The sequence below is a fragment of the Larimichthys crocea genome, chromosome II (genome assembly GCF_000972845.2).
Source record: "Larimichthys crocea isolate SSNF chromosome II, L_crocea_2.0, whole genome shotgun sequence".
In the NCBI taxonomy this organism is placed as follows: Eukaryota; Metazoa; Chordata; class Actinopteri; family Sciaenidae; genus Larimichthys; species Larimichthys crocea.
In genome coordinates, this window is record NC_040012.1 from 6,523,806 (window position 1) to 6,651,354 (window position 127,549).

Sequence of the window (127,549 nt, forward strand, 5' to 3'; positions counted from 1 at the left end):
GGAACAAAGCGAATACATATATTTATCCCTGATGTTGGGTTATGGTTGATATATAGATCTATTATATCATTATATGTGTTGTTTTTTCAGCATATCTTTTGTAAACTGAGATTGTCCTGTGTTTCTGGTCAGATGATAGGTTGTTGTCTCTTTTGCAAAAACTTTATAAGTTCATAAGTGCGTTCTCCCTCGGGTGGAACGCTGGACACTTCTAGTACTCACTGGTCGCATCTTGGCTGAAGAAGCAGTTGTAGTTGAAGCGATTGCAGTGTATACACTATGTACAAATATAAGTCGTACATATGTTTTGTATTCATATTTTGGCAGTCAAAATGTCGGAGCTACTGCTCCGCTCGATTGCAATTTGGCGAGGAGTAAAAGAAGCAAGTGCACAACGTACCGTACCTGAATTGAGGCAACACCACCGTACTGAAATGAGTGCACTACATCAGGAAGTACATAGTGTACTACGTAACAAATTGAGACACAGCGTATGCTTCTATAGAGTCAACTGTCACAGTGAGTGAGTGAGTATAATATACTGTATATTCACCTAGCATATGCACTGTTTGGTAATAATTAATCATACACTATAAACTGATCATATGCTTAAATCTTAATCTGCAACTTAACTTGTAATTATAGTACACGTGTGGTGTAATACCACTGTGGTACTGTACATGTGTATTTGTTATGATTACATTACTTATGATCACAACAACACACAAGGTCAACAACACAAGACATAGCAGCCGGTTAATATTACTTACTAGTCCAACAGCAGTCAGCCCAGCTCGGCGTCGTCTTTCAGCTTTTTATTTCACCAAGCTCTCACCAACGACTGAAGGTCAGTCCCAGATTTACTCTTGTCTGGTGACTTCTTGCTTACTCACTCTCCTTTTCTCTTCCTAGCTTCTGTCAACGTCCCTTTTGGTCTTTTCTCCTCTGTCATTATGTCCATAGAGGCTGCTGAGCCTGGTTACATGGCCCAGCTCCGGTTCTGGCATGACACTCTGGCTCCACTCCTCTCCCTGATGGTCCAAAAAACACCTGCAGTACGAAGACGTAACTAACTAGTCGACGATAGCTATGACTAATAATAACTGAAAGTTGATACGAAGCAGCTGGAGGACAACAGATGGAAACCAGAAAATATTTTCTCCATAAAATCTGATTCACTTTCACCAGAATCAGTGCGATTGTTGGTGATGGTGTGTGGCTTAAAGAGTTTGAGGTGACTGTATCTGGAGAACAAAGTTACATAGTGTGGAAACAGAGGTGCAGGGTGCAGAGTGGCAATGAAAGAGACACCTTTCACCTGGTCACAAGTTGCTTTAAATTGACATTGAGTAAAAGTTATTTTCCAACCCTGACAAACACGACTGTCATCAGCACACTCATGTATCACGCCGTGTATATTAAGCCTCACCAGAGGCATTATTCCTGATAATTAAGCCTCCACAGTGGACGTTAAGGGTGACAGGTCAACCACAGGCACGCTCGGGCTGTGCTGTAAGTCCTCCACGCACACACACACTCTCACACATTCTCACTCGCTCTCACACACATGTTGATAACCACACTTGTAATGTGAACCTTACTGCTGAGGAGCGCGGGGCCTATAATTACGGAGAAATGGTGGGAAAGCCATAATCACAAAGACTCAAATAGAAATCTGAATCAACAGATGATTCCAGATTGACTCGTTCCCTCTGTTTACACAAGGCCGTTTTGATTTACATTCGGAACTGGAAAACCCTATTGTCCCTTGCACAAATGTTAACATTTCTCTGACTGAGCCTTTAAGAAGCCTGTAAGCGGTGATATGTAATTGTGCTTTTGTGTTTTTGCTTTCACTCAGAAGCCACATCAAAGGTGTTTTTCTGGTGATAGAAAAGGGTAGTCTGATTGTGATCATGAAAAACACATTGACTCGAATCAGTGCCCAACTGTGAATCGCGCTCCTGTGTTACAACAGATGCCCCAGTGTGTTTCTGAAACACACACACACACACACACACAGACTGCACAAGCACTGCATTTCCACTATTTCAGCCCAGCTGGCGGAAACCGTTAAATGAGCAGAAACTATGACACCTCTGTGGTATGAAAATTAGATGTGCATTTACTTTCCATATAGGTGTATGTTGTTTTAACTGGAGGTTCGGTCACTTGTTTATAGACTTGTTGATCATGCATGAGCTGTGTCGACCTGTGCAATGAATAGCTGGCAGGATATTCTCTTTATCTGGACCATTTAGCTTTTTTAATGACGCATTCTGAAAGCTCTTAATTTCCTTTTTTTGTCACACAGCTGCAGTTTTAGACGCGATCTGTTCATATCTCTCTGTTCATCTGTTTCTCTCTTTTCTGTACTGTAGCTTTAAAAAAAACTACTGTTTAAAACACTGTCGTTGCTCAATGGCAATTGCCTAAGACACCCCACTCCTGGGAAATGAATGCATGCCCTTGTTCCAAATTTAGTTTTTGCCCGCCACCATGGGCTGCTATTTGGTCTGCCATTTCTCAGGGTTGTGGGCTTCTTTAATGAGCACTTTGATCCCACTCAGGTCTGGCGCTGGTGTTTACGCGACCCTGAAGAAAGAGAAAAAAAAACAAGAAAAAGAAAAAGGAAAAAAAAAATGTATCCTATTCTCTGCTAGAGACCTCTGAGCTGTGGTGTCCAGTGCAGACCCCGGGGACCTGGTCTTCATCCTCATATCCCGAGCAACCGCAGAGAATTCGTGGCTGTACTTTCAAGTCACAGCAGGGTGGATTTTCTGTGGAAAGCGGATGATAAATGCACACAAGACAAGGGTTATAGGGGACACAAAAAAACCCTGAAACACTTCCAGTCAACCTGTCAGATTCCTTTGGATTGCAAGTTCTCGTTGCAGATGTCGATGGCAGCTGTTTTTTTACAGGTTCATTTGTAGTATAACATTTGTTCATGATTAAGATTTCTCTTTATCAGTCTCATAAATTCGCATAACTAAACGACAACAGCTTCCTGGCTCCAAACACAAGATTCTTTATTTCCAGCATGGCTTTGACACGGAGCAGCTGTGTTGTGAGCGTCAGAGCTCGAGTACATTTCAACTCGCTGCGTCTGTATGCCGTCACAGTAACCTGCACAACTTTCTTACACTTCAAAATATCCCAAGTTTGAAATTTAAGTTTTCCGGTACAGAATCTCAAATATGTGTAAAAATCTGCAGTGGTCTATTGATTGACTAATGTGGCTTAATTTGATAATGGGTGATGAGACACGATATTTCCCTTTAAATAAATGTGCAGCCAGAATAAAAATGGACTCTTGATCTGGTTAGTTTAGCTCATATAAACATCTGCAAAAAGGCAAAACAGCCCGACTCTTTGGGAAAATAACAAAATCCACCTGGCGACACACCTGATGCTTTGGCAACTCCTCACAGCGAAGACAAGACTACAAGAGGATCCTGCCAGGCTGTTACAGAGTTACCGTACGCAACTCTGCATAACTTACCTACCATTGTTACATCCATTCCGTTTACCGTGAAGCGAGGTACATCGTGGACAAGTCACCAGTTCATCACAGGGCTGACAGATAAAGAGAAACAACCATCCATGCTTACATTCACACCTAATTTAATCATCAATTAACCTTTTCTGTGTTGATTTTTGTGTTAATTTGTGAGGTGTACAGGTGCTCATAGACATATTTTCAAACTCTGGACAGACCCAGGCTACCCATCTTCTCATCTTTAAGTTGGCCTGATATTAGACGGAGTTGTCAACTCGTTACCGTCCATATCTATCTTCAATCTGACATCTTCTCCACCCTCATTCGCTGATTTCTGTAATCAATCATTAGAGAGACATTAATTAAATACATCAATCATTAAAAACAAACTTCAGTGTCAGGTGAGAAGAAACACCGTCTATGAACAGCCTTAATAGGAGCGTCTACCTTGTCTGTAGCTGGTGCCATTGTTGTCAGTACACCTTGGTTCTGGAGCACAGCTTGAAAACACTTGAGAACAGCTCCACAGCGGTAGTCCCGCCTTTGCGGTTGCACATTGGATCAATAGTTTTTTCAACCGTGAAACCGCTGTTTCGTGTCACGTTGCCAAACCAGAATCGTTAGACTTGGTAGAGTGGGTGGATTCAAAGATCTGAACACAGAAAGTAGTATATTTCGGTCAGATAGCTCGTGTTTGAAATGTTTATTACAGCAGCAGAACATACTGCAATTAGAGTTTGGCTTCTGGGCTCCGACTTCATCACTCTTCCACTAAATATGTTTACATGCTGAGAAGTGATGTGCAAATATGTGAGAATATGAGAACAGGCAGTAATACTGATGCAGGGTGGCAGAGCAGAGAGATAGATGGAAGATACTGCAGCTTTCCCAGGCTATGGGTGTTTGGATGGACGACTGTAGAGAGTGAGGCATGCCAATGTGTATGTAACTATTCCTTTTAAAGCTGCTAGGCGAACCTGCCTACCAACTTTCAGTTCGAGTTTTGGACTCTTTGGTTTCTTTACTCCTCTTTCATCACTTGCTGTTGCCATGTGAACATTGAAAACAGATGAAGTGCAAATAAAACAGGATTTGTGATTTATATAAAACAGGTTTATTGGTTATCAAAAATTTGGGAGGACTTTTGCAGGTTAATTATGGTTCACGGAGAGTGTTCAACATCGAACGCAGTTGTGACGAATGAAAGAAATCATCTTTTTTTTTTTTATCTATCATGCGTTCTTTTAGTAACAGTCATTATCAAATAAATTCAAAAGGAATGCGCAGGCCATATGCTTAATTAGTTTCACATGGAGTCAGTCCAAGGAAACTTCAGCCGGTTTTGAAAAGAAAAAGCTGATCACAGAAAATGTTTCAGGCACGCTAGATAGAGAAAAATAAAAGCTTTACTTGGACAACGATTTTGATTTAAAATGTTTTCCTTCACAGGAGCTTTGTCAGGTCAGACATTAGTCAGTTTCACACTTTACAGAGAGGAATATCTCTGTACAAGCCAAGCTCTGAAAAAGTTGCTGCTTGAAGCATTAATAAGAACAGAATGCAGAATGATTTACAAATCCTGTTCAACCTATATCTAATTTAATGCAGTACAGAAACAATATATTGAATGTTCAAACTCATTTGATGCTGACAGTAGGTTCCAAAAAGGTTTGAACAGAGGCAACAAACGACTGTAAATCTTCCACAGGTAAACGGACATGTAGTATCATGGTTGGGTATAAAATCTACATACAACGTGGCTCGTGGCGGAGTCCAATCAATAAGAGAATCGTTAGATAAACTGCCAAACGATTCCAATTGAAACACACGAAACCGGTTCTCAACAAGAACCGGTTCTCGATTCCCATCCCTATGTACGTCAGCCTGTAAATAAACATACTGGACCTTTAATGTCAGTGTACTTCAGGGGCATCCATGAAAGGCTCAGATGTTCACAGGCAAAGATGGGGCGAGGTTTATGACTTTGTGAAAAAACTGTGTGGGCAAAAGTTTAAGAACAACGTTTGCGATGAATTTGGGGATTTTGCCATCAACAATCCAAAACATCATTAAAAGATTAAGAAAACCTATTAAAGGGGGCAAGGCCAGGAACAAGCACTGAACGCCCATGACCTTCAAACACCTCTGGCAGCGCTGCATTAAAAGCCGAACATACCTTTGTAAAGAATATTACCACGTGGAACACCTCAGAAAACCATTGTCAGTAAACACAGTTCATTAGTGAATTAGTGCTAAATCGATAAATGCAAGTTAAGACTGTACCGTGCAAAATGAAAGCCACGTTTTTTAAAGGACCTAACAAGACCTCACAGTTGATCGGGTGTTACTTCCCTGAGGGCATCAGCAGGAACTACTACATTCCACCAAATGATTTATCGGCTGTACAACAAAGAACCTAAACCAGGAGTACTGAATGTTCTCAAGTCATTATTGTTTGGCACATAGTTTAATCTAATGTCAGATTGAATGAAACTTCCCACGGAGGGAAACAGGACACCTTGTACCAACCAACCAACCAACCAACCAACGACCTACAAACCTTGCAGATACCTCAGCAGGTAGTAGGGAGTGAAAGAAGCAGTGAATAATTACAGCACGATGCGTCAACTCTGAGACGTTGTTGGCTGCTTTGTTCACTGTGAAATATTGATCCTGTTTGAAAAGGAAGACAGGATATGCAAACCCTGTATAACTGCCAGGGTGACAGGTGTGTGTGTGTCAGTGCAAGTGTGTGTGTGTGTGTGTGTGTGTTTGCTTTTGGAAACTTGACCTGAAACTGTGAGTCAAAAAACAAAACAAAACAAAAAAAAACAGAAACATTTATGCGAACATGTTGCATACAGAACATACTTTACACACTTTGGTCACATATATCCTCAGACAAGGAAGAAAAGTGTTGCGCTCTTTCTAAAACGTCTTGGACGATGTGATGGGAACTGTTTAGAGCCAAAGACATGAAGACAACTTGTTGACTCAGTGACTCACTGCAGGGTTTTTGCTGTTTGCACTGGGCTGTTAATCACAAGAGTATATGGCCATGTAGGCGGGTGGAGGAGCAGGATCTTGCTGCAGATGGATTAAGATGGATCAGTCCTGACAGCGTGCCAAAAGAAAACCTGCAATGCAATGCAATCACGTGAAATATACACTCTCACAGTCGGGTTTAGTATGCGATAGATCAGAGGATTTCTCCAGGTGTAAATGGCTGTCAGGCCCTTTGCCTGGACTTGCCCGTTGTGTGCCCATCCACGTGTTCTGGATGCCCATGTGTCAGTGGTTATGAGTCACGCCAGACAAGTTTGTTTGCCCAAGCCGGTGTGACTCATCGCATGCTTGCTGGATGGGACCTGGACTGTCGATCTTTTCTCATGTCTTCAGTACAGTGTCTGTTTGACTTGAGCTTTCCTAAGGTATTACTATCTGTGTTTTTTGCATGCTAACGTGGTTCAGCTCGGGACAATAGTACACCTCTTTCCATCCATTCCTTCTCTTTAAATCTACATTTCACATGTCACTCATGACAGTTCTGATTGTTTATGATGGAATTTGTTGCCACTGCGCAGGGATTATGCCTTTTCTTTTACCGTCAAACAATGCCATGTTTTTTTTAACATAACATACTTCTACATCAGCACACACACACACACACACACACACACACACACAGACACAGTTCTTGGCTTGTAACATGCGTGGGCGACTGTCAGAGTCATGTCATATGTGCCCGACCAAGGGTTACAGCCCAGATGGAGACAGCGTTAACCCTCAGTGCTGATACGGAGACATTATGGGTGTCTTATCTCTGCTCAGGGCTCCGTAAGTCAGCTATACAACACTTGAGCGACTGAATTTTATAGCAACAGAAGAAAAAAAATGGCCATAAACATAAAATGACTGACTGATAGCTGCACTCGGCTGAAGGATGCCCTCTAATTAGTGTGTTTTATGAGCCCAGGATCCACAGTGAAAACATGTTCGTGCTGCGCCGGAGAGCAAACACTGCCTGGGAGGTCAGAGTGCCCGCAGGAGGCTCCGGAGTGTCCTCAGCCCAAGTTCAGGCCATTTCATCGGAAGTCTCATGGTGGATGTTTGGCGCCCGCATCACATTAATTGCCTCGTTAATTACAGTATGACTAATGGGGCAGTTTCGAAGAAACGCGGTGCATTCCACCGTTACTGCTTCAAAAGTTTCACATTTTCATCGACGAATAAAATAAAATAAGATTTTAAGATTTTGATCTTTTCACACGCCGATGAAGCTGCTTCTCAGCCTGCCAGCGGCGTTAGCTAACGTGTCTTGGAAGGAAAAAAACTGATTTATGGACTGAAAAGATGATTTACAATCCCAGAAACAGTTTCACAAGACAACACAGCTGGGACCAACCACAAAAACAGCAGGCTTAGACATAAATAGATAACCTTAACTTTACAATCAGTCTTTTGTGCTGGGAGGAATCGATGAAGGATTTATATGGGCTGTCGTCGATATTTGCTGAGGAATATTACTGATAATATTAGCATATGAGTGGGCCAGTAGTTGGTTGGAGGTTCGATGAAAGTGTGATTGAGCAAGATACTGACCTGAATATATGAATATAACGTGCATGCATTATGTAACGTGTAATGTTAAGTATAACGATAGAAATCATTGCTACACAGGGAAAATATTGTTAAATATCTCATTCAGAAGCTCTGTACTGTTTGTTGACGTAAAAATGAAACCAGATTATTGTTGATATGATGAGAGGAAACCTAATCTCTTCACTGGTGGAATGATAACACTTGTTCCACTTTGATTCATTCACTCTGCTATCACAGAAACGAATCCCTGAAGAATTTCTGCTCCGTTGGCACTCGAACCAACAACATCTCCTGCTTCACCTGCACCTGCACAAGTGAACCGATGAGCTCTGGTCACGCAACTACGCGGCCCCGACACTCTCGGCAAAGAAAAGCTCTTTAAATGATTGAAATATTTCGGATGCTCCTCCAGACAAAAGACGAGAGGGAGTTGAGTGAGAGACAAGAGAGCTCCTCGTGACCCTCTGGTCAACCAGAAAGTGGGAAGGGGTTAATCCGGCTTTACACTGACTTCACCGAGCGGCTTCTCAGCGCGAGTACGAGGGGTATTCTCCTCTCACCTGGTGACAATGCAGCGCCCCGGGCCCGACCTCGCAGGTGACGACAGACTCTACTGTGGGAGAGGTAGACAGAGATGTAAAGAGAAGCAGAAAAAAAAGCCATAAAGCCGAGCCCTCTTTCAGACACTGAATCCGTTAAATTGCTGGGTTTGTTTATCTGTTAAATTAAGGGCTTTTCGTCTCTTCGGCATGGAAAAAGACTGTTTTCTCGTGGGCTGTTTGGCAGTTACCAATCAGGACAAGGCAATGAACATATAATAGTTTGCTTGTAGAAGTCTCTTTAGAGTCAAGGGTCTCATGTTTGACTTGCATCCTATGCAAAAAGTCTGAACAGATGCTGAGTGAATGTTTCATGGACACCAAATTGGGATCTCAGTGATCAAACACGTCTTATGCACACACTCGGTCTCTTTCGCTTTTCAAATATTAGTCAACTTGGCTGTTCTATTGTTGTATCTCGTGTTGCTTCATGTTAACACTGGCACAGCCGAGGAAGACGATGCCAACTACAGACTAAGATCGTCATTTGTCATAGCTGACAAATTCCGATTGACATGTTTGGGACGAGTTCCCATCTGGTTTGGCGTCACGAACCTGAATGGTCGGAACTCGAATGAGAAATGGAGTTGGAGAGAAAATTAGAAGTGTTATCAACCCCTCATTTTTTTCCCTTCTCCTGCTTTTCAATGAAATCAGCGTGCTTTTCTTCACTCTTCTCTCGCAACTGATAAAAACCCTGTTATCGCTCAAGGTAAATGCAGAGTTCAAAGGATGTTTGCAAAGCATTGGGCGTTCACCATTAGCTTTGCAGCAATTTGTTTTTTCATTTCAGACTTATCTCCATTTCTATTGATAAGGCGAAGCTGATTCATCAGCGTCAAGGGGCTGAACTTGATCCCTTCTGTTTTAATTTTTTCCACAGTGATTAATGTTGAAACGATATACATTATGTACATAGCTGCAGGAGGATAGCGAGGACCTGTAAATCAAATGGACATGTTTTTGTAGTCAGCGTGTAGGTGTGTTTTTGTGTTGAACAGGCTTATAAAACTATCACTACATTCCATGTGTGTGTTTACCTGTCCGTTCAGGTCTCATCTTCAGGCCACACCCTGTGGTGTGTTTATATAGTAATTATAGATTCATACAACTGAATGAAGACTTTTAGGGAATCTCCAAATGGCTGCTCCACCATTAATAACAATATATTGCACAAACGGTTTTATTATACGTTGTTGTTGTTGATTGACAGCTGCACAGCTGGTACAATTGCAAACCTAAACTTTTTTTTTTTTTTAAAAAGAGATGGACTAAGTGAAGTTAAACTTAAAAAAAATACAGCTTGCTGTGGTGCTGTAAAAAGAATCAGCAGCAGAATTACAGCCTTACCTCCTGGAGATACGCACAACCCAGAAAAATGTCCGACAAAGTGAGAAAGCTCCTGCAAACCATTTGAGCGAGTGTTATTTCCCTGCTTTGTTTACATCTCAGAGGCAATAAAACTGTAATAAAATGATCTACAGAGGAGCCCCGCGAGCGCGACCTCCCTGTAAAATGCTACCTAAGACTCTGCAAATATTTTAATGAGAAACATCATAAACTAAACATGCACTTGTGTCGACAGAGAGAGAAGCTGCGTTTCGTGTTTGGTCTCTCAGAGAACTTTCTGTGCTTTTTTACTTTGTAATTATGTACCAGTTATGGGTGCAGGTAAGGCCTGTCACAGGTAACCATGTCAAATTCCTGACAGCTCTTCAGAGTGCATGTGATTTTTATGTTCGGTTTTCTCCTGACTCAACCTGTTTGTGGAGGAAACTTCACTTCAGTTGTTTTTGAGCTTGTTTGCTCTGCAGCGTGTATCCGCACGAATACCACGTTTTGTTTTCTAATACAGGACTTTCACTGAGACCGGCGGCTAAAAAAAATATGGATCGCTGAGAAATTACAGAGTTTAACTATAGCGTGATTCTGCCAAACTTTATTTTGAAATGCAAGATGGGCGTATGATTTGGTGGGTTAAGGTTACGTCAAGTCAGACCCAAAGCTGCTTTGGCGGGGCGTTCTTCCACACACTCACGCTCACTTAAGCACATACACCATGCACCTGTGCAGGACTGTGCTGATAGCAGAGTGAAAGAACTTGACATTTGTTTTCCTAATCACCGCCGACACCCCCTTTCTGTTTGTGCAGAGCGAGAAGTATCACAGAGCTCAACAAAGGCCCCATTTACTCGCCATCCTTATTTGTCCAAGTGTGTTTCCCTCCAGCTCCCTGAAACCACAAGCTCATTATTTCACCCTCTGTAATGTTAGCTTTTAAATCCACATCAGCACGCTCATTTGGTTGGAGATGGTAAATATTTATGCGGTGTGTCAATATAACTAACACACACACACACACGCGTGCATACGCACACACAAACACAAAGCTGGCAAACGCACACTTTTACACTCCCATTTGTTCAGATTTCCTTTTTTTTTTCATTTTCAGTTTGAGCTGGAATCATTTCATTTGTCCTTTCATGAGATCTTATTGGATTATTGAAGACCAGAGTTTGTTGTTTGGCCTGATTGTTTCTTTTTGTTGCTTAAATCTTTGTTTTCATGTGAAAAGTCACTGGAAATTGACTAATGGATGTGAATCGGGATAAAAAATATTGCTTTTCTGGGTTGAATGAGTATGACCGGCTCATATCACATTTTGTTTGAATGAAGGAATGTAAGTATAAAATAAATAATATGGAAAAGCCAGAGCACTATTGAAACAGCCTATTTATTTTGGATAAACAAGATAGACTACGTGCAGAAGAAGAAGAAGAAGTTACCCTATTAATCCACGGAGGAGAAATTCATGTTGTTGTTATACACATACATGTATTTATTTCTCACACACAGGCCTGACCTACACACTCATAATGTGTATTTAATGAGTAAAATATCTGTATCATAAAGACAAAAGTTCATTATTAGATGTTATATTATTACTTTGTTCTTCTCCCATCATCACAACATTCCGTTTATGTCGGCTCACTGCAGAAAATGCAAGTAAACGTTGTATTTTATCGTGTACTACACTGCACTGCATTAAAAAATACACATCAGTATTGGTATATAATCGATATTAGAGCACTGCGATGTATTGGGCTCAGGCCATCCGAGGTTTTGACTGAAAAAATGGTAATAACAGTCATTTCAAACAGAGGCTCTGACTTAGCTGGGGCCCCCCCTTGACTCCTTGGGGCCCGGTAATCCATTCATGCCTTCAAGTTGCGTCACAGGCTATTAGCATGTATGCTTGTGGAAAGGAGCATGGTCTTGATGTGGGAGTGAACGCTGGCCCCGCTTTGAAAAAGCTCCTGCACCGTGGAGAAGTTACAAATCACGGCCACAAAGAAAGCTGACATTAAACATGACTAAAATATTCTGCTGGAAACATCTGGATGTGATGAGATCATTTGTTTGACCGGACATTTTGCAGTCAAACAACAAACTGCAAATCACTAACACTTCTTTTTAAACCAACTTAAACCAACTGGTTTGATTTATATATTTTTCAATTCATTCATCTCGCCACCCCTCCCCCTCCTTCCACTCTGTGTCTCAGGTTGCCTGCAGTCAGGTATGATGGCCCGAGGCCTCCGGTTAAATCCCCAGCCCAGACGTCTGCACAGCCCCTAGTCTGGCTCATCGGGAGTCCTGCATTGATTGCTGCTTTAGTCCCCTCCTCATTGTTAATGGGAGCCCTGCATTGTGAGGGGGCCTCTTGTATTATTCTTTTGCTGAGCGTTGGAGGATTGGCTTGTGTGGGCACTGGGCTGCCAGCGGCTCCTGTGGGGTCTTGTTGACCTGCTCAATGGAGCCACCTGAGAGTCAATCAGGGCACCAGAAATACCACAACAGGACAGAAGAATGTGGAGGAACTGCCGTCGTCTGGATCAACAACAGTCTCAACTAGTGAGCAGATGGATGGAAATATGTCAATGGGACATGATGAATTAAAACTGCCATATTTACTTGCATGCCTCCTGCCCTGTAGCACCGATTAACAAACTGTTCTTTAACTTTGGGGGTAAACAGGTAAAACCCCAACGAAACCTGATGTTTTCGGTTTTTCTCTGCTGTCTTTGCTATTATGAAGCAATCGTTGAGTCAGAATATCTTATTGAGTCATGAGTGAGGAAATGTGTTAGTGAGAATAACAGGTCGGTGCAATAGACTCAAGATTAAACTGGTTAGAAATGACTTGAAAACATGTAATAAATGTACAATATGCAATATATTCCCAATGTAAAACTCATCTACAAAGATCACTTCTGATACTGTAATAATACAGATAATAACATTTGTCAAAGTGTCTAATAGTTTATCCTTTAATCTTTAGATATCCATATTTAGCGTTCACTAAACTGCAGTTGGAAGCAGATGTAAGAACATTATTAATTGTTTATTAAGGTAAACAGTTAAACTTGTGATGAACTGGCGACTTGTCCAAGCTCCAGCCACCTGCGACCTTGATGAGGATAAGCGGTTATTAAAAAATGGATGGATATTCTGTTTCGCTGTATTATGACAAGTGTGTGGGGGTGAAAGTGTTCAAATAAACACACACTAGCACTCATAAACACACAGAAACAGTAACATTCACTCGCCTGCGCGTGCAGGATTGCAGGAATGCACCACGTCGTGTGTTTAGGCTCCACGTCGTTCCTGCAGGATGCTGTAATTAAACCATCAAATCAATATCTGCCCTCTCTCTCTCTCTCTGCGGCTCCGTGTTATGATTTCTCTCCTCGCGGAGCCATTGTTTTACTTAAACTAATCAGAGACCCGGCTGCTATCGGATCACGCCACGTTTTAAACGTCTGTCAGCAGACCGAAGCACGCAGGATGATGCTGAGAAGAACAAGGAGAAAGGAGGAAGAGACAAAACTGTGAGGCTAATTTTGGGAATGAGTTTCTTTTGATATTTACAGTTTATTGGAGCTACTGATCACAGCGCGAGCCTCACTGTTTATTTAAAGGAAATAATGCATATCTAAAAGTAGTCTAAGAGCTAACTGGCACAGTTTTTTAAAAATATCTTAAACCCTGAAAGTAATCTGGGATTTCTTCAAATATAGGCTGTTGTATCTTGTGCTTCACATACAAAAAAAACATATATACAGTTGCATTTGGAAACTCAACCCTTCATATGCAACCTTATACTGACGGTCATGCAGATAAACCCGAGGTTACCTCTTCAGCTGGAGTCACTGGAGGGATGTGTGCTGGACTCATGTAACTGAAGCTCGCAGTGAATCTCGGCGGATAATGACGGTGACTGAACCTGCTTCCATTGTTCACCTGCATTGTGTTACATGGGAATGAGGACGGCAGGAAACCTACCTTTTGTTGATCTCTTATATTTTGTATTATCACACCAGCGCTGGTGCCCTCGTGTACACAACACACACACACACACACACACTGACGCACACATTTACATTATATACAAGAGAGTTCCACCACTTCAAAGCCTTCAATCTGTGCACAAAGCAAATGGCAGGAGCTGGTTAATTAGAAGGGGAGCACGGGTGCTTCTTCAGAGGGAGAGGAAGCACATCGGAAGGACCTTTAATCTCCCACAACTCCGTGCTGCCAAATTGAATACCCGGTGGAAATGACGTCATGAGGTTTAGCTGTAGTGATATCATGTTGCAAAATGCAAAATTCATTGCCGTCCCAGATATGATTGTCCTCAGCGGTGACAGTGTTTCGTGTTTCGTGATATAATAAGCTTCTCAATGAGCAGCTTCTCGGAAGTGTTATGTTGCTACTCCGAACTGACAATGGGGAAAAAAGTAGTCCAATTATACTTCAATAAAATATCGTCTAACAAATTCATAACAGGGTGCAAAGATTTTTCCTTAAGTAGGGGCTGTTGGTAAGTTTGAAAAGTAATTTCCAAGTGAGTTTGTCAAACTATAGTTGTTGATTTTGTGTGTCTTGTAGTAGTTGGTAACGTGAGCAGGGCACCAACATGAGCAAGTTTTAAAAACTGCAAAGGCAAGGACACGGTTATATATTCTTTCTGAGTGAAATCAGGACAAAGACAAAGACGCGAATCATTTGCTGTGTGGCAATAATTTAGTTTTTCTGTTTACAGCATTTGAAGGTAGAGGTCTTTATCCTCAGGCCCTGTTGTTCTGCATTAGCACGCACTAAATTGTTTCTCAAAAGTCACAGAGAACAATAGAAACATGATTCTTAAGTTATGGTTTTGAAGGGGATGAAACCAGGACAGCGATTGATGTAAATTGTAACCTTTTAAAATAAACCTGCGCCGTTCCACTTCAGCTTAACTCATCATCCCTTTCTTTGTGACACCCTATAATTGCGGACCTTTTAAGCAGCCCTGGAGATGTGTTGCAGATAAGCCGTCCATCTTAACACAGTCGAGGCTTCTCGGTGGTTTCCTTCAGGCATCCTTTAGTCCCGCCGGAGGCTGCAGATTTTGTGCGGAGGCTTCATATTTCAAAGATGCGACGACGTTGTTTCAAAACACATTGGAGTAAGACGACAGATTCGTCTTGTAATTTGTGGGCAAATAAAAAATAATCTGAAAGAAAAACTCTTATATTCAAATGTCTGTGTCAGATCTACTGCATGTCTATTTTCAGTTATAGGAGATCCACGAGACCATGAAAGGCCACTGAAGTGATTAGTGGTCACAGCATTTAGTAAAGGCAAACTCTTTAATTACAGAAAACACCAATGGAGGTAAATAGTTCGTCATCTGATAGCATCTGGGGTAAGTTAACACCCCCCACCCCACCTCCTCCCCTTTCTCCCAAAAACACCAAACACTAAGTGCAGGTAACGAAGCTGTAGCCCTGAGGTCCCTCTGTTTTCAACCTGATCAAGAATGACAAAAGGAGTAAATCTAAGTTGTATTGTTGGAAAAAAGCATTCAGGCAATATGAAACAGAGGTGTTTTTCAGGTAGGATTTCTCATTGAACCACTGCCAGCTGTGTTAACCAGCACGCGTTGGATCATTTATCCAGGTAAACTACTAAAAGCAATACTGGAATTTCTTCCATGGCAGGATTTCTGATCCTGCTAAACTCAAAATGTCCAAAAGCTTGCTTTATCTTGTATCACCCAGCAGTAGATTTCTTTGATTAGCTCTGATTAAATGTAATCAACCTGAACCGGATGTAAAAGAACTCAGACGAACCATAAAACAGGGATTAGTTTTCTCCAGCTGGAGCACCTCGGGCAGGTTTTTCCAAAAAAAAAAAGAGAAATTCCAAGAAATTCCAAAAAGCAGGTCACCTTTGGTGTTTAACCTTGAAAGATGAAGACATTCAAGACATTTCTGCTTAAAGATCTCAGGTTGCATGAAGGCAACAGGAAAACAGGTGTCAGATGAGGCAGCGAGGACACAATAGTAATGAGCTATGTATGAGCGAAGATGACAAACAGAAGCTTTGAGGACACTTATCTTAAGTTTTGTTTTTACAGAGACTGACACAATAGTTTGTCACACAGACTTTGGTAGGTGATGATGAACTATCACCGTCTATCTTTTATTTGTCATTGTAATTTTTCGAGCAGTGACTAGCGGCAACCTCCGTAGCCGGGAAATGAAGCCAATGTGGACACTTCGGAAACCTATATGACGTCATGCAAACGCTGTCACTGGTCATCACACACACCTTAGCATTAAACCACGCCCATAGCTCACGCTGTAGTGGCTGCTGGTTCCTCACAGGACGCTGATTGGTCTGTAACCACTGCGTTTCTGATCATAGACGTGTATTCCTGCCTGATCTTGCATCACAAAGTTAGCCGTCTTGGTTTTTATGAAAATGCCTCACCAGTGTCATATCAAATTTCCCCGTATGAGATAATCAGCTCGAGCTGGAGCTGACCAGATCGTGGCTGAATGGGAAATGTGTCACGTCACATGTGACACGTCTGCCGGTGCTGATTAAAAATATAAAGTTGCAGATTAGTTTGATCCACTAACATTAACCAAATGTTGTGAATGGCTGAACATAGGAGCAAGATGTATGAAAACAAATGAAGTAGAAGTGGTTGAAATTTTGCTGGTATGTTCAGCATTAACATCAATGTTTTAATAATCCATTAAACCGCTGCTGTTGAACATATTTAGTACATAAACATAATTTTTACGTGACAGGTTGTATTTGATTGTGCCGATCTGTTCATGACTGTGAACGCTACTTTCTGCTAAACAAACAGGACAATAAATCATTAAAGAACTCTTCTGTAAGCGTTTGAACATCATGAGCGCCGATGCAGAATTAACTGTTTAGAAGATATCGTACTGTAATGACAGCCGCTTGATTTCTGAGCATGAGTCACCGTAACCGCAGCCTCGGGTGTGCCCTTTATTGTCCCCGCGTCGAACTCTACTCACTCATGATAACAGAATTCAGCCAGGATGGGAAATCTGTCAAAACATATCAGGCTTGTTTCTTTCTCTTTTTCATTTTGCGTTTTTTTTTTTTTTTTTTACCTTGCTGACAGAATAATATTACGTTTGAATCTATTTCTCATTACCTTGGCTCTTTTAGAAACATTAAGCAACATACCTCTGCATTCTCCAGAAGGAATATAAATAATTTCAGTACAGAAACATGTCCAGTCAGTCAGGAGTATGGACTGAACATTTAATTTGTTGGAGATAAAACTTAACTTGAATTTGCTCCAGTAAATTTCTCCAACAACTTCATACCTATAGGTAGTAGATAAGATAAAACCACACTTGTTGGCGAGGGTTTAATCTCCTCCTGCTGTAGATTAGATTAGAAACTGGCACATCACCAGATTAAACAACTTCTATAGCAAAAGTTTTATTTATTTTAACCCTGAGATAAGGCGTCAGCTTTTGCAAACAGTTCGCTTTGGGTGAACGTGCGACTTGGAGACAAGGTGTAGTCTGCAAGGTCACGTGAACTTAACATATGACACATGTGCTAATTATCTAACAGTGGTACCATCATCACGCTTGATCCAAACTCCAACAATGAGTACAGAATGAGTGAACACGTGTCTGCCCTTAGAGGATGTGACGGACAGCAAGACGTTAGACAGACAAGTCACAACAAATAGCAGCAGCAGTAATTATCTTCTTATATTCTTTGTTTTGTTTCACATTAAAATACCTCTCATTTAACTAAATAATAGCCCGAACCATGTGCAGTCTTGTTCTTTTTGCTAACAGCAATACTCTCACTTGCTCTCTGTATTATGATTCACTGTTCGTATGCTATAAGTTTCTGCAACACGCACCCCTTGCAAAATTGCAAAGCATATTTAATATCTGAATCACTTTCACAAAGCAGAAGTGAAAATCGTGAAATATTCCACCCATAAACAAACCCAAAAATGACCTCCCTGAAAAGAGAATGGTTGCTGTTCTTCAACCTTTTACTTCTGTTTACGCTTCCCTCCACAAAAAAAAAGTCACATTTAATCAAAGCGATCTAAATTTATAGAGGCACAAACATAGAAATGTGTTCTTATTTCCTCGTATATTTTTATATTTCGTCTGCAAAAAAAAAAGCAACTGTTGCTGCGGCGATTTTTTATATCTCAAAAACTCAAGTTGTTGTGCTTTTTAAAACAATGCACCCTCTGTCAACTTTGAGTGACAAATGAAGGCATACTGCTCGTTAAAGAATCTTTATAAAAGGCCATAAAGAAAAAATGGTATGGTCTGTCTCTCAAACAGGTCATATATGAATAAAAGGTGCATTTTGTGGGGGTCTATTTTCAGCAGCGGAATGATACGTGTTTGGTGGTCAAATAAGAATTTCCGTCAGCTCAAAATAAACTGTAGCGTAATTGCGGTTCAATGGAGGATCAGTGCAAGAGTGTGGCTCATGCATGTGTTTTTTTTAATAGTTTTTGGATAACAATGGAGCTCATGGCACAGAGGAATAAGATATATCAGGCTTCGGCTACGCAGACAATGAATTTATTGTTTCATGACTATCACCAGGCTTATCCTTTAAGGGGTTAAATTACAGGAAGAGGTGTTTTATTTTCTTTTAGTCACTGAAAAAAGAGAAAAAATGACGTGCAAATTCTGTTGGCCTTCAAAAAAAATGCCTGTCATTGTACCACTGATCACACCATCATGTCCAAACCATTCGAGAATTACTCATAGGAAGGTTCAAGGATCTTTTTTCACAAAGCACAAAGTGGCCATAATGCATTTTTATTTATTTATTTAAGGCTTTGATAGAGTTGTCAACCAATCCCAGTGACTCACGGATTGAATTTGCCAGCCTCACAGAGTTCTGGCTTTCGAAATTCACTTTCTGGCCAGTACTCCATTAAAATGCTCCCTGGCTATGAGTGTTTCAAGAAATTCCAATTTGAAAACTAATAAAATAACATAGAAATAATGGTAGTTCTGTTCTGGGTTGATATTTATTATTTCATGACACAATCGAAAAGACTTAAATATTAGCGTTTTTCCTCCAAAAGTGGAAGACGGTTGTGAGCAAACAAACCGATGTTTTGCAACAAGATTCTGACTCAAGAAAGTAAAAGTTGAAGAAATCTGGCTGGCATCATGATGTTATTGCTTCACTTGTTGTTTCCTTTCTGAGAATCTGACTTATATGTTTACGTATATGACAGCAGGCCACATTTTTTACATTGGTGACAATCCTAGAAACCAGTAAGACTCGTACTGTAAATTGAATTATGTCCCTTTAATCCCTAATTAATGAAAATAAATCCAATCCAGCCATTGTACAGTAACAAAAAGTAGCTTTAAATAGTTACACCTGTTATACTGAGAACACTGTGTGCTTCGAGTCTTTTCTTGGACGACGTTGGAACTGGAAACGCTTTCAACTCAAGTTAAACCGCCTACAGATCATAAAATCCCCAAAACTGGACAATGAAGCTTGGAGTTGTTAAAAATTTTATAGCGAAATACCCCTGCCTGTTCTCTCAGCCTCGTACACTCGAAGCAGAAAGTCAAACATTTACTGACCCTAAAAATAAATGTTTTCTGCCGATTGTATAATTACATGGTGCGGGGAGCGGGGATGTTAGCGTGTAACGTGATGCCGTTTTGTGTGTGTTTGTGAAGGGAAGGGGTTGCGGAAAGGGGAGGGAGATGGGGCGGGGGAGCTTTGGTACAATATAATTAAAATAGGATGGCCTTCGCAGGGCTCAACTTGTTATTGTCTTTTCAACCTCAAAAAGACGGCATGTAAAAATAGGCATGTGGCAGAGGCTTTTTCTTCGTCGTCTATATATTTCACAAAGATCTGATGAATGAAATCTGCTTTGAGGTCGTCGGCATCTTGATAATGAGTGAACTGACGGCCGCGGTGCTTAATCAATCGAGTTTTTGTACCTGCACATACCAGTTGCATGTATGCTCACTGTAAACCTGTCAACACAATAAATCCCTTCTCTTTAAATAGTCCTTAAAAACTTCAGGTAAACCTTCAACCGTTGGTGTTCCCTGAGTTTAACCCCGGTCTGGCTAGTGCTTGGTCTTCTGACTTATGCAATTCCATCCAAGAGGTATTTTATTGAAGTGGTTGCCTATTTGCCCTCACATTAAACGCCTGAGGAATGTGTCCCTGGGTTTGCTGAGGTTGTTTTGATGTGCATTCAAAAAGCCCGTGTGTGCAGAAGGAGCTCATTCACAGCTCACAGGGACTCAATGGCTTCATTTGTCCTTGAAGGTAAACACTCACAGAGGAGGCCCTGAAATATGGCCTTTTCAAATGCCAAGGCCCCCTCGGCTCTCCATCTTATGTGACAATGAACAAATTCCTATTCAAAAGCACTTACTGTGCGATAGCGTGGCATTGTGGTGCCTTCAGCACACCTGGGTAAATGAATGAACCACATCACGGTCGGAAGAAACACGTTTACAGTTTTACTTGAGCCGTAAACGTCACGACATCTGTGTACAACACACCCACAATGGATTGAATGCCTGGCTTCATTACTCAGAAAAACCTGATTGATAAATTGAAGTCCAAAATGAAGACGTTTCACTGGGATTTAAATAATTCAGTCATGACGTATGCCTTTTTTTTTTTGGTCCAGTGGACCCCCACGAGCTCCTTCATCAACGCTGATCATGTTCCAAATCTGCCAGAAATGATCTTATGGATGGATTATTGTTACAGTAATGTTTGTTTGTTGGTTGCTTGGGTCAAGTTTATTTTTAGCAAAGTATTTTGACTGTTTATCCATAACTTTAACAAACTGTTTTAAAGGTTTGGTCTGGCTTTGTCTCCTGGGTGACACGAAGTTAAATACGTCCTCGCATTGGGCACCTGCCAACCACTTGCGCACCACTTTGACGCCTTTTGTCTGCAACACAAATAAAATGATGCTATTCTCAGAATTAGGAAGAACAAATGACAACAAACAACAGGCCGACCGTCCCAAAATAAAGTCACATGCCAGTGATAATGTCTGGATCTGACGGTGTGATAGTCAAAATACCAAACATTACAACACATTTCGCCCTGCAGGTTCCCAGCGTGCGGCTATGATTCATCGCTGCCACCGTCTATCCCAGGATGCCCCCGTGCTGTGCAAGCGTTGTGTGTGTTTTTTGAGGCATTCCCAGGTGAGGGGTGTGTGTGTTAAATTGCTGTCACGTCTTTCATTGCACCTATTACACAAAGACAACCTTTGTGAGATCCTGACAATGTTTTTTGTCAACGCCTCACAGAGGCGATACACCGAAGGTCCAACAACAACTATGAAAGTTTGAGACTGTGTAGGTGTGATGATGATGAGTTTGTTTTTTTTTCTTCCTCTGGTCGAGAGGAGCCTCACATTCCCACAACACCTGTAAAATTCCACTCTAGATTGTCGTGTTGATGCAGCCAAGCGACATCCCACACAAACCAACGCGCTCATACTTTAGATAAAAGAGGTGTACTCTTGCGTGACCAAAACCCACAATGAATATTTTAACCTGCTGGTTGACAGCTTGTTCCAGCAGCAGATATTTAAACATGTTGCCAGGGCGTGTTGTGTTTTTTATTTTACTGCTATGTTCAAGTGAATGAACAAACGTGTGTCACCACGTGAGAAGCACTTTCCTCAGTGCATTTCTCAGTATTTGAGCGCTGCTTCATTTTATTCTGGTTACTGAGTTAGTCAGTTTGTTTGTTAGTAGTAATAAATATCTATCTCTTTAGCAGCTGAATGCTCCACTATATCAAATCAAAACAATTACCGTATTTTCCGGACTATAGAGCGCACCTGAATATAGAAATATACAGTGGTCCCTCGTTTATCGCGGGGGATACGTTCTAAAAATAACCCGCAATAAACGAAATCTGCGAAGTAAGTTTTACAATTATTATACATGTTTTAAGGCCGTAAAACCCCTAACCACACACTTTTATACACTTTTCTCAGACAGGCATTAACATTTTTTCACATTTCTCTCTTATTTAAACACTCTAAACACTTTCGCAGATTTAACAAAAATAAGTACAATACTGTATTAGTAAATGAAACCAAAGATCAAGATACAGAGAAAGATTTTGTACCGTAAATGTTATTATATTTATATACCTGAACTGACTGTTTCCGAACAGTGCCTGTAACACGGCAGTAAAAGTAGCGGCTTATAGTCCGGAAAATACGGAAACTGAAAGACGCTAAAATGCTCCATAGAGCTAAAAAGAGTTGGGTGATGATTCTCTGATGATTCTGCAGCTTTAAAAGACATGCAGTCACAAAATTATTATAAAGTGTTGAATAATTAAGCTAAATTTAGTTAGTGAAGGAGGCATGGAGAGGTTGCTTCTTTAGTATCCTAATCAAAATTAGTCAGGAACACTTTGTGCGCACGGTTTCGGAGGCTGTAAAAACTTTTAATCTTGTTTCACAGTTTCATATTAGTTTTCTCATTCATACAACGCCAGCCTGAAAATGATATAGCTACTGCTAATATGACATAAAGATTTATGTTATTGTTCATCTTTCATGAAGTCATTCAGTGTGCCGCACATCCATCCACGCACCAGCTGTAGGATGAATCTTCGCAGGTTATCATCGAGAAACTCTTTATTTCTGTTTGGTGTGAGATATCTCAGCGAACATCTCGTTCATGAAACTGTCTGGAATCCAATCTCATCTGCCATCTGATACGTTAACATGAATTCAGTGAATGGTTTGAACCTTTGCAGTGAATGAATTCCTGATAAAACCTTTGTTTACTTTTAACTTTTTGTTTTTTTTTGCTCACCGTTTTGTTTTCCTTGCAAACTTGATAAGCCTGTCCCCGAGCAAAGAGAAAAGAAAAAGAGACTTCCTGAATATCCACTGCATCAGCATTGTCTAAGTTCACCCCATCAGCGTGCAAATCATGTAAATTGCAGGGAAGGGTGGGTATGTATGCTGTAATTTCAATGGAATATGTGTGCTTAAATTAGAGCGCGGCGTGGTTAGGGGGGGCAAATGTACCGAGGCGCTGGGGCCTCTGGCTGGTGATTGGCTGTGTGTTGTGCTAACAGACAGGGCCTTTCCACTGGTTGTGACGGGCGGTTCTGATGTGGCCGACCACGCGGCCCTGATGACGGGGTTGCATGTGTTCCTTGACCCTGACCATAATGGACAACTTTTACCCGCCGGAAGAAAATTACAGCCCCTCAGGAATGTTGCTGTTATTATTTTTCCTTCTTCCTATAAAATAGAAGAGGACATTTCAAAGTGTAAGCCATTATAAAACCATTGCAGCTAACCATCCGCAGAGGGAAATGGGCTTTTTGGTTGTTGTTGTCCATGTAGGAGGGTAATACATGATTAAGAGGGAGTGCAGATGAGTTTATGGGGATGTTCTGCTAAATTAGACAATGACATTCAACACATTTCACTAATTTCTTCCTATGTAGCCCGCCTACAACTCCACTAATTCTCTACCATGGCCGAAATGTATCTGTCACTCAATTTCTGTCGGATGCAGAGGGAGTGGACGTCGTACATCGTACTGTAGTGTGAGTACACACAGTTTTCGTTTCTGAGGGAACACACGTCTGAAGACTTTCCCACACAAGCTTCTAACAATATAACTCAAACACTTTAGCACATCTCCTGTGGGAGTCGAACTCGCTCGACCCCCCCCCCCCCTGAGTTTTAAATCATCCTCAAAATATATCTCCTGGAAGATTCCTTCAAACCAACCTGTGCACGCTGGTAAAAAAAAAAACCTAAAAGTGACTCACTAAAGTCGACTCCATATAAACTGAAATTGCCTGATATATTTGGCCGGTCTCATTCGGGTAAATTTAATGGGGTCTGTAAGAAGCTAAATAGGATTACCACATGGGTCAACACTAAAAGTGAGGCTGGTTTGGCTACAGCGGGTCCACAGCATCTGTTTTAAAGCTATGAGCTCGACACAAATGGGGAACTCTGGTTCACCCTCAGCCTCCTTTAGAAAGCAAAGCACACAAACAGGTGGCAGAGCCGAGCTGATTCATCCCTTGGTAGTGAAACTCCTCATTAGGATTTAGGTGGAGAGAGACTCTGTTGAACTGTGAGACACAAACAGTTTTTTGGTCCTTTGGTCCTTTTTTTTTTTTGAAGTGTGGAGATAAAGATCACTGAGATTAGCACAGATTGAATTCAGAGAGATGACTGTGAAGGTCTTTTGCAAGAGGGGGGGGGGGGGGGGGGTTAGCGAGGTACCGTCAATGATCATATCTGCTTGTGGAGGATCAAAGGAGAGGAGCCTTCAGCCCTGAGGGATGCTGTTGCCTCTTGTTGCTCTTCACCTCGTTTCACCTCCCCTGCGAGGTGTGCATGCAGAGGACAGGAGAGGAAAAGAAAGAGGTGGGGATATTCGAGCTATTATGTGGCAGATGAAGAGGGAAGGGGAAGAAGTGAGGAGCTGAAGAACCCCCCCCCTCCTTCAATCTTCAAACATTTTGCAGGGTAATGACAGGTGTCCCGCGGGCAGATCTGGATCCATCATCCAAATTAAGTGGCTGTTGCTCAAACAGCTCTGTTCCCTGTGTGGTATTTCTGGGAGTTTCATGAATTTCGAAGTGGCATTTATAGATTCTGATTACCCATTTCCACCAACAAACACACACCTAAACAGACATACCTGTGGTTTAGGTTACGTGAGGTTATACACTTTGGTGACAGCCGTTTTCCAAATAACAACACACTTTATTTTTTTTTTTAGACTGATTTCTCACCTTGTACTTTCTTTTTTTTTTTTTCAAAATCATATTATCATTGCATGGTAATGAAAGTTGTAAGCAGGGAATCTTGTTGGAGCATTCAAGGATGCTCCAAATATTTAAGGTTACCTGGCAACTAAACAACATCCTTTAACATAAGAAAGGACTAAATCCAACTTATTCTTTTCACGACTGAGACTTTGACATCTCCTTTCTCTGCCATCCTGCAGTATTTGTCCCAAAATACATGTGAGCAAGAACTATTTTAAAAAAAAACCCTTCTTGGTGCACTTAGCAAACCTTTTATGCAAGAGAGGACTGAAAACAGTTTTCAACAAGGTCTCTGTTCACAGCTATATTCCCATGTGACCATGAAACATCCAAAAACCGAGAAGCCAAAGATGTGTTTATTTTGATGAATGACCTTTCGAAATCTTTAGTTTTCCAAGTTCATGCTCATACCTCAGAAACCAGAGTCTAAGAGTAAAAAAAAAATCAATCTCAAAACTTTGTAAAAATGGTTGCCAGATATGTAAAAATATATTTGATTTGTTGGTAATAGGTGCAAAACCGCAGACTTGCTCCTTCATTATATTCACACTTTAGTGCACAATGAACAGCTGCACGCATATTTCAAATTGAAGCTTCTGTAGTCTTATGAAACCGAAGTAGGATTTCCTGTGTAGTTGACAGAGGACACTGGTATGCTGCCCCACGCTGTGACTCAACAATACGTCTTCTTAGGTACAGTAGCAGCAGCAGCAGCCAGGTGATTTGCATGAATTTCTTTTCAATTATTTCCTGTACTTACAATACAGATCCTTTGTTTGACTTCTTCATAGAACAATAACTTAAGCATGAAGTTATGAGGAAGCACATCCTATTGTGACAGTGACACAACAGGAGTTAACTGAAAAAGTTCCCCGCTGCTGAAATTAAACATAATTTTGCAAATATTTCCTGTTCACGGCCTTTGATTCAGACTTGTAATTTCTCGCTTGAGCGCCTCAAGATCTCCTGTGGGCATGGCAGTAAATTGCTCCTCTGTGTAGATGTTGAGATAGTGATCACAGGACTACAACCTCCTCAGCTTTGGTGTGCTGACAGGTGGCAGCTGAGTCCCCCGTGAATGGAGAAGTCAATTAACCTGAGGTGAAAAGGTTAGTTTGAGAGGATCTTTTCACTGACAAATATTCAGGTCTCTCAGATTTACGTCTTTTTTATGTTTGCCCTCACGACAATATTCATATGACAGATATGTCCAGTGTCAGTTGACTTGTCTTTCTTTTGAAATGTAGTGTTACAAAGGTCCTGATCATGATGAAACATGACTCAGAGCTGTGTGTAGGCTGAACGGTGCCTTGACCTTATAGCCAGCCTGTTGCAATCACAATGCTGTTTAGCAGGTATAAAGTTTACCGTGTTCGCCATGTTACAGTAGTTTATTTTTAAGAGCAATTACACAGATGTACAATTAAAACACCTACCCTCGTTTTCAGGATTTGAAATAATAAGAATGAATCTGTGAGAAAAGGTCCTGAAAATGAAAAGGTGTTTATTTCCTCTAGTAGTTTCTCTTTCGTTTAATTTTTAAGTTGTTAAAGTTTCAGTTCTAAATTTTGAGAGAAGAAACCACCAGAGCCTCAAGACAACCAACCGAACCAAGTAGTTTTAATGCCTGAATCTATTAGCTCAATGATACAATGCTAGAAAGTTAGTTAAGTTGAGTTGAGTTTAGTTTAGTTAAGTTGATTTAGTTAAGTTGAGTTTAGTTGAGTTAAGTTAAGTTGATTTAGTTAAGTTGATTTAGTTGAGTTAAGTTTAGTTTAGTTGAGTTGAGTTGATTTGAGTTTAGTTGAGTTTAGTTAAGTTTAGTTGAGTTGATTTAGTTGAGTTTAGTTAAGTTGAGTTGATTTGAGTTTAACTGAGTTTAGTTAAGTTGAGTTTAGTTAAGTTGAGTTTAGTTAAGTTGAGTTGATTTGAGTTTAGTTAAGTTGAGTTTAGTTAAGTAGAGTTTAGTTAAGTTGAGTTAAGTAGAGTTTAGTTGAGTTTAGTTGATTTGAGTTTAGTTGAGTTTAGTTGAGTTGATTTGAGTTTAGTTGAGTTTAGTTAAGTTGAGTTTAGTTGAGTTTAGTTAAGTTTAGTTGAGTTTAGTTAAGTTGAGATAAGTTGAGTTAAGTTAAGTTTAGTTAAGTCCAGTCGAGTTGAGGGATCACCAAAGTTAGCACAATTCATCCTGAATGTCTGCATCAAGTTTCATGAGAATCCAGTCAATACTAATAACAGATGTTGTGATATTTCACAAAGATTCAGGGGAATCACTAAAGTCAGCAGGATTAATCATCCAGGCACCAAGAACGTTCGTGCGAAACTTAATGACAAGCCGTCCAGCAGGACTGAAGAAGTATGTAAACTTTCTGCCTGTACGTCTAAGGTTGTCTTCTCAAAAGCATTTGAGCCGTTAATAGACGTACAGTATGTACCAATCGTTTTTTTTTCCATTGTGAAATACCTACTGTTACAAGCACAATAATTAGAGAGACGGCAATCTTTGTAATTGCTCGGAAGGTGGGCGAAGGTTGCGTCACCCCGTCTGCACACCTCATACCACATTTACAAGTTAATCGTCGTGGGAGGCGGTAGGCGGCTGCCACACCTCCAAATATACAGTAGTTACCACATCAGACTGATATGAAGACACGCTGTGTTTGCTGAAAGAGCATCAGGTAATCACATTAATCTTGTCTAAGATTAACGATAAGTGGCGTTCTCGACGCGTGTGTTTATTTTGGGAGTGCACATGTGTGTAATTTACACTGAAGGACGTTATTTTTTTTATCTAAATGCTGCAGGATGTTTGAATTCTGTCTTATGCAGGAGCACACAGTGAGCTAACCACGTGTGCAACCACCCTACCCCTAATCATAAATGAGGGGGGGAGCTTTTAAGGCTCTCTGGAGAGACCCCATCATTGCACCACCGAAATATATACCCATCAAACAAGCTATTTCTGGTCTGAACCTCTTCATGTGGTTGAATTTCTATTTTTGCCTCACCCTTGAATTTTGAACTGAATGATATTGTATACCCTGACCGTACTCCCGTTGCAAATTATATGAGGGGGGAATCATCTGCAGATAGGATGAATCACACAGTAAGTTATCGTAACCAGCACAAAGTCAAGCACAAGTGGAACTGCATGCGTCTTCAAACCCCTGTCCCAAGGATGCATCCCAAAGGTTTATTTTTACTCAGCTGTGAATGGTTATGGCAACAAACCGCCATATGGCTGTAAGATTGAGTGGTCTTGGTGGAAAATGGGGACGGAAATTATAGAGGGAGCGCTGGTGTCACACAGGCCTCTCATTCCTCCTCTTCTCCACGAGCTGATTGGGTAAATACACTCTCTACACGGGGACTCAAGGGGGGGAAACAGTAACCGGGTGACTTCATGAGGATACTGGTTGCAAAGCATCACCTGCCTTTACAACAGGAGAGTTTTTTATTTGAACATTTCATCTTAGACATGGGCCCCCGCTTCACATCCAACTCGAGAGTCACGAAAAATATACGAACTCAAAGAAACAAAAAGCAGATTTCATGTCAAGAGATTACCACAATAGGATTGTGTGACGGGCAGCACCACAAACGTCCATGTGCATGTCGTGTAAAAGGGTTTGTCTTTTTAAAGTCAAACACGTTTAAATAATATAATTTCATATATACATATATATATATACACACACATGCAACCAAAACTAACAATTTTAAAGGGGTTTTGGTTAGGATGAAGTTTCTATAAGGAAAACTTTTACTTCTCCTGCAGTTAAAGTCACTTTCTGTCAGATTAGATCAACTCCACTGTTGTGCTGTTTCTCTTTTCGTGTCTCCGTCGTGTAATCCTTTTTTTATTTTGGAAAAAAAATAATCCCTCAGACTTTTCCTACACGGACTGAATTTTAATTCTCATTTCCAATAATAATAAATAAAAATAAAGTTTCCTAAGACAAAGTTTTATGTGACCTAATATTATGTATTAGCTCAAACACACCTGGGAGCTCTCTCTCTCTCTCTCTTTTTTTTTTCCAATGCATCATCGGCAGCACAGCTGGAGCAATTTGCCCTGTCGAGTGTTTGGATTATGAGCTCCTCAGCAGTAGTTGTTATGGCAGGACGGAGTTGCTCATTCACTTTCGCCTGCCCGGAGTGTCACTGCACATCAGGTTCAGTGATTTAAAGTTGCTCATGACTGGGCCCTTTGATGTCGAGCATGTTGTACATGGCCTGATAGTCTTGGAGAAGTTTGTTGTGGCGCGGGACACACTGTACTTTGTGCGTGTGTTTGCTTTGCTGCTGTCTATCCAGAGCCCTTTTTTCAAAGCGCTAGTATAAACAGATTCGAAATGAGACACAATGAAGGATCCAAAAAAACCGTTTAACCTCAGTAAGCAGGGCCGTGCTCAAACATGAGCTCATTGATTGGACTGTAATTACCGGTGCACTTTGAAATCAGCCTTTGTCACACCGTTAATTTGAGTGGAGTTGCTGTAAGGGGACAATGAAGCCCCGCTGCAAAACGTCTAGCGAGTGACACTGATGTCAAACACATGTTTCCCCCCGCAGCCCAACAGAAATAGACAAGCCTATTTAGAGGGCTGGTTTGCATGCAGGCTCCAAGGACTGATGTTTGCAATCTGGGAGCCACAGCGGGTTTTTACATGATCAGTAATTCAAAAAGTGGTCGGCCAAAGAATTCATCTTGTGCCTCTTTGTTTTGCTGTTGCCATGCACTTGTGCTAAAATATCATTTGGTGCAACGGGCCGGCATTAAGACAGCAGAAAGTATGTCGGACGGCGTCCAAGGACTATCAAATGTCCGGAGGAGCGAGAGAGGGGAAGACACAAATATTTTCAGTAGCAGGGAGCAAAACCAAAAGGCGCTCTGGTGGACAATCAAAGCGAATTAAGGGGTTTCTCGTGTGCACGTCAATGTTTATTACATCTGCTACAGTCCAGATAATATCCAGATGTAGATTTGTAGCTGGTTAAAAAAGCAATTTGAAGGACAGGGAGTCGAGGTTTTTGTCCTCTGTGGTATTACTGAAGTTCTGCAATTGTCATTATCCCGGGGACGCAAGGTGTCTCCATGCTCGCCGTGCACTTGTCTGTCTTTCTCCCGAGTATAAAACAAGAACAGGAGGCGACTGAAAGCTCCAACAGGAGCCTTTGAACTTACATCTAACAGCCAGGTGTCCTGCGCTTTCTCAAAAGAGGACAGACGAGGATTTTACCCTCCATTGTGCCACAAGAAAAGACTTCTCGATTAGCACGCCGCCTCAAGCAACATTTATTTTGGCGGTTTTGTTCGACGGCAGAGAGAAGAGAAAGACTTCGTCTTTGCTATGAGACAAATTATTCCCACACTCTGCGCTTTTTATGTATTTGATAAAGGATCTTTTTCTTTTTTTTTTCACATGACAACTTCCTATTTGTTCAGTGGGGGGTGGTTTACTCTCAGAGACCTGTGCCATCGCAGACAGTCAAAAGGGAAAACATTATTCAAAGTGCCTTGTAGATTTTGCCTCAGGATGCACAGAGCCATCATTATAGATATGTCATTTTCCCTCCAGCAGCGCGGGGCATGTCGTGGCACACAGAGGAAAGACAAACATCTAAATATGGAGAGCTAAAGAACTACCGGGGGCATATTTATAAAGCTATACCTTCTGTATTGACTTTCAGTTTGGATAAAAGTATAAAAAAAAGAAGACGCATTCATGAACTGCCAAAACAAACAGCCATGCATTTTCTTTTTTTTATGTTCTGGATTGCCATGACTCTGAACGTTAGGCCCCAAAAAAATAATGAAGTCAGACTTCCAGTTATTGTCAGTGAAGCGTGCCTGTAATACATACTGTGTATTAGTAACGTCTGAGGTTACAGTCTCTGTAGTTTCTAAACATATCTATGAGTGATTCAGGGAAATATTCGAGCTGTGTTTTCTCACTAAGTAGCAAAGGATGAAAAGTTGCATGTGTGTGACAGTGATTCACGACACGTTCACATCGGTCAGACAATTAATCAAAGCTAATCAGTGATGAAAACAATGTAAGATGATGTTTATTTATTGTATTTTTCGCAGGTTTAGTGAGAGAACTGGCAACATTTAATTGATGACAATCTCTAATGTGATGGTTAAAACCATGAACAAACCTCTGGCTGTGAAGTGAAGCCAATGCAGAAGTGCCCAAAACTTGCAGTTCTTCAAACGTCCACTTGAGGCTGGCTCCAGAAGTGAGTCAGTCTCCATAAGTCCCCATGTTAAAATGTAGTAAACATGAAATAAACATGTTTACAGCCTGGTACAAAAAACAGTTTTGGTCTCTATAGAAAATTTTCCCATTCATGACAACTGTACTGAGGGTGAATTTATATACAACTCACCCATTTAAATGATATTAAGGCTTAAAGTTATGCAGGATTAAGAGCATGGTCGCTTCGATTGACAGGTAGGTGTCGGCCTTTGCCGACTTTTAAATGACCCGGCAGGCAGAAGAGACAGGACAGCCAAGATTCAAGAATTCACTCAACAGTCAAGTTTACAATTAACGCTAAGAGTAACCTGCGTTACACTAACCATTAGTTAGTTGCAGTGACCCTCATCGCAGCTTATTGCCTTAGCGTCGCAGGGTCCCTGAAGAAGTCGAATTTTAAAGCATGCCTCATTCACTAACAAGACAGATACCACTTTTTATATGTAATGTGTAGCTGGAGCCAAAAAAGACAAAAGGAACAAAGAGGACAGAGAATCCAGGAACATAACCAGCTGTAAAGCACTGAATTATTTTTACATTTCAGTTTTTGTATGTCTTAGTCAGTGAGCTATGAAGGTGCTTGTAGGTGAACGTTGAAGCCTTTGGTCTGAGCCAGACCTGCTGTTTCCAATCTTCATGCCAAGCCAACTGATTTAAAACCACAAGAATGATATTAAGCTTTGAATCTAAGAGTAAATGTCATTAATCATCCGCTGACGACTCTGGTTTATCTTGGGATTGACTGCGCTAGTCTTCCATAATAATACAGTATGTTGTGAAATGGGGTTGATAATAAGGTTGTGCGTGCTCTACTGTACTTGCTGATCTTTCAGACTTTGGACTCCACTGCTGATGAATCAGTTTCCAAGGAAAACATATAACAAAACACTTGTTATAGGAGATCTCTTAATGGGAAGTAAATATAGCAACGCTGCTAAATGTTTACCCTAGTGTGCACTTTGACCCCCGTGACACTACAAGTGACTGAGTGGTACGATGAGTCTGTATGAGCTACTGTCACGTACTGCGCTGGGATGTCTCAGCCCGCTATCTGCCAGCCATGTGTTCCCAGATTACAGCAGTTTCTCAAGGCCAGCTAGGTTTAACACTCAGTTACTTAAACCAATATTGTTCTAAAGTCTACGCAGGAGGATGGAAATTTTCCTCACACTTGAGGAATACCCTGCAGTAAAGCCGGCACGGACCACACACTGAGCTCCTGGTGTTTGTTCAACCAGTTGTAACGACTACTTCAGGTTTCTGTGGGGAGGAAGTCCCTCGCATTCTGCGGCTTCACCTATAGTGAAATACCTTTTTCTCCAGTTACTGTCTCAAAGTGACTCATCAACTGTTTGTATTTCACAACTCGGCGGCGAGAGGCTTCACACGCACGATTATAGGGGCATGACTGAGAGGGGAACGACCTGTCTTTTGACGTCACGCCAGGATCAGACGAGGGTTTCCCTCTTGTTGCCAGGTAACGTGGCTCCGTTGTGTGGATAAACACGGCGTCCGCGTGGCACACCTGTGTTTGAAGTTGACACTGCCACGCTGTCAGGCCTCTCTACCTGTGTTGCTTCATCACACCGCTGAGTAACCATAGTTATTTTCCATTGGCACGAAGTGCACTGAGCTACCTGTTATAAAATCACTGACAATATGTGTAACATCGGCATGGCAACCAAATAAGTCCCTGTGGGGAAAAGGTGAAGCTTTTATTTCACTCACCTGTTAGCCTAGTTATGCCGGTTAATGAAGAAACTATTTAGGTACACGTTTGAGTTGCTGTGATACTTCTACAGATACAAACTATAAAATAAAAATACTCTAAATTATCAAAACAAAGTCTTTGTAAACTTGAAAATAAAAGCCTTTTTCTCAAAGTATTTATATTTATGTAACATTTATGCTCTCATTTGGAGTATTTTTAATTAGTTTACTAATGCAATACTTGTAGTAATAAAGTCATTTTTTGTTCTTTCTCCTCTGCTTCATAAATATTACAGCTATAAGTACTGGTTATTTCGCTGATTACATTTTTAATACAAAGCTTATGATGAGATTAACAAATACAGAATGATGCATAGCTACAGGTTAAACTACTGTATGTAAAAACTTTAATATATATGTAACTGACATGAGCCATCCTGCGACATAATGACTTTTAATATATTTTTTAGATACTTTTACTTAAATAACATCTTAAATGCAGGACTTTAAAAAGGTCCAGTGTGTAAAATTGAGTGGCATCTAGTGGTGAAGTTGCAACCAACTGAATACCCCTCACGTCACGTATGTAGAGCCAGTGTTCGGTTTGTCCATTTTTTTTTTTTAAAGATTATTTTTTTGGCCTTTTATGATAGTACAGTTGAAGATAGACAGGAAGCAGGGGGCAGAGACACGCACTAAATTAGCCGTCCGATGCGGGATTCGAACCGGGGCCAGCTGCAGCGAGGACTATAGCCTCTACACACGGGGCGGCCGCTTAACCCACTACGTTACCGACCGCCCCGGTTTGTCCGTTTTGAGCTACTGTAAGAAAGGACCTGCTCCCTCTGTAGATATAAAAAGGGTAACATCAACATAACAACTCTTATTTTCTGGTGGTTATACATATAAAAAAACAGTTATGAATATTATATTCCATTTCTGCCAATGGATTCCTTGAAATGTTACCCACTAGACCTTTAACTGGTAACGGTGCACGTTTATATTCCCGTATTATAACCTTTGAGTAAAGAATTGCATGAGCGAGGTGCCCGTGTCTTTAACATGTTCTGGTAACCCAGCAGTTAATTCGAGATAAGAGAGAGAGTGTGTGTTCATGTTAAACATTTGTCAACATTAAAGAGGATACTTATGTTTTGCTGCAAGCGAGCCTTCCGTAAGCAATCAATGCAACATGAGGTAAATGTCAGCTCTCACCTCGGACACTTCAGAGGTCGACTTTGCTCCATGAATGTAACCTTCTCATCACGTGCCAAACACTATATTCACATGTTTTGCCAAGTATCAACAGAGACGGATCTCCAGAGCGAAGGAGGGAACACGTCCACCAGTACGTGTGTTCTACCAATAAGTCCGACGGCTGTGGTGATTTCATGACTTTGAGTGGAGGGATTACTGAATGATCATGTTTAGTAAGAGTTGTAAAAGTGCCTGTGTGAGTAGAAAAGGTCAAGTTAAATTTAATCTGGTCTGAGTCAGTGTTACAGTGTCACAGCTGACAGTCAGGTCATATCTGATAGGACAAGTAGTCACATGTAAAACTGCATTCACTCAGAGATTAAGTCCCAAAATGGACAAAGGAACCGTCTATTATGAAATCATCTATGGATCACTTTGCTTTCAGTGGAATACTCTGCCTGAAATCATTAATTATTCAAATATCTACAATTAAGATCACAAAAGTGTTCACATGCTGCAAGACACAATGTCTAGAGACGATAAAGAACACACAGGAGGAGATAAGAATGAAACTTGCATATTTTTCTTATCAGGCCGGTTACCTTGCTCTCGATGACTATCACGAATGTTGAAACCTGCTTTCTCTGAAATATGAATCATCTATCTAACACCAGCTGTTTAGCAAGTGTGTCACAAAAAAAAAAACAGGCACATGTAAAAAAAAAGAAAAAAATTCACGACAACGACGATTAAATGAAGTCCGTCGACTGACGAGTAATCAGAAGAAATCTGGCATTTCAGGTCTTGGTGACATAGACTCAACCTTCAGCACCTGCTCTGAGTGACTCGCAGTCCCCTTTTACAAGACAAACTTAAGGAGTGACCTCATGTGAGACCACTGCAGTCTGGCTTGGCATGAACAATAGCCAGTCTGTGCCGCGTCCATCCTACGTTTCTCTCTAGCATGTCTGCGACCGCTGACCACAGCTTGAGTCACATCCTTCCCAGCTCTCCTGCATGTTTACGGAGTGCTGGCGCTCGATTGCCTATGATATCACGAGCCCTGGGTATTAAGAGTCGCACTGTTTGAAAAAGACCTCCAGGATGAGGTGGAAAGAACCATCCAGGGTTTGCAACCACAGGGCCTGATACAGGAAACCCCCCCCCCTCCGCTGTGTGTCTCTGTGCAGAGTTTTTTCCCCTCGGTTCAGCATTCCTCATCGGCGTGCGGGACAGGTGCCCGTGGATGATGACCCTGTGACAGCTCAGTGTGATGCCTGCAGTGACATCACGCATGAAATGACGCAAAGGAGACGATGGAACGGTTTTCTCTAAATAGACATTTAATGATTTAAAATAATGTGGCTACAGACAAGGGGGGAAAGGAAGGGAGGGAAACAGGTGTCGGGGCGGAACAGAGGGATTTTTTTTATTTTTATTTTTCGACTGGTATTCTATTTACCGTGCTACTTAAATCGACCACATTTTACTCTTCTTCTGCGAAGCTGAACGTCAAAGGAGATGAATGAAAAAGCACAACAGCCATGCAGGAAGGCATCGCTCTGGCACGTATCAATGGCATCCCGTGGAGGTGATAACACAAAGTAAAAATTTACAGTTATCGAACAAATAACACTGAATCGAAGTTCATTAACGTGTAACAAATATATACAGATAATCAACAAATAGGAATTGTGGCAGAACGAAGCAGCTTCATATAAAATACCGTACTCAAGACTGACTGGAGAGTGTGTGTCATTAACCTGTGTGTGTGTGTAAGTGTTTGAGTGTGGAGGTGATTACAGTAACTTTAAGTGCGAATTGTAACATACTCTTTTTTTGACCCTTGGTGTGTGTGTGTGTGCATCTCTGCACGGCATCAGTTTGAGTGTAAACATTTCTCCTGCTTTCCTTGGCGTCCGCTCACATCAGGAGCCACACACAGTAGTATTTAACATTATTACTCTAACTGAAGGCTCCATCTAATATTTGCATTGATCGGAAATTAATGTAACTTCAACGAATACAAAAAAACTAAAACAAAAAAAACAAAAAGTAGATACTGACAGTCCCCTGGTCTCATGACTGACACCTGCCATTGATAGCACATTAGCGGCTCGACTCCGCCTCCGCCTCCTCCTGATTTCCACCTGCCTGCTGCCGGCTGAGGCGCCGCCTACTGGGTCCGGAGTTGGTAATCTGTGGGGAGGAAATGGACAAGACGTTTAATCAAATGGACAAAAAAAAAAAAAAGAGAGAAATCAAGTGGAGGCAGCTGATGCTTTCCACCCAGAATGAATGGAATACAAAGGAAATGAGATGAGGATGTTTGGCAATTACTGGCAACATTAGCGAAAAAGACCAACATGTGCAACCTTGGTAATCTCAGCAAAGAAAGATCAGGGAAGCTAAACTTAAAAAAAGAAAATTAAAAAAAAAAAAAGCCAACTTTCTCACATTTCGCAGGACGTTGCCACATTGCCTCATGTTCTACAGTGTATCCCCTTTCTCAGAGGACTTCATGAGTACGAGCCTGGTTCCCACCGCGTTGCACTGCATTGCCCAACTCTTGCCTAATAACTGCACATATGGGCACTGTGCACAAGCACTACTGAACACTGAACCTACCTCCGTTTTGGGTAATGTAGCGCACCCACGGCAGGGCCTGATATCCGCTCTTCTCGATGATCTTCAGGTAACGCACCTGTGGAGTAAAAATGAATCTGAATGAGTGGCATGACAAGTTTGCAACACAATGTTTCCAACATTTAACAGTCCCACCAGGATTTCATGATTTTTGCAATCAAAATGATTTTGCGGTGGCATTTTCTCATTTTTTGCAAAGAATTTTGCGCCTTTTTTTGTTGTTTTCTTTACTTTCAACCCGCATCAGGCTTAATAAGACAAAAACAAGGCAGACAGATTGAGAAACACTGTTTCCTTTTTATTTTCTGAAAGAATCTTAACATTAGTACTAGAGTGTAAAATAAAAAACATAGCTTTCCTCCACTTGCATGTAAAATTGCCGGATGTCGTTTTGCTCGTTTGTCGATATATATGACGGCAGGTGGGACTTGTTAGTAGTCGCCATCACTAACTAACGTTCCCATGGCGGTGTGTGTGTGTGAAAAACTGGAGGGACCGACTAAATAGCATCTAGTATCATAAACACAACATACGATAAAACATTGTTGGTAAGTTTTTAAGAAGGTGAAACTGCCTCATCTTGAGAGAGACACTCTGGGTTGGTTGTCACTCAAATACATACAGACAGACTAAAAGTATAAATACATTCCCGTCCCATCATTAGGGTCGCAGGGGGTCGCTTCAGCCTATCCCAGCTGACGAGAGGCAGGGTACACCGTGGACAAGTTGCCAGTTCATTACAGGGCCAACAATTCCTCATGGAAACAGACAACCTCACACCTATGAGCAATTTAGAGGAGTACCCGGACAGAACCCACGCAGCCACGACAAGAACTCCACACAGAAAGGCCCCAGCCGAGGTTTGAACCCGGAACCTTCTTGCTGTGAGCCGACAGTGCTTAACCTAAATACATCCACACCTACGGGGAACTCAATGCCAACAATTCCTTATGTCAGGAACGAGGAAGAAGGAAGGAGAAATAAGACCCTTAAAAAAAGCCCGAGCAGACGGGTTTGAGCGCTTCTAAGCAATTACTCAACAGCAATGACTTCCATACTGCACACACACATTCTTAGCAGGTTTCAAGTATGTAACACGTTCTGCAAAAATGAAGCACTATAAAGTGTACTGCTGCTGCACGGGCACATGGAGGTGGCGCCCACAGCTGCAAAAAATTAAAATAAATTGCGGACTGGTGGTGTGACGGCTCCGAAAAAGATCACAGCGACCGAAAAACAACAATATTTAGGAAAAACATTTTGCTTTCGTTAGCGAAGTTTACATGTCAGTCACGTTGTAAAGGCTCGGTTTTAATTACATATACATACTGGGCGTGCTGTATCAAAAACACCTGTTAGAATAAAACGATAAAGCATGCCGACTTCTTGAATAAGAACTAAAAATAGCACGATAAAGGGCAGAAATTTGCATATAGTGAATAAAATGGTCACCTCTTTGCTACGTAGTCTCTTGGAAGTATTATTTTGGTGATTAAAAGGCAGAATACGGATGATGAGGAGATGTTTCCATGAATATTTTGAAGTATTTTGACTTGTTTAACTGTTTGGAACTTTTGGAAAGGATACAGGTACATACACGGGTAAATATTTGATACTCAAAAGATAGATTTTGCAGCGCTGTACTCCTTAAAAAGCATTAAGCAACTTGTAGTAAGAGAAGTGTTGTTGATGAGGAAGCAGTAGTATGAGTCACAGTGAGAAGGGGGAAGCAGATACAGAACAGCTTTCAAGGGACATTCAAAAGTCAATTTACATAACTGTAACATACTGTGTTTCAATGCCTGGAAGAAAGAAAGAAAGATCAGCATAATCAAGATACAACTTTCACAAGCCATTAACCGATATTTCACCACAGCGGTGTTACCACAGAGCTGAATTTCGAGAATACCCTCTAAAAATACCCTGCCATCTCGACCGCGGGGCCGAACATTGCTGCACATTGTGTTCCCAGTCAGGTGGAGAAAAAAAAAGAAGATAAAACGTGTCACTGTGTAGATTTATAGTGAGTTTATAAAAGATAAATTACTTCATCTGGAACTCTGTGTCAAGAGTATCTGTCGCTACAAAGATGATTGCAGGCTTTCATGCCTCATTTTGCGGTAATAAGTTTCACACAAACGTCGGTTTTAAAAAGGAGAAAATAAAAAGGTCAGATCTGTCCCGTACAGTTCAACCATTTTAAAGGCTGACACGACCCCTCTCTGGGAGATGTTGCCGTGCCATGTCTCCATCACGCCGGTTCCCAGTTGAAAGCAGGACAGACGAGAGCAGGAATTTGTGCGGCGGGCCTCTGGTAAGGCCTCGATAGTGGCTGCCTTGTTATTACCTTCCACTACACAGTGAGGTCAGAGAGAGAGAGAGAGAGAGAGAGAGAGACACCGTGGCCAAGCAGACACATGACGACAAACACGCAGACGCGGGATCACCAAGTTTGCCGGCGCAGCACTTCTTCCCTGAACCCAAGCAGCCAAACATGCAGCCGTCCTGACCGTGGGTACGCAAGTCAGCAAAACGGCATCAAAAGCCGGCCTCCGCAAAATATCATTATGGCTTGTAAGATGAGAAGGAGGAGCGGAGGATGTTTGTTGTATCTCGTTCGGTAAGTACAGACTACATGTGTGGTCTGGATTTATCAGGCTTTTGGTAAAAGCTATGACCCAAAATGCATCTTGCCAACTTGTTTGGGTTCACTCGACATCACCTACGGACGGTGGAGATTCGCAAAAAGAAAACTGCAGTTCTGCTCTTACTGCCACTCGAACCAGAGCGTGGGGTTAGTCCATTTCTAGTTAAATTTATAAGGTGCAGTTACGTGCATCACACACACTTCACATATGCTCTCCCCTGCACTTAGTGGTAGAGTTAAGAGGAACTTTCTCATGCTTTGATATTTACATGTGTCTAATTAAACTTCACGGCCTCTTCTCACACGTACAGAGTGGTGTTACTGGCTGCATTAGAGTCTGAGAGCCAGTCTGCTGGTGCCCTGTAATAAGACAAAAGGTTACTGGCCTGACACAAGAGTTCGATGGGAATACAGCTCTTAACAGGTTGTGGTGGCTGCACCGCATTGTGACGTGATTGTAAACACTGTGCAAAGGAGTTTTTAGGCAGGCAGTGAAGCTCCTGCGTGAGGCCTACAACCGGAACTGCAAAGTCTGTTTAAGTTGATTAAACGATTCTCAACTGTTTAGATTAATCACAGACTAGTTTTACAGAGAGATTAACAACCAAAATCTCAGATTTCAGCTTCTTAAACGTGTTATTTTCTGGTCGCTCTCGTCTTCTGTGTCAGTAAACTGAATAATTTTGGGGTTAGCGACAAAACAAGACATTTGACGGTGTCACTTTGGGCAACATTTTACCTTTTTATGGACCAAAAAACTGATCAATAAATAAAATGACATTCTTTGTCAATAAAAATAAGAGTTGGTTTGTAGCTCTACCTACAACAACTTGGGAACTAGTGAACTGCTACAACTAAAAGCACTAATCCTGATGTTTTAGATCAGTGGTTCTTAACCTGGGTTCGATCGAACCCTAGGGGTTCGGTGAGTCGGTCTCAGGGGTTCGGTGGAGCCTCCGCCCCGGAATTTTTTATACCATTTGTTACAATATATCTTTGTGAGCAATCGTTTTTTTGAGGATGCTGGACATAAAAACTAAGAAAAGGAACAGACTTTGCTGTGAAAATGACATGAGACTGGCACTTGCCAAGGTGAAGCCACGCATATCTGAACTGGTCTCTCAAAGGCAACAGCAGAAGTCACACTGAGGTAAGTTGTTGTGAGTTCATGCACTGTGTTGGTTTTGTTATTTGAACAAGGTGATGTTAATGCACTGTTCATTTTGTGCTGAACACTTAACCTACCTCCGTTTTGGGTAATGTAGCGCACCCACGGCAGGGCTGTGGTTATTATTTTTAATAACTTATTTTTACTAAAGAAGGGTTCGGTGAATGAGCATATGAAACTGGTGGGGTTCGGTACCTCCAACAAGGTTAAGAACCACTGATTTAGATCCAGATTCTAACAATATTTCCAATGATCTGAACTTATTTTCTTTCCAGTATGAAAAGTCAAAACTACAAATCACCACGTTATTTTGACCTGACATGATATTTTCTGTGTTGTACTTGAGTGAACCTGCCTGAGCCATCTCGAGCACTCAGTTGAAGTAAAAAAAAAAAAAAAAGAAGAAAGAAAGAAAAAAATCCCCAGGGTGCAGTGCGGTTTTCAGAAGCAGACCTTTTCAGGTGGCTTTGCAGGAAGTCACAGATTTAACGGAAGAAAAAAAAATGACATTGACATTTGGCACGTTTAATGGTTTCATAAACGTGCCAATATGGGTTTTTAAGCTTCCAACGGCCAACTGAATGAATGTAAATGAACACCTCGACAGAGCTGATTTTTTTTCAAACTTCCTCAACCAATGAAGTTGAGACGTCCCTACATGGTAACGGTTCATCATTTGCAAAACTGAATCTATGGATGATCTTCGCCTTGGAAGGTTTAATGATTAAAACTGGTGTCAGTGCGCTTAATTTAACATTATTCCATTGCATACGTGTAGATATGATTAAATCATACGATACTGCAAAAACATCCTCTGGAGGACTGTGACACTTGGGTCCATTGGGTGTGTCCAGATTGAAAAATGAACAGGAAACACTTAGTTGTCTTGTGTTTGAATACAAGTCAGCAATGGTTTGTGGAAAACCACAAAAAGAGGATCTAACAACCAAACAAGAGGAGCGAGTCTGATCTAGTTCTAACCAAAGATTGCGTCACGTGGTGTATCTCATGACTTTCTGTTGTTTTTAATATGAGCTGGACCTCGTTTTCATTTAAAGAAAGATTAATTTAATTGAAAAAAAGGAGTTAAAAAACATTAAACATATGTTAAAAACATATCTGTTAACGTAAGGACGAGGCTTTAGCTCTCGGACACGCAGAGCGGCTCCAACACCTGCCTTTGTTGCCGCCGTATGACTTAACGCACTTGCTTTTATCCGAGCATCTGTTCATTTATGGATTGGCAAGAAGATTTGAAAGACAGGAAGGAAGGAAAAGGGGAGATTATTTCTCTCAGCTGCCAAATTACCTTTTGGAAAATGACAAGCATTCTTATACTGCCAAAACCGCCCCAATTAAAAGTATTATATATTTCAATTAACTTGGGCTTGAGCTTGTCAGTTTCCGAGTGGGCTGCATAATGTCCGCGCAACTTAATAACGTTTTATTGACTATCATAGGAAATGTGGAGAAGCTGGAAAATATGACCTTGTTGCTCTTTTAATGAGGGTTTCACAGAAAGCAGCATTAGGAGTCAAGAAGTACATAAAAATGTGTCAGAAGGAGAAATTCACGGTTATAAATACGCTGGTTGTTCTTAAAGCGTAGAAATAAAAAGTTTCTATTATACACACAATTCATAAGCGCTCAGTTTGTACATTTAAAAACAGGATTAATTGCGCGGCAGTACTCGGATTATTATTATTTCAGGAGGAATTAACGATTGTTTACAAAAGTCTGTGACAGAGATGTAAGTAGCTGCTTCTTACGCACATTTTGTAATTACAGTGTGATTACAGTTCAGCACACACTCATAGGAACCGACTATCCGCAATAACAGTGATGTGGGGAGGCTGACTGCATCTACAGATGTGCTGAAAAACACACTCGGAGTAAAATAAGTGTGAAGTTTATACATGAAATCCACAGAGTGAATAAAAACACAGAGCTCTTTCTGCTCCGTTCTATGCATGAAGCTCTATGATCCATGATTCAAGAAACTGGCTTCTTGTTATTTAAAGGCAGCGACTTTGATAACTTGAACAATGTTCCTAGAAAACTGGGACTTAAATGGAGTATTTTACAACTTCTGCTTTAAAACGTCACATGACGGTACTTCTTTTTTAAAAAGCTCCTGCTTCAGATAATAAAGGTCAAAGTTAAATGAGATCTGGTTGGTGCAGAAAAAACACTGTTGTTTTCCTTTTCGGGCCATGATATGATATTTTTCAAATGGAGTTTGTCAAGTTGCCATTGTTTCCTCACATCAAGACATGGGAAAACTTAATTTTGTGTTACTGTGGTGCTTGCACATATAATCACAGGACAACTGTGATTATACAGTAAGTGCAGCACATCTGTGTAAGTCCGTGGTCACAGCAAGAGTTTTCATTCAAACATGAAGGGAAAAAAAACATTAGCTGCTGCTCTCGGCTTCGTGGCCGTCGCAATCAAAAATCCAATGAATCTACTCACCTGTAGACATGTGACATTTTCTAATCACTGTGATTAAACATAAAAAAAACGGCAAGCGAGGCCAAGTCCGAGTTGATGAGCAGTTGCTTTCTGGTTTGTGTAACAGTAGAAATTTTCTCCACCGCAAAGAGTTCACAGAGTGCTCACTTACTGCCCCCTCTGGCCAAAAAAAACAGGACAAATATGAATTGTTTAAATTCCTGGCTCTGGAAGAGGGGAGTGCATTTTCAAGACGCTGCTTATGTGCCATAAATTCTGAATCCAGGATGACAGAGCAACAACAGAAAACCACAAGATATTTGGACCGTGCATGCAGGTGCAGCTTTTTTTTGTTTGAATCTCCTCCAAGATGGTTTTACTGTACAGGAATGATAAACACTGTAAACAAACACTGTGAAAAGAGGTCGTGTGTGTGTGTGTGTGTACCTGGATGCCTGAGGTGGTGAAGTATGGGATCTCAAACTTGACACTGATTGGCGGCTTCCCCTCCTTGTCTTCAGCCTCTACACTCGGCAGACCGAAGTGGGCTCGCATCAAATACTCCTTTCCGCCCTGTTCACAAAAAAGCCACAACACAAACTCTATAAAACTTCACGTGTTGAATCACACACACCTTTCCCTTCAAAATCCCCAAAATCCTAAATGGCGTCATTTGTAAACAGAAACCTAAGATGACACAGTCTATATGATACTCGTGAGTCATGATTTCTTTCTCACAGGGAAGGACTTGATTGACCAGACGATCTCGCTGTTCTCCGGCACCCACTTCACGCTGCCCACTGTGGTCTTGAATTTGGGCGAGTCAGCGTCCGTTGGCACAGGAATGTGGATCTCCACGTTGTTGGCTGTGGAACGCCTTTTGAACTGACTCTTCGCCTGAGACGAGAAACAAGAAGGCCTAGTTTGACACGGTGTCGCGCCTAAACAGGGCATCTATCATGCGATACTTTAGAGTTGAAGAGGGTTTGTAAGGCGTGACAGACAGATACGTGACATGAAAATCCCATTACAGTATGCTTCACTGTACTCACTTCTTCTTTTACAACTAACTAAGTTTGACAACAATCCTGCTGTAATTGTCATAGCAACTGATGTACCAACAGAAATAGTGACTAACCTTAATCATGTACTCGATCCGACTGTGGGAGTGCTTCTCAATGACAGACTCAATCCAGATCAAGGGCTTCACCTAAGATATAAAAAACACATATTTTACTTACAGATACTTTTAAAAATAACAGGCTCTATTATGTTTAACGTACATGTCGGCTTAAATAACATATGACGCAGTCACCACCTAGTGGACAGGAGATATTACTACAAGGCCTTTAAGAAGAGGACTGTACATTTATAAAAACTCTCTCTTCTTTTTAATAGTGATTAAGTTATCTAGAACGGTGACGAAGGAAACACCAATATACAAAGTCTTAGTAAGATGTTGTGGCTCATGAGTGGAACAATTCATAAATCCTTAGTCGACACATTACACATCGTTACACATATCGTTACACACATCGTTTGCAAAGGTCAAGAGGCCTCGCACGGTTCGTGCGAATGCGCCGTGGAGTCGAACTCCGATAGACGGACGGACGTCATTCTTCCAAGACATATTCCCTCATTTGGTGTTTCGATGGAAAGTCTCCTATGTGATGAGATGTGGTGAATGCAAAGGCCATGAGAAATGATTCACATCATGACTTCTTCTTCATACATCTTTATATAACAGTGTATCAGCCGATGTATCAGTTTTATCAGTCATTGTACAATATGTTTGTGTTGATTTGTCCTGTACACGTGACATCCATTGCACGTCTGTCCGTCCTGGGAGAGGGATCCCTCCTCTGTGGCTCTTCCTGAGGTTTCTTCCACATTTTTTCCCTGTTAAAGGGTTTTTTGTTTTTTGTGGGCAAGTTTTTCCTCACTCGAACCGAGGGTCTAAGGACAGAGGGTGTCACTCCCTGTACAGATTGTAAAGCCCTCTGAGGCAAATGTACTTTGTGACTTTGGGCTATACAAATAAAATTGATTTGATTTGATTTGATGATTTGACAAGGCATTAAATAATTTCTTTTAACATTATCAGCACTCTTTGATCAGTTTTTTTTTTATTCTGACCAAGACTGAGCGACATTTTACAGGGGAGAAATCAACACGTTGAGGCCAAATCTGCCACATCAGGGAATTCATTTGAATGGTTGAAGTTGAGCCGGATCCAACTTTAGGAAAGAAAACACGACGTCACGCTGTGGCCGCCAATCAGACGCTCAGTCGGGTCACTTAAAAACTGACTCGCGTAGATAAAACCTGACTTGTGAAGTTGGTAAGGTAAGTAAATACAATCTTATTTACCAGGCTCTAACAGTTGAATGTGGCCAATCGCTTCAGAAGATGTTTCCTGAATAACCTATTCCAGATTTGTTGGTGGCGGTTGCTAATAGGTACAACTGTACTACTTCCCTTTCCACAAGCTTACTGGAAAACCTATTGTGAAACGTTTATTAAGAATCCGGGGCCAGTTTAAACTTTACTATAAATCTAAAGCCCACAGCCTCCCGTATGACTCATTATGTTTGATTTTTTACTTCCTTTTAATGAATGTGCTTTTGGGATTTCATATGCTCAGGATGATGAAGCAATCCAGCTGATCTGAGCGAAGGTTGCGTAGGCCTCATGTCTTACGTTTTTTTTCCCAGGTTAGGAGTTTTATGTGTGAATATTTATTTAAATACTGTCTGTGCCTTCCAAATAAGTTGTTTTTAAACACACATTTACTCAATATTTTCATACACATTAACCATAAAAGCAGAGGGAAACTATGTAGCTCTGGGTACGATCGGCCCCTGAGTACATAACAACACCAACTGTGTCAATCTTTTTATTGAAACTGGATCTGGATGGAATGGAGAAAATGTTTTATGGCTTTTCCTCTGATGTCCTCCGTCTGCTCCGCCTCGGTAAAGTCTCGGTAAAGTAAACTGTAGCTGCTGTTTAGCTTTTAGACATAAAAGTTCAGCTCAGAGCACTGGGAGAATGTTGGTGACACCAGTGTCGTGCCAGAACCCGAGCCAGCCTCTGCAGCTTCTATGGACGTAGCAAAAGGCCACCAGAAAAGAGTAAATCTAGACTTTTAGTCACTGGTGTTGAAAGACGGATGCTCAGCAATCGTCATTACACTTTGGGGGCACCTAACAGCAACAGATACAGAATCTTACATAATGTTGGAGGCTATACAGTGTCTGATCCAGAGTACTCACATGAGTGTTGAGGCGGTAGGACATGAGCTCAAACTCTCCATCGGGAGGAATGAAGGAGATGGTGCGGTCGTTCTCAAAGCGAGACAGACGGACACACTGGTGAAACTTGACATCCTCCAGCTCTACTGATTTACTCTTCCCACCTACACGAAAGAAAAAACCCCCAAATCAGATCATACAAAAGGAGAAAAATGGAACAAGTGTACCAGCATTGCATGAATTGCAAATAACTTTTAGGGTTTCTGTCATGAGGTAACAGACAGGTGGTATACAATGAGTGGCAGGTAAAAAGGTGATCAATCAGCATTCAAACTTCAGCTCAAAGTAATTGTTCACACAATATGAGTCCGCCAGAAGAGAGAACTCACGTCCAGTGTTTTCGAACAGAACCTTGTCGTTGAGGCCCAAACGCAACTCGGGCATCCCGGACAGGAAGACGCGCATCTTAATGGAGCCGACGATCTCACTACGTAGAACATTACCGTTGGCACTAACCTGAGGAAACAGAGGTGAGGAGGTTACAGGGGGTCAGAGAAAACTACCTAAAGAAGAGTAAAAAAGAAAAGTAACAACAGCCCACGGAAAACACAGCGAGATCAGTGACTGTGACGCACACAGGGAGGAAGTTTACGAACAGTGACTGGCATTCCTTTTAGCAACACAGCGCTTCTAAATCGAGGAGTTCCTACCAGGAGGTTCACTGACTCAATGACGTCCAGGAAGACCTCGTTCTTCCTGTACTTGATGCCCTCTGACCTCCAGGAGACGGCGTTGGTGACTGTGGCAGGGGGTCGCGGGGCGCCGGTGTCTAGCTTGTGCCCCTCCTGGGTTATGTATCTGAGAGACAAGAAGAAAAAAAAACGTAAACACTGAGTCAAGAGACAGAAAAGAGGAAATCAACTGTCTGCAGTGGCGAGTTCCCAGACAGCATCAAAGAAGAACAGAGAATCGCATGGTTAGTAAAGGGAGGACTGTGTGACTTATTGTTGTACTCAGAACTCTGGGGGAAATCCAGAGTTACCCTGCTGCACGTCTCTGAGGCAACCACAGCGCTGGAATTTTAAACGGTCATGTAGAGTACAAAGCTGAACAGAGTTATCTTGCAAAAACCTGACTTAACGGCTACGAGACAATCAACGCACAAGAAAACGATGATGATCTGAGGCTGACGGACATGAAAACTTAGTTTGATGTGCTTATTGTAAGTCACTTGGAATTAAAGAGCAAGCTGAATGAATGTGAAGTCAAGGAAATTCATGTTAACAGAGCATATTTGAGGTTTTTTGATTGGTCACCGCGTCGACAAAAATGTGGAGAGAAGGTCACGAGACGACATAGCGTGACTCGGCTTCTACCTATCTGCCGAAACGTGGCTTACAATCTGTGATTTATTATTACAGGGTGATAATTTGATAATTTAAAGCGTAGATTTCATGTAGGACGGCTGGCATGGAATCCTGAAGCTTGTGTAAAAACCTAATGAATCAGTGTTTTTGCCAACATGATGCGACAGAGCTTCTCATGTCATGACTGTGACATGAGTACTTGAAAAGTTCCTCCGTCGGCGTCATAATCCAGCTGCAGGATGAATCCTTCTCCGCAAAAGACGCAAACTAGAGTGTGTAATATGTCTCTGAAGGATTAAGAGTGCTTCTTAATGGAGGGTATAATAATTTCAGTGTAAGTTTCCAAATTGCGGAGTAGCCAATGCACCCCAAGACTTGAATATTCCCACCACCGTGTTTCACTGAGAGTTTGATACTTGCTTCTGTTACTGCCACAAATCCCGATCTCAAATTCTTACAAGACATCGTGACAGGACTTTTGCTGATAAGAGTTTTTGTGTTCTTCATTTATCACATTCTGTGTCTGTGATGAAGCTGCTTTTCTATCTCTCGGTGAACCAAGCTTGACGTATCGATCTTCTGATGGTGTGTCACTTTTGGTGGAAACCGTCTTTGCTGAGAGTTTACGTGGAAATGTTGAAGATTTCCAATGAGGCATCAGAACGCTGTGTAACTGTATCGTGATCAATCAATTTTTTGCTGATCTGTTCCTTACACATAACATCTATTGCACGTCTGTTTCTTTCCTTCCTTCCTTTTTTTTTTTTAGGGGAGTGTTTCCAAATGCGTGCAGCAAATGAGGCAAATTGTTACTCTGAGCTGTTGACTTAAATAAACAGGAAATAATCCAAATGTTAATAATTAATGGCAGTATTAATTAGTTACATCTATAATGACTTTAGATACAGTTAACTGCAGTGAGACTGTGACTAAAGAGGTTACTCACTCTTGCAAAATCTTGCTGTCCGTGGTCTGAGGATAGCCGAAGTCCATCAGCTCGTCCATCAGCTCGTATATGATGACAAAGTTATCTCTGATGCTCTCTTCCTCCAATTCTTTGAAGTACTCTGAAAAAACCTGAAGGACACAGATGATGTTTTTATAAAAACTGTAAATACAGAACACACAGCGTGTGTGTGTTAGACTAAAGCATTAAATCCTACCTGGACGATTTTGTACAAGAAGGAAAAGACCAGCGAGACGCTCGCATTTTTCTTGGATGTTGCGACCACTGATGTGACGTGTGTTAAGAGATTTAGCTACAAGAGTTGAAAATCCAAACAGCAAAAAAATATATATACATATAATATCAAGCGTTGTGGCGTAGGTGAGGTAAGGATACAGTAGAGGTTATTGTGTTTGATCCACATGAAGCGGACTCCACCGTGAGCCAGGATTGGAGAGAGCGTCCCCTCCTCCTCTTTGTCCATCAGGAGCGTCATGAAGTGCTCGATCTCCGACATGTCCACATCTCCCCGGTAATTTCGGCACACCAGCACCTGACAGGGACAGATACGTCAATGTTACTGTGTGTTAGAAACAGCAGCAGCATCTTTGTAACGGCAGAATTTAAAGCAGAGCGGTTGATCACATCAGGTTGTACAAGCCGAGATTTTGCCTCGATCACATCACACCTATTCTGGCTTCCTTACATTGTCAACAGAGCTGACATTAAACTTTTATTCCATTTCTTATAAAGCCATGTGAGGCCTTTCTCCAGGTTAATTAGCCGACCTTTTGCCCTACGTCCCCTTCTCGCTCCCTGACATCCTCAGATACGTTCCTGGTTGTTCCTCAGTCTAGATTTATACACAAACGTCACAGAGCGTTTGCAGTCAGGGCTCAGAGACTGTGGCATGACCTGACTGAGGAGATCAGGACTGTTAATTTTTAAAAAGTTGATCTATTTATGTCAGTGTTTGCTTGTTATTGTTTGTTACTGTGGTTGGTTTTATTGTGTTCGGCTTTATTGTAACTGTTTTTGAAAGGTGCTCTATAAATAAAGTTCATTATTATTCACTTGTGCTTTCTTTAACCTCTGAAAATCCTTCAGGAGAAGCTGGGATTTCATTTGTGTGCAAACACCTTTAATGCATTACTTTGACTCTTTTCTATAGCACACGTTATTTTTGCAAATCACGGCCTGCAGCTGTTTTTAGAATATATTATTTATGGCCTGCTCGATTTGTGCATTTGAACGTTAACCTCTAAAAGGACATAACTGCTGGTGTTATATATCTGTAGATGTGACACGAAACATTACTTTCTGAATGAGTTTGTTGAAGACAAGAGCAAGAGTGACGCGTTTTAAAACTTAAATATTAACAGACTATGTATTACTCATAATATAAGTCAAGGTTCATTGAACGTCATGCTTCAAGTTTAACGTGTTTCATACAATTTATTCTTGTTATCTGAGTCCAGATGTGAAAGAACGGAAGAACAGGTTTTTAGATTTGTTCACGCCTGACATGCCGCTGTCTTTTAGCTTGTATATCTATTTATATCTTTATTTTATTTTATTTTTTTACTTATATTTTATATTTCATGTTCATTTTGCTGTTTGCACCGGGATACGAGGGAAACACAGTTTCAGTTCTCTGTATGTCCAGACTACAACAATACGTTGACTTGACTTGATTTAGTTACATTGCTATTAAAAAAAGAGAAAAAAAAAGATTAATTTGTACAATATATTTTTATTTACTATTGCTACTTTAATATTTTATTATGTATAGTTTGTTCTTTATATTTTTATTCTTAAGTTGTTGTCTATCGTCACTCTGTACTGTAATTTCCCAGCTTGGGATAAATAAAGTAAATCTAGCCTAGTCAGGCACGGTATCGGTTGAAAATGCAGTCACGTCTCCCTTACTGAAAACTCTCTCTCTCTCTCTCACCATCTATAAACATACATGTCTCATTAATGCATGTCACTAACTAAACTTCTTCCCTGGAGTTTCTGTGCTCTCTTTCATCCAGCAGGTTCTCGTGGATCGTGGCTGCTGCTGCTGTGATCCTGCACGACGTCCACTACACATATCACCACATGTCATTACTGCTGCCATATCTCCATTACAGTTTATAGTTAGTTGATGATCTGCTGCCAATGTGCATCTGTGTCTCTCTATCTCTATCACAGGTTCCACTGCTACTGTAATCATTTTATCACTCATTGTAATTGTACAATATGTTTGTCTTCGACCAATACCGTGCCTGACTAGGCATAACCCTGACAGAGACGTTGTGTTGATTTGTCCTGTACACGTGACATCTATTGCACGTCTGTACGTCCTCGGAGAGGGATCCCTCCTCTGTGGATCTTCCTGAGGTTTCTTCTGTTAAAGGTTTTTTGTGGGCAAGTTTTTCCCTCATTTGAACCGAGGGTCTAAGGACAGAGGGTGTCACTCCCTGTCCAGATTGTAATGATGTACTTTGTGACTTTTGGGCTATACAAATAAAATCTGATCTGTTTTGTTTTGATGCTGTGCACCACTTTGGGCAATATCTTGTTGTATTTAAATGTGCTATATATATATAAATAAATCGACTTATGATTTATAACTGTGACAATAAAAACACTGTCTGCATGTAACTTGTTGATTTAAATGTTAGTACTGTCACATCTGGCTCCTGCTGTGACTGTTCTCCTCAGGCTGAGCAAACAGATGTTAAACTGGATGAGTTAGTGAGTTTAGCAGGAGACCTCCAGGCTTAATGAATGATGGATATGTAGCAGAGTGAGAAGTGAAACTGCTGATCACTGACAGAGTCTAAAACCTGCTAGCAGCCGGTCACAGAGACGCTACGTGGCCCTTTTTTGTATTTCTCACTTTTACTCATCGTGTGAAACCGACCTGCTGGTTTCAGCTGATTTAAATCACAAGCTTAAACCTTTTTAAAACACACCGCACCGACCCCTCCATCCACCCCCCGGGCCTCAGTTTGAGCCACATCACGATCTGTCAGCGAGGAATGCGTTAGCCTAGCGGCTAGGCTAGGCTAGGCTAGGCTAGGCTAGGTTAGCTCACCTTCCCCTTCAGGTCCAGCACGTACACCGCGCTCGCTGACATCCTGAGCTCGATCGACGCGAGCTTAGTGAAGCTCTGGGTTAGTTTTAATGTTTGTTATTGACGAGTTCAGGCAGACGTTCATTCATAATACCGAGAGGAGGAAAGCCACCCTTCCCTGTTTGTCATAGCAGACTGCGCGTCTGACGAGCGCCCCCTGTGGGTCCGGAGGATGAACTGCTGCTCAGGACGGGACGGGTATAACACTGTGTGTGTTGTTTTCTAATAGAAAGAAACAGAAAGTTTAGAAAGTTTACAGCAACCTGCTGCTTGTTTTTATCTTGTAGCTCCCTCTGTTGGATGAATAGTTTATCTCCACCAGACAACCCAACTCAACAACTCATGTATAACATCTGTAAATCATAAATTATTTATGTAAATATCATCACTACACTCATACCGTGTATGTTTATTACTTCATCCTTGCACTATGCTCCATTGCACCATTTCATTGCACATTCCCATTCAGTGTAAAAAATGTTTTATCCTTGTCTCTCTCTCTCTCTATGTGTGTGTGTGTGTGTGTGTGTGTCTGTGTGTGTATATATATAGATCAGAATCAAAATTCAGAAATACTTTAATAATCCCATGTTACATTCTCCAGGTATACAAACAAACAAAAACAACATATGTAAACAAGTTACCAAAATATAAATATCTATATCTATATCTATCTATCTATCTATCTATCTAATCATCTATCTATCTATCTACTATATATATCTATATAGATATATAGAGAGATAAGATATAAAAGGTATATAAAATATCAAATTTACTGTAATAATGTGCAACAACTGCAAAAAAAAAAAAAAAGTGATTGACCATGTTTGTGTCAGATTACAGAAGGGGGTGAAGATGATGGTGTGTATGGTGCTGCAGGCAGATGTTGGGTGCGGTTATATATATATATATCATATATATATATATATATATATATATTTATATATATATATATATAATAATATATATCTCTATATATATAAATAAAAATCTGAGGTGAAGAGAGTGAAGAGGAAGAGAGAGAGGACAGTCCCCTGTGTTGCTGACCACCCTGTCAGACTCACAGTTCTGTAGGCGTACATACTGTAGGTAGTCAACAGTCCAGGACACGATGGGGGCCTCCACCTGCATTGCAGTCATCTCCTCACCCAGTAGAGCCGGGCGGATAGTGTTAAAAGCACTGGAGAAGTCAAAGAACACGATTCTCACAGTGCTAGTCGGCTTGTCCAGATGAGTGTAGACTCAGCGGGTAGATGATGCCGTCCTCAACTCCCAGGCGGGGCTGGTAGGCGAACTGTAGTTTATGTCTACGTTTACCTGTCATGTTTAATGTTTGTCAAATTCCTCGTGTGTGCACACATACCTGGAGAATTAAAGTGATTCTGATTCTGATTCTTAGTGTTGATGTGTTTTCAGATCAAACTGTAGTGCAACCTCATAAGGTTCTGGTGTATGGATAATCATGTGGACATATGTAATTAATATATCACATGAACATGACATAAATAATTGGAAATCTGGAGAGAAAACTAATTAAATTAACTCGTTATCACAAGAAAACAACGGAGGAAATAAAATCTATGAATGCATGACCGCTTAGGGCTTCCATATACATGACATTCATGCCAGTTATTCACTGTGCTATACACCTTTCAGTATTTTCACTACTGCCATCTGGCAAAATACTATTCATATGTTCAGATACACGGTCAAAAATATATTTAAATGGACAGAGACAATCTCGAGTTTACACTCTCTTCAAAAACAGTAATCTGCTTCTTGAGTTTATCTTGTAGCTCCCTCTATTGGATGAATACTTGATCTGCAAGACACTACTCAACTTAAAGTTCATAGTCTTTAGATCAAACTGTAGTGCAACCTCATAAGGTTCTGGTGTATGGAGACTCATGTGGGACAAAACTAAATAATACATCACATGAACAAACACATATTATATCGGGATCAGAATCACTTTTATTGACCAGGTTTGTGTACACATACAAGAAATCTGAAACAAAGCCAACAAGCTTGACTACTTTGTACAGATACAAATAGACCTAAATATGTAGACCCATATATACGTAATCATTTGTGGACAGAATAATATATTAAAATAATGATTAAATAACTCAAGTTATTATGAAGGAATGTTATCTTATTACTCTTTTACTGGAGTTCACATATGAAAAAACAACTTTTTAACTTTTTATCTGAACCTTTTATAATGTTACTTTTGTTGTTGCGCCTCCTCCTGTCTTTGAGCCAATCACACACTCCCAGTACACTCAGCAGCTATTAAAAAAACATGCATACTTTATCTTGTACACATCACATCCATACAGGAATTTGTTCCCACTCAGCCACAAGAGCAATAATGAGGTCAGCACTGGCGATGGCCGCATTCCAGTTCAACCCAAAGGTGTTTGATGGGGCTGAGTTCACGGCTCCATGCAGGCTGATCTTCCACACCAAATTCCACCAAACCATTTCTTGCTGGATTACAGAGCATAGAGATGTTGGCACACTATTGTGTCAGATATCATTGTATACTGATTGAGATTTGACAATGACACAGCCAAGAGCATGAAAAACAACCCCTTACCACAAATGTCTTTCACACGATTTGATGCAAATATTTCAAACACTTGTGTAAAATGCGGCTCAGAGGATTGGACATGGGACAGTTTTCTGGGTAAAAATAATACAGACTGATTGTTGTAACATTATTTCTCTTGTCTCGTGTCTTTGCATATTAAATCTCTTTCCTGATGAGAGGGTGGTATGAGACTATCCAACATTCTTCGTCTCATACAGGCAAAATATTGTATCATCTCTTCAGGTGGAAAAGCACAAGCTATTAATCAATGGCTGAATATTCTCTCGGGCAGCCTGGTCATGGAAAAACTGATGAATGCCACGAAAACATCACAAAACAGACAGTCCAAATAAAATGGGGACACTTTGTGCACTCATCAGGAAAACAAGTTACACAACCAACTCTGTACCTTCTGGTGAAGAAATGTGGATTATTCATAACAGAATAATGAACTATAGTGGGAGGGGATTTCATGATTTCCTCATTTGTTTTTGTTGTTTCCTTAATGTTTCCGGCGTATCTTGTGTTTTGCTTTGTTGAAAGCGCATTGACAGGCATGCCCTCCTATTTTTGGCCTCCTAGTTTGCAGGCTTATATCCTTTGTTGTCCGCCACAGATGGTCAATCTTACATAACCAGCCACTCATTATGTATTTCCTTTGTAATGGTGCAAATAAGTGTGTCTAACTTCGCTGAACTCAGCAGCACTAATTTTGTGCAAATCATAACTGCTGATGTTACCCCGTGTACTAATTTTATACTCAAACTTTAACTTGATTACCTCACTGACTATTACTGTGCAAATTTTAAATGGCCAAACCCAAGCAACAACTAAGTGAGTTCATCACTCATCACACATCATCAGACTCCTGAAACATAAGCAGAAGCATCTCTGCTTCGTATATCTAAAAATATACCTGCTTATTAATATGTCAGTGTATTATAATACACAGAGATACTTGAGTAATTATTGAGGTAGTACAGGCTTAGCATTAAAATAATTCACTCAAGTACATAAACCCAAACAGATGGTACCTTTCACCTCTGTGTCTTGTGAACACAGACCGGCACGTGAAGGACAACAAAGAGATCATGAATGATTTTGGAAAAACGCAGCGTAAAAGAAATCTGCATTGACATTTAATCAAATTAAATATAAAAGTCATTGAATCTGGGACTTAAAGAAATGTGTTTTACGAGTGAAAACTGACCATCCCTGTGTTTTTTCATCCCCCCACTTTTTGGCGTGAAAGTCCTTTCACCACCGGGACTTGTGCAAAGACAACTGCGTCTCATCGAGGTGACAGATCTCTGATCCCTTGGCTGGTAAGATGGAGTCTAGACATTGTCAGATTGTCATAGATACAACTGGACTGAGTTACAGAGCCAAATATAACAGACTGCCACTTACCTCAGCGCTACACAGTGTTTGTGTGTGTGGCACTGTACTTTTTAAGGGATCACTGGATGCGGTTGCGTCGTTAATGGACATGTTTGTACAGAAGGAACGGGGCTGACATATGCTCACTTTTGTTGCTTAATGTGCCTGTGAGTCAGTGCATCACATAGGTGTTACATACTGGATTAGTCAGACGTGCAGGTGTTGCCACAGAAAGCTTTTGGAGCATTAGATGCTTGTTATTATCGCCTTAGAATGAACACACACGTTTTCTGTGTGAAATGCATCGTACAGTGGCAACATTAAAGGTTGAACATATCGCTTACTTGACATCGAGCACTTAAGGTCACTAAAACTGTACTGGTTTGTATTCCTCATGGTAGTGTTCATACACACTGTAATCTGTTCCACCATTCCCATGGCTTTGTGATTTATACTTAGCAGGTCTTTGACTCTACTCCCAAGGCGATCCTGTGGCTTTTGGGGGAGTTTTTACCATACAAGGAGAAGAGGAGTTTAGCTCGGTTTCCTGTGGGAGGGTTCTGATTTCTCTCACTCCGCATCTGATTCACTCTCTCTATTTCTCTCTGCCCTCAGCTCCTTCTCTCTTTCTCCTCTCCTGGTTCTGCTCCAAACGTCCTTTCTGCTCTCTACACAACCCGAAACAACTCAAACCTGAATTTTATTCAAATAAAAAACACTTCCAAAATAAATATTTGTATCTGTGCAGTCGAATATGATAACAGTGTGTACAGCCAGCATCCTGACAGACCGAATAAGGCACACAGTCACCGCTCTTTATCATTGCAGGGCATGATGTAAGCCCAGGATTTTAAAGCTATCAAACTGCCACCACTTTCATAAACGTACGCCAAAAAAGGGCTTGCAGTTTCCCTCCCCTGCTGAAAAGAATTCTTATTAGTCCACTCACAGTTGTTTTAGTCTCTACGTCTGAAAGAGAAGGGCGAGCATTTGTGGATCTGTGTATGAGGTTTCCTCAGGGTGATCTGACTTCTAAGAAGCCTGTAAGTTACATACTGCGTGTGTTCACACTGTGTGTGCTCACACTGTATGATGCAGTTATTTACATACCTCGGGATGTGATACGAGGCAGAAGCAGCCTTGACCTCACACCGAGCGCTCTCAGTCAGCCTGACATGTAATGACTGGAGAAATATACAAAAGGAAATAATTTTGAAAAATCTGCATCGACGTGGCCTTTTTCTGCTGCTCGAAACTCAAAGTATCTGCAGAAAACCACAGACTCTCAGGTTTTGGTTTCGTTCCACTTCCTTTGTGTCAAAGTGCAAAATGTCTGTCGAATCGGAGAGTACACGCTGCGATAGTGGCAATGCAACATGAAAAACAAGAGAAGTTTATCTTCAGATGTTACCTAAATGGCCTCTGTGCGCCTTACTGTTCTTTTACTTTCCTTGTAATCTTTATTTTTAGCCGGGGGCAGCTGGCACAGAAGAGTCGAAAGCTCAACTTGACAAGTTCATGAGTGTTGATGTCATCAACGCACACACACAGAAATACACACATTATAATTAATCGTAAATAAAAAGATGAATATCTCTTCTATTTTACATTTGCTTTTCTCAGCATTTCATCCCTGATGTAAACTTTACTCTGCAACTTTACTCTGGATTTCTCCTTCAAATATCTCCTAGGTGCATAAATTCATATTCCTGGAAACCATCTCGAGTTGTATACCCCAGTCAACAATGCTTTTTTATATTGGGAGTCTTGCAAATTACAGAAAACGGATCTAAATAAAGGTTTGTCAGACCAATAGTAATTAAGAGGATGTTAATTGCAGTAGACCGATGGTTTATGTCTGTGCCGCTCGACTGTAAAGCTCCGACTGCCTGGTGTAGATCACATGCAGACAGCTCTTTCCCCAAATTTTCTTTGGCTGGATCATTTTCCATACAGCCTTTTTTCATTTAGCGGTAGAATGAAAACTATGTCCTTCTCTAACCAACTCTGGTATTAACATCAATTTGAACATTCCTAAGTAAGAACACAGGAATATAGATATGCAGCCCAAAGGAGGGGTATATGAAGGTTCAGTATAGTGAACAATGTCCTTTTGATGCCTCAGTTACGGATCATTTTGCTTCTTCTTCTTATCTGCTTTTTCTTCTCCTGTTCCAAAACAAAAAAGGCCATGATCCAAATAAGGAGATAGGCTGGATGTTGCCAACATATCTACACCACTTTGTTCCTCCAAGGAGCTTTCAAGAGGTGAAGTTTAGATTAGGGAGGGGGCACAGTGAGTTCTAGAGTAGCCAAGGCGGGGAGTGGCGGAAGGGGTAAACGGTGGGAAAGGGCTGTCACTAGAGACTGGGGCTGTCTGCAAACCTCCAGTCAAGTTTAAATCACTTAGAGCTCGACCGATTCTCAGTCTGCATCCTCCTCTCCTCTCCTCTCCTCTCCTCTGCTCACTCGCTCTGTGCTCCTTCTGTCTCTCTCCTCTTCTCTGCATCTGCCGGTTGCTCTCTCAGTCAACCTTACGAGGGCTCTTGTGTGCCGTCTCCCTCTGAACATCTGCTTTTCACACAAAAAGAAACTTTTTTTAAAAAACTTTTTTTTTCTTCTTCCTGAAGCCTGCGAGAAACTGAGAACCAACTGTCACCATGGAGGCCATCAAGAAGAAGATGCAGATGCTGAAGCTGGACAAGGAGAACGCCATCGACAGGGCAGAGCAGGCTGAGTGCGACCAGAAGGCGGCCGAGGATAAATGCAAGCTGGTGAGACGAGGCTGGGAACTTTGCTTTATACATTAAGAGCATGTACTATATGCAAAATGAAGCACAGAAAAACATAAATTAAAGGTACTAAATGCTTTGTATATACAATTATACGTTAATAACTGCAAAAGGAGAGCTACTGCAACAATATAATAACTGTTCAAATGAAGTCCAGGTCCAAATGAATGAATCTAAACTATAATTATTTATTATTGTAATTATTATTCTGTAATTAATAGGACTACTTTGTGTGATTGTGATTTTTTTCCCACATCACAATACATCAATGTCAAAAAGTATTCTTAATAACATTAATAAGTATCAAGGGTGTCGTGTCGTCTAGTAACAAAGTTTTCATTCGTATATATATACCAAAAAACTATATCCATTGATTTGATCAAATTTAATTGAAGTACATTCTCTTGTGAGAACAGCCTGATGTGTAATCTGTGATTTAATTACGCCGATAATTTGATCGGAAACAAATAAATAAATACCAAAAGCACTTGTACAGACTGAGGAGGGGCTCAACATAAAATGTCACGTATGTCCCAAAGCACCAAATGTTGAATTACAGAGAGCAGCTGATACCGAGCCCCTGGGTCTTGTCTTGGATGGAGGATGTCCAGAGGGACGTACAAACAGAATGACAGAGCGACGACTGCTGGACATATCATCCACCACAGAAGTGGTGCTGCATGACTTAAAACAATCCAACCAATCTATCGCAGCTGTTTCTCTGACTCTGCATTATCCAGCATCCTTATCTGAATTTTTTTAAAGCCTGCACCATTTCAAAGTAAAACCTCACAAATTCCAAAGATCTGCACATCCATATTTGGTGCTTGAGAGCGAGAGCTGTAGACGGCCAGATATTTCAAGGGCATAACATAATGATAGCGTGTTTGTACCACTTGATACAAGCAAAGTGGAAATCTGGAGATGTAATAAGATATTTGAGGTTTCTAAATAGATGCAATTATTGCACAGTGGGAGGTGGTCCCGTCATCGTGGTGGTACGAGAGGAATGCTCAGAGAGCAGGGAGTTGAAGACCAGGAGCTTCGGAAAAGCAAGAGGAAAGAATCCTCTCTCTGCTGGCTAAAGCACTAATCACATCCTCAGAGAGCTCCGGGGAGTGACAGTTGTCATTGGCACCGCACATATGGACCCCCGGCATGTCTTCCACATCAAGGAGCAGTCAGCATGAAATCCTAGAAGGTTACACGGGGCGCTTTAGTTTGTTTTGATGGCAGTGATACGAGCAGCGCCGAGGGATGCTTCCTTTGCTATTCTTGGCACGACTTGACCAACATCAATCGTGCAGCATATGAAGGGAAAATACACAAAAGTAATACTTGATATCAACATACATCAACGGACAACAAGCTCCGGCAGCAACGAGAGGGTCGGTTCACTCACATGAACTCTAAGAATGTAAAAAATTCAGTAGTCATGTGTCTTTATTACTCTTGATGATCCACAGGCTACATTGTACTTTCTACTGGGAAAATAGTCCTGACAGCAAGTTCTGCTGATTATCAACAGTAATGGGAACTGAAATTTTAGTCATGCTACCGGTTATTGCACTATTTAAACAATTATTACCATATTCAGACATTTTATGATTCCCAGAGAATGAATCCTAATCGGTGGTCCCCACAATGTTTCCCCTATAGTGCCACCATGAGGTTGATATTTGTGGGTTTTAAGGGAAATCTCTCATCAGTCCTTTTAGTTAATTGAAAACTGATGTTTCATGTAGCACCATTGTGTGTTTGAATGTGTCCAAGATGTCTGTACATTCTTCACAAATAGACAACTAGTTTTGTTTTGAGACATAAGTTACCTGGTAGGAGTGATGACCCTACACCTACGTACTTCTGGGATAAGATCAAATCTAATTAAGTGGCTTTAATTTCAAAATGACCATTTCATCTACCATCCAAACTACTCTTCGCTTGTCGAATACATCAAGAATATTTATAAAAAATCCATCCTTAAACGTAGTTTGGTGTTGCTGTATCCTCTCTGACTCTCTTTCGTATTTCTTTCAGTTGGAGGATGAGCTGCTGGCTCTGCAGAAGAAGCTGAAGGGAACAGAGGATGAGCTTGACAAGTACTCGGAGGCCCTGAAGGACGCTCAGGAGAAACTGGAACTGTCTGAGAAGAAGGCCGCAGATGTGAGTTAGCCACAAAGACGCCCATCTGAAACACATTATCCACATTACAGTGAAAAAAAAAAACACCAAGACTTCGAGGTTTCAAGCATGTAAGGTATCGATAACCACTCTTTGAAATGGACCGAACAAAATATCACTCCATGACTGAAGAAGGAACAGCGGTAGAGACATTCAGCAGAAGCTCTGAGTTGTTTCTGGTGCTTACACTCCACCCCAAAAAAAGCCATGCCTGGACTCGCCTTGAAGGTTTACTTGGGCATTGGGTTGTTTCCGGAGTGATGACACATAGCAGCAGAGTGATTAAAACAGAGACATTCAAAAATGATACTAATTTTAAAAACATTTTAAAAGTAATTTATTTAGTTTTAATCATAAAAGGTCACAACCTCAAAGGTCTCTTGGTCTCTCTATGATTTCAAAAAAAGACGGAGGAAGTAACAAAAGGCAAGTCGAGTTGACCGCCGTGCCAAAGATTTCCCATGAGAACGAATTTGAAAATCCCCCTTTTGTGGATAAAGGACTTGTAACTTCTACTTTCGAAATTACCTTCGACCTTTAAAATGTAGAACTAACAGCCCTGAAATCAGTCCTGAAATGAGTAACTCGTACCTTCTCTAACCCAGACAGTGTTGAGAATCACTGAGTTATTGGTGTCTTATTGAGGTCTGTAACGGAGCTATTTCTCAAGCACAGACAAAACTTGGCCAGCCTGTAGCCGACCAGGAATCCCAGGAATGCAGCTTAAGCAAACAGAGAACCCCGTACTGCAGTGTCTAATGAAATCAATGCTTTTCTTTTGGGGGGGCAAAGATATTGCACTGTGCTCTATCTGGCCTTACAGTACCTTATCTGTGACAACAAAGAATGACTGTTAACCTTTAAAAGAGAAAGAAAGAGGAGCTCCGATTAAATCTATCTGAAGGGTTCAGCGAGAAAAAATAAATAGAAGTGGAGACAGAAAGACTGGACTTAGTTTTTTTTTTTTTTTTGGGGGCAGTCATGACCAATATTATTGATACGATACCACAAATACTTTACTAATGTGGTTCTTCCAGTGACGCATGATGAGTCTCTTATTTCACCGTCTAGGTCTTAAGTTTTTTGGGGCGATGCTGCATTAGCCAGGAGCAACATGATGATGTTCAACTGTGCACACATATCATTATTAAGATTATTAACTCTTTTCCCTTTTTACAAAATGAACCAAATCACTGACAGTAAACAAGATCTTTGGTGTTTGGGTAACTACTTGTTACAATATTAACCAATTATTTTCCTTGTTCATCAATCTGCTGATGTTTTTTATGACTAATTATTATCTTGATTCATTGTTCGGTCTATAAAATGTCAGAAAATAATGAAAGCGTCTGAGCAATAGTCCAAAACTTAAAGATATTCAGGTTATTACTTCATATGATTAAAAAAAAAACAGCCTAGTATAATTAAAACAGCTGCATGTTAATTTATAAATCAAATCAAGTTTATTTGTATAGCCCTTTACAATAGCCAGACGGTGCTTTACAACAAAGCCATAAAAACAATACATAACAGGTACAAAACAAATAAATACAATTAAATTAAAATACAAATTAAAAGTGCTGTAGTGTTAAAAACTTTCCATAAATACATAAGAAGCAGCAGACAGAATGAGTACACCTGAAAAATAATCAAGCTGTAATGAAAGTTGCCCCCGCAGTGCTAAAACCACCAGTGAAAGCAGGTGAGATAAGGCCTCTGCAGAGGTTAAAGGTCAGATTGACTGAAGTGATTTGTGTCTCTGGTGATCTGACATATCATTTTTCTTTTGTCCGCCGCTACTTTCTTCTTTTAACTGTGCTCATGAGGGACGTTTATACATAAAAATAAACGTGACACAGGGACAGACAGAGCATATTAAAAAAAAAACTCTTTGAAGGAAAGTGACTGAGGGTGGAGGCTGAATGAAAGGGGGCGCTGCAGGAATGTGTCGCCACCCGATGGCTGCAGGTCATGTCTGCAACCAAATCAATTTACATTCCTCAGGCCCTGTGTGCTGAAGAGGATTATTACCGCCACACCCCACACCACTGACCCTCCTCCCTCCTCCTCCTCATACAACATGTAGAAGTTTGGACCTTTGATTTCTCTTCGCTTTACAACTCTGCTTTATCTCCTTCCCTCACACACACATTTATACTTTTAATGATCTTATTATCTCTCCCACACACACACACACACACACACAAATCCAATCCACTGTGATTCACATCAGACATGATTCATTTATCTGAATCAGACCCTCTAATCACAGCAGAAACATGCAGCCTAAGCAGCACCTTATTTGCCATATAAGTCCACAATAGAAATTCCAGACTCTCTCTCTCTCTCTCACACACACACACACACACACACACACACACACACACACACACACACACACACACACACACACACATTGACTTCACACACCTCATTTTTTTTTGAGGAGGAGGAAAAAGAGCCTTCCCCTCCTAGATCCTGTGATGTCATCCGAGCCCAGTCTTCCTCACAGGATTGGATGATCTCGCCATAAATTTCCTGAAAACTCCCAGCCCTTTTTTTTCTCTCTCTCTCTCTCTCTCCCCCACATCCCAACACCCGCACGTCCTACTTCCTGCCCGAGAAAAAAGTTTTTCCTCGGCAGTCTGAAACTTTTTGACGCAAATAATTTTTTTCTTTGTTACCTCCTCTCCTCACAAAGGATACAACCGGTTAATTTTTTTTTTTAGACTTAGATCCGTGTTTGCTTTTTGAGAGAAATCATGGAGATGGTAAAGAAGAAAATCCAAACCCTTCAGCTACAAGTTGATGAGGCAGAGGAGCGTGAACAGGCAATACAAAGGGAGTTGGACACTGAGCGTGGACTGCGCGAAAAAGTGAGACAACTGCACATTTTTCACAACTTGTTTTCATTATCTTTTAATCCTTTTTTAGTGAGGATTGTGGAGATTTAACGCGCAAACTGTCTGCAGGTCGACGATGATCATGATCTCATATCGCTCCTGTGAGAATTAAAAACTTCCTTTTGCGCATCATATTTGTAAATGTGCTGTTTTAATCTTGCAGTGTGTGTTTATGTGTGTGTGTATATATGTTGGATTTGGAGGCTTTTTTTTTTTTTGTTGCATCATTGCAGCAGACACACAAACACTCCCTGGCAGACTTTTTGTTCGGCTGCGTTATCTAACACGCCCTATATCCTCTGAGAAACAACAGGCGCCCTCATTATTGCGTTAACTGTCAGCAGGATTGTTTAAAACATAAAGAGGTGGGAGTTTTTTTTGTTTTAAAAAAAAATGTTTTTTTTTTTCCCCAGCCTCAATTTCTGTCAAAGTCCACTTTGGAAAAAAAATGGTTTCTTCCTGTTTTGTCAAGAGTCCAGTAGTCTTTGTCTGTGCTCGCCCTTTTTTTTCTTTTTTTTTAAGCTTGACTGAATAACATTTGGCACATATCTCAAATTAGGAGCTGTAACCCTTCCTCCTCTTCCTCCTCCTCTTCTTCAGCCTCCACACAGGAAGAAGAGAGAACACTGGTTATCTGTGATATCAGTCTGACAGGAAACAGGCCTGTTGAGAAATAATCTACTGTCCTCCAAACATATGTGTTTATGTTTATGTATTTAAAAAAGAACTAGTATCACTTCAGATACGTCAGGGTTAAATCTCTCACTGTGATGTTCGACATCAGCACTTTTCAAAAGCGTTCAAAGTCCACAGCTCATCATGGTCGCTGAGAGTGAAATGCGTTGCCCAGAGAGTAATAAATAGGCATGTGGCTCATAATGTTCAGACCAGATGAAATGAGTATAAATAAAGTCATTACCTGTGGTAGAAAGAGTCATTTGATATCACATCCTGTATCCTTCCTACCATTGCAGCAGTGTGTTTCCTGACTGACCCCTGACCTGTGACCCCCTCTCTCTCTCTTCCTCTCTGTGTTGCTGTAGGCCGAGGGCGATGTGGCGTCTTTGAACCGCAGGATCCAGCTGGTGGAGGAGGAGTTGGACCGCGCTCAGGAGAGACTGGCCACAGCCCTGCAGAAGCTGGAGGAGGCCGAGAAGGCTGCAGATGAGAGCGAAAGGTGAGAATCCACCTCGGACCTCAGTCACAATGTGTTTACTGCAAATTGTTGACAGCTACAAGTCTGGCAAATGATCATATTACGGCTTTGAGATGATATGGTCTATGTACAACACAACCCTTGTCTTTAAGACAGGTTCCACTAATTGGAGTTATTGCTGTTGTTATGTAGATGTTAAGCACCTTGAAACAGAAAAAATAACCAATTCAGAGGGTCCAACATCCGGGTAAGACTGCCCATGTTTTGAACAGTAATCTGGAGCCTCATAGAATAAAAAGGCCAGGCATGTTTTTAGCAGACAAGGTGGCAGAGATGTCAGTTCTGGAAATGGGAGGTAAGATAAAATAAAATATGAAAGGAAATGAGGTGTTTATCGTGTGAAATGAGGCATGAGCTGCACAAGAAACAGACCACGAGAAGATATGAAAAAGATCCAATTAGAGCAAAGAAAAGAAGGACGATAAACTGTGAGTCCAAATTAAATTAAAGCTAAGTATAGATACAAAACAAGTACATAATATTTTCCCAGGAGAAATTCTAAATTCAGTTTAGTTTCAACAAAGTCCCCATTCAACAATATCATGAGCTCATTTGTAGCGTTCGTGTAGAGCGCGGCAGCAAAAACCTACAAAAACAGCCCTATCGATTTGCATAACGAAACTGAAACAACCGCAGAATATTCATATGGTCCATACCCAGGCATGATATAATTAACATATAAAATGTAACTGACTTGTCTGTCTTAACTACAGAGGCATGAAGGTGATTGAGAACAGAGCCATGAAAGATGAGGAGAAGATGGAGATCCAAGAGATGCAGCTCAAAGAAGCTAAGCACATCGCTGAGGAGGCGGACCGCAAATACGAGGAGGTGCGGGCACCAAGATCGTGTTTCAGCTGACTTTTAAGTTTCTGCATGACTGATTTAATATTTCTGTTCATTCTGTTGCTCAGCCGTGGTTTTATTTTTATTTTTAATGTCAGGTTGCCCGTAAACTGGTCATCCTGGAGGGTGAGCTGGAGAGAGCAGAAGAGAGGGCAGAGATTGCAGAGCTGTAAGCAGGAAAAACATTTTTAAAACAAGTCGTTTGTGTGCGCCCGAACCGAAAACTTTAATGCATTTCTCTGTTCGTACAGTAAGTGTGGTGACCTGGAAGAAGAGCTGAAGAACGTCACTAACAACCTCAAGTCACTAGAGGCTCAGTCTGATAAGGTGAGCTTCAGAAAAAAACTTTTTTTAAAGAGACGGCTGTCATGTAAAATGAGTATCAGCAATAACATCGGGATATTTGTTTTTTCTTCTTCTGTCTCCATAGTACTCTGAGAAAGAGGACAAATATGAGGAGGAGATTAAAGTCCTGAATGACAGACTTAAGGAGGTATGTTCATGTTTGCACACGCTCTTATTATTGTAGTATATTTTGTGGTGTATTTCTGATTTAATATGTTTTATTGTCTCTTTTTTTTTTAAAGGCGGAAACCCGTGCAGAATTTGCAGAAAGGACAGTGGCCAAACTGGAAAAGTCCATAGATGACTTAGAAGGTACGCTTCCTTTTTAAATCCTACAGTCATCTGCACTTTCTTTACTTTCCTCCAATCTTTATTCTTAATCTCTGATTTCTCTTTTTTTCCCTTCTGATTTCTCTCCATGGTTTTCTGCATTTTCCGCCACCTCCACCTGCTGTCTCTCTCTCTCTCTCTGCCCCGCTCTGACCTGCAGACGAACTGTACACTCAGAAGCTGAAGTACAAGGCTATCAGCGAGGAGCTGGATCATGCCCTCAATGATATGAACACCTTGTAAACGTTGAATTTAGCTCATGGCGTTTTCACTTTTCTCTTAGTTTCACCTGTTTGGAAGCACTTTTTCCTCCTCTCTTCTCTCTTTTTGCTCTCACCGCTCCTCGCTCCTTTTGCATCAAACAATCTCAATAAAGCTATTTTTCTCTTTTACCTTGTCTTCTGTCATTTCAGTTTTAACCACTCTGCACTTTCTATATGTATTGGCAACTGTGAAAAGGACAAATTTTAGTTGGTGTGTGTTGTACAAAGGTGTTTCTTTCTTTGTCTACTCTAAAATAACCCATATTTATTATCTTATTGCAATTTTGTGATCAATTCAGCTCTTCACTGCCATTTCTTTATATCTGCTGCTACTTTTTTATTACAGAGAACCTATCGTCTGCTAAAGAGGAAAACCTAGGAATACACAAAGTCCTGGACCAAACCCTGCAGGAGCTCAATAGCTTGTAAAATGCCAAGAAGAACAAGATCAAACAATATGAACAAACAAACATTTGTTTTGTAAGCGATATTTTCTACATGCCATCCATTTTCTGTAATTTCACTCTTCTTCCTAGTTGTTAAAACAAATGTTACCCCCTTTTATATATTTATGGTTCTTTTTGTTTCTTTTTCCTTTTTTTAAAAAATGGTTTTGGGTCCATATGATATTCAGTTTCGGTGCTTGAAAAAATGTGTTAGAGACCAAACTCTTGAGCACAAATAAAACTGACGACGATTACGATGACGTGAGGTTTTGTGTTATGTTGACTGTGTTTGTGTGTGCGCTTGAGGCAGTTTCAACACATTGCCATAAACTGTGACGGCAGAATGAGTCCACCCTTCAATTTATGTGTGCCAACACGCACAGTGCATTCTGTGTGCAATGCTAAGACTGAATTCCTTAAACACAAACCTACAGTTTCTACCTCAGAGCTCTAGCAGGATTGCGGACAGTTAAAAGCTCAGATAAATACGAAGGGACAAGGCTGTTAAGAGCTTTAAAAACAAATGTTAAAAGTTTAAAATCAATTCTATAAAAGACAGGAAGCCAGTGAAGGAGTGATGTGCGCACGTTTGCTGGTGTCGGTTAAAAGACGGGCAGCAGCGTTTTGCACAACTTGAAGTCAACTGAGGGATGACTGGGAGACGCCAACATAAAGTGCATTACAATAGTCTAACCTTGAGCTTATTAAAGCATGGATGGCTTTCTCTAGGTCGTGACGGCTTAAAAACATTTTTACTTTGGCCAGGAGACGCAACTGAACGAGTTCACCATCAGTTCAGGTTATTTGTGAGTAATAAATCTGATGGCAACATTCATCAACACAAAAGAGAATCGAGGAGTAACAAATAAAACTAAATAATTAAACCATCTCCATGACAACTGAGCAACTTCGTCTGCAGGAGGAGGAAGGACGTGTGGTGTGGTTGAACTTTAAAACTAGTTTCTGTCTCCAGCGAGAAAATCCCAGTTGTTGTTGTAGCTTATAAAAGTTTTAGATCTATATTTACCAAACCTCCATACCTCCGTGCTGCAGTGCTGTAGAAGTTTATTGTGTAAAAAAGTCCTTCCCATCTTGTTAATACATACCTGTCCATCCTTAACTGCAGTGAGAAATTTTATGGAAACTTTCCTCCATTTATCAAAATATTGACCTTTAAAAATGCATTTCATATTTATTTAGATCAGATTATACTTTATTTATCCCACAACAGGGAGATTTACTTGTAACAGTAGCAGGAAATGTGTCTAATATAAGGAGGCAGTAAAGAAAGAGGAGGTGGAAATGAAAGTAGAATGATCAAAAGCAGAAGGGAAAAGTTTAATATGGAAGGAAATAATCAATGGAAAGAAAATTGGAAGAACCAGGAAAAGTGGAGACATTTATATAAACTACAAGGTGAAGTTGGAGAGGTGGCGTGTTGTGGAGGTAGCAGATTAAGAATAGGGCACAGGAAAGTGAATAACACACTCAGTACATTAGGTAAACATCCAACTGGTCGCTGTAGCTGTGGGGGGAGAGAGACAGTGGAGCATGTGATGGTTGGTTGTCATTGATATAAAAGATAGATAGATAGATAGATAGATAGATAGATAGATAGATAGATAGATAGATAGATAGATAGATAGATAGATAGATAGATAGATAGATACTTTATTTATCTCACCATGGGGAAATTCACTTGTGACAGCAGCAAGATAGAGAAACAAAAGTAGAAGAGGCCAAAACAAAAAACAAAAACACAACAAACAGACAGAAGTATCTATAACTACACAATAACCACAAAAGAAAACAATCAACCTTCAAAAACAGAAAAGTACTGAGTGGCATAATATATAAGAGTATTGTAGTGTAGAAGTGACCATAGTGTATGTAATTTTGCAAAGAAAGTGACCATAATATAAATAATAATTACAAAAATAAGTGTCCATAATATAAAAAAGAACTGCAAGGTATAAATGGAAATAAAAATGAAAATAGAATAGCAACAAAAATTGCAATGAACACGAGCAGGAGACTACAACAATCAGGTGGTGCAGGTGTATGTAGATCCTAGGCGGAAAATCATAATGGGATATCTTGTTTTAACTGGGTTAATTAAAATAATTAAAAAGGAAATAAGTAAAGTCCAGAAGAGGGCAGTATATAAGGACTATAAGGATGCAGACTGCTGTTAAATAACAAAGAAAACAGGATGAGAAATGTGATTTTCTTGCTGCATGAGTAAACCAAACGCCCCCTTGCTCGCTGCACTAACGTTGCAGCTGGATTCCGGGCCAGCAGGGGGCGGCGTCATTTCCACACCGTCACGTCACTGCTGCGCTTCGCCGGGCGGGATTTCCGCAATAATATCAAGTATGGCGAAGACGTACGACTATTTGTTTAAATTACTGTTAATCGGAGACTCCGGCGTCGGGAAGACCTGCGTGCTGTTCAGGTTTTCAGAGGACGCCTTCAACTCCACGTTTATCTCAACTATCGGTGCGTTTTTAAACTGTGTGTGTGTTTGCAGAGAGGTGTGTGTGTGTGCGGGGCTCCGGCTATTTGCTGGGCGGGGACTAGTTTGTCTTTGTCGTTCATAAGCAGCGTTATTCTTTTAGATGTTATTAATATTTATATGTTAAAATGTAAACAGGACACATTGTTACCCGCGTGTTTGATTAGACACGTGTCTGTTTTTGTTATGAAATCACGCCCGGTGTTACAGCCACCGGGTCCCGGCTACATCCTGGCAAGACAACCGGAAAGCCCGCTGTGTCTGATTAATTTAACGATTATTAAAACATTTAAATATTATTTTAGACATTATTCTGTCTGCACACGTGTCGTTTGTTGTGTCACAGCCGGTGTCAGGTGTTTGACAGGTTCACCTGTTATTTCTGATCCGTGCAGGCATCGACTTCAAGATCAGGACGATAGAGCTGGACGGAAAGAAGATAAAGTTACAGATATGGTGAGTGTATATGTAGTATTATTATTAATAATATATAAATAACCCCCTGTTTTTTTTTTAAACCAGACCAAGTCACACGATGGCAGTGTTTTATTGATATTGGATAAAGGCACAAAGTAGTTTCTGCTCCAGCGATTAATCCCAGTTGTTATAATAATAATAAAATAATAATAATAATAATACATTTTATTTCATAGGCGCCTTTCTGTCACCCAAGGACACCGTACAATAAATAAAAATAGACAGCAAATAAAAAAAGAAGCATAAAAACAAACCAAATTACAAGAATACAACATTACAAACAGGTTAAAATAGGACAATGCAATTGAATCAGATGGAAAAGGTTGTACCTTTTTATAAAAGTTTTAAATCCATATATACCAAACCTTCATACCTCCCTGCTGCAGTGCTGCAGTAGTTTATGTCCATCCTTAACTGCAGTGAGAAATTTTATGGAAGCTTTCCTCCATTTATCAGAATATTGACCTTTTTTAAAATGCATTTCATATTTATTTAGATCAGATTATACTTTATTTATCCCACAACGGGGACATTTACTTGTAACAGCAGCAGGAAATGTGTCTAATATAACAAACTGTTACATTTTACAGCATCTTGCAGAGGGGCCTCCAAACAGTCCTGTAGTTACTTCCAGCCCTGCAGATTACAGTTAGTTTACAGTTACAGTACCGTTAAGATGTTTACAAGCATTTTAAAAGTCCAGACTATGTCTGATAGGATCAGAAATGTGTTTTTCTTAGCAGGAAATCTAATAAAAACACCATGAACAGACAAAACAGACAAACAGACAAAGTGTACAGATGTGCAAAACGAGTACTAAAGGTAAAGTGGCCATGTTATGAATAATATTGCACATGGTAAGTAATTGGAATGGAAATATAAATACAGGTATGGTGAGTAGGAGTGGTAATTTAAACAGAAACATTGATATTTGGCTGGTAAAGTATGTATTGCACACAGGTAGGTTACACTTTAAAACTAGTTTCTGCCTCCAGCGACTAAATCCCAGTTGTTGTAGCTTATAAAAGTTTAAATCTTTCTATATATATACCTCCCTGCTGCAGTAGTTTGTTGTAAAAAGTCCTCCCCATCTCGTTAACACATACCTGTCCATCCTTAACTGCACTGAGAAATTTATGGAAACTGTTATGATAATTTTTAAAGAAGAAAACCCTTAAATAATAAAGAGGACCGGATTCAAAGTATCAAAGTTAAATTTATTATTCTTGTACAAGAAGGAGCGTTTAACAGTGCAACACACAAAAAGGGTTTACAGAGAAAAGGCTCCTTGAGGAGCTCTAACAGTTGGTTCTTATACATTGTTTAAAAAATGGGCTGTCTCGGACACTGTTACAGATCATATCAAAACATTTCTTTAGTTGATTTTAGTGTTCAATAATGAGCATTATGTTTTATATCCACATGGTACTCCCCTAGCCTGTCTCTCCTGTCCCTGTACTACTAATTTATAATTGTCTGTCCCTGCCAGCCTCAGTAAACACAGGCCAACTAAGGGAGGTATGCGAGACATACAAAAGACAGGACACACACACACACTATCTATATGAGTTAAAACATCTGCACCCCGGTATAATCCAAATTTTTATAACAGAAACTTTCCTCCATTTATGAAAATATTGACCTTTTTAAATGCATTTCATATTTATTTAGATCAGATTATACTTTATTTATCCCACAGCGGGGAGATTTACTTGTAACAGCAGCAGGAAATGTGTCTAATAAAAACACAATGGACAGAGAGAAGTGTCCTTCAGCCTATTCAATAACAAAAAACAAACAGACAGACAACAGACAAAGTGTACAGACGTGCTAAACGAGTACTAAAGGTAAAGTGGCCATGATATGAATAATATCGCACATGGTAACTAATTGGAATGGAAATATAAATACAGCTGTGGTGAGTAGTGGTGGTAATTTAAACAGAAACATTGATATTTGGCTGATAAAGTATGTATCGCACACAGGTAGGTTCCACTTTAAAACTAGTTTCTGCCTCCAGCGACTAAATCCCAGTTGTTGTAGCTTATAAAAGTTTTAAATCTATCGCCTGCCCTTAATATATCAAACCTTCATCCCTCCCTGCTGCAGTGCTGCAGTCGTTCATTGTATTCATCTCGTTAATACATACATACATAACTGCAGTGAGAAATGTATGGAAACTTTCCTTTATTTATCAAAATATTGACCTTTTTTAAAATGCATTTCATATTTATTTAGATTAGATTATACTTTATTTATCCCACAACGGGGAGATTTACTTACTTACTTTATTACAGCGGCAGGAAAGGTGTCTAATATTACACACTATAGAAGTAAAATAAAAACACAGTGTACAGACAGACAAGTGTACAGACGTGCAAAACGAGTACTAAAGGTAAAGTGGCCATGATATGAATAATATTGCACATGCTAAGTAATTGGAATGGAAATATAAATACAGCCATGGTGAGTAGTGGTGGTAATTTAAACCGAAACAGAAACTACAACATGATCAGGTGTTGCAGGTGTCGTAGGAAACCTCAGTAACCAGCAGTCTGCTGCTGAACGAGCCCACAGTGTCGCTTACATTTAATGACATACTAACACTTCATAATGTCTCAATCCTGTTGTGTTTTTTCAGGGACACAGCCGGCCAGGAGCGCTTCCGAACAATCACAACAGCCTACTACAGAGGGGCGATGGTGGGTTGTCTCCTTACGTCATGACAGACAAATGTAACACACACGTCCACTTCTTCTGTTAACACTGTTTAATTCACTGTTCTTTACAGGGCATCATGCTCGTCTACGACATCACCAACGAGAAGTCTTTTGAAAATATCAAGAACTGGATAAGGAACATAGAGGAGGTATTCACTGCCCCGTGTTAGACCTTCCTTTACGTGCTTTGCTATGGCGCCCTGTAGCGGATTGTGTTGAATTAAATGTCGCTTCTCTTGATCCAGCATGCATCAGCCGATGTGGAGAAGATGGTCCTCGGCAACAAGTGCGACATCAACGACAAGCGGCAGGTGTCCAAAGACCGGGGGGAGAACGTGAGGAGTTGTCACAGGCTTACATATTTTATGATAAATGACGTGTTTACGCTGTTACAGCATGAAGAAAAACGTGTCAACATTTTCTTTCAGCTCGCGTTAGAGTATGGGATCAAGTTTATGGAGACCAGTGCAAAGGCCAACATCAATGTGGAAAACGTACGTCTCCATTCTACCTCGAATTACACTTCAATCGTGCGTCATCAGTATCATAACGTGTGTTTTCTTTCTGGGTTCACAGGCATTTCTGACACTCGCCAGAGACATCAAATCAAAAATGGACACAAAATTGGTAAGAAGAAATGGTTTCACAACCGATAGCAGGGTGGTGCCTGTAGTTTTTACTGTAGTTGCTGAACCGTACGACATTTCAACATAACGGAGCAGTGACCTGTTTATCTGCCGCCTTTTTGTAGGAGGGCAACACACCGCAGGGGAGCAGTCATGGAGTCAAGATCTCCGAGCCTCAGAAAAAGACCAGCTTCTTCCGCTGTAGCCTACTCTGAGGACGGAGGCCTTCGTCACTGGCTGCCAGCTGGCTGGACATAAATGGACTGTGCTTGCTCTCAGCACTTCCTTCCCCTTTTCCTCCTTTCTTACCCATCCATGACCCGTCCTCCCCAGTCCACACAAACCATTATATTCCCAGTAAGTGGAGGACTTCCTTCCCCCTCCTTGCTTCCTCTTCTGAAAGCTTCCAGTGGTGCATCTCTTCCATTTTTAAGGAGACTTCGTTTGTTTTTCATAGGTCAGAGTGCTTGACGGGTCGAGGACTCAACCGAGCGCGTTGTCCAGATGTTCTTTACCACACAAAAGACAGGCTCTTACTCCCCGATGTTAGTCTCTTTTGTTGTACGCACTTATATTTCACACAGCTGGTGGCACAACTTGAGTATGAGAACCTGTTAAATTAATATCAAGGTTTTGGGGATTGCAAAATAGCAAATGTGATATTTAGATCTATTTTTTATTAGCGCTCTTTCCCTTTTTTTAAAAAAAGCATCAACCACAGACTGAGCGGCTTGAACTCGGTGAAACAGAGTTGCACATGCTTTCATTTTCATTTCAGCAGTTGAGAATCATATCACACCCACAAGGCAGTCAAGGATCTGAAAGGTTTTTTCCTTTGTGCGCAGTCCTTGACAATCATTTGTTGTGACTAAAAAACCCCCGCTTCTCTTTTTAACCCCTTTCAGCTCCTGGAAGGTATTTTTGGAAACACAAAACCTGAAAAAGTACAATCCAGATCTCTGCCTCTGTAGATAAAGTTCTGCTGTCAGGTCATCAGCAGAACATTTGCGAGCTGATATGTGTCTGCTTTAGACTTTTCTCTGCTTTAGTGACCTACAGTGCAATAAGATCAGAGCTGCAGTTAGTTATTCTTTTTGTCGCAGCCCGAGGCGACATCATGTTGTCCGAGCAGCAGTCGACGAAACATTGAGTTCACTGACGTGTGAGGGGAAAAGCAGAAAATCTTTGTGTTGTTTGACATTTCTGCTAGAAAACTGACTTGAAGGGATGAATCTGTTCTCTAATTGTTTCGTCCCGTTTTGACTTGAGGGTTTGGTTGCAGCTCTGATTCACAGCCAAGCTAAATGACGTCTCCGGTTATCCGATCGGTTTCGAATCACTCTTGAAGTTTCGCACTGTAAGCCCCTTCTCCAGCTCTCCTTGCACTTTACACAGTAACCCGTGTTCTTGTGTGTAGTCCGTGCCAAGTGATAGTTTTGCAATACAACTACTTAAGTGAGTCAAAACCGTTTTGATCTATTGAGTATTGGTAGTATTACGGGCAATATTCCTAAATTTTTACAAATACCTACTTATAATCGTATAAACATTTCACTGCTGGTGATCCATTGTTCACTGAAATACATCACCCTGATGTTCAACAGCTGCGTGTATTTATAAAAAAGGAAAAACAGTTTGCAAGCCTCTGTTTCTATGCTTACCCGCCTGCCAAACGATAGTTTAAAAAGTGACGTTTTCTTGGCGTATTACATTAAAAGGTCCCGTTAGTATTGTACAACTCCTCATTTGTGTTTTTTTTATTGTGGCTCCGCAGCTCGACAGCTAGGTGGCACCACAGGCACAGCGTGCGGTCCAGGCGACCACCTTTAAACTCCCAGTTTTAACCAGTGTTTTATTTAAAAAAAACAAATAAACATGAGCCACAGTGAACTAGACATGTGCGATCCAGATATGTATTTAACGTAGATGTTGATTCTCGGTCTATTCGTTCCTCCATGTTTCCCTCTTTAACATCTAGTCTGAAAATTAAACTCCTGTATGCACAATTTCTTTTTAGAGGGAGGATCTGCTTTTGCTTGCCTGCATCTTTTTTTTATTTTTTATTTTAATATCAAATCATTTGGGACCTCATGACTACCGCGGCCATTTGTCTTAACCACGAATACTCAGTTCTGTCATAGGTGAGCTATGCATTGTGAATCTTGGACCTGTGCATATGTTGTGTAATGTAATTTTTCCAGACATACTTGTAGAGGCCTGTACAGTTGAATGTACGGGCTTTTTTTTGTTTTTTTATTTTATTACTATTTTTGTTCTGTGTCATTCACTGAGCCAAAAAAAAAAAGAAAAGGACATGCTCAGTTTGTAGAAACGGCATTTGCTACACCGGTGCGAGTGAAACGTAGCATGGTGGCAGATTTTTTTTAAGTAGGAAGGAGTCTGAGCGCCAAAACGTTGGAGGTTTAGTGCTGTCGTCTCATTCGAGTGACGCTGTAGCTTTAAGTCATGCAACGGAAACGCTTGTGGGACTCGAGCTGTATCATTTTCAGCTGAAATGATACTTCCTCTTTTTGATTTTGTTTTTTTTTTTAAATCATATCCTTTTTTCTTTTTTTTTTTTGTCCTATCACGTCATAATGATACTGTACATCTGTTTTTACAGCCATATTTTCATTCCATCGATTGTGAAGTACACAGGGAGAATAATACGAGACGTTTTGAAGAAAAAAAAAAGTGGGGGAAAAATAAACATTGTAAATATCACATTGAAAAAAAAAAAAAGAGATCTACTTAAATTGTACTGTACTTTCTAAATCCATATGAAAATGTATCTACAATTTGTAGGTATGTGTACTTTTGATTTAATAAAATAAGATTATAAAACTCCACCCTCGCTGTGTTTGTTGGCTGCCTGTCAGGGGAAACTACACCGTCAGTTGACCCCGTTCTCCCCGCATTGAGAGCTTGACTGCTTTCATGACAAATGGCTCTCCTTTTATCGGCCTGCTGTGACCCACTGGAATATTCTGGCATGTGTTTCTTTTATAGTCTGGTGTAACTGAACCCCTTTAGATACAAAACACAAATCTACTGTTGATGGTCATAACTAATGAGCCTTGTCTTGATGGATTGGTTGATTCCACCACCTGACGACAGATCTGCAGTCACACACCACGGGCCGCTGTTATTACAGCATTTCCAGTAAATAAAACGGGAAAAATCGGATGTGGGCTCGGTGTGTCAGTGCAGGTCAAACAAATCCAAGCTTAATGCTCCCATGAAAGACAAGACAATTCATAGTTAGTCATAAATTTACTCAGGATGCTGAATGTCAAAGTCTGATCTCTGCGGATCTAAATGTTTTTTTTTTTTTTAATATAAAATAAATCACAAAAAGCAAAAATCTAAACATTCACAAGATGATTTGTGGGTTTTTTTTTTTTGGTTGAAATGTCAGGATTCCTTCACTTTCCAGATTTGTGCAGTAACAAATCCATCTTGATGTGCAATTCAAATGCACATGACTGCTTCGGTTCTTTATATCCTTATGTGGAACGTGCTGTGAACAGAAATTAGAATAGTTCTCGTTCCGGATCAACAATTATTGCTACATAAAAAGATAAATGTGTTCTCATGAATTGTATGTAGGTGTTTTTACTCGCCTACCTGAGGAAGTCTGGAGCTCGAACAATCATGTGCTGGAAGTCCTCCAGTGACAGACGTCCGTCGTTGTCCAGGTCGGCTTCGTCGATCACCTTCTCGCACACCATCCCCACCTCGTCTTCCGTCAGCTCGTTACGGGTCAGTTTGTTCAGCGTCTTCTCCAGGTCCGACTTACAGATGAAATCATCGTTGTTGAAATCTTGCAGGGAAGCGGAAGAAGTGATTAGCAAAAATGTACTGTACTGTAATACCTAAAGTGGCCACTTGAGGCTGGCTCCAGAAGTGAGTCAGTCTCCATAAGTCCCCATGTTCAAATGTCACAACTTCACAGCAGAAATAAACATGTTTACAGCCTGGTACGAAAAACAGTTTTGCTTTCTACAGCTCATGAAAACTGTACTGAGGGTGAGTCTGTATACAACTCACCTGTTAAATTATATCAAGGTTTGCGGTTGCTTTGATTGACAGACGACTTGTTTGAGCACACAGTCAGCCGGCCTTAGGTGATCCATGTCTTGGCTGATTTTTAGATTATCCGGGAAGCGGAAGAGGTAGGACAGCCAACCCGGTGGTGGCAGCAGCCAGAACCACATATTTTTCACTGCTATCAGTTCTTTTTACTGTTTTTACAGGTCGGATGTTTCACTAATTTCAGATATCGTTTCCAGGTTTTGAGATATACTTCATATATCGAAGTAATTCCTGATTAGGTCAAGGCATGGTTACCTATTTTGATAATTTTGAGTATTCAAGTTGTACTTTTTGCCAAAAACTGCAGCGTTAGTATCATGTTAAACCAATATGTCGATGTCTTAAACATAATTGTTAACACACCCAGTCCTTTGTTAGAGAGGTCATTTCAGGTATTGCTCATCATAACACAGTATGTCACCTTCCTTGGGTTTCTCCTCTGTCAGTCTGAATAATAAATGAGAAGTTTCCTTGACCCATGACCATGGCGATGTGTATGTAACTTCTTCATCTGTCAGCGTTCGTTAATTAGGGGGGACCCTGGTCAAACCGGGCTTTGACAAGCTCTTTGCCTCCATAATGGGCTGATTAATAATTCATAACGTCCCATGCACCATCCGTCATGCTCACGGCTCCAGAACCCCTTCATCATGCTCCCTTTCCATATGCTCGTATGATATTAAAATTAAAAAAACATGTTTCGGCTTATTGAATTCACGCGGGAAGATTTTAATTCGGAGTTTAAACTTTAATGATTGGATGATGTTGCTGCACAAAAGTGAGATCAGAGATGTTCTTAACAGTCTGTTGTGTTACGTGTTAGTCTTTAACAGCTCAAAAACATCCATCTATAATCCTGATACTTTGTGGCTTTACCTAATACTATCAGATTTACTCATAAACATGATTTCGAACTGATTCTCACTGCTTTATGATCACTTCTGTATTTTGGCACCTTCATCACACAGTGTACATGCTGTTTACCATAAATTTTGAAAGCGTAGTACGCCTTGAGGTCACGAGGCGCCATCTCACTCAAGACCGAGAACATGTCCAAGAAGTCATCCAGTGTCATGTTTCCCTCTCCGTCCTCCGAGAAAACCTCAGCGATCCTCTGACGGAACGGGTTGTCCTGGACAGAGGGGACACAACTGCTTCGATTACAGCCTGATTAAAGAACTCATCATGCAGAAGAATGAACTGCCATTGTTGGATTTGGTGGCTACCCTGGGACACGTGGTTTATATCTCATATCTGATTTTTTTTGTTTTCCTAATGAGAATTTAAGTTCTACACTTGTCACAATTTGGAATAATAAATGACAACAAGGGGAAAGTATAATCCTTACTCTCCCTTTCTCAGGACATGTCAGGGACCGGCGTGTTCACACACACCTGTTTACCTCGCTGTCATTGTGTAAAGAGGCATATAATTGACCCATTTCCAACAAGTGTGCCCTGAGGGACTCACCAGCATTCTTCAAGTTTAAAGGAGTCGGGTAACGTATAACCTTTCAAAGAATTCTGTCGATTAGTTGGCCATTAATTATGGATTGGTAACACAGGGGAGAGAGAGAGCGCGGGTCTACAAGGGTGTGTGTGTGTGTGTGTGTGTGTGTGTGTGTGGAGCAGTGGGTTTACCTTCAGCTCTGGCATGCTGCCAATCAGCTCATATGGTAACTTCACATCTGGGTGGTTGGTGTAGTCAAGAGGAACGAGCTGCGGTGCCAAATCCCGATAGCGGTAAAACAGTCTGGGAAAAAGTTTTAAAAAATGTACTTTCAATATTACATCACGAGATATCTTCCATGTTTTTCTGTTGTGTGACTGTTAGGAAAGGTTCAATTAGGGAGGGGAAAGGGTTCAGCTGGAGCCTCGACTGTGGTCAACATTAAAAACAGTGAAAAATGAGATTTAGCACAGCGAGATTTTAATGTGATCTCAGTGATGGTGTGCCCCACAGCAGGACGGGTCTCCTGACACTGTAGTTTAGAGTTACAGTGTAGTATTGTGCAGAACAAAACCCCAAAAATTCAGCCGTGTCACACCAGCAACGACTCAAATATATTCATATCTGATTTACTCACCTGAGGATTTCTTTTCTGGTGAAATACGTACAGTCCTGCGAATACAGTACAGTCAGATCACGGCAGGTATCAAAGGAAGCAGCTGTTCATGGTGCTGAATGACTTATTTTATACAGCGGTGGAAGAAGTATTCAGATATTTACTTCAGTAATAGTATACCATGAAATTCTCCAACATAAGTCATACATTAAAATCTAAAATCATTAACTTTACATCCCCCTGCTCTGAAATGTAGTGAACTAGCAGTAAAGTACCTCAAAATAATACGTAAATACAGCACTACTGTACTGCTAAAGTGACATTTGCAAACATTTGATGAACAGTAATAAAAGTTCTGATTGTAATTTGTCCATGAATTGATTTTTCTGAGCAGTGAGGTTGTAATAAACAAAATATTAAATCAACAAACTTTGACTTTGTGCGCCTCGTGACTCTGAAAGTTCTTATTGTCAATGAATTAAAAAGTACAAAGAAGTCCGACAAGTGTGTTTATCTTGTTTATCACATGTGCTGGTGGCTGGTATTGATAAGAGAAGCAGCACTGGAGTGAGTGAGGCTAATCGGATCATTCAGAAGGAAACAGGATTGACACCAACCTGATAGGCATCTAGCTGCCGTGCCGTAAAGATGGTCTGTTTATTCCCCATGTCTGAGCACGCAAACACCAAGCCTCAGGTCCATCGCTGCTCCGACATCAAGTGCTTTTTTAGGGTGTGTGGATATGTCAGATATGAAATACTGGGACAAAAGGAAGCCAGAGCCAAAGAGGAGATCGGGTGTCGGGCCCTTTGGTCCCCATTATAATGGCAGCATTTCATCGTTTTCTCCATTGTGAATAGCAACCCCTTTGACAATGAATAAGGGCTGTCGTCCAGCATCATGCCAAGTGGTATCAACCCCCTTTAGTGCCACTCTATGGCCAACGCCTCAGTCACTGCTCAGGTTACACTCTTTAGAGACCGGCTTCTGTAGTGGGAAAATAGACTTTTTGATGCGAGACAAGTTTTGTTTCATCTGATAACTTGAAAATTGGATATTTATCCAATCATTGAGGGCATTGTCACCTTCAGTTTTAGGTCAGGTGTTGCATAAGGGTCAGATATTACATATCCACATCGCAACATCTCACTGATATTGCGCTTTATGTTAATATTCAGCTTTTAGTTGATGTACGCTTTGCTGCTGTTTTTGCAAGACTCTTCTCCAGCAGCCTTCACCTTCTTTGGAACACCTCTGTTTGTTGCCTGCTCGAAGGGTTTATATTAATTTTACTTACGAATTTTTGAATATTCTTTCATATTTTACGAGTTTAGAACCGTAAGTAACAAGCGAAGGTGTTTCCAAGTGTTGTGTTTTGAATAGTACCATTGTTTTTTATGTTACAAAATGTATTAAATTCTATAATTTTTCTTCTTTTCTGCATTCTATATTGATTTTGTAGGGGCAGAGTATGAATGAGATGGCACCCAACTCTAACGGTCTATCTGAGGTGAGCACATTGCACATTACAGATGTCTACAGATCCCTCTAGTTTAGATTCTCCATCCACAAAATAAGACAAATATTAAAGGTTTTCTCAGGAGAAATGTTTTTGTTCTTGTCACCATGGGCGCCAATGTCAAAGTGAACTCTGATTGTCAGTATAACTTCATCCTCTTTGTAAAATAACTCAGAGTTTAATGGTTGTATCGTTTTGATCTACCCAGTGAATCTCTTCAGATACATTTTCTCTTTCAAGAGAGACTTGTCCATAATTACAAATGTCTTTAAGATGAGTTCTAACGTCAGTACTAACTCATAATATTCTTTATCTTCAGTCAGAATAAGAGAGTTTATACATCATGCATGTTTTTGTGAGCATTGAGATACATTCATATGTTGCAGGCATGTCAGCTGTGGACAGGAAGGCCTTTGGGGAAAATGGAGTTCCTTAACTCTTTGCTATTACGCAATGACCAACGTCATAGCTGTGTGTGTGTGTGTGTGGAGTTTATACATCATGCATGTTTTTGTGAGCATTGAGATACATTCATATGTTGTCAGGCATGTCAGCTGTGGACAGGAAGGCCTTTGGGGAAAATGGAGTTCCTTAACTCTTTGCTATTACGCAATGACCAACGTCATAGCTGTGTGTGTGTGTGTGTGTGTGTGTGTGTGTGTGTGTGTGTGTGTGTGTGTGTGTGTGTGTGTGTGCTGGCATCTTCCTTGTTTTTCTCATCCAGCCAGGAACACCTCAGCGTCCTCTGATGGTGAAGAGGAGGCAGTGCAGACTGGGGATGCCTTTCTGGATGTGATCAGATTGCAAACATTCTTCCAATTTGGCCATTTCTGATGTGTAAATACCGAGATTGGGCGAACAATGCTGGTTAATTCCTGTAAATCTGGGATTACAAATTAACGGAAGGTCAATTTTGTCCAAATATTGACCATTCATGATTGCTAAATATTTTGTTGTTCTCTCATAAAGTCACAGTAACATCAGCGACAATGAGTGAAACATAACTTGCAAATAAATTCATTCCACAATCTTTTGTTTACAGCATTTATTCTGACTGCAATATTTCACAACAGAAAACATAAAATATACACATTTACATCTTTCACAGGATATCACTTCCATCACTGCCATATATTATAATTTTGGGATATTTACATATATTACAATGCCACATATGGGACTGCACATTATTCGTTAATTGAGTTTTAAAGGGCAGCTGACTATCTAAGTACAGAAACCCTGATTTACGTATTAAATATCTGTGCAGCCCAACACAACAGTGACTAGCTGATGTCACTGGCAGCCACAGCTTCCAGCCACCATGTCGTTATACTGTTTGAGCACCACATTCTCATCGTCATCAAAATAGAGCAAGTTGATGGAGAAGAGCTTGTCGGGCACACAGCATGGCATCTCGATGCCTTTGATCAGCTTCAGGGCGTTGATGATGGACTGGACGGTGGCGTGGTTGGTTGGCCTCATGTTCTGACCCAGAGGGAAGGGACAGGAGCCTTTGCAGTGGTAAGCGTTGTAGCCCCGGGGAGACACGATCCAGCCCGACCAGCCAATCTCCTCAAAGTCCACATACAGGGGTTGGCGCTGGCAGGGCAAAGAAACGCCTTCCTCCTCGGTGAAGTCCAGAGAGCGGGCGCTGCGGGAGGACGGACCTGACATGGGGGCCTGGGGCAGGCTGGAAGTGGCTGCGGTATCATTTGGATCTGGTGGAGGAAGACAAAGAGTTTTGTTAGAAAGCTCAGAAAAGTATACAGCGTGTTCTAAGTTGTGGGTCATAACATGTCTAATTTGTTTAAATACTTTCGTTCCCACATTGCTCTTATTCTGAAAAAAGGTTTGATTGAAGATTTTTTCATAACAAATGTTGTTTTAGCTGTAATAAGCATTGAATGTCAAATCTTCCTTAAGAAATGTGTCTACTAACCAATGAATTTGGTAAAATAATTGGGGTTTGGGGGCCTTGGGTGGTCCCTAGGCCCTTTGGTTCTTATCTACACCCCTGCTTATCAGGACTAAAACCACAAAAGTACCTGAACTGTGTATTTTTTACTATCGCTGGGTGTAATCTGATCAGTCAGTGACATTAAAGCTCACCTGTGCTTTCAAGAGTAGCAGAGCGCCGGCCGTCATCGGTGAAGAGCACCAACATGGGCTGTTTGCTCTGGTGGTGGTTGCGTCCTGAAGCAAAGCGAATCATTTTCATATCCATCTGGCTTCCTCCCAGGGTCCGAACCACCACGTGGAGCCCCAGATTACTGCCTTCATCTATCATCCAGGAGCGGACCTTCAAAAAACAAAAAAAAATCAGTCAGTTAAAACCCAGAACTTTCAGTCGGTTATGTTCAGAGTTGAACTACAGAGGTTACTGCAGGCCTTAAAGAGATGTAGACACTTACTGCTTGTGTAATGGTGAACACCTCCCAACCAGTAGAGTGGACTGGGATGAGTCGGGAAGACAGCAGCTTCTTGTCTTGTGTGTTGTTGTTCCTGCTGGTGTCCAGCAGCTGATAAACACTAACCTGAATGACACAGGAGATTGAGGATTACACTAATGTCCAGGGGGGGTTCAATGCATTTCATTCAGTTGTTCAGTTACTTGTATTTTAATGGTGCATACCTGACAGAAATGATGTCTGTGGAATGTCATGGTTGCCTGAGGTCGCAGCTTGAAAAGATGAAGCTCTGCAGTGAGGATCTTCTCAGTTCTGGCAACCGTGGACAAATTGAACCTGTACTCCACCTGTTCACTGCGCACTGCAATGGAAATCATTATCATTAGAGGCCAGAACAAACATGACTATATTTCAATCAGTCAACAGCAGCCAGAGGCAAATCTGATCTTACATTTGTCAAAGAAACTGCGCACGGTATTCCCCTCCAGAAGATACGGATCCTTGGTCACACCGTCCACATCAGCAACCGTGTTGTACAGATCGAGCATGTACTGAGGCGGCTGCTTGTGTCCATGGATAGCAGGAGGGTCCTCCATCCCAAATACTTCCAAAAGTCTTTTGATTGCAGCTGAGCGGACTTCCTCTGACTCGTTCTCGGCGGTGAAGTGATTCTCCAGGTAGCTGAGTGAAGGCCGTGCAGAGGCCGTGCACACTAAAGTGGCGAGGCTGATCACAAACATCAACATCTCCAAACCAAAAAAAATGTTGGGGTAGATTCCTGACGCAACGGTGTCCTCGATCCACACAACCGGCCAGCAGCTTGGAGTTGGAGTGACTGCAGGGTCCTGGAGGCTCCACTTTTTATATCAAATGCCCCCGTTCACTCTTCAGTGGCCCTCAAAGCCTTTGGTAAACAGCAGTAAAGATGCTATTTGGTCGCAAATGTAAATCACCAATCAGCGAATGTAAAGGGAGACTAATGGCGGTGTTAACAAGGTGTGAACCCGAGTGTAGATTTGATTCAAGCCCATTGTCTCCACGTCTGGCAATAAAGGCTCAAATAAACTAAATTCAGCCTTTGAAAAAAAAAACTTGGAGTGGTTACATTGTTGTGGAATATAAATTTATCACCAGATGGATCATTTTATAACGCAGGAATGTAAAGAATAAGAAGAGAACAAACTCGGAGCTGATGTGGCGAGGAAGTGCACTCACCATGGGAGGCTAACTGCGCCTAAATGAATCCATTAATTTAGAATAATGGGGCACTGTGTCTTAGGTGGAAACCAATTACTTCGATAAAGAGACGGGTGTCGCTGGCTACACGTCGGCCAGATTTACATAACTGCTTATCCAGTTGGTTGGCTGGATAATCACCAAATTTGCAGTTTTATTTTGAAAGGACCTCCAGCTGGACTGATCTCCTGCAATGACACCAGCTGATGTGCTGCTGAGAATATGACAGTGGCACAAATACACATTTCTTTCCATATTTTCTAACAGTTTGGCACAAGTCTAAGGATAAGAATTGGGTTTATTTATACTAGTAATGGTTGTTCACTGAGGTTTCATCACTTTGCATACAGAAATATCTATACATTATATAATTAATCACTACTAACCCTCAGCACAAAACCAAACCGAAGCTTTTCTTCTTTAAACTTGTATATTTTTCATTCGTGTCTTAAATCCAGCCCAATTATTTCCTTGGAAATGGCTCACGCTGCCATTTGGTGACTTTGATCTTTACGCACAATTACGCACGAGTAAAAGACGGATTGACACCGTTCCTCCCCTCCAACTGTAATAAACATTTATGAGATCAGAGTTTTTTTTCTTTCTACATGACACCTTGAAAGCGAGCCATAAAAACCTCTTCTCGGACGACAGAAGAAAAAAAACATAAAAGTGTTTGTTTCACACGTTCATATCAAAATAAGAAGCTATTAACTGCACGTGTGTGTTTTTTCAAAGGGGCATTTGCGAAATTGGTTTCTCCTTTCATGTCTCACCTCTGCAGTGCTTCAAAGCTTCTTTCTGGTTCTTTGAAACGTTAGCAGTCAACCTGATACAGAGACATTTATTCCAGATCTTACTGATCTCTGAATTGAAGTGTCATTTAAAGTTTATTTGAAGTCATGTACCTGGGATCCCTTTTCCAATGTGGTTTATTTTGCAGAAACATCTGTTGTGCTTTGTGCACAGTAGTCCAGTGACAAGATTTCACAGTTTGTTGTATTAGATTTATTTACAAAATTATCATTTTTACATATATTACATATAATACAATAATACTCTAGGGTAGCAAATTCTTAAAACAACTGTTACAGTATCTGGTGGGGTCATCATCGATAGGCTGCAGCTACTGTGAATGAAAACATTTCAACTCTTGAGAGGGGCTCAGAGGTAACTTTCTGTTGGGGGGTGGGTGTTCAGCTCTGGCAAAGGCAGGAAGTGATGGAGAGGACGGTGCGTATCTGTCCATGCTGGTTAAGAAAGCTGTGGCTCTCGTAGCCCTGAGGGACGCAGGAGCGGGACTGTTTTTCAGACCATAAGTGGCAGATTTCTGGATCAGAAGGACTCCTGCAACAGAAAAATGAAAGAACATTAAAATCAATCAAACAAACACTTTTATGTCGATGGATATTAATATGTTGTGTGTCAAAAATATCAACTGAAAAGCTAAATTGTGTCAACGACACTGTGACAACCAACTTTAGAGGTTGTTTTATGCTTGTTTCATGTGATGTGTGTCTGTCCAGTAACATACAGGAACTGTTTCAACGAGGATAATTCCTGTGTACTCTTTTTTTAAATAAAGGTATTATGATGCTGATATAAGTTTGCAATGCATCTAGTATTTGTATTTTTAAAGACACTCTCTTGAATTCTACTTGAGTGCATAAAGTTTCCAAAAATGTCAGGCTGAATTTAGGGGAAATATGTCAAAAATAAAATATTATAAAATGATACAACTTCTTCTTCCAATTTTTGCACCTAAAAACATAAAAACATGGGAGTTCTTGGGTTTTACTTCACTGTAAACACCACAAAGCTTCAGTGAAGTGCTTGAACAGGTTGATACAGAATATTGATGTATTTACTGTCAGACATGGGGCTAATTACATTTAAAAAAGCTTTTGTATTTGTTTGTCCTCCCTGTAGTCATAAAGTCCAACAATATGATGAAGGAGGTACATTATTATTATTATCTTTATTTAATATAAACTGCAATTACACAGAAGTCTGCAGCGATCCCAAGGCACAAGAAGGACATTTGGTGTGAGAATTAAACTAAGATGGCCAACATGCTGAGTTCAGAAAGTGTCAGAGCTCACAGGTAATTGTTATGAGAGAGGCAGAGGAGGCATATATGTGTGTGTGTGTGTGTGTAGCAGCAGCTGTGTTCATACTTACCTGAGAAGGCATCGGTTTCCTGTGGTGCAGCCTCCCAAACATCTGCCCACATCTATTTCCTGTGAAAAATTAGCAACACAGAGAGAACGGCAATCAGCTCACAGCTGCTCACAAATATTGACCCAGTAGAGTTTGGGGGGGGGAAAGACCAGCTGCTGTTTAGCATGTTGACTGCTTTGATTCGACACCTGTGGGGGCCATTTGTGTTTGCGATGCGCTCGCACCTTTGGTACTGAGACACAGCAGATGTGTCCAACTGTCTGTAAGAATTCAGCTTAAACCTTTCTTTAAAAACATTTTTTAAAGTTATTTATCACATAAAGTCTTATTAAAACCAGTAATTATTTTGATCTTTGGTACTGAGAGGAAGGTGGATGTATTTTGTATTTAAGTACTTCAAAGTGGGATCATTGTGAATGATATAAAGAATAATGAGTCTAAATCCTCATTTTCAAAAGAAAATCAGGTTTAAATTGCATTTTCTTGAATAAATATCAGCCGTGACACTAAAATCTGGCAGTCTACCATGTGTATTGCTGCAGGTTGTTGCAGGAATAAGCATGCAACACGGCCTTCACATCAGGATGTGCGGTGCCAGCCACTGGCCAGTGGATTAGCTTGATTAAGTGCTGTCTTCCACACATGCGTCTGCTGAATAAAGATACTTCATTACTGTCTGGCACCCAGCTAGACCCCCTCATTTCCTCTCAACTTGATCACAAAAGAGAGTGTGAAGTAGGCATCACAAATGAATCACTCTTCCAGCGTTAAGTTTGCCATGCTAAGAAGAAATGAAGCTTATTTTCAGATCCAAACATAAAGTTCACATTTTTGTTGTGCATGAACAAGGCGAGTGTTTTATGAGAGCTGGGAAAAGAAAGAGACATTTGGTGTGAGAGAGAAAGAAGAGCCCACATTTCGGTCTTAAGTTAGTGTTTCCACCTACTTTAAGCCTCTCCTCTTTGACTCCATCTGCATGGTGGATTATTTCATAGTAATACTCCACATATGGGACCCGGTAGCAGCTTTCCTTCAGCTCACAGGTCACCACGGTCGGGATGAGGTCCGCTTTGTTGGGGGTTTCCACCAAGGCTGAGTCAAACTTTGTCGGGACGCAGGAGAATCCCTCTGTGAATGAACGATAAAGGGAAAAAAAGTTAGAGCTTGATTATAATCTGTGATCCGGATGTCAACAAACGGGATTAGGGATCACTCTCAAACCGACTGACGGGTCTTTTAATCAACAGGAGACAACAGCTTCATAAGTCGTGTTGTTTTCTAATGCTGTTAAATATCAGTAATGTTTAGAAAAGACTTTAAATGGGGTTAAAATCACCAGATGGAACAGATGTACGTGTACATTTAGCTGAAATCTTGAGACTGTAAGGCTTTAGCTTTGTCAGTAGTGAATGGTGGTAACACAGTGACACTTTTTTTTAATCAGGGTTGATATACACATACATAAAATAGATTATTGATCAATTATTTAATTTTATTGGGGCCTAAAATCTAGATGTGTGTGAAATTATTTAATTTCCCAGTCAAACTTTTTAAATTAAATTAAAATGTTCTACTTTGCTGAAACTGTCTGACCTTTTTATGTGTTTATTTATTCATTTATAAACTCTTTTTGTGATAAACAGGCTATAATATTATTACTACTTGACCAGCTGACCTCACTTGTTGATGTTCAGTGCTAAATACTTACTGGCTGATAAAAATGATTTGATGGGTGAGTGGACTCTAAGGATGTGGATAAACCAAACCAGTCTTTAGTGTGATTTGTCTTCCTGCCCTGTTCTCTCTTGTTCACCTGATGGATACACACCTGGTGAGCCCTTCGAATTGGAGCATCCTCCCACGTCGATGACTGTCTCATACGGTGTCTCAGAGTAATAAGTCCTCAGTGCTGGCACACGGATGCACTGGGTCAGCTTGATCTCGCAGTGGCACTCCTCGATGACCTCCACCTCTCGGGGGCCCTCGAACAAAAGCACCCGGTCAACGCGCATCCCGGTCGGCTCGCATAGCTGGTTCACACCGCAGGAGGGCAGCTGGTTCTGGGGCTCCGAGCTCTCTGGAGCTGCAGATCCGCGAGTCCTCATCTTATTTTGTACAAGCGAGAGAAATGATTGTTTGGTAAAACATGTCCAAACATGCCTGTGTGCGTTTTTACGCATGTAGTTTATACTTTTTATTGCTCAGTTTATGCCATAAATAATGCCCCTGATACAGAAATAATATGTGCTTTGTGATGTTTCAGTTGTAAGTTAATTATCAAATACTGGCCTAGTGAAGTTTCAGTATAAATAAATAAATAAATAAATAAATAAATAAATAAATAAACCTTGACGGACCATTACTAAATCACAGCGCCCCCCTGTGGCCACGTAATGAACCCTCACTTACTTTTTTGCTCCTGAGAAATTCCAGCATTGAGGAATGTTTGGAATATTCCTGCTGTCCTGCTTCGTGTGATGGCCTGCTGGAGGCTCCCCCACAGTGCGACCTGCACATGCCCACATCAACACTGACAGGACTCCCAGAGATGTCTGATGTGGAGAGAGACACACAAGACAGATACAGGGAATTATTTTAACCCTTTGAATCTCTCAAACTGTTTGACGGGTCACAGGAATTTAAGCATTTAAGGTGGTCACCATGAACCTTGGGTGTAATGTGGTGCTTTACCTTGTCCAATGTAGACAAAGTGGCTCTGTCTTTTGCAGCACACTCTCTGTGTGAACAGGTTTCTGTGGTCTATGTGTTTGCTCAGCACGCCGGTCACTAGAAAACACAACAACAAACATCAGTCAGTACACACGAGAAAGCCTGACTAAGACTTTATCTCCATATTGCTGATCAGTGCTGGGAAATGTGGTTAAAACAAACAATTAACAGGCATGGTTCAATCAAATACAGTGTAGTATTGATGATAAAACTCTCACCTAATTTATCACATTTGATATATTTCTTTAAGAACAATTAATTTTCCAAGCTCAGCAGATTCACGTCCGACGAGTTAAAAACGGGACGCAACAGTGCAGGAATCTATTTTCTTCAAGGTCATTTGCTCAAAAAAAGTATTAATTAGCAGTTATTTAGGCTCAGGAAGGTATATAACAAACGTTTTCCAAGAATATTTACATCACCTCTGGAAATATTCACTTTGTACTTGCATGAGAAATGTCAATATTCAGTTAAAAGGAGAGTGAACAGACCTGATCCGGTTTAAAAACAGTTCCCAGCATCCTACTCTTCTACACCTCATGTTTCCAGTCATATCACAAAGGATAAGCGAGTATATTTGAGCAGATTTGTGTCATTCCAGTGAGTGACTAGCTGCTTGTTCAGCATGAGTAGTAATAGAAAAGAGCAAACAGTACTTACAGGTCAGGTGGAGGGCGCACAGGAGGAGAAGGAATGGTCGGGGTACATCCATGGCTTAAGTCCGAATCGTCTCCTTTAGCTGCCAGATCGTGAGTGTCCCTCTGCTCGCTGATGCCTCTGATATTTATATGGGATCAAGCTTCAGCCCCAAATGTGAGCTGAAGACAAGGTCTCAAAGTGGTGTGGAGCCAAAATAAAGTGAGAGCTAATCAAATTTCCATGCCGAATGCTTTGTGGGATGGTGTTCTTACAAGCTGGGGCCACTTCAAAGGAAATCTCTACAGCTTTTCTGTTCTGCTGCGAGGGACCCAGTGGATCGAGTGTGTCGACAGGCCCGAGCTCAACCTAATGAAGTGCTTAAGTAGCCTTGAGCCATTAAAGTGTCGCTCATTCAAAGGCATTAATCATCTTTTATCTCAGGGGGAAGGTGTTTAGCACCTCTGACTTAAAACAAAACCTGGCCCAAACACATAAACAGGATCAGCGTGGGGGCCTGAGCCTCCCCTTCAGAAAACTCCAGCACCTTTGTGTTTATTCAACATGACGCCAAATGGTCAGACTCCTCAGAGCTGCCCTTCAAATCTCAGCTTCTCTTCAGAGGAAAGGGACTAAAATAGGAATCAGAATAACATACTCTATGTGTGTGTGTATGTATATCATTTCTGATTTAACATTTCTGAGGTGAAATGGAAACTTAGTCAAGAACACAACACAGGATGCTGGAAAAAGACACCGAATATAACAAGGAGCAACATAAATACTCTGAATAATTACATCTAAGAAGTCCTATTTTAATCACATGAAAAAAGTTGAACTAGAATGTTGCCATTTTTACTGATTTTCCATTTATATCAGGTGTTAGTTCTTCTTTGAAGTGTTGATATGATCCCCTCATTTTCACCGGGATCAACGGATCATCGTTCAGAGAGCCATCGGCACTCAGACACCTTGATTAAGGTGACACCTCTGCCTAAGTTTCAATTGTTGAGTACTTTCACGAAGTTACAGCAAATCTTATTGAAATTCTATCATAATCCTGGGATTAACAGATTGCTTGTTAATTACTTTGATTTAATTATGTAGATCATTGTCAAAAAAAACTATAAAACTAAAAAAGGAGGACCAGAGTTGGTTTTCAGACTGGGTTTCAGGTTCTTAAAAGGGGAGGATCCACAAAACTGTGATGTTCTTCATAGTATCTATAACTGTAAAATGTGAAATTACTTTTAATTTCGCTAATATCATCAGGGAACAGAGGTTGCCAAGTTTGAGATTCACACAATTAGTTTTGACAGCGACTCAAATAAAATTAAACGCTGTGTTGTTGCAGAATAATCTCACCGCAAAGTCCATGTTACACGATCTTCCTCAGAGGATAAAGTTCATTCAGTTGTCTAGAGTTGTAGATCTTCAAACCTCTGAACACTTTAAGGACTTCTCGTCCATGCTGGTTTAAAAGTTGTAAACAATTCGCTGACAACTGAGCAAAATTTCCCTCGTGGACATTGTGGTGAGATGATTTTACCAACTGCAGTTTCCAAGGTTGAGAATAAACTTATTTTGAAACTCAAGAACTGAAAAGTGAATGTCCTGTCCAGTTTTAATGATAATTATGGGTGTTTCCTGTATGAAATGTGTGTCACATACTGTCTACACATTGATTTTGCTTATAAATCTCAAACCATTACTGTCCTAGCTACCAGAATATCATATTTTTAACTTTGGATCTGTTCTCATCTTTTTTAGGCTACATTGCACAGTGATTTTCTGTCTCCAATCATACATTTGGTAGTCAGTGATAGGCACTGGGTCACGTTTTCAGAACCTAGCGGGTTAACATTGTAGTTTCTGTATCTTCTCTTCTGCCTTTCAAGCACACCTGTTTGAATGCAGCCTCTCCTCCCTCCCCTGTAAATCTTTCTGCAATGGATTCCCAACCTTAATTCACTGCACGTGCTAAGATGTTCACCGAGGTGGTGATTGGATTAGGGTGAGTCACTCTCAACATAATTTCACATGCAGCTTAATGACCGTTGGACAGTCCCTTGTGTCCAGTCTGGGTAGCAGAGGTTGGTGGGGGAGATGGGGCACAGACGGTCACTGGGTTTGTCTGTGCAGACAGTCTGGTCTTTTGTCTGTGTGGTGTCACGGTCAATATCTGGGTCACTGTGTAGTCTCAGTTTAATTCAGGTCTTCCTGAGCCTCTCGGTGCTGGTATGGTGTATCTGGAACAGTCTTGATTTGGGTGTTTGGCTTATGTTAACAGGGTACAGCCCCACCCATTGTACTTTCAGCCCAAAAGAAACACTCTTTGTAGGGTTAGGGTTAGGGTGGTGTTTCTGTTCCAGACTCTCTCACGGGTTCAGGAGTAGAAATTCCTCAGTATTTGAAGGGATACCTGGAATTTCCTCAAGCGTTTGAGGTGAAACAGTCTCTGTCTTGCCTTTTTCACCACAGAGCCTCTCTAAGCTGTGCACACAAAGGTGCTTGAAGCTATCCACTTTGTCCACCGAAGACATATTGATATTCCCAGAAGTCCAGATTACACTATCATCTCTTTATTCTTGCTGATGTTCAGGAGGAGTTAAGTGGCTTAACACTCGCGGGTCAAGTTACTCCCTTCAGGCAGACCTTGTCATTGACTCCAGTCACTCAGGCTCACCACAGATGTGTCATCAGCAAACTTGACAATGGTGTTGGAGTCGTTCTGGTTGAGGTTGGGAGGCTGAAGTAGCTTTTTTTTTTTGGTTTTGATTTGGTTGAAAATGAAAACGATTATTTATAACCAAAGTGGCCAACGCAATACCTCAGATTAAGTCTAAAAATAATAATAAAGTCTGAATTATAACGTAAAAAGTCATTTATACTTCCAACCACTGGATAGAGAATCACTCTGAATGCAGTTTTAACCTTCCTCCAGTCGCTTGACCCCTAACAGTACAGTGCGTTATAGAGATAATCCCATCAATGTCCTATTCAGGCACCTGCATCAGGTGGCATGTTCGTGTCTGGAGGTTAAAGAGGCCTCTGGACAGCCTGTCTATTGTCTATCTACGTAGGAGGAGTCTCAAACTCTGGGATTACATGGCGTCATGCAGCAGTTCTGGATTATACAGCAGGATACAGTGCTTACAGCGTAGAGAGAGACAGCAGGCAAAAACAGAAGTGGTACTATGACAGCATCTGGACAAGGCATCATCATCTGAATCTTTTTCTTTATGCATGCAGATGGTTTTAAATTCACATCATGCTGCTGACATTGTTTTTGCTTCAGTTTTCGGTTTGTGGAAATCAGATTTCTGGGTAACTTATCACCTCGTCGTTTCTCGAAATCTTCAACCTTCTGATACCTTCTGGTGTCTGGGATCGAAATCATGTATTTGAACAACAGAAATAATGCCATCAACACAGAAAGGAAGAAGAATATCAAAGGGAAAACACGTGAGTACAGACCACATCACTCAGTTTGAATGATAGGATTATTAGAATCTAGATTTATAGAGATACCTCTTGAACAAACATTGCTGTTTGACACCAGCTTGATTCTGTTCTCCTTCCCAGGGCCTCACGTGACAAAGACAAATTCACACCAGGAAAACATTTTCACCCTGACGACCCCGAAGATGGGTAAAAAGGAGTGCACGTCAGAGGAGCAGGAGGTGATGCAGCACACTGCCTTTTCGAAGGCCTTTTATGATCTGACTCATTCGGAGAGGGTGATAAATGATCTGACATTTGGACGACGGGTGGGACTTTACGAGCTGAGAGGAGAGATCGGGTCCGGAAACTTCTCTCAGGTTAGACTGGGGATACATGACCTGACAAAAGGTGAGATGCTGGGTTTTACTTTACTTTACTTTACTATTTTCACAGCTTCAGTGATCCAGGTTGTAGACTGACACCAGTGCAATCACAATCCTTTTTTTTTCGGCCACAAAAACAATGTTCAAATTTCTCACATTGTTGTATTTTCTGTAGATACTTCAAAATGAGAAAATAATCCGTGTATATTCAGTTGGTTTAAAGCCCTCTATCTGGTGCTGAGATAGTTAAAGTGCGTGCGTCAGAGTCACTCCAATAAATCTGTCAAATTAATGATAAGTTCAGCCAGAGGAAGCCACACCTCTCATATCTCCTCCAAGTAAAACACAGAAACTGGGTCATGTTGCCTATACTGAACATAATGATTTCAAGTTTAAATACTTTTTCATTAAGTGTTTATGTTATATTGTGCATTTATTGCATGTTCCATAAAGTCTCATGCTTTAAGGAAATGTAATAAATGTGATTTGTGAAATGTAAAACACTTAAATTAAGCTATGTATGCATTAAACAGAATATTTGTATGCAATCTCAACAGGTTTTCTTAATTTGCATCTAAATTTTGAAACATCTAGAATGTTTTTACGATCTAGAACCATAATAATTAAATAAAACATTCAATAATAGAAAATATAGGGGTAAATTTATGCACTGTAGTTCGTTTAGACTTTGTTTCCTCACTGCCTTTATTCATATCTTCATCTGACAGAACGAGTGGCAGTAAAAATCCTGGATAAAGGACGCCTGGAGAAGCGATCACAAGCTCTGTTCGACTCTGAAATGTCTTGCATGGAGAAACTGTCTCACCCAAACATAGTGCGCCTGTATGAGGTGGTGGAGACGTTCAAGAGGCTCTACCTGGTGATGGAGTACGCCAGTGGAGGAGAGCTCTTCTCCCGTATCAGCACCAGAGGGCGCCTGTCAGACCTGGAGAGCAAACTTGTGTTTTCCCAGGTCCTGTCTGCTGTCAAACACATGGTAGGTCAGCAGCAGACAAACCCGGTGCAGAATATTCAAAGTTTTCTTTAATACAAACTGTGCAGAAAGAATGTTTAGCTTGCTCCTGTAAGAACTAACAATCTAAAAACATTGTTTCTCTTTTCCCAGCATGACAGTAATATCGTGCACAGGGACCTGAAGGCTGAGAACATCTTCTACACCAACACCTACTGCATTAAAGTGGGTGACTTCGGTTTCAGCACGTCCTGCAGCCCCAACGATGTCCTTCACACGTTCTGCGGCTCTCCGCCGTACGCAGCGCCCGAGCTGTTCAAAGAAAAAGGTTACAGTGGCCAGTATGCAGATATTTGGGCGCTGGGTGTTTTGCTTTACTTCATTGTGACTGCCACAATGCCATTCAAAGCTACTAACACGAGCAAGCTTAGGTGTTGTATCCTAGAGGGCTCGTACGCCATTCCCCCCTTTGTACCGGGGTCATGCCAGGAGGTCATTAAGGGCCTCCTGATGCCTGTCCCTGTGGATCGCCTCACTATAGCGCAGCTCATGGACAGCGACTGGATGAGAGGTATTGAATACACCCAGGCCTACCCTGCTTGTAGCCCCACACCCAACCACCTGATCGAGCCTTCTGACATCCTAAGCGCTGATGAACTCAATGTGAAAGCAGCCCTGGAGGATCTTGGCATCACAAAGATCCATCTCCGCAACAACAACCTAGACTTAAGAAGCCCAATTACCGGTGCTTATCGGATTTTGCTGCACCGCTCCCAAAAGAGGAGGTCTGTTGAAGCTGTGGGCTACAGCCAGATGTGCACCAAGCAATCCCAGAACAGACTGACATGGAGGGCAGGCTCAGACGGCCTGCTGAACAAACGCCACTCTGTGGTCTGTGTGATCATGTAGTTTAGTTTTTTTTTTTAATGGAATAGTTTTCCAACATTTTGCCACTCTGATGTTCGTGTGTGTTAAATATGAGCTTAGCTGACTAGTATTTATTTTCTTTAATAATTTCACGGTTTAAAACGTCATTATCATCGAGTTTTTATTAGATTTTTTATTACATTACATTACATATTCATATTTTACTGTTTACAGTTGAACTGGTTTCTTATTGGCTTGTGAGTCATCTGAAAAGCACTTTGAATGGCAGTAAACTGTACGAACGTTTGATTGAAGTTGGACTGACAGCTTTGCCAGTAAAAAGAGCTGGTGTGAATCTCACCAAAGTTATAAATATGTCAACCAACGCCCCAGCGGCTGACTAATTAACATGCTGTTTGTTTCATTCATATGCAAACAGTCTCACCAAAAAAACAAATTTGTGGTTTTAGGGGAAAGTTATGTCCTGTGACAGCTTCCTGGAGAACAACAGGTGGGTGCAATGACTTCACAGAGTCCTGTTGCCACACGAGTTTGTGAGTAAACCAGTAGACACTACTGTTATTCATCACTAACTATTACTCAATGAACCATAACGGTCCTGGCTAATCGCCTCCTGGCTCCGGCTTCATACATAAAACACAGACATAAAATCAAAACGGTTTTGAAAGAGTGCCAACAAACAAATTCCCCCAAATGTTCAACTGTTCCTTGAATGACTATAAAGGTAATCAGTGTTTCCGGATTTGAATCTGGTTTTGAATTGAGGTTCTCATTTTATGTAAGTTCAGTTTCGGCTTGATTTCCACATCATGTAAATGTGAGAATGAAAGTTTAAAACCCAGAGGCATAATCTGTGACTGTACTTGGCACTTTTCTGTCCACTAAGATAACATCTAAAGTTTTTACAGTGTGAACAGCATGACCAACTGAGCATGACGGGATTTCACATGGGGGCTGAACTCTTTCAGTAAGGCAACAAGAATGAGGAAATCAAAAAAACACAAAAAAGCTAAAGATAAAAAAGATCAAATATAGTGCAGATCAATAGGGCTTTGTCAATGTCTTATTATATTTTAGTGCAGGAGTATCAAACATACAGCCCACTCCAATCAGACCCACGTGCAGAGAAGTTATTAATACCCATTTTTCATCAAAATACAATTCTGTTGCTGAAAGAAAAACATTGTTGTTCAGTTCCACAATACATGTGACTAAACATTTTGTGCCTTTGTAGACAGTGATCTATAAATCGGGATGCACATAATGACAGCAGACTGACCGAATGTGGAAAAACTGGCACATATTCTTAGAATTACATCCCACGCGATGATGTGTGTGACGTTCATCTGTTTCGTATAGACGGTTCATCGTCTACTTCAAATCATTTGGCCAGTATGTGGCCCGTGAACTAAAATGAGTTTGACACCTCTGATTTAGTGTTTGTCAACAAATAAATGAAATCAGCACGGCAAGAGGTTATTCATTTTGTATGCTAGATATTTCAAAAATAATTCAGTAGATTCCATTGAATTGTATTTTTATTGCATTGTGTTATTTCAAAGAAAAAACCTGAATAATATTGCGGATATTTGAATGCATAACTTTTATTTAAAGGTCTGTTTTATTTCTGCAAAATTGTGAATTTTCCACATTATATTTCCTATGTACTGTATTTTTCATTCTTTATTTGTATACTGTATGTAATTATAAATAATACATTTAGAGATTTCCTGTAACTACAATAAATTGAGTTCAACACTGAAAACTGCCGACTACAATCATGGTGTGACTTATTAGCATAAAATAGTAAAATAAATATAAATTCAATTCACTGCTCATGGTGAAATAGTTTTTTAGGGTTAGGTTAAAGAGTAAAAAATATTGTGGTGTCTCAGTTTTTAGATTAGCTCAGTTGGTAGAGCAGCAGTACGACAGCTCAGCAGTGGCCCAGGGTTCGAATCCGACCTGTGGCCCTTTGCTGCATGTTTGCTCTGTCAAGAATAAAGAATATGAAATAATATGGCAATCAATTTAATGCTAGTTTCAAATAACTTCATGGCATGCAACGTTTTATGACCGCTTTCATCATTTCTCGTTGCCCTTTCTACCTTTCTTTCATCGGAGTCATGATTTATAAGACGTTTTTTTTTCTTTCACACCAAACTTGCACAGACTTCTGTTAACATGAATTTCAAAGTTATGAAGGTATGAAGGTGGCAGCGATACAACAACTGGAAACAACAAGTCTGTGCTGCAACGTTTGAAGCTTTCGTTTCTGTTTCTCAAATCCTTGTGCAACAAGTTAGAACACCATTTTCTCTGCTTTTTTTCCCCAGTATCGCGCTCCATCATCTTATTTCCTCCAAATTATCACATTGTGTAAAATGATTTTTCCACACATTGTTTCCTGATCTCATACTTTCCTTTCATAGTTTTTTCTTCCCAACATAAAAGGAGGCTAAAATTTCTTCTTATGATGCCAATCAAGTATTTCTTTCTGCCCCAGCATGCAAAAGCAAACAGCATTTGTCAGCATTGTTTTGATATAAACAAGAAGAAACTATACCTCAGCTCCAAAATCTTTCCTCAAGCTGCAACCTAATTCTTTGACCTCTGAAAGAGGTGCATCTATCAGTCTTTCCCAGTGTGTTTGGGTGTCCATCACCATTCATGTCTGGGTAATTACTATGTATTTGTCAAGTTATCTCTCAGCTCTGGCTTTTGGCAAGACGTTGGCAGCTTATTAAAACAAATACTTCACCTGTGTGCATGGAGGATTATCTGCTTTTTAAAGCTGATTGCCACACAACTCTCACGCTCAATCACATGTACACGTAGCTGAGAAGACACGCTCGTATCTTTGCAGACATCAGATAGTTAGAAAAATATATTGCACAGACCTGTACGGTCTGACTGTGTTTCTATTGATGCATATATCGAGGCAACGCAAAGTTTGTCTGCAAGGCACCAGTCTGTGGAAGTCATCAATCCCCACAGACAGCGCACTCAGACACCCTGCATTGCTCAGTGAGATTTTATCAGCCGCATGTCCCAGCAGTTCTTGTCAATGTCTTCGGGAAATGTGAATGTAAACGCACGCAGATTAATGAATGTATCCGGCGCCATGTCACATCATATACGCTTGGTTGTAAATCAGCACATCGCATTCACAGATAATATCGCTGGAGCTTCACATGTGCCCCCTTTCTCTCTTTCTTTGGGACTTCACTGACTTATGATAGCATCAGTATAACACGTGAAAAGCACATTCACATTCACATGTGGAAACAAGACCGTGTGTAAAATGGTGAATAAGCCACTGCTGTGTCTGCTGATTGGGTTGCTTGTCTTTTTCCTCTGTTGTAATGATCTGTGGTAGAAATGATGGTGGTCAAAGGCTGTTCAAGGTGAGAGCAATTACGTATCTGCTTGTATAGAACTTTTGTAAAGCAAAATACTGCCAGCATAAACTATGTTTAATGACGATAACATCAGGCGAGGAAGGAGAATCATAGCCAGCAGCTGCATTAAAAAAAAACCTAGTGTCCAAATTCAAATAACACCAAAGAGTGGGCCAAGAGGAAATGCCGAAACCCTGTATAAAAACATTTATGTGAACGTAATCAGAGACGTTTATACAATATCACATGGGACTGGGTGGTGAAAGCAAGTTTATTGTTATATAATTCTTTTATGGGAATATATACACAAAATTCTGAAAGGAAAAAAAAAAGCTTTCTGTTTAGTATATACACACATTATGCAGGAAATACTCTAAATGTTACATCTATATATACATATTATAGTTTACACTCATCACTCTTAATGAATTAAACAGCCTGAATGAATATCTGATGTCTCGAAAAAAGCACGAAAGCAGTCACATTTATGTAGTGTGCAGCGGACAGTCTGTATAATAAATGGCTGCTGCGATTCCACCCGAGCCGTTGACCTTTATGATGTGCAGAGGGAAAGCAAAAGCATGGCTAAGGTAAGGTTGCCATGATCGTCCTCTGCCTTTGCTCCAATAAGACACCATAAAACAATTGTAGCTTGATAAGATCTAGATGGCAGAGGAGTAAATGTTTACAGGAGCGATGTAGCAGGCGGTCGTCCTCAACCTCTGTTCGGCCGTCGTGGATTGTGCTGTGAAGAGCAAAAACACTGATTTGAAAAATTGAAAAAATTCAAATTGTTTTAAAGTCATTGCTCTTGATTCAAGATGCCTTATTCTTTTGTACATCGAGATACAAACACAAACACATCAAACACATGTTGGTTGCATTACAGCGTTGACAGCTTTCCACACAAAACAAGGTTGCTAGGACTGGTTGCTAGACACATAGGACTTGGGAAAAAATGTGCAAAAACATCAATAATGACCCACCTGGTTTTTGGAGAGTTTCTGGTTTTTCTTAGCATCAATCTTCTTCATCAGTTTTTGGACCCATGCCTCTCTGGGGTCTGTGCAGAACACACGCCCTTTCCGCATGGTGAAGCTAGAGAGTAATTCATGCAAAAAGATTTAGTTTACTTTGAGTAGCAGTCACAGAAAACATCCAACGTTTTTGAAAGTCAGGTCAGTTTTAAAAACGGATGTTCATGTGTACTTACATTACAGCGGGGATGTTGCAGCCTCCATCTGTCACCTGCACCCTGTACTCCACTGCATGCTTTTGAGTTTTGTGGTTCATTTGTTTCACATATTTCAAACAGCAGTCATCATAGGCCACTGAAGGAGCAGAAATTATAACAATTTATACAACATCATCTGCACAACATAGACATTAAATCAAAAGGCAATTGTCACAATGAGGAAATGCTAAAGTTGCTCAACAGAAATGAACAGTGCAGCCCACACAGGCACTTAGGCAATAAACCCGCCTCATTGACCCTCATTTATTGTTGCTGTGTGTTCAAAGATCTGTATTACATGCCGCCTATGGGACACTACTGCCAGATACCAGCTGTTCTTTTACAATGTCTTACCTTGTGCCAATGCAAGACTGAGGCAAGATATGGTCAGCAGGAAGAAGAGTGTGTTGAGCCGCATGTTGCCGTCTGTGGTTACAGCTCTGAAAATAGCCAGATGGATGCAAAGGGTGAGAACGTGTAGTTGAAGTCAGCCTTATCACTCTGCAATCATCGTACCTCAGTTCCACCCACGCCCTACATAGTCACATTTCAGACCTTGACCATTGTACAAATATTTCATATCGGCTCTCTGTGTGTATTATGTACATGCATTCTGCCATATTTCACAATCATTAAAGTATTTTACATTAAAGGACCTTTTGGCACCTGTTGAATGAAGCAATTGTTCTGAAACATTAAGCAGCTTTTTTTTAAATATCAAAATGTTTCAGTTATGTTTGCTTTTTTCCTGGTGAGGAACAACATTAAATATTATTGCCTTTGAGGTGCTAAAAAAACATCTGTGCTCTGTGCTTAAATCTATTTGATCTGAGACATAAGATTTTCATACTACTAAATTTTGCTTTTTGGCTAAACAAGACACATCTATACAAAGAAAAGTAAAGTAAAGTAAAGTAAAGTAAAGTAAAGTAAAGTAAAGTAAATTACTCAGTCTTATCTTTTGAAATACTAATAACTATTAAAAGATACTGAGGAAACAAATTAGCAAATCAGTATATTCTTAGGATTACAGGTAACTCACCTCAAATGCTCCAGATGTACATGTATTATTAGGTCTCTCGCTCTCTTCTTCTGTCTGTGCAGGTGAGGCAAACTACTCTTATAAAGCCCTGAAGCACGGGGGGCACTCAGCCAAGTATCGTGTTACAATAAACGCAACCTTTGCACTGCAGATCATCTTCCTTCTTTCTCTTTTTTTTTCTTTTTTATTTACTTTATTATTTCAACTCAACTCAATGACGGACAGATGAAGGTTTTTTTGTGCGTTACTTAATCGAGATGTTAGTCGTATCATGTGTCTGCCACTTCACGTAAGGTTCTCTGCCAGCTAATGCAGGAGAACTATTGATTGAAGTAAGAAGTTAGAGACAAAAGTTTTTGACAAAAGCATGTGCAATGACATCTCTTCAATTGGGTGGAAGGTCCCTGTTCTTGCAAACAATATATGTCTTTCTTAGTAAATGATCTTATGTATTCGCATGTTATTCTTAGGCTGTTATTCTAGGCTTGATCCGTTAAACACTTAAAGGTTTTAACATGCCGTCACAATAACAGTACATATTGAGAAATACACTAATACAGTGTTTCTCAAACTTTTTATACCACGTTCCAACTCAGTAAATATTTTGTTTCTCCAAGTAGCACTGTTTTGACAGTTGTTATAATCCAGCAGTGTAGCCTGACCCTGTTCAACTATGGACCTCTTAATAGCACTCTTAAAGAGATTATTTATTGCTGATTGTTGTTGAACACCAGTTCAACCACTAGAGTTTGATTTCATTTAGTGGAAAAGTGATACTCCTGATCTGCACTTCTCTTCCTAACATTTTTGGTTTGAAGCCACGTATGGCAGTCTTTTTATGTATGCATGCATTATGCATGAACGTGACAACGTACTGGGATGATATTGAAGATATTTCAGGAAATGCAAAACTTATTTTAAATAATATTCCAGCAATTTCTTGTTTTCTATTATTTAATTTTAATAAAAAAACATTTCAGAGATCCAAATACCACGACAGCAAGGTCGCATACCACTAGTGGTACTCGTACCACAGTTTGAGAACCTGTGCTCTAATACTTTCATAATGCCTGTTGAATGAAGTGCCATTAATCTCACATAAGCTCTCAATTTGTGTCCAAAACATTCTGCTGAGGAAATCCATGCACTGAAGTACAGCCCTTAAGGTTGAAATAACAGACTTAGACAATCAAATTATTGTGCTAGGATGCAGCCGTTATCCTGCAGAAGTGTTAACAGGTCAGATTGGTATCGTCTTTCTCAAGTGATCTCTCTGAATACAAGCACGCTCTGTCATTGTGCATTGTGTTTTTGCTCAAACTGGGTAGATATTAAAGTACATGTGTTCATGTACATGGATATGAATATGCGTTTTCCTTATTCCGCATGGAAGGTATTGTTTATGTTGTATACACATGCACAGGCAATTCAATTTGTTCAGTTATATAATGATCTTCTACTGTAAATGCACAAACACATACACCTATAATCACATTATATAACACATTTAATATTACTAAAACTAGACTCTGGACTTGTAGGTGCCTTGTTTTGGACAATCTGAAATCATCGCACATTTAAACCTCTCTTCTCCTCAAGGCCGATGGCAAAGATAAGCTCACTGTCATCTGTGTAAGTCTGAATGAAAGGCAAGCTATAGAGTGTAAGTGCTTTGGATAAAGGTGCCGTCTGAATACAGTCCGTACTGTACAGTTAATGTGATAATAATTCTGTGAGGTTTGCTAACTACCTACCACTACTACTATACGACGTCTGTCAGCATCAAACTTTCAGACTTTTAGTAGTTACTTGTTGAAATCAAACACATTATATATTGTTTTTATTCTGAGATACATTGCGTTCATTGTCCGTGGTTGGCATAAAGTGTTGCTGTTGCTGTTGCTCATTTACTTTTAATAACAGGTGGAAATCCCCAACAGGAAGTTTTATAAGGCCATAAAAGCTGTATCTCGTAATCAATAAATCTCAAATGAAAACCTGAACCCGATTTAACCCTTGAAGCTGACGGGAAGAGAAAATAAAATCATTAGTGATTTCTTAATGTAGGTATATCTAAAGTGAATGGCCGACGTGTCAGCGTTATTAGTCCTTTATCAACTCAGGTAAGCGTGAGAAATGAAGCACATCCCCCACAAATCTGTTGACTTTCTCAGTAATGCTTGCCAATGTTCTCAAGACTCTGATGTATGAAACATCAGTTGTACAGTACCAGAAATGAAGCATCCTTTCTTCAGCCACGTTGAGATCTGACAGTTGAGAAGCTTTGCATTAAAAAACACTTGTCAGCGTCGCCAAGATGCATATCCACCCAAAGCTTTTCCTTTTAATTCTTAAAAAACAGGCTCCGGTGTTCTTTTCACACAGATTCTTGTTCAACACTCGGTGACAGATATTAATGATCCTTGAGTGCCTGAGTGGACATCTGATAGCACTGTTCCCTGTTTATACTCTTACTAATACTCATGTTCAAACAGCCTGCAGAAGTCCAACGAGGCGTTTCACAGACCTGCCCTTCTCATTTCCTTTGCCTGCAGGATACTGGTAGCCACTTTAGTTGTTTACTACACTCCAGGACACACGAAGACATGCATTGTAACATACAAAAAATCAAACAATTTATTGTTTCTTTTCAGTTGCCACCAAGGTATTAAAACAGCTTATATAAATGTGATTGACTGTGATTGAATAACAAAAAAACGCCTCAGTCTTTCTGTGCGATTCTGGTCTTGTTCCCTGCCAGCTGTGTGGGTTTGATCACAGTACAGCATGAAAGAGATCTGAAGTTAGTTGGAAAACCAACCTTTAATTTATCTTATTCCTGGTTGTGATTGCATAATTCACAATATCCTGATGGATTAATGGCATTAAATTTGTCAGGAGATGATGGTCCACTGCCAAGGGAACTTGGACACGGGCCGTGTAATGATACAGCGTGTTGCCTTGAGCAATCTTTTCAGACAAGGTGATGTGTTGTTTTATGCATTCACCGCCACCGTCGTCTTGAATGCATATGAAAGAAGACATCATGTCAAGCCATTTATCAGTATGAGACACTGACTTTGGCACACAGTATGAAAAGGCTGCAGTATGAAGATAGGAAGACGGAGCTGTCTCACACAGTAGACTGAATAATGACACTGATTTAACATTTACTTCTGTTGCAACCATCCATTTGTAAACTGCAGGAGAAAAACTTTTTTTTTTTTACACTTTTCGGTATATCATAAGGTTGTTTTCTGTGCGTGCTGGTGAGACAGAAAGGTCACGAAGCTGCAAAAGTAGTTGAACATGAACGTGCAAAGAAAAACTTGAAGGGGAGTGAGGATAAGTCCATTCAATCCCGAGTGATTGCTCGAGGTGAGGAAATGTCACGATCATGTCAAGATCAAAACGTTTTCTACTTTTACCTTTGGGGAAGAAATGCCACAATCATAATCCAACCAACAAACCAACATAGAGAAAAGACAGATAAAGACAATCCCATAATCATCAAAGGTAATCACAGCCAAATAAACATGATATTAAAGTTTCCATAAGTTACTTCGTATCTGACCTTTGAGACTGGAGTTCCTGTCCTTTCACAGAGCGGCAGATCAACATTTGCCCCTTTTGAAACTAACCATCAATCAGATATTGAAGACAGAGGTAATGGACGCCCAAAAGTCCAATATTAGCATTATTTCTGGCATTAAAAAACATAAAACGCTCTAGTGTGGTAAATTGGGAGTGACATATAGAGCGCGCTATGTCAAGTCTCCCAGCCCTCTGCGGTTTTCTTCACCGAGAACGTGTTCATATGTTTACACTTCGATACCAAACATGGCTAAATTGATCATTTTTGGAGTTGTTCCCGGGTCTCATTGTGGGAACAGTTTTCAAGCAAGCATTTCTGTTGTATCAGAAGCTTATCAGAAGACAAGACCAAACATTACAACACTCGACAAATGAGATGGTTTTGGGGGTTTTGTTAAAGAATGCACCAAGAATTAGCTTTGTTTCTTTTCCAGTGAAATTCCCCTGAGTCTTATCTTTTGGTATAAGTTACAACGATCTGTAAAAAACGAGAAGCCCGTTATGTAACAAAGTGTATCTGAGGTTGTCTTACAATACTTCAAAGTAGCACATACACACATCCTACAAAAATGTACAAACATTTAGCTGGAGTATATGTATGATTTGGCGTGAGTTAGGTTCCCTGGCCTGCCACCAATAAAAATGTTGACTCAGTGATTTACAGCGGACATTGGACATGAAGCTACACTGATGGATAAGAGAAGAAGTGAAACTGTTACGACTCAACGCGCAAGCCAAGCCCTCCTGACAGACGAGGGCCTTCTGTAGAAAGCAGCGTAAACACAAGCAGTGGCTTGTTTGAAATGTGCCTGAAGGGGAAATTTGAAGTATGATTCCTTCTGAAAACTTCTGGTGGGTATTGTGCAATTCAACTCTTAGGAAACGTGCTACTCAGTGTTCCTTAACAATAGTTGAACTAACAAAGCAAACCACTAATTTATTGTCTATTATTTCTGCCTTACTCTTCTTTCTTTCTCTGTCACTTTCTAATTGAAACATTTCATGTACATGTACTGCAAAAAGTTTATGGGAGAATGAGAGACAGAGCATGACAGAAACTTAGACAGAAACAGCTACAATGTGTGGCTCTCATTATCTCAAGATAGTAAGATAAATATCTCTATTATGTCTCAGTGTCATTTTCTTGTCATAACAGAAGCTGATTCGCGGTTTTTAAAGATACAGGGAAATCTGTCAGTGAGTGTAAATGTGGATATGTCTTGATTCACAAATGGTGTGTGACAATCGATTCGGCTATGAACCAGTTTCCAAGTAAAGAATACACAGATGTTGTTCTACAAAAACCTTTTGGATTATTCTATTACCTTTCACTTCTCGTCACGTCTTTTAAGTTGATAACAACCTTTAAAACCTTCGATGAGAGGTGAAATGTCTTCATGGATCCTCAACCAGGTCCAGTTGCCCCAGATTGATGTGTTATGTGTTCACATTATTCCAATCATCTTATCTGGTATTATTTTTAAAGGTCCAGTGTGTCGACTTTGGTGATATCTAGTGGTGAAGTTTCAGATTGCAACCAACTAAAAAAAACCTGTCACCTCTCCTTTTTGCTTTAAGCATGAAGAAGAAAAAACTACATTGGCCATGAAACTTGTAAAAAAAAAATGCAAAAGGTCCTAGTGCGAGCCAGTGTTTGGTTTGTCCCTTCTGAGCTACTGTAGAAACAAAGTGGTTCAACATGGTGAACTCTCTGGTGGTTCTCTCAAAGGCTCATTCTCAGGTGATTATACACTTATGAAAACATAGTTATGGATATTATATTCAATTTCTAACAGTAGATGCCCTTAAATGTTACACACCGGACCTAAAGTGTGTAACAGAACATGGAGACAGTTAATGTGGCCTAATGAGGATGGCACAAGACTGCTTCATAAACTTCCGTGCTGGTGTAATTCCAGCCAAATAAACAGATGTGTCGACCTGCTCTGCCGTATGAAGTCTTACGTGCAGATATACTACATGTGCAGGACGCTGGCCTCAGAAAATGGCATTATTCAGTTCAGTTTGTATGTAGGTGCAGTTTGCTGACTTCTGTCTTTTGGTTATTAAGTTGCACATGTGTTGTTAAATATATTGTCATTAGTGCATCATGGACTTTTTGTTTTGTGTCACCTTAATAAAGTCATAAGTGTCTGTGTGTGAAGGAGACTTGCTTACTGTACCTCTAGCTTTACCTGCCCTCTAGTGGCAGGTAAAGTGAACTGCATTTGCTTTGACAAATCACAGACTAGCAGATCACTCAACACGACACAAAGCTTTAAAAACATTTATATAAAGACAGATGGAAAAAAATGTCCAGAAAAGAGAGGGGACAAAATAAATTCAGATGCTTGCTTGCTTGCTCTTGTACCACGTGGCACTCCTGGGTTTGATCAGAGCTAGAGTGGCTTTTTCTGTGTTTACAGTTCTGGGAACAAATCAGCATGGCACAATAGCCCATTGATGCCTTCATGACTGATTCACAGCACAGCAAATGTGGCCGCCATAAAAAATGGTACCAGTGCGCCAGTAAAAGAGGATGAGAGCACAAAACGTTAAAAAAAAAAAAGTGTTATGAGGTAGGAAATGTATTCCACATGTGTTAGACATCAAGGATAGTGGAAGTGTTTTAGTTGGAACATTGACTGTCAATAAAACTCAATACGCTTTCTTTAACTGCGTCTATTTAGTCAAATTACTCATTCTTGGCTCCAGACCATTTGCCAAAAAGCTATCAGAGGTTCTGATTTAGTTATTTTCCATTATACACACACATATTAATCCACCAGTGTATCATATCTGTTTTAATTAATGTCATAAAATGTATTTTTGTGTTATTTTATTCTGACAGCTCACAGGTCGATTCAAACCTGTAAATCTTCTCACTGCGATGCAGCGCTTGTGTATCATGTAGACTGACACATGAATCCGTGTAACGTGAACTCTGCCTGTGTTTATTTGAGCCATGCCTTCAGATGGTTGTTTGATATACTAAATACCTCAGCACAATTCAGAGAAAGGCTGCAGAACTTCAGCTGCAACTGGAAAGGTAAACAAACAAAAAACGAAATGTGTCAAGACAAAAAAAGGTTCTGAACTGCATATAGAAGATTAGAATAATCCTCGCTGTGGGGAAATAAAACATTCCTGCTCAGTCACTTTTTGTACCCACTGTATAAATATGACTTATTTATGACCTCTCCTCCTCACTGCAACATATAATGCTAATACTTATCTTGCTGCAGAGGTATCCACTTTCTCTTGAGATCCACAACTGTTGCATTTTGGACATCTTTCATCTTTTTCATGCGGTTGTTTTTTTGCTCTGTGTGTGTCAGATCTGTGCAAGACTCCACCGTCCACCATGCTGGACTTGAGTCTGCCACCTTCTGGTTCCCAAGCCAAATCCTTATCCAGCTGTACAGAACTGTATGATACGTCACACAATAAGTGGATAAGTGGACAATGAGTTAAACTACTACTACTTTTTGCAAGGTCATAGAAAACTCATAATATTGTTATTCTTATTTAAAGTGTCAACATAGATAGATAGATAGATAGATAGATAGATAGATAGATAGATAGATAGATAGATAGATAGATAGATAGATAGATAGATAGATAGATAGATAGATAGATTTGGTATATTTGAATACAAACACAAGATAAATATCTGATAACACTTTAAATCATACATGTCTACAGGGGCCTTGCAGAGGGTTTGCTGCTGTAGCAGTAGTAGTAGTAGTAGACTGGAGCATCCATTCATAAAAAAGCATAACCATAACAACAGTATCACTGTGGTGTATTGAAGGGCACAGTTGATAGGCTTTCCTCACTCGAACTGAGGGTCTAAGGACAGAGGGTGTCACTCCCTGTACAGATTGTAAAGCCCTCCGAGGCAAATGTACTTTGTGACTTTGGGCTATACAAATAAAATTAGATAGATCGATAGATAGATTCTGTGTATTTGAATACAATAAAAATGCAATAGAATAAAATACTGAGGTAGAAAAATAAATAGAATTAAAACACAGACACAAGATAAATTTCTGATAACACTTTAAATCATATATGTCTACAGGGGCCTTGCAGAGGGTTTGCTGTAGTTTAGTAGTAGTAGTAGTTAGTAGTAGTATTAGTAGTAGTAGTAAGTAACTTACTCTTTAGGAAAGACTGAAACATGCATTCATAAAAAAACATAGATAAATAGATTGATTGATAGATAGATAAATTCGGTGGTAGTAGTATTAGTAGTAGTAGTAAGTAACTTTAAAATACTCTTTAGGAAAGACTGAAACATGCATTCATAAAAAACAGATAGATTGATTGATTGATCGATAGATAGATAGATAGATAGATAGATAGATAGATAGATAGATAGATAGATAGATAGATAGATAGATAGATAGATAGATTCGGTAGTAGTAGTAGTATTAGTATTAGTAGTAAGTAACTTTAAACTACTCTTTAGGAAAGATTGAAACATGCATTCATAAAAAAACATAGATAGATAGATTGATTGATTGACAGATAGATAGATAGTAGTAGTATTAGTAGTAAGTAACTTTAAACTACTCTTTAGGTAAGACTGAAACATGCATTCATAAAAAAACAGATAGATTGATTGATTGATAGATAGATTCTGTAGTAGTAGTATTAGTAGTAGTAGTATTAGTAGTAGTAGTAGTAGTTGTATTAGTAGTAGTAGTAGTAGTTGTATTAGTAGTAGTAGTAAGTAACTTTAAACTACTCTTTAGGAAAGACTGAAACATGCATTCATAAAAAAACACAGATAGATAGATTGATTGATAGATAGATAGTAGTAGTATTAGTAGTAGTAGTAGTATTAGTAGTAAGTAACTTTAAACTACTCTTTAGGGAAGATTGAAGCATGCATTCATAAAAAAACATAAGCACAGCCGCGGTCGTGCACAGTATCCCCGCGGTGTCTTGCAGCAGTGTTCGTGCAGGGGGTCTCTCCTCCTCCTCCTCCTCCTCCTCCTCCTCTCGCATGAAGCAGCGCGGCGGCAGCAGCGTGCGCTCCCTCCGCTCCCTCCGCTCCCTCCGCTCTGAAAACATCTCTGGCCTCGACTCGTCTCATCTGCGCGGTGGGTTGTGGGTGTGTGTGAGCGTCGAAGTAAAATGGCGGACTTGGCAAACGAAGGTGAGTAAGTGGCAGTGAGAAGAAAAAAAAAACAAAACAAAACAAAACAACAACAACGGCGGCTTACACCGCGGCTCGGGCACAAACGGCGGCCGGACGTCGCTCGCCATGGTCGGATAGGTGAAGTGAGCGCGTGTTACCGCGTGTTACCGGAGAGCTCGAGGTGAATTAGAGGCTTTGGCCGTTAACGGGAACACACAGCGTTAGCCGGCGGAGCTAACGATGCTAACCCGCTCCGGGCTGCGGGTAATACCTGGAAACGCCCCGCTAACTTCTCCAAAACGCTACAGCACCCGGCTATTTATAGTCTGTGTGTGCGTGTGTTTGTCATTTGCAGTTAGATTAAAACCAACCAGAGCTAACTCCTTTGTTTTTTTAATTTTTAAATATATCATGTTTCTATTGATGTTGCTATTTTTAAGCTGGCGTTCATTTAGGCGCGGAAAAACGTCAGCTAGGAGACAATGCTTGTAGGTTTGTGTGATCGCTTTTTATTTTTCAGTGTTAATATATATTTATGTATATATATTTAATCATGATTGTGTGTGTGTGTGTGAATTCAGTGATGACTCATGCTGGATGGAGGCTAACTATGAGCTAAGCTACGATTAAAGATGGGGAGGGAGGAAGGAGAAGAACCGGCGGCGGCTCTGACTATTTGCTGGAGTCGGTAAAAAAAAAAAAATAGAAAAAGGAAAAAGGGGAAGCTAGCTGGTTAACAAGAGCCGGGTTTGATTTCTTCAATGAAGATCGGTGTAGCATGCTGCACTCGTATTTTTTTGTTTTGTTTTGTTATTGCATTCATTAGCTGTCTTGGAAAAGCCGCAGATGGTTTAAATATAGGTCACATAACATTCAGTTTCCTGCACGTTGGACGTGTTTCATACATAAACAAGCCTGGTGTTAGCAAATGAGGGTGTTACAGATGGTGATGTCCAATCCAAGTACATTTAAAATAATAATAATAAACGTGTGAGCGATGCTACACCTGCTCAGTGTAACACAGGCCCAGCCCCAGACACAGGGAAACCTTTTGTCTGCAAACATTATAGGATTACACATCTCACAGAGGTGACAGTGTGAAGGTGGCGACATCAAACTAGATTGAACATGACAATATCTTTTTAAAGCTGCAGAGAGCTGGATGAAACCCCCCTCTCCCCTCTTTCTTTTTCTTTTTGTAGCTACAGTTGCCATGTGCACTCATTGAAAGTTTCTTTTTTTTTTAAATAACATTTCAACACAATGTGAGCTCACTCTTCCTGTGTTTTTTTTTTTTTCCCTAAAGTTAAAAGCTGACATTGACTGAAATTACACATTGTTCAGCATTTATAGAAATTATTTACTTGAGTCATCTCGAGTCGGGTTTCACTGACATTTAAAATAAACCGTCGCGTGTTACCTCACAGCGACAGGCGGGCCGTTTAGTTTGATCTAACGCTGCAAGCCTGTGAATCGTATATATTTTTCTGGATTGAATCGTATGTGCTGTGTTTATCATTGTGCATTTGGATTTAGTGTTTTATTCACGTCGCCCTTTATAGTTTTATCAACAAGAGTCACGTGGTCGCTGCTTTTTAAGCCCTCAGCTGGTTTGTTTTCTGCTGTAAACAATGAAGAATCGAAACACGTTACAAGTTTGTTGTGCGCTTTAAAACTTGGATGACTAGCCTACGTCTTCTCTTAACAGACAAGCCTGCCATAGCGCCACCTGTGTTTGTTTTCCAAAAAGATAAAGCACAGAAGGTAAGTCTCTTTCTCTCTCTCATATTCAAAGTGTTTCTTGAAGCTGATGTCATATTTTTATGATATTTAAACAGATTCTTGACATATTGCAACAAGAGTTATCGACGTTAAGTCTCGCCCCATTAGCGGAGCTGTTAACACGGCGGCTTGATGAAATGTCAAAAATCTGTTGACATCATGTTAAGTAGGTTTTACTTAAATTGACGCCGCTCCTCGGCGTTTCCCACGATGCAGCTCAGGACTGAATAACACAAGATGCAACCTAGTGTTACTATTTCATGTGATGCTTTGGGATAATAAAAATTAAAAGAAAACCTCCATTGTGTTTTTCTTGCAGCGATCTGCGGAGGGCTCAAGCGCAGAGGATGGAGAAGGTGAATTTAAATGTCCAAACTGGCCACTTAAAAGTTGTTGATGTTATCGTCCTCGTAGATTTATTTAAACTGGGATATCACCAATGTTTTGTTACCATTTTCAGATTCAGATAAAGACGAGGGAAGTTACTGCCCCCCTGTGAAAAGGGAAAGGACCTCATCGTTCCCACCCCCACATTCTGGTAAGGGCACGTGGTGACTAAGCAGAGCATTTGTGTTTTTTCTCTCTCTCTCTCTCTCTCTTGGTTCTTGCTTGTGGTGTACACATTGATTTGTATGCTTAGTGCCATGCCTGTTTGCTACTTTGCAGTTCCCAAGAACAATGTATTCATGCCCTCAAGTTTCTGCCAGTCTCCGACTGGGAACTCTGACTCTGAGCCAGGTGAGCCATCAAGACCACCGTTAGTTTTCTCTTCACAGCTTGAAAAGCCCCCCTGCAGTAAATTTCTTAGCTTCAAGTGTTGACAGTTTAAGGCAACAAACACAATAAATGTGCTGAGGCTGGTGAACAGTAACCTCCAAGTTATCATTTTTTAACACACGTGTTTTCAAACGTCATGACAGCATCGGTTGCAAATAAGATGTCAATGTTTTGCATACTGTCTCATATTGCTAATGCACTCCTTCACTCTGACCAGCTCTAGTTAACTCGCATGTTGTCGTTTTACTTTTGAACTAACGTTTGAAGTGTCTGACGTCATTAACCGAGGGAGAAAAATGCACGGTTACAAAGCTACAAATGACAGAGGCGTATTCATTAGAAATGGTTATAAATAATAAGCGGAGATGAGTTTGGTTTTAAACTTAATAAACGACCTTTTGGAAGAATCTCCCTACGTCAGATCAGCGTAGTCGTCTTGGACATCTCTAAATTGGTTCAAGCTGGTTTGTTGTTGTATTAAAGCTATTCTAGTTGAGGTCTGGTTATTTTGAAAGAGCTTGGCCAACCTCTCCGCGTGTCTATGGCTACACCATCGGTCCGTGCCAGTTTGTGTCATGCGTTACAAATAGGACATGCAATATACCCGACAGAGAGAGCGGCGAAAAACCTATTTGTTTGGTGAGTTGGCAGTATTAAATTAAATAAAACTCGCTTAAGAAGAGCTTCTCAAAATCCCCGGTAATTCAGAGAATACTTCTTCATTGTGGGAACATTGTGACCTTGCATGACCCGTGGCTATGCCTGTACATAATGCAGTTCTGTTCTGGATTATGATCGTTTTGAAGTGCCAGATTTCAGCCGGGAAACAAAGTGTGAGTTTACCAGTCAAAGTTATGATGCCCAGTGTTGGGGGGGAAAAGTTGTGGTTTATAATAGTAAGTCCACAGGATTTAATATTCTAAGATACCAGAGTGTAATGTGCTGCTGGTTGACAGGAATGGTTTATTAGGGATTATAAGACACTTGTGTTTTGTGCTGGTGGGCCTCTGTGCCTTATTTTGTAAAGACACACTGTTTCCAGCTTAAGGTTGTTTTTGTATTTGTGAGATCAGCTTTCTTCTTCTTTTTTCAAAAAAAAAAAAGGAAACATGCATCTGCAAAATAAGTTCAGGTCTCAGTTCCACACTTGTGCAGACACTTTGCCGGGGTTTGGTATCCCTCTATGGGTCACACATGCTGTATTTATCTGTCGCAGTCTGGAGCGTGCTGTTTACCATCTCAGACGGTGTTTGTTGTGGTGCACCATGTGCATTTCATTGGAAGGAGAAATAATTCATTTAAATTCAGTTTAAACTCATTGGAAACAGGATGAAATGTACACAGTATCACAGGCATCAGGAAACTAAATATGAACTGATGCTTCACGACTGCAGGGGGACTTTTAATATTAAGAAAAATGTGAATTATTATTGTCTTATTTATTACATTTTTTTGCTTTGGATTTGATTGGTTGCGTTCTCATCACCAGCTCAGCTATTTAGAGTTGGCAAGAGTGATGTCACCGGTTAACAGAGCTTAACAGAGAGAGGAGGGGGGGGGGCATCCACTTGCGCAAACAAACACAACATAATTAATGACCGTTTTTAGCATATTACATAAAGCACTTATTTGGAAAGTTGAAAACAAAGATGGAACAAACAAGAGTCCAAACACTGATTGATTGTAAAACTAGAGCGACGGATCATGCGCGCTGGTGTCTTTGTTAGATTTTAAGATTTGGTTTTGTTTGCACGTGTGGATGTTTTCATTGCACAGCAGTATGTAAATGCACCTCCACGTCCTCAGAGCTGTGCTGCTTTAAAAACAAGACCCGCCAAGAGCACGTTCATGTTCGCCAGACATGATAACGATCTTGTAAATCTCGAGATAAAAGAGGATACCGTTTTTTTTTTTTTACAAGTGCTTTCGTCTTTCTGCGTTAGCACTGATTAGGGCCAGGTCACGTCGGGCTAATAAAGCCACCGAGATGGAGAGTCAGGTTGAAGTTCGATCACAGGCCCTAGCGCCTGCCGTGTTACCGCACAGGACTTGAATTGCAACTGGATCGCTGTACAAGGGTTGCTGTGGTAACAGGCCCTGTGGTTAGGAAGGTGCAAAGACAGAAGTAACATACACGTTTATAAGTTGTTGTTGTGACTCTTGGATCTTTCTTTTTTTTTAATGTCGGCCTTTTCTTGTGCTCCGTCTCACCAGAGGAGAAACCTGTTGGATTCCGTTTAAAGCCACCAACTCTCATACATGGACAGGCACCCAGTTCAGGTTGGTGTTCGAGGTCAATAGCCTTCTTCTGTGTAATATTTCTTTTGACTTGATTTTGAAATTTTGACAAAAAATTACCTGAATTTGAACTTTTTTTTTTTATACAACCCCTCTTAGATATTATACTAGACTTCAAGATGTAGAACCAAAAACAGATCATTGTGTTAAAGGAACAAAAAAAAAGAAGTATGAAACAAGTTGGCTGTGTTTCAGGCGTCCCAAGTCAGAAACCCAAGGAACAGCAACGCAGTGTCCTCCGCCCTGCAGTTCTCCAGGCACCTCCCTCTAAATCTCATATAGAGTCCAGTGAGTGCAGCTTTAAGACACCTTATAAACAACTACCACTATAAACTAGACAAAGCATACTTCATCATTATTAAAACTTAACTCTGAATATTGATATCTTGCATAGCGTGTTTTTCTGCATGTGACTCACAGACTAAACTTGCTTTGGCATACTGGGGGAAAAAACAGTAAATTATCTTTGTCCTTTCTGTCTGTTCATCTAGATTCCAGTTGTGGAACCAACGGTGTGAAAAAGTCATCAGATGGGACACCTGGGGCCCAGTCCCTCTTCCTGAACAACACAGAGCACTCAGCCACCATGGGCAAGTCACTGGTGAGGAGATCTGTGGTTTCATGCCCCTTTTGTATTGAAGTATTTTGCGTTAGGCATTCGTAAAAAGTTACGTAAACGTTATAAAAAAGAATCACAGGTGTACAAGGTGTTGCAGAACTTCTATTGAAACCGACAACAACAAATCTAAAGTTGACGTTTGGGTTCCCATTTCAGAAACATGAAAATGAGGAAGATGGAGCAAGTGGTAACAAAGACGGAGGCGGAAGAGAGAAGAAGGAGGCAGATGTAGCAATATCTTTTGTGTTTGGTCAGAATATCAAAGACAGAGCAAAGGTGGGTTGTTTTCCACTCAGCTCGGACCTCTTCCTGACCCAGCCACTGTGCAAACCTGAGGCGAGGACGTGTGCGACAAACAGAAACATGCAGACGGTTAAATGTAGCAGACCGGAAAGGCTTTTACACATTTCAGACTCTATATATATACGGAGTTCCTCTGTTATAGTCTACAATTTGTGCTTAACTTGCGACTTTTACGTACTCCTACACTAGAATTACTCTCGGGGTCTCAGTTTCCTCGCTAAGAGGATTTCTTATTGTGTTGTGTGGCTTCAGTTCCTAGTAAGAGGTGTAGTTCTTGTGATTTTTGTACAATTTCCAGTATTATTTTGTATAATTTTGTGGCAGGAATGTTTTGACGTTTTTGGAAACGGTGACTCACTGCTCACTCGTTTGCTATGGTCGGTCAGGATTTTCAATAATGCGGATTTGGAAATCCGTAATGGATTTTTTGGCCTTTCAATTTGTTTTTTAAGCATTTACTCCAAGTTTAACACTTTTCTTCCCCCTCTAGTTGGAAGAGAACAGTACAGAAGACAAGTCAAAGGATAGTGTGCCACTGGACGCTCAATCGGAGGGCACTAATTATTTCTTACAGTACATCTCTACCCCAAGGTAATGAAGTTGTGTCCTCCTTTGAGTATTTTTAGCAAGTCATCTTCATTCATGATTAACTTCCATAAACTCACTGTTTTATTCCTCTCTCCTCTCCTTTCAGTTCAAAAAATGCCACAAACAGTACAGACAGTGGGGCAAAATTTGTTTTTGGGCAGAACATGTCAGAACGAGTTCTGGTGAGTTGATATAGCCTTTTGAATAGCGAGTCTACCATCCGTCACGTCGGGGGAAAGCTCCTAATGATTGAGCTTTGAACGAGTTCCAATCAACCCGCCTTTGTTGTGTTTCTCCAGAGTCCCCCGAAGGGCGAGTCCTCAAACGAGGAGAATAAAGAAGTTTCAGCTACCCCTGCTTCAGAGCCCTCATCACAGGAAACCACCCCAGAGAAGGGTAAAGACACAAACCCCACTGATTATTGAAAACACGTTTGATATTTGGCTTGACTACTAGAAGCTTTAAGAGAGTCGGTTGGCTCTGCTCCAGTGATAACAACTGAGGCCCGGGACGGCTAAATAAGCAGGAATATAAAGTGAAACATGGCTACATCTAGCTGTCGAGTTATATTAAAAGTGGCATCAAATGTAATTGGGAGCTAGTGTTTGATTCAAAGTCCATAAATACATCTGCAATCTGAGAGTCTCACCCATCTCCTAAAACATCACAGCTTTTATTTCCTTTATGCACCAAATAAATCCTGGATATATCCACATGTTTTGACACATTAGAGGTATTTTATCAAAGTGTGCGAGCGCGAATAACAGCTCGACAGGAATAAGGTGCAAGGAGATTTTTTTTTTCCTCATGTGAAAGTGTGAAAAAATTCAGATAACTAGAAAATATCACCTGCTTGTTTGAGGTGGGAATGATTTATTAGAAACGTAGGACTCGATGCTGCACGCACGCTGGTTTGATGGATATGTTGGCAAAGACGGAGGCTTATTGAAAGTTATTTTGTTGGCTGATCGCACAAGGCCACGTCGTCTGCTGTTACAATACTGAACGTAGATTTTTGTGATTTAACAGTATGTTCCAGTTACTGTCTGCGTCCGCTACCACTGAAAAGAAATTTGCATTATGTAGCTGCTATGTGCAAACGTATTTATTATTATTCACTTCAAACAGTCTGCAGCAGCCCGTACAGCTTTTATAAGTAATCGAGCGCCAGCCTATGTGCTTCAGGTTTCGTTGCAAAGATGGAGGGAGGGGAGGCTCTCAAAGAGTTTTAAAGTGAAGATCTCCGCAACCAAATATTACAGAAGTCAGGTGCAGATGTCTCACTGCTGTGTTTTTATCTCACCAGCGAACAGCGTGTCAGAGTCTTTGGAGGAGTCTGCAGCAGCCTACACCAAAGCCACAGCCAAGAAGTGCATCTTAGAGAAGGTCGACGTCAAAACCGGAGAGGAATCAGAAAGCAACGTTTTACAGGTAGGAGGCGGTGTCTCTGCATTCAACAAGAAACGTAACAGGAAGCAGTGAAACTGACGTCTGTTGTCGTTACGCTCTTATTTCAGATGCAGTGCAAATTATATGTATTTGAGAAGACCGCCCAGTCGTGGATAGAGCGAGGTCGAGGCTTGCTGAGGCTCAACGATATGGCGTCGACGGACGATGGCACGCTACAGTCCCGTCTAGGTAAACACACTTCACTGGCAGAAACTTCCGGTGTACGGTAACAACTTGTGCGTGTACACTGCGGTGTCGGATATTCATGGTTCAGTGATCACATTGCGTTTGTCTGTGGGTTGAATGTTTCGTGCCAGGTAGATACGAGATCGAAGATAACGCCGAGGAGGGGAAAAACAAATCCTTCTTAGTGCTTTTCATAGCCGGCATGTGTCAGTACCTGACTCTGAACACAAGGGGGAGCCAGTTCCTCTGCTGGGCACCAAAGCATGCTGTTAAAGAGGAAGTGGAAGCACAAAAATAAAGTTCCTGAAAAGTTCAGATACATTTCTTATCACTATAAGTCGCTACATGTATGTATTTATGCTGAAAAACACTACAAAATATAACATAACATCCTCAGCCTCTTGATGGAGCTATAGGTAGAATACCATGGACTAAAACAAGTGGTTGGTCGCCTGGACCTGGACCTGGACCTGTAGTTCGCTGCTGTTTACATGTGTGTGTGTTTGTGTTTAAACCCTTCCAGTGATGAGGACCCAGGGCAGCCTCCGGTTGATCCTCAACACTAAACTTTGGCCCCAGATGCAGGTGGACAAGGCCAGCGAGAAGAGTGTACGAATCACTGCCATGGACACAGAGGACCAGGGGGTCAAGGTCTTCCTAATATCGGTGCGTATCGCCAGATTTTTATTATTTTTTTTCTTTCTTACACAAATAAAAAGACCCCAAATATTCTTTATATATCTATAGACCGTCACTACCGATGCACGAGTTAAGTAGAGCACGAACGTCTGCTGTAACAGTTTCAGCGCAAACAGGGCAGAAAGTTTTTTTTCATAATTCATCTACTGCCGCTGTTCTTCCTGACGAGACGTCACCAGCCTGATATCTGCAGACAGCTTCAGCGGTTATACTATGAGAAGTGACATCTTTTAAAAATCTGAGGCTTCACCTTGTGAGATAACATTAAAATAAACAAGAAGACAAAGCATCTTTTTTTTCTTTTTCTTGCATAAGTGAAGGTTAGATTTGATGCAAGATCGCCAGAGCCAGCCCGCCATCATAAGTCATGACTGTCCCTTAAACTTTGCTGGATGCACTATTGTAACTATTGACCTGACAGTTTATGAGAAGTTAGTGCAGCCTGTTAACGTGGCTTTTGTGAGTGAAATGAAGCCGTTTGTGCACGTTGTAATAGCAAAAATGAAATAGAAATTCATCCTTCGCCGTGTCTCTCTACGCCTCCTCTCTTCAGGGTAGCTCTAAGGACATAGGTCAGCTGGCTGCAGCGTTACATCACCGTATCTTAGCCCTGAAGAGCCGGGCAGAGCAAGAGCCCGAGACCCCGACGACAACCATCCCTGAGGCTGAGGTACCGCAGTCCAATGAGGACGACAGCGACGAGGAAGACAATGCCTCCGCCTCGGCTTCGGCCTCCACTCCTGCTACGAGTGAGTGCTTTTTTTTTTTTCCTTTATCGTTCGCGTTTCAACGCTCCCTGCTTTGCTTACGCCTCACAGTTTGGAGCGTTTTGCGGTTTGCTTTGTGATGTACACATTGCCGACAAAAACTCTCGCTTTTCTTCCTGCAGGTAATTCAGAGGGAGGAGAGAGCCAGGCAGCAGGAAGCACATAGCGTCACTCTTGGACAGCCTGCCTAAGATGCTGCTGTTGAGGCATTTTGCTGTAGGCATCTCCATGGACACCCCCTTGACCAACATGGGTCCTCCAGACCAGTACCTTTTGGATATTAGAAGTCTAGCTCCAGGAAATAACCCCTTTGTGCCGGAGTGTCTCACCCAACTCGTGCAGTTCATCTTCTCTGCATTCAGCGTAATATCTGGAGTCGTTTCTTCCCTCCCTCTCCTGTTTTGTGTTTTATTTTTGTTTTCGAGTATTTTTTCCTCTCCCCGATAGCAAAAATAAAGACTTCAAAGCTTTGGTTTGGGACTTTTCTGCTCATCATATTGATGAGTGTAAAGGGTGTTTTCCTCTACATTTTAAAGTATGGCACATGTTAAGACTGCAGTTTCTACTTTGGGACCTTTTTACTCACTCTACAGTTGTACCTCTGGACGCCACACATCCAGAGGAGCTTCATTCACAGTGTATTTGACTAGTCATCAGTCCGTTGTTCTTACATCGAGTCCAACCCTCCCGTCCCCCCCTTCCATCCCAAACAGTCCATGCGTTAGGTTTTTTGGCAAATGTAATTTATTTTGGATCGTCATTTTCATAAAGCATCTCAACACATATGTGCTGTTTGTAATGGCTAGCCAAGACCACTCAAGTTGTCATTAATAGCAGTTTCTTATATTTCCTATTGACCTATATATTATACTGAATAAAAGACTGAAACACTGCGGTTTCTGCTAATGTGACTTAATTATGATGACAAAAGAGCAGAAGGGTTCAACTCAAAGAAATTCTCTCTAAATTAGTTAAAAAAAAAAGAAATGTTAGTCATTCACCTTGGGTTTTATTTTTTTTTGTTTCATTTTTTCCCGAAATGGAAATTTAACTCATCGGTCTACAATCTGCATGTAACTGTTATTTCTCTTTTTGTTTTTTTTTTCTTTCCAGCATCCCATGAGTTTACTGTGTTTTTTTATTATTATTATTATTATTATTAATTTGAAAATATACAAACTTTTTATCCATTTTCATTTGGGGAAAAAAAAAAAACGTATTGGAATGAAGACTTAACTTCATGTGTGGAAAGATTTGCGTGATAACTGTTAATACCTTTTTGAATGTCATGTACATTTGAATATATCATCATTTAGTAGCGCACCATGTTTTCTCATCTCCTCCAACTGCCCCCCTTTACAAAATAAACCATTTTGGACTGACGTCTGCGATTTTTTCCTTTTGAAAACTTGTTTTTTTTTTGCTTTTTTTTTCTCTGTGCACAATGGAAACTTGAATCCACATTTCAGATAAAGACATCCGTAGACTGGTATACTCTGACACTGCCTTCTGTAGCTGTATTAAATCAAAACAGCAGCCAGACAAAGGCAGAGTGGTTCATCTGTTTTATATTCATGCGGCTGGATCTGGCCTCCAGGTTGATGTATGCTGCGTTGTGACTGTGCCGAACAGAGACTTGGAGCAAAAACCTGCTTATGTACAATATGCATCACGCACAAGGTCATGAATTTTTGATGCATGTACCCATCATAACAGCCCGACACAATCATATACATCCAAACTAGGAACACAACTGCTGCTCCCAAACTCCCAAACTAATCTGCCTTTCTGTGGTGACTCTGTACAAAAGTATTTTCTATGGTTTCTCATGTAAATGACTGCAGCTGTGTCGTGTAAGTCACAAACGAAACATGTTCTGACCTTGGATGGATGGTATAAAAAAAACAAAAATGCACAACTTAAAGTGGTTTCTCCTTAAATCTTTCACACGGGTTCTTTTTTCTCTCTCACTGTGCGATTTCACAGACGTTCAGGAACTGCAACAAACAACATGGGACTCTTGTAAACAGACGTTTTACTGGAAGAAGATAAGGGGGAAAGGAGATTGTAAAAAAAAGGAGAAGGAAATGAAGTGTACAATGTACAAAATACGAGGTGTAAAAATAAATCCAGAGAAAACAAACTGCAAAACATGATTTCCAGCTCAGATTTTGAACAGCTAGATGTCCCAGCTCTGAAGATGTGAGCGTCCTCCCAGTGGACAGAAGGCACCACAACTCCTTCAAGTGTAGTGGGGCTGGATTGTGTAGTGCTCTGTGTGTCAAGAGTGAAGATTTGAAATTAATTTAATTTTTTGTTGCTGTTAAAACCCTGAAGCAACTGAGATAGTGTATCATCATTAGGCTGAAGAAGGGTCTGATGTTTGCGATGTTCCTTCATTGGAAAAAACACGTCAGAGTGTGATTTTAAAAGGAGTTCAACATTTTAATTCTGATTGTGAATTTAATCCCAATTTATTTTCGTATGAGCATGATGAAATGTGGTGAGATGAGTTCAAATCTGAGTTTGTCAGACCAAAGATGAAAGCGTTATAACCACCCAGCCAAGCTTGAATGATTCAGTCAAGTGATTGAATCGACAAGTTTATGAAATCAGGTAGAACTTCAGCATTATTCTCAGTATTCTCAGTTCTGAGAAACCACGCCCATGCACAGGAGAGGTCCCGCCTCCCTCAAGTCAAATACTGAACCACGACGACCTCAACATGGATTCATTATTGGAATTATCCAGCAGCACTACAGGCCAGAATCGGATCTTGCAGTCGGTAAGCGTGTAGTTCATAGGAAAAAACACAAACACTACATGCAACAAAGTTAAAAAGAAATAAAGTATGTATCATTCTATAAGAACTGTTGGCAGTCCCTGCAACTTCTGTTAGAGTGCTGGTGGCACTCAGTGACAGTATGAAGAATGGACCGCGTTTGCGTGACGATGGTTTCCATAGCGCCGTTTTGAATCTCAGAATATGCGGCGTTGGCCTCGCTCCAAATGCTTCCTTACAGCCTGAATGTAAGGGTCAGTCTGTTGTTTGGCCACCCAGTCGTTGCAGCGTACAGGGTAACCCTCCTCCTCCTGCTGGTCCACGGCTGCTGGTTGTCGGCTGTTCTGGTGGAGGGCAAGCTGCAGAAAACCGTTTGTGTTCTTTGTGGACTTCGAAGTTGAAGGTTGCCAGCTGGGCTACCCGCCGCTGCTCCGCTTCCCCCCAGCTTTGCAAACTGTAAATGAGCAACAGGGTTATTGTCTGTATACACAATGAACTCGGCTCCAATCAAGTAATCCTTGAACTTATCTCTAATTGCCCATTTTTAACTCCAAAAGCCCCAATTTGAACGAGCTGTAATTAGCATTTGTCGCCTTCTGTGGGATGTAAGCGCCGACTGGCATAAGCAATTACCCGCTCCTTACCTTCCTGGACTTGAGCCAGTACTGCTCCCGACCCTCGGCGGCTGGCATCTGTGTAAGGAACAAATGGCTTGAAAGAAATCAGCATAGGCAAGTTCTGTTAATATTCTTTATATGTCATTGAAGGTGCTCGTCATTTGGCGTGCCAACCAGGATTGAATTTAGTGGCCCTGCGACAAATCCAGGGACAAACTGCTTGCAATACCCGGGCCAGACCTAAAGAGGCCTTCGACTCTTTAGATAATTGATCTTTGGCTTAGTGATTTAGTTAGTTATACTTTAGTACTTAGTATCTGTTAGGTATACAAGGTCGATTTACAAATGTTTTACATTTTCTCACATAATTGTTTTGTCTATAAAATGTTTGAAAATGATGCCTACCTTTAATATAAATGACTTTTTACCTTTGACATTTTGTTTCGTGGAATAGTTCAAAACCCCAAAACGTTCAATTCATGATCGTATAAAGAAAAAAACTCACATTTAAGAAGCCTGTACCAACAAAGTTTGGGCATTTCTGCTCGATGAGTCGCTCAAACTACAGATTAATGATCAAAACAGTTGCAGAAATTAAAGGTCAAAGCCCTGAGATATTATTTTACCAAACTGTGTCCAGCTGTGGTTCTGTCCTCCTGGAAGCTTGTTTGTATGAATTTCTGTTTTTGAGTCACACTATTGAATTCTGTTCTTGCAACAGAACTATAACCTTGTAACCTTGAATTGATTGTCTTAGTCTGCCTTACCCGTGTGTTATTCCTTCCTCAGTTATCTCCAGGCCCAATTTTCTCCCCTTTTTCCGTTTGATATGCTGTAATTCTTCTTTTTATTCAAGGTTTCTAGATATACATCTGTCCTGGACTAAGGTTATCGCTACAATTTCTGTGGAAACCTAAACCAATGGTGTCACAATGTTTGGGTTTAAATGTATTTCCTATTGTTTTTCTTCTGATATATTTGGATCAAATTGAGATTTTTGTCTTTTCAAAGGACATTACCTGTGCGGAAAAAAAAAATCTATATATATATCCACCTCTTTGTTTGTATTCTGATCTGTGAGACTTAAGGTCATTCTCTCCTCAATAAAAAGAAAGAAAGAAATGTTACATAAGGAACCAAAGGCACCAAAAATAAATAAAGCGCTCCACTGGAAAACAAGAGCAGTGGAGATAGCTGAATATTCAAAGGTGGTCTTACCGGTTCAGCAGAAGCATGTTGCGTAGTAACAAGTGTTTTTCTGAACCCATGCCTTTTCATTGCTTCATATAGGGATAATTATTTTAACAGTAACACATTAACACCATGAGTGGTCTGAAGTACACAGCAGTAGTTTTAACAGGCGATGTGGCTGTGGATTATTATCCTAATCAAAACTATAAGACTATAAAAACTTTTAGTGCCGTGTTACGATGCTGAACTTGGTTAACTTAACGCTGACGTCAGTATTCCTCAAAGCACGGCTGTGCAACATCTCGGACTGTTTCATGTGAAAGATTCTTGAAGATGCCTGAAATACTGAAAATATGAAATATGGTTAAGATTATCACAAATAAACAGAAAAGGTTATATTTACATGTTGTGTTTCTCGCACAAACAATGTGTGTATCCTTGGCGGTTTAAGCAAAACATGTTGAAGACATTTTCCTCCTTATGAAACATTTGCAGAGCAGATTTAGTTCAATATTTTAAAGGGACAGCGTGTTGTGAATTTAGTGGCATCTAGTGGTGTAGTTGGGAATAGCAACCCTGGTCTGGTTTGTCCATTCTGGGCTACTGTAGAAAAAATTCAACACTAATTGTTGACTAATACACTAATTAAAACATACATAAATCTTACACTCTGGATCTTTATATTGCATTTTGTTGACATGCTGACGCCCTTCAAATTGCTGCTTTAACGCTGAAGTCGCTCAAATAAAAACGTTCTCGTCTGTTTCCCGCACACAGAATTAATCTGCATTGTTCGGGGGATCAAATGAATATTCACTTCTTGTTTTTCTGCTCATGAAATGCAAATGAAACAGCACACACAAGAACATGCATTACTTCAGACCAGGTGGAAGCTGTTGTAAAGCGATAGCCCTCAGTTACGGCGGAGCCCCCTGAATTTCAGTAGACTTGGAGTGCTTTCAAGCCTATACATGTCATGATGTCAGAATGAGAAGCAGCTAATATGCAAAAAAAAGAAGAAGAAAAGAAAGCAAAAGCCCCAGAATGAACCTCGTGTGTCATTACTCAAACGGCTCTCTTTAAGAATTCCTAAAGGAGAACAAATTAGACCTGCTAACACTAAACTCATTCCTCTTCTTCACGCAGTCGGCTCTGATGTTATAACGCAGAGAGCATTAGAAAGGGAGTGTAAAATTCAAATTACCACCTCAGATGGCACACTTTTAAGACCTGTTATCACCTGTGAGCTGAAGCCTGTCGACAAAAAAAGCAGATCCGTGAATGAGTCATGCAGTAGTCAGTTTAGGAAGTTTGGGAATTTTTTAAGGATAACCACGTCAGAGGGGATAAAGGATTGTGATGGAAATAGTGAATTTGTGGAATGCCATATGTGGTGGAGAAGGGGGAGTCGTGTTTTTATATCAGTGAAAAAAGATCTATCAAGGTCATAGCATTTTCTTCCTTCTGGGCAGTTTGGCAGCAGGTGTCACATAAAAAACAATGATCAAAACCAAAATAACATTTAGATTATCTTTTATAAAAATGCCTCCGATGATTCTTTATTTGTGTCATTTATTTCCTTACAAGGAGTCAAGTCAGAGGTCTGGGAAAATGACTGCAACATGACTATTTCTTCTGTGAGGCCATTCCAAGAAGGATCCTGCTCCAGGAGAGAAATGTTGTATAAATAAAGCGAGATTACTAACAGGAATGAATGAGAAGCATGACGTGGATTTTAGTTAAAAGTCCGAGCCTCACCCTGTATATAAATAAATAAATTACTCAATAATCAGATATGGTGCCACGGTATTACTGGAATCTGGGAAGGGGGAGCAAACCCAGAAGACACTAAACAGACACAAGAAACAAATGCTTTGTCTTCTTCTCCACAATTACAGCCTCGGAACATTTGTCTGGATTTTTCTACACACAAACAAACAAACACAAATGTGTGAGACCGAGGGCTGAGAAAAAACAAATGATTTCATTACACGTCACGCATTTCAAATAATTCTATCAACGTGTATCTGCTGTGGTATAATGAAATGAAACATCTCGACACTCCTTTGAATTATGACTACAGTATTCTTACACTCTATGATTTTATAACCGGAGCATGCAACAGGACGATCAACTTTGTTTTCTTTTTTTATATTTTTTTGGCCTTTTCAAGCTTTATTTTCGACAGAGACAGCTAAAGAGCGACAGGAATGTGGAGCGAGAGAGAGAGCGAGATGGGGAATGACATGAAGGGAAAGAGCCACAGGTTGGATTCGAACCCTGGGCTGCCGTGGCAAAAACTGAGCTTTCGTACATGGGGCGACACCACACAGGACGATCAACTTAACACGTTTTCGCTTGAACATTGGCGTCATAGGCATGCGGGTGATCTTCCTTTGTCCTTACTTAATGGTCCAGACCCGAATCTGCACACCCTACTGCCTCTGAACCTGATGGAAATCAAGTTTTCTTTATCTGATTTAGATTTTTGTTGTCTCTAAATGAAAGAAAAACACACAGTCCTGCACTTAAATGTACAATATGTAACCCAGTAGGCAGTGATCAAATGTATAACACTGTACATTATACTGTAGTGTATTTGAAAGTACTTGTACTTCCCTACATTTCAAAAGCAAATATTGTTTTGTTTTCCTCCTGCGTCACATTTATTTGAAAGCTTTAGTTATTTTACAGAAGAATTTAATGTAATAATCTACATATCATAAGCTTATAAAATATGATCCAGTATGAATTAGCTCCACCATTAAAATTATGCTTACACGTTATTACATTTTAAGAACAACAATGATATTCTAATACATATATTATAATATGTTATAACTATGATGCAGCCTTTCTGTACTTTTGATATTTAAAGCACAACTCGCTACATGCACCTTAAGTATTATTTCAAAAGTAGGACACGCCAGTGTTTTTATTCCTTTGCTGTTCTTTGTTATCGTATTTATTCACATGTTCAGTCATGTATTTAATTAATTACAATTAGATTTACAGTACACTGACATGTTCGCCCATCATATTTAGAATATGGTCTGCAGTAATCCTTTCAAATGTTTTATATTTCTTTATTATCATTCTTCTGTTATTCCACAAGGGGGAGCTGTCAAGTGAAAAAAATATATTTCTAAAAATATCTTTTAAATATTTCCTGAA

The 127,549-nt window shown here is 40.5% G+C and overlaps 9 protein-coding genes across 15 annotated transcripts; 4 read left to right on the forward strand and 5 right to left on the reverse strand.

Moving 5' to 3' along the window:
* Positions 1–35,415: 35,415 nt before the first annotated feature.
* On the reverse strand, positions 35,416–51,875 carry ap1m1 (adaptor related protein complex 1 subunit mu 1). 2 transcript variants are annotated; one of them, XM_027291070.1, is made up of 12 exons: positions 51,662–51,875; positions 48,973–49,129; positions 48,794–48,861; positions 48,577–48,707; positions 46,974–47,121; positions 46,653–46,779; positions 46,285–46,427; positions 44,148–44,219; positions 43,748–43,906; positions 43,457–43,582; positions 36,723–36,798; positions 35,416–36,293 (listed from the first exon to the last, which is right to left on the reverse strand). In XM_027291070.1, the coding sequence occupies exons 1-12, from the start codon at positions 51,701–51,703 to the stop codon at positions 36,271–36,273; spliced, it is 1,272 nt and encodes a 423-aa protein (XP_027146871.1). In that variant the 5' UTR covers positions 51,704–51,875; the 3' UTR covers positions 35,416–36,270. The 2 variants fall into 2 exon arrangements, with proteins under 2 accessions (XP_027146871.1, XP_027146873.1); XM_027291072.1 differs by lacking the exon at positions 51,662–51,875 and having other exon boundaries at positions 48,577–48,706; positions 48,792–48,861; positions 48,973–49,114.
* A 6,195-nt stretch (positions 51,876–58,070) lies between these two features.
* On the forward strand, positions 58,071–67,261 carry LOC104931432 (tropomyosin alpha-4 chain). 2 transcript variants are annotated; one of them, XM_027288930.1, is made up of 9 exons: positions 58,071–58,453; positions 60,509–60,634; positions 64,599–64,732; positions 65,485–65,602; positions 65,716–65,786; positions 65,869–65,944; positions 66,048–66,110; positions 66,205–66,274; positions 66,902–67,261. In XM_027288930.1, the coding sequence occupies exons 1-9, from the start codon at positions 58,340–58,342 to the stop codon at positions 66,982–66,984; spliced, it is 855 nt and encodes a 284-aa protein (XP_027144731.1). In that variant the 5' UTR covers positions 58,071–58,339; the 3' UTR covers positions 66,985–67,261. The 2 variants fall into 2 exon arrangements, with proteins under 2 accessions (XP_027144731.1, XP_027144733.1); XM_027288932.1 differs by lacking the exons at positions 58,071–58,453; positions 60,509–60,634 and adding an exon at positions 63,206–63,528.
* Positions 67,262–69,298: 2,037 nt separating this feature from the next.
* On the forward strand, positions 69,299–76,184 carry LOC104931433 (ras-related protein Rab-8A). The gene is made up of 8 exons (XM_010746435.3): positions 69,299–69,500; positions 69,912–69,972; positions 72,635–72,695; positions 72,785–72,862; positions 72,959–73,048; positions 73,142–73,207; positions 73,290–73,340; positions 73,465–76,184. The coding sequence occupies exons 1-8, from the start codon at positions 69,377–69,379 to the stop codon at positions 73,552–73,554; spliced, it is 621 nt and encodes a 206-aa protein (XP_010744737.1). The 5' UTR covers positions 69,299–69,376; the 3' UTR covers positions 73,555–76,184.
* cib3 (calcium and integrin binding family member 3) lies at positions 75,582–80,663 on the reverse strand. Its single transcript, XM_019263618.2, has 6 exons — positions 80,117–80,663; positions 79,521–79,555; positions 79,075–79,186; positions 78,419–78,566; positions 76,967–77,162; positions 75,582–76,859 (listed from the first exon to the last, which is right to left on the reverse strand). Exons 1-6 carry the CDS (start codon positions 80,165–80,167, stop codon positions 76,838–76,840), a joined length of 564 nt encoding a protein of 187 aa, XP_019119163.1. The 5' UTR covers positions 80,168–80,663; the 3' UTR covers positions 75,582–76,837.
* A 1,169-nt stretch (positions 80,664–81,832) lies between these two features.
* admp (anti-dorsalizing morphogenic protein) lies at positions 81,833–84,340 on the reverse strand. The gene is made up of 5 exons (XM_019263486.2): positions 83,878–84,340; positions 83,651–83,787; positions 83,430–83,552; positions 83,128–83,317; positions 81,833–82,736 (listed from the first exon to the last, which is right to left on the reverse strand). Exons 1-5 carry the CDS (start codon positions 84,170–84,172, stop codon positions 82,312–82,314), a joined length of 1,170 nt encoding a protein of 389 aa, XP_019119031.1. The 5' UTR covers positions 84,173–84,340; the 3' UTR covers positions 81,833–82,311.
* A 1,324-nt stretch (positions 84,341–85,664) lies between these two features.
* On the reverse strand, positions 85,665–90,562 carry pnhd (pinhead). Its single transcript, XM_010746459.3, has 7 exons — positions 90,234–90,562; positions 89,535–89,630; positions 89,253–89,395; positions 88,672–88,948; positions 87,790–87,971; positions 86,844–86,902; positions 85,665–86,009 (listed from the first exon to the last, which is right to left on the reverse strand). The coding sequence occupies exons 1-7, from the start codon at positions 90,283–90,285 to the stop codon at positions 85,859–85,861; spliced, it is 960 nt and encodes a 319-aa protein (XP_010744761.3). The 5' UTR covers positions 90,286–90,562; the 3' UTR covers positions 85,665–85,858.
* A 3,045-nt stretch (positions 90,563–93,607) lies between these two features.
* On the forward strand, positions 93,608–96,044 carry LOC104931446 (serine/threonine-protein kinase NIM1). The gene is made up of 4 exons (XM_010746460.3): positions 93,608–93,674; positions 93,795–94,061; positions 94,765–95,033; positions 95,163–96,044. Exons 1-4 carry the CDS (start codon positions 93,608–93,610, stop codon positions 95,916–95,918), a joined length of 1,359 nt encoding a protein of 452 aa, XP_010744762.3. The 3' UTR covers positions 95,919–96,044.
* A 3,506-nt stretch (positions 96,045–99,550) lies between these two features.
* Positions 99,551–101,671, reverse strand: ccl25a (chemokine (C-C motif) ligand 25a). The gene is made up of 5 exons (XM_010746438.3): positions 101,575–101,671; positions 100,887–100,972; positions 100,512–100,629; positions 100,285–100,396; positions 99,551–100,043 (listed from the first exon to the last, which is right to left on the reverse strand). Exons 2-5 carry the CDS (start codon positions 100,948–100,950, stop codon positions 100,014–100,016), a joined length of 324 nt encoding a protein of 107 aa, XP_010744740.1. The 5' UTR covers positions 100,951–100,972; positions 101,575–101,671; the 3' UTR covers positions 99,551–100,013.
* Positions 101,672–110,178: 8,507 nt separating this feature from the next.
* On the forward strand, positions 110,179–121,168 carry ranbp3b (RAN binding protein 3b). Of its 5 annotated transcripts, none has more exons than XM_019263628.2 (17): positions 110,179–110,335; positions 112,026–112,081; positions 112,419–112,455; positions 112,560–112,637; positions 112,766–112,837; positions 115,091–115,156; positions 115,370–115,462; positions 115,666–115,775; positions 115,950–116,069; positions 116,587–116,687; positions 116,791–116,866; positions 116,984–117,080; positions 117,991–118,115; positions 118,202–118,322; positions 118,843–118,985; positions 119,572–119,767; positions 119,908–121,168. In XM_019263628.2, exons 1-17 carry the CDS (start codon positions 110,314–110,316, stop codon positions 119,949–119,951), a joined length of 1,557 nt encoding a protein of 518 aa, XP_019119173.1. In that variant the 5' UTR covers positions 110,179–110,313; the 3' UTR covers positions 119,952–121,168. The 5 variants fall into 5 exon arrangements, with proteins under 5 accessions (XP_019119173.1, XP_019119188.1, XP_019119182.1 ...); XM_019263637.2 differs by having other exon boundaries at positions 110,180–110,335; positions 112,068–112,081; XM_027290466.1 differs by lacking the exon at positions 110,179–110,335 and adding an exon at positions 110,524–110,809.
* The last annotated feature ends 6,381 nt before the right edge of the window (positions 121,169–127,549 follow it).

Excerpts from the sequence above, each read along its gene's own strand:
- ap1m1 (XM_027291070.1), bottom strand. The coding sequence starts at position 51,703 with ATGTCAGCGAGCGCGGTGTACGTGCTGGACCTGAAGGGGAAG. Across the intron at positions 48,708-48,793 it reads TCTTGTACAAAATCGTCCAG|GTTTTTTCAGAGTACTTCAA; the intron begins GTAGGATTTAAT and ends TGTGTCCTTCAG. Across the intron at positions 43,907-44,147 it reads GGATCGAGTACATGATTAAG|GCGAAGAGTCAGTTCAAAAG; the intron begins GTTAGTCACTAT and ends TTCTCGTCTCAG.
- LOC104931432 (XM_027288930.1), top strand. The coding sequence starts at position 58,340 with ATGGAGGCCATCAAGAAGAAGATGCAGATGCTGAAGCTGGACAAGGAG. Across the intron at positions 58,454-60,508 it reads CCGAGGATAAATGCAAGCTG|TTGGAGGATGAGCTGCTGGC; the intron begins GTGAGACGAGGC and ends TATTTCTTTCAG. Across the intron at positions 66,275-66,901 it reads GTCCATAGATGACTTAGAAG|AGAACCTATCGTCTGCTAAA; the intron begins GTACGCTTCCTT and ends TTTTTATTACAG.
- LOC104931433 (XM_010746435.3), top strand. The coding sequence starts at position 69,377 with ATGGCGAAGACGTACGACTATTTGTTTAAATTACTGTTAATCGGAGAC. Across the intron at positions 69,501-69,911 it reads CACGTTTATCTCAACTATCG|GCATCGACTTCAAGATCAGG; the intron begins GTGCGTTTTTAA and ends TGATCCGTGCAG. Across the intron at positions 73,341-73,464 it reads CAAAAATGGACACAAAATTG|GAGGGCAACACACCGCAGGG; the intron begins GTAAGAAGAAAT and ends GCCTTTTTGTAG.
- cib3 (XM_019263618.2), bottom strand. The coding sequence starts at position 80,167 with ATGGGGAATAAACAGACCATCTTTACGGCACGGCAGCTAGATGCCTAT. Across the intron at positions 79,556-80,116 it reads GGCAGCTAGATGCCTATCAG|GACTGTACGTATTTCACCAG; the intron begins GTTGGTGTCAAT and ends CTGTATTCGCAG. Across the intron at positions 79,187-79,520 it reads ACCAGAAAAGAAATCCTCAG|ACTGTTTTACCGCTATCGGG; the intron begins GTGAGTAAATCA and ends ACTTTTTCCCAG.
- admp (XM_019263486.2), bottom strand. The coding sequence starts at position 84,172 with ATGTTGATGTTTGTGATCAGCCTCGCCACTTTAGTGTGCACGGCCTCT. Across the intron at positions 83,788-83,877 it reads GCGCAGTTTCTTTGACAAAT|TGCGCAGTGAACAGGTGGAG; the intron begins GTAAGATCAGAT and ends TTTCCATTGCAG. Across the intron at positions 82,737-83,127 it reads TGCTACTCTTGAAAGCACAG|ATCCAAATGATACCGCAGCC; the intron begins GTGAGCTTTAAT and ends TTCCTCCACCAG.
- pnhd (XM_010746459.3), bottom strand. The coding sequence starts at position 90,285 with ATGGATGTACCCCGACCATTCCTTCTCCTCCTGTGCGCCCTCCACCTG. Across the intron at positions 89,396-89,534 it reads CTTTGTCTACATTGGACAAG|ACATCTCTGGGAGTCCTGTC; the intron begins GTAAAGCACCAC and ends TCTCCACATCAG. Across the intron at positions 86,010-86,843 it reads GGAAACCGATGCCTTCTCAG|GAGTCCTTCTGATCCAGAAA; the intron begins GTAAGTATGAAC and ends TTTCTGTTGCAG.
- LOC104931446 (XM_010746460.3), top strand. The coding sequence starts at position 93,608 with ATGTATTTGAACAACAGAAATAATGCCATCAACACAGAAAGGAAGAAG. Across the intron at positions 93,675-93,794 it reads GAATATCAAAGGGAAAACAC|GGCCTCACGTGACAAAGACA; the intron begins GTGAGTACAGAC and ends TCTCCTTCCCAG. Across the intron at positions 94,062-94,764 it reads GATACATGACCTGACAAAAG|AACGAGTGGCAGTAAAAATC; the intron begins GTGAGATGCTGG and ends TTCATCTGACAG.
- ccl25a (XM_010746438.3), bottom strand. The coding sequence starts at position 100,950 with ATGCGGCTCAACACACTCTTCTTCCTGCTGACCATATCTTGCCTCAGT. Across the intron at positions 100,630-100,886 it reads CAGTCTTGCATTGGCACAAG|TGGCCTATGATGACTGCTGT; the intron begins GTAAGACATTGT and ends CTGCTCCTTCAG. Across the intron at positions 100,397-100,511 it reads TGCAACATCCCCGCTGTAAT|CTTCACCATGCGGAAAGGGC; the intron begins GTAAGTACACAT and ends ATTACTCTCTAG.
- ranbp3b (XM_019263628.2), top strand. The coding sequence starts at position 110,314 with ATGGCGGACTTGGCAAACGAAG. Across the intron at positions 112,082-112,418 it reads AAAAAGATAAAGCACAGAAG|CGATCTGCGGAGGGCTCAAG; the intron begins GTAAGTCTCTTT and ends TTTTTCTTGCAG. Across the intron at positions 112,456-112,559 it reads AAGCGCAGAGGATGGAGAAG|ATTCAGATAAAGACGAGGGA; the intron begins GTGAATTTAAAT and ends TACCATTTTCAG.